The sequence below is a fragment of the Mirounga angustirostris genome, unplaced genomic scaffold, assembly GCF_029215605.1.
Source record: "Mirounga angustirostris isolate CCGP_5_RB_7025 unplaced genomic scaffold, mMirAng1.0.hap1 SCAF_10, whole genome shotgun sequence".
NCBI lineage: Eukaryota > Metazoa > Chordata > Mammalia > Carnivora > Phocidae > Mirounga > Mirounga angustirostris.
The window spans coordinates 134,274,361-134,416,735 of NW_026991718.1; the positions used below are offsets into that span (position 1 = coordinate 134,274,361).

At 48.2% G+C, this 142,375-nt stretch overlaps 3 protein-coding genes, 1 long non-coding RNA gene and 1 pseudogene across 16 annotated transcripts; 4 read left to right on the forward strand and 1 right to left on the reverse strand.

Moving 5' to 3' along the window:
* Positions 1-6,088: 6,088 nt before the first annotated feature.
* LOC123850655 (uncharacterized) lies at positions 6,089-48,422 on the reverse strand. Of its 3 annotated transcripts, XR_010405941.1 has the most exons (5): positions 48,040-48,422; positions 46,351-46,529; positions 41,989-42,088; positions 39,974-40,079; positions 29,183-29,497 (listed from the first exon to the last, which is right to left on the reverse strand). It is a non-coding gene; the product is annotated as an uncharacterized LOC123850655 (long non-coding RNA). The 3 variants fall into 3 exon arrangements; XR_010405942.1 differs by lacking the exons at positions 29,183-29,497; positions 39,974-40,079 and adding an exon at positions 6,089-8,579; XR_006792390.3 differs by lacking the exons at positions 29,183-29,497; positions 39,974-40,079 and adding an exon at positions 13,583-14,761.
* Positions 37,715-38,718, forward strand: LOC123850654 (neuroendocrine secretory protein 55). Its single transcript, XM_045883900.2, has one exon. The coding sequence runs from the start codon at positions 37,940-37,942 to the stop codon at positions 38,678-38,680; it is 741 nt and encodes a 246-aa protein (XP_045739856.1). The 5' UTR covers positions 37,715-37,939; the 3' UTR covers positions 38,681-38,718.
* Positions 48,423-50,820: 2,398 nt separating the features above from the next.
* Positions 50,821-104,673, forward strand: GNAS (GNAS complex locus). Of its 11 annotated transcripts, XM_045886025.2 has the most exons (14): positions 50,821-52,618; positions 52,842-52,961; positions 89,862-89,934; positions 93,096-93,140; positions 97,422-97,476; positions 97,563-97,682; positions 99,477-99,574; positions 102,630-102,684; positions 102,818-102,891; positions 102,988-103,046; positions 103,154-103,274; positions 103,455-103,585; positions 103,858-103,925; positions 104,156-104,673. In XM_045886025.2, exons 1-14 carry the CDS (start codon positions 50,821-50,823, stop codon positions 104,300-104,302), a joined length of 2,964 nt encoding a protein of 987 aa, XP_045741981.1. In that variant the 3' UTR covers positions 104,303-104,673. The 11 variants fall into 11 exon arrangements, with proteins under 11 accessions (XP_045741981.1, XP_045741982.1, XP_045741983.1 ...); XM_045886026.2 differs by lacking the exon at positions 52,842-52,961; XM_054510168.2 differs by lacking the exons at positions 50,821-52,618; positions 52,842-52,961 and adding an exon at positions 83,478-83,635 and having other exon boundaries at positions 93,096-93,139; positions 97,418-97,476.
* Positions 83,642-86,127, forward strand: LOC129046146 (uncharacterized). Its single transcript, XM_054510170.2, has one exon. It carries the CDS (start codon positions 84,187-84,189, stop codon positions 85,009-85,011), a length of 825 nt encoding a protein of 274 aa, XP_054366145.1. The 5' UTR covers positions 83,642-84,186; the 3' UTR covers positions 85,012-86,127.
* A 6,597-nt stretch (positions 104,674-111,270) lies between the features above and the next one.
* Positions 111,271-113,425, forward strand: LOC123850656 (phosphorylated adapter RNA export protein-like; annotated as a pseudogene).
* The last annotated feature ends 28,950 nt before the right edge of the window (positions 113,426-142,375 follow it).

Genomic DNA, 142,375 nt, shown 5'->3' on the forward strand with positions numbered 1-142,375 from the left:
TTGAGTCTCAGCCCGGAGCTGACAGGGCCGCCGGGGAGTGGGAGGCCCACGACCCTCCTTGCATCCCCCCGGGCTGGGGCTGCGGGGAGGCCAGGCAGCCAGGGCGCCCCCTCCCACACCCCCGAATCTCGCCTCCTGTCTAAGAAGGGCCGACGGCCACCCTCCTGCCCCCGGAGCCTCGCCCTCGCCTGGCTAACATCCCCGAGCCTGAACTTCGTCCCCTACAGAGGGGGGCGCGGTGGGCGTCATGTCGCCAGGTTGTTAGCATCATCGACACCATTATTACCGCCTGCGTGACTTAGATGACGGCTCGGATGGGAGCGCCAGGGCCCAGCGTGGGCTTGAGAGCGGGGACCCTGGAGTCTGCGTGTTCAGCTCCCAACTCCACCACTTGGAAGCCCCCCCTGCAGGGCTGCTGCGAGGCGAAACGGGTGAATTTGTGTCGATTCGGTTGTGGTGTGCGGTGTGCACGGAGCTGCTGCTGAGCGGATGCGGCCGCGTCTGTCTTCTGCGTTGGGACGGTCACTCGCCGGCCCCTCCGCGGCTCCCCCGCCGACCTCCTAGTCTAGACCTTTCCGTGCCTCGGCTGTTGGCCCGCTGCCCACCCCAGGGCCTCCACCCTGCGTCTCCAGAGCGCCTCGCCTGGGCCTGGTCATCCGGAGGCTTCTCCGTAGACGGGAGCTGGAGGGTCTGGGTTTACCCCGGCAGCCACCCACCCTCACTGCCCGGGCCCCCTGGATGCTGGAGGACCCCCTCCCAGATGGAGCCCACAGAAGAGGCCCAGCCTCTGAGGCAGCAGACGCCGAGCTTCTCCTGGAGGCCCCGGTGCCCTGCCTGGCCCTCGGCAGACCCACGGATACCATCTGAACAAAGGCTGGCGGACCCGAGCGTGGAGGCCTGGCGTGGACTCCGTGCCGGGTCCGCATCGAGAGGGGCGGGAGGTGACAGGAGCTGGTGGAGGAGCATCTGCACCCTCCTTCCGGAACCGAGCCTGTGGAGCTCACTGTGGACCCCAGTCAGCGCCCCCCGGGGCCAAGGAGGTGCTGCGGCGGGGGAGGGGCGAGGGGCCCAGGTAGCCGGGGCAGGCGGGGTCCCGAGGACACGGAGGGATCCGAGGTGGGGTCTGAGGAGCCAAGTCCCCACGCCAGTGAAGGAGGCCAGGGACGAGCATCGGAGACAGAAACAGCCGCAGAGATGTGCCCCTTAGAACCAACAGAAAAGGAAACCACTAGAAGAGCAGTGTGGGGGCCGGCGGGCGGGCAGAGGGAGGGCTTTTCCATCATAAGCGCTCAGAACTCCATGGCTTTAAAATTACGTACATGCATTACTTTGCTAAGAAAAGACAAGGGGAGAGCAATACTAGATCTCCTTAACTCATATAATGAGGTGCGAGGTTCTGGGGTGCGGAGTGGAGGACTGGTTTCCGTCCGGCTCCCCTGCGGGTCGAGCAGCCGTCAATGGAGTCGTGGTGGCAGTTATGGGGAATGAGGCGACCGTCAGACGCTGGCGTGGAAAGCTGTCCACGCACCGCCGGACACAGAGACGCCGGCACCGCAGGTGTGCCTGGAAGGACTCGGGCCTCAGCACAGCACGGAGGGCACACGGGACAGTCGGCCCCCGACAGTTTACGGGGGGCAGGTGGTGTCCAGCGGCGGATCATGGGTACTTTGCCTTCATCTATAAGGATTTCATTTCTTATAACAAGCATGGATTTCTATTGTAATCGCAAAAGAGCTTAGGCCATAAAAATATATAAAAGTCGATTTAGAGGGAATAAATGTAACTTCGTGTTCCTACTCGACCACTCCACGGCTCAAGAGACCTTGGAGGGAGGGATCAGGAAGGATCAGAGGAGGGGAGGGGGGTCAGCTGGGGAGTAAGAGTGGGGCCATGGGGAGTCGACACTTAGGAGCTGGTCATGTCACTCTCCTGGTCAGGTTGCAGGTAAAATACAGTTACTTCGTGTGCCAGGGTGGCACATTTGGTTAAGCGTCTGCCTTCGGCTCAGGTCATGATCTCGGGGTCCTGGGATCGAGCCCCGCGTCGGTCTCCCTGCTCAGCAGGGAATCTGCTTCTCCCTCTCCTCCCCACTCGTGCTCTCTCTTACCATCTCTGTCGCGATCTCTGTCTCAAATAAATAAAATCTTTAAAAATAAAAAAAAATTTTTTTAAATGGGTAATTTTTTAGTACAAGTCTGTCTGTCCCACAAAATATTTTTTGGGGGGGGACAGACTTATACTAAAAACGTCTCCGTTGTTTATCTGAAATCCCACGTAACCCGGTAGGCTGTATTTGAGTTTGTGGAATGGCAGCTCTGTGTTGTGGGCACCTGGACCCCTTCAGGAGCTTGATAGAAACCGTGGGCCTTTCTTCTGGAGAAGTGCCCAGGCCCCACTCTGCACACAATTCCAGGGAATTCATGGAACCCTCTGGAAGTCCATCCATGGGTTTAGATCAGGGCTCAGCACACTTTTTCTGCAAAGCCCCAGATGATAAATCTCTTTGGCCAAAGCAGCCACTGCTGATACATACACGTGGGCGTGGCCGTACGCCAACAAAACATCCTGGGAAATTCAAATTTCAGTTCCCATAAATAATTCCTGTGTGTCAAGAAAAATCTTCTTTGGATTCTTTTCAAACCATTTAAAAATGAAAAAACTGTTCTCAGCTCGCAGGTTAGAATGTACCAAGCCCTGCTCTAGAGCCCCCAGCTGGGTCTCCTCCTCCTGCCCTTGGCTCCCCCTCCCCAGTTCTGCTGCAGCCCCCTTTAGAATGAGGCATGAACAGTTCAGGAGGTGGGTGTTTTTGGTTTTTGGTTTTTGTTTTAAGAAAAACAGTTGTCATGGAAGGAAGAAAGGCAGGTCCCCATGTGGTCTTTCTCTGATGACTGAATCACAGGCTCGCCCTCAGCCTTGGGCCCCCTGCCATCAAGGCTATAACAGAGAAAAGTAAAAGTGGGCTTCGAGGTTGAGTGGCCCGAGCAAAAGGCGGTCCACGTGGCCCTCTGCAGCTGGTGGAAGAGGACCCCGGTGTGCCCCCTGGCTCCTAGGACGTTCTTGGTGCTTCCCGGAGGAGGGAAGCAGGGTGGAGGATGGACGGTCAGGGGGGTCCAGCAGCATGGGAGGTCACAGGCAACTCTCCTTGTGATGACAGGCCCTGCCCTGGGCACTAGTTAGGTCCCCGGGGATCCGGGGGACTCCTGTCTCCCGGGTGCCTAGAATGCTACGAGCCCAGAGGATGTGCTCGGCAAATGTTGGTTGAATGAATACATGATGTAATCAGCTCTGAGATTCAGTCCTTCCGGCTCAAGTTGCCCTTAGAAAGCCTAAATGCTCTCCCTTTCACGAGAACTCGCCTTAGAAGGTGGTTGCTTTTTAATGCCTTTTCTCGATAAAAGAAAAAGTGGCTATCTCCCCTCTAATTATTTTTATTTTTTTACCACTCCGTAAAATCTCAAAATCTGGGGCGCAACCCATCAGTGTGTTAACTGACTGAAGAGGAGTGTCCCCTCGAGCACCTGAAAATAGTCCCTATGTGTCCACCTCCCCATATATACTACAAAAGATGCTTTGAGACAGGATGTTTCTGCCTTTCTCTGCCAGCTTTGTAAAACAAGGCGTTGCAAAGTATTTAATATTGATCTCTGGGAAGACGCCGAGGACGCTCTGGCTCAAGCCAACACACATCAAAAGGCTAGTTTTTTCAAGGCTACCCAGTGGAATCTAGGAGCTCAGCACCTGCTTTTGTTCGCTTCCCCAAACCCGCTGGAAGAGGCGTTGCAGGTGGGGCTGGCCTACCCCTGCCGGGAGCCCGCCAGAGGGATGGGGAAGAGTGGAATCCATTACACCTGAATAAAAGAGCTGAAGGAGAAATGAAAAGTGAGCTGGGTCTAAGGTACCTTGGGTAGCCAGGCAGGGGAATGAGTGGAGAACAGATGTGCTGAAATTTCATTAAGAGGGTCTTGAAAATCAACCTGTCAGGATTAGACGCTTGTTCTTTCCAAGTGGTTTCTGAATTTTCAGGGTTTTCTTTCTTTCTTTCTTTTTCTATTCTTTTTTTTTTTTAAGGAAATAAATAATTCTATAGATCCTTCTCCCCAATCAGTGGCCTGCCTTTGAAATTAACCATTTCTCTGGCTTTCCCTCTGATTGGGATCATGTTCCTCCTTGGTCTCTCTGAAGTGCTATTGTGCTTGGTGTTATTCGCTTAGCCACACACAATGTAACTTCGAAATGTGATGGAAAAAAAATTAGCATTTCCAGTGAACTGGAAAGAATGCATCTGATTTCGAAATGTGTACTTAAAAAAGAAAAAGTGCACCCAAATTGATTCTACCAACTCTAGGGCATATTCTGCCAAGCCAAACCTGAAATGCATTTCTGCAAAGGGACAACTTTTATTTATGATTCTTTAGAGGAAGGAAATACGAAGATCCAGGCATAGGGTAAAAAAAAGAAAAAGCATCTTGAGGATTTAATATAACTTGGATTCATCAAAGCGCCTGCTTTTAAGCTGTGTGCCCCCACAGAGGAGTGAATTAATGAGCGATTTATGCAATGAATATATTTTTTTCTTTAATTATCTAGGTATTTCAGACAAGCATGCTTCTTCTGACTTGAATTCTCCAGATACTTCTCTGAAATTTTAGCTTCACTTTGCATGGATAATTACTGCCTCCAGTTGTTCGGAGAAGTCTCGAGGAAGTGGAAACCTCTCTCGCCCCCCACCCTCATGCAAATCAAGTGGGTTGCTCGCCACTCAACCTCAACTGTAGCCTGAAACCTTTTGAATGAAGAACCCATTTTGGTTTTATCCTTAGGCCAGTGTCTCCTAGGTTGGTTTGGGGGAGGGTTTTTTTTTTTTTTTTTTAAATAAGAATGCAGACCCTGGACCCCACCCCTGGAGACTCAGAACCAGCAGGTCTGGGGTAGGGCCTGGGAGCTGGTACTTTTGGTATTTTTAAAGGACCCTGAGCAGAGTAGCCTAGCCCTCCGCTCCCCACCCCCCCACGCCCACACCCAAGGAGAAAGTGTTCAATTAGGCAAGTTAGCTTTATCTGCTGCCTTACAAGGGATCTGTAGACCCAAGGCTGAGCCCAAGGGCTGAAGTTATGTGAGCAGCGAGAAGATGGATTTTCCTTTCTCATGGCACAAGCTCAGCTGCAATTTAGACCCCCAAGATATGTGCGGGGGGACCCCTGGAGACAAGCTGAGCCTACGGTCCGCGTTGCCCCAGCGGCCCCTAACTACACTGGGTCTCGTTCTTAGGTTCCATGATTGTCCCGGCTTCCAGGAAATGGGGAGGGGACGGAGACTCGGGGTGGGGTGAAATTCCCAGGCTAGGGCCTAGAGCATGTCAAGGTCAGTCTTATCTCCCCCTTGCAGCTTTACCAAAAAGGACAGTCAGGTTTTGAGAAACAATAGGTGGGCACCACCAAGAAGCCTGGAGCTATTGAAAGCTCTGGGCGGCAAATGTGGGTGGGAGTCTCGCAGAAAACAATCCCGGGTCTTACCTGAGTGCGGGGGCAGGGCAGCAGGACTCTGAGGAGGGGCCTCCTCCGAAGCCCTGGCCTCCAGGCCACCCAGCCGGCCACCCTGGTGTGGTTTCTTTTTTTTTTTTTTTTTAAGATTTTATTTATTTATTTGAGACAGAGAGAATGAGAGACAGCATGAGAGGGAGGAGGGTCAGAGGGAGAAGCAGACTCCCTGCCGAGCAGGGAGCCCGATGCGGGACTCGATCCCGGGACTCCAGGATCATGACCTGAGCCGAAGGCAGTCGCTTAACCGACTGAGCCACCCAGGCGCCCCCGTGCGTGTGGTTTCTGTTTCGGGGACTCTCCTGCTGACCAGGCCCTCTTCTGAGGCCAGAGGAGGGGACTCGGGAAGGGGGTGGTGCTCAACCTGACAGGAAAGTGCTAGATCAGTGGAAAGACTGGACCCCTTCTTGGCCCTGCCCCCCTCTCAGCCAGTCCCTCCCGGTAGGAGTCAGGAGGCTCCGACCCAGATCCCACCTTGCTCCCCACTTCGGAGTAAAGGAGGGAGCCTGCTTCTGATGCAGGCAGAGACGGGCCCACACTGGCATCTCATCTCCCCCACCGAGAACTTTCGGGAACCAGAAACCTCAAGTTCAGAAAAGGACAAGAGTGGCCTCTTCTTCCGGCTGGCCCTCCCCCTTGCCACATTTCCATTAGCACCAAAATCATAGCCTCCAGAGCCCTGGCGACTCCCCAGCTTAGATAATTATTTTCTTCGTTTTTCCATTCACATTCGCCTGCAAACTTCATTAGACGCTGGTGTATAAAATGGTCATCTTTTGGTACATAGGGGCCAACTGAGTCCACAGTCCTGCAGGCGCCTGTCTCCCAGCCCTCCACCCCCTGCCCACTCTCTCCCGTGGGTACTGGGGCGAAGCCATCCTGACAAAGGGCCTGCAGAAGTTGGCCTCAAACCCCCACCCCGAAAATACTCGTCTGTTGCCTTAGACAGGCGTTGATCTGGGTTAAGGAGAGCCATCTTTGTTTTGTCTTTCCCAAGCAAAGGCACAAGGTGGGCCAGGAGGCTTAACGAGGCTTTCCAAGAGAGACCAGCCACCAGAAAGGTGTGCAAGGCCCACGCACAGGGTGATCACGCTGTCACCAACCCAAATGAGCAGGCACTCTGGGTATTTGAAGGCGAGCGGGAGAGCTAGGGACCCATGAAATCCTGCCTCCGTGTGGTGGTGACTACACATGGCCCCCAGCCCGCTCTGCTAGAATTCTCTTTGCCCCCATCAGGAGAAACCACCTTGCCCTTCTCCACTGGAGCCCCTCCCCGGTGTCTCTGAAATGTAATTTGGAGTTCACTTGCATTTAAGTACCCCGTAAAGCAATAACTCCTCCCCATCTGTTAACCAGTTTTTTGGACCCTGGATCTTCCGAGGGGAGTTTTGTCCCAGGCCCCATTTCCGGCGCTATCTGTCTGCAATCTATCTGAGACGGACAGCAGGCAAGAGTTGACCCAGCCAAACCCTGGGGTTCGTTAGGCCTCCCTTATCAGCTTAAGATTTGTGGCCCTTAAGGCATAATTGACACGAGAGAATGAACAGTATGTTCTACAATGGAATGGGAAGTGAAGGTCATCATCTCTGTACAGAGGTGGACGGACCCAGCAGAGGGGCTCAGGGTGCGTTGGGGAGGCTTCCGCCACCCACCCACTTAAGGAACACCTGCATTTGCTGCTCCACTGAGTAATTGAAAGCTCACCGCAAATGCCTCTTTCTTCTCTTCTCTTGATCACGTTGAGTTAAGAGTCCAAGAGGCCAGGTCACTGAAAGTAAGATCACTTTGCTGGGGAGAGGGATGACGTGGCACGGAGCTGCGTGCCCCGAATTTCAGGCCGGCACGCTTCCGTATCTGTGGTTTTTGTGCATCTGCTGGCCTCGCTGCGCTGTTATTTACTTAACACTGTTTTGCTCTTGCATTATTTACATAAATTACTTGAAAGTGAACGTTTACACTACCACAGCGAATGGAAAAATCTGTATCACTTGACACAAATCGGAAATACACATAAAAACAAGTCCATGCTTATCCCCATACGCAGTGATGGCAACCCTCGCCGGGATCTAAGGGGACAAGAGTCCTGGCCTAAGGGGACTAAGGGGACAAGGGTCCTGGAATACGTTTTGGCCCACAACTAGAAGGTGTTGATGGCTGGGTTATAATGTGGAAGACACCAACGTATCACGGGATATTAGCAAAGCAAAAAATCCTTAGAGAACTAATGCGCAGTTTGGAAGAATTCTGAGGTCCAGGGAGGAACCTGGGTGTCCCGGAGGCAACACACTTACGTGCTTCCTAGGAATTCACCATCCCTTCCCTACGGTGTGTTTTTCATAACAAATTAGCACGGTGTATGGTTGGTTTGTGCTTCTTTTTGTGAAGGAAATTTAATTTTATATATCTATTTCTGAGCACTTATTTCTGGTTCGAAAACCAAAACATACAAAAGGGTATGCAGGGAGGCGTCCTGTGGCCTCTCTCTCTCTCTCTCTCTCTCTGGTCTCCCCGTCCCCCTCCTGGGAGCCAGCCAGCTTAGGGACACACTAGGTATATACAAGCCGATGCATACGTGTATATTTTTTCCTTTTCTTATAAACACAGATGGTAGCATACTATAAACATTGTTCCCCACCGTGCCTTCAACAATGTGATGACGCATCTCCTCTCACTATACAATGAGCCTCCGGGTTCTGTTTTTAGCGCTACATGGTAATTCCATCGCAAGGCAGGAATGGGGTTGACTTAACCAGCCCTCTATGGCAAGCATCTATGTTGTTGCCAGCCTGTTGCTGTTTCCAACCACCTGGCAATGAATAAACCTGGGTATTCATCATCCCCGGCCTGGGCAGGGCATCGGAAGGATAAGTTCCTGGCAGTGCAATTACCATGAGTCTTAGAATGTTGTTCGCACGTGTTTGTGATGTTCCTGTCCCGTGGGATGGAGGGCTGGGCCGACGAGGTCAACATCAGGGGACAGGAGCTCCAGAGAGCTGCTTTTTATTTCCTCCAATTTAAGAACAGGCCTCTCCCAGTCTCGATCTTTGGGAAAAAAAAAACAAAAAAACAAAAAACAAAAAAAAATGGATAATTCAGTTGAGCTGCACACCCCCTGACTGGGTTCTCCATGAATTATGGATTTTTAAAAAGACAGGAAGGGAGGTGAGGTATTGAATTTCCAAACTGGTTTTATCTTACTTAATTTAAAATTCATCTTCTGCTTCTGATTTCGGCGCTGGTGTGCAAAGTGGCCTCAGTAGGCCCTCCCAGGGCCTTCTCACGATTAGTAGGTGGGTTTACGCGCTCCCGAGAGACACGGGCTCCTTCTGTGCTTTCTGCTGGGGGGGCGGGGGGGCTCGAGCACAGCCTGCCTGCATGGTATTATTTGTAGGGAAGGGGGCGCCCCAGCCTCAGGCCTCCCCACGGCCTCGTGGGAGTGGGACTTGTCCCAAAGACTCAGGCACCCCTGGACCTCCAGGGATCCTGCCTTCGTGAGGGGCTGTCCTGGACCAGGTAGGCACAAAGGGAAGACTTCTGAAGACAGAAAACGTGGGCAGTGCCTCGGAAATGCAGCCAATCAACGTCCTGATTCAGGGGCCTGAACCATCTCTGGGAGGGCCTCCCGTTGGAGCTCGGAGCATGGCCACGCAGTGATTCTGTGCAGGCCCCGATCTTGGCCCTCCCGCATTGGACCGTTTGGCCTCCACTGGAGACATTTGGGGTTGTCATGACTTGGGGGAGAAGGGGAGCTATTAGCATGGAGGTCAGAGAGGCTGCTGAACGCCCTACGACGTCCAGGATGCCTCCCCACAACGAAGAACTACCCCACCCCGATTGTTGATAGTGCCTTGGTTGAGAAAGCCAGGCTTAGCCCGGCCGTGAGACACCATCAGAATGGTCTGGGGACTAAATGCTGTCTCTGAAGGATGGAAGCACCCGGTCCACTCACCTGAGGGCAGGAGGCTTGCTGGACCCCCCCCTCTGTTTCCCAGTCTCTGGCACTTAGAAGACCCTCACTGAGTCCCCCCTCTTCTAAATGTCTATGCTGCAAAAAATGTACACATCGGCTCAGAGGGGAAATATATGAGGGAAGCAATATCTCCATATTCTCAACAATTTTTCTCCTCTGAGCTCGGAGAGCTTTCCCAGGACAATGTTACTTTATATTCCTATAATATAATGCAAGAAGGGATTGCTCTTCTCACTTTCCAGATAGACATATTTCCCAGAGAGCTGTTCCTGACAGCTAGTTAGTGGGAGAACTGGATCAGAATCGATAAGTCCTGAATGCCTTTTTTTTTTTTTTTTTTTTACAAAACGAAAACAGCTCTTTTTTTCTGATTATAAAAATGATACATGCACATTGTTCCTTAAAAAATTGAAACAGTACAGAAAAACATAAGGAAGAAAAATAAAAAATTACCCAAATCCTTTCAGCAAGAGATAAACAAATGGAGACGTTTTGGTGCCTATCCTTCAGGCCCTTGCTCTCCCGTATGTTACCCACAGCACCCTCTTGTCCACTTCGGGGTTTCTCCACCTGCCCCTGACCTTCTGGGCTGGATTACTCTCTGCTGTGAGGCCGTCCTGGGCACTGTACGGTGCTCAGCAGCACCCCTGGCCTCTACCCACTAGATGCTCAGAACATCTCCCCATCCCTGAACTGCGAGAACCAAATGTCCCCAGACGTTGCCAAATGTCCCCCCGGGGTGGGGGCGGGTGGTGGTAAAACTGACCCTAGTTGAGAACCCTGGAGATAAATGGAATCATGTACCTCCTGCTCTGTATATATCCAGTGTTTGGAAAGAGAGGAAAAAAGACTAAGGGTTATGACTTTTGTGTCCCTTGGTATTTAGCATCAGAGTGGCGGGGGGTCGGGGACCAGCTGTGATATTTACGAGGTCAGAGCTGCAGGTAGATTACTTGACAGTCACTGAGCCTCACTTGCTCGGCTTCTCCAGAAACAGGGACATGGCGCTCGTGCCGGGAATGACCCCACGGGCCCATCCGAAGTTTTTGCTTGGGTGGTCTCACTGGGGACCTAGCTCTGTGCCTCCTGTGGCAGGGACCCCAGGACGGGAAGGAGGCTGGCCCCTTCCCAGGGAGGAGAGGCAGGCTGCAGGGTGATTTATTCCAGGCACCGAGGCGAGAGGAGCGGCAAGGGGGCTGGTGCAGGGCGTCGTGAGGTTCTGTTTGTGGGCTTTGTTTTTTAATTCAATTCTTTTGAAAAACAGATAAGCACACGTCTACTTCAATCTAGTGTGCTAGGTTTTTTCTTTTCGTGTAAACTTTGGTTTCTTTTGAGCTTTAGATATTAAAGAAAAAAAAGACAAATGTATGAGATCAGTTGGAGGTTTAAGCAAATTGGTTTATTCCACTGCCGAGCGAATTGGGGTGGATGAGTCACAGTCCTCGGGTTGTCGGATTTTTACAAAGTAGCGTATGGTTTCAATGCTGGTGCAAAGCCTCTGGGTCCTTGCTCTCCCCGCCCCCATTCACGCCCTCCCCCCACCTCTACATGCACTCCCCTCGTCCTCGAATTGCAGAGTCCAGGGCTGGCCCATTTGGGGCCACGTCTGCACGTGGCAGGGACCCTCCCTTTACCCATCCCAGTGGGACTGGTGGAGCCTCTGATCGCTTCCTAAAATGATCCCCACTCCTTAAAACGTCAGTGAGTACCTTGGCCTCAGGATAACAAGCGCAATTCTTTCCAGGGCCCACGAACCCTGCTTGGACCCCCGTTTCCCCCCAGATCACCTAGCCTTCCTTGGGTCCCTCCTGCTCCCGTGGTTCCCTGCCACAGGGCCTTTGTACATGCAGTCCTGCCCCTTTGCCTGGTAATGCCTTCCCGTCAATTGATCTCGGTCCCACCGCGCATCTTCTGGGAACCGACCAGCCCCTCTGTTGTACATAGTCGTTGGTGGTAGTTTGACATGTGTTTCTGTGGTTATCCAATTAATCCCATTGGGCCATAAGCACCCTGGCGGTGGAGGCCCTAATTTTTTTCACTATTGAATCGCCAGTGTTTTACAGAACGCTGAGCACAGTCGATGAATATCTGAAGGAAGGAAGGCAAGAGGAACGGAAGGCTGGAGGGGAGACCCCCGATCTTTAAAAGTGTGGTTTGTTTGTTTGTTTTAACCTTCAACATCCCAATCATCCACATTCAAGTGGTACATGAATATCAGCGCTCCCTGCCTGCCCCCTCCTCCTCTCCTGCGGGCCCAGGTGAGCATCTCCCATTAGTGGGTTGGGGAGACACATCCATTAAGCCACCTGCGACGGCGGTCCACTACCAGCCAGCACGTGGGAGGAGGAATGACTCAGTGCCTCCCCAGCATGAGTGACCAAATGGCCCGCTCCAGCCTTCCCGAGGAGCCATCCTCCGCCCGTAATGGAGAAATTATGTGAGGCGTAATTTATAGTAAAAATCAAATGAACATTAATTCTGGTGAGTCACCCATGCAGAAAGGGCACCCGGCGGCTGTGGACGTGGGCTGTGGTTGAGGACAGCTAAATGCTTATTCAAAGAGAGAGGAGGGCACATTGCACACTGTGGTTCCTGAAGTTTGGGGTGGCAGGTGGGCGCTGCTGTCCGAGCCCTTCTGGGCGGCCGCAGCCCCACGTCCACCGCATCTTGGGCTCCCGAGCTGGGAGAGCACATGGCCAACAGCCAGTTAAGCTCCCTTATTTTATAAAGGGGGACTCCAAGACTGGGGGGAGATGCCAACTTACCGCACGTCCTGCCCCAAGTGGCCCCTTCCCCAGCTGTGCCCATTCTGCGTCTTCCGGGGCCCCCTCTGCACAGGGCTGGGGTGCCCAGCCTCCTGAGCTGCCTGCAGCTGGTACTCCTCTCTCCTCCCTCTGCCAGCTCCCCCAGCCCCGCTGAGGGGCTCGCATCTACTGAGGGGTGACTCCAACAGCCTCCCTACCCCCCACGTCTCCAGGCTTCTCCAAGGAACTTCTCCAAACGCAAACGGATTGTCACTTGTCGGAAATGCTTCAGTGGCTCATCCCTGCGCTCTCGGTAAAATCCAAGCTGGGGGTGGAGGCTGGGGGAGTCCTGAGGGTCAAGGCCTTCCCATGCATCCCCCCCACCCCCTCATGGGCACACACTTCCCTGCTGCCTAGCCACCCGGCTACTACCTCCTTCTCATTCCATGTACATGCCACCTCCTCCGGGAGTCTCCTGGCCAAGCCCCTGTTATGCACATGGTCATAGGCTCTAAGCTCTACAAGGACAGGACCGTGTCCATCTTGTCCTGCTCTGTGTCCCCGGGGCCCACAACAGGGCCTGGCATGCAGTACAAGTGTGCAGGGAGGGATGGGTGGTGGCTGGCCCCCAGGAACAGGTGATGGCAGTGGGGGCACGTCTGCTTCCCTTCCCGCTCCCCACCCCCTGCTGCTCCAGCCTCGGTCAGGCGGCAGGCACCCCCCCCCCCCCACACTGCCGCTGAGCCCTGGCCTGGACCGCAGACATCACAGCTCGTTGTGAAGGAACAGGCCACAGATGGCTCCTGTTCACAGGCAGGTGCCAATGCCCAGGACACGGGCACATTTTCTTTCTGAGAAGATGGCACTGGTCCCAGTTCACCTCAGACAACGAGAACATTCTGCCTCTTGAGAGAGTGAAGAATGTCATCAGGGCAGTATGGGGAGATACTTTTGGGCAGACAGGGGCCTCCCCTGGATCTCCTTCTGCCAGGAGTGTGCTCTGGGTTTTCTCCAAGTTGTCCAAGCCGCCATCAGCAGCCGGGAAGGCCAGGCCCCACAGGGACTCGGGGCCATGGGGACAGCACCTGCCAGGCCCGAACGGGCCATGGAGGCTCTGGACCAGCGGTTCCAGCCCAAGGAAGCATGGGCCTTTCCCAAGAGGTCCAGGCTGCACACGCTGGGAGCTCAAGCCCTTCCAGGGCACCCCAGCCACCCTCCTGTGCCCTACCTCAGACCCAGCACCACCCCTTAGACCTGTCCCCTGGCTGTCGGGTCCCAGCCAGAGCCCCAGGTGCCTCCTGGACCCCAACTCTCCCCCCTCGCCATGTACCCAGCCCAACTCCCTCCAGTCCTCACTGTGCAATGCTGGGGGTCGTGGCACAGAAAAAAGATCAGGATGGGGGTGAGGGGGCGGCCAGAACCCCACGTGGGTGTGGGGCAGGGTGCCATTTCACTTGTTTTCGTTCTCTCTGTAGCGCTGATCGGCATCCAGGAAGGCCTGGTGCCGTGGTAGCTATTTCTCACGAGACTGGGACACACATGCCTATATTTTAAGTAAACTTTTTATTTTATTTTATTTTTTATCTTTTTTTAAAGATTTTATTTATTTGAGAGAGAGAGACTAAGAGAGAGCACATGAGAGGGGGGAGGGTCAGAGGGAGAAGCAGACTCCCTGCCGAGCGGGGAGCCCGATGCGGGACTCGATCCCGGGACTCCAGGATCATGACCTGAGCCGAAGGCAGTCCCTTAACCGACTGAGCCACCCAGGCGCCCATAAACTTATTTTAAAATAGGTTTAGAGTTAGGAGAGAGTACAGTTTCCGAGTGCCTAGCACCCAGTGTCTACGTTGTTACGTTGCTGAGGTACTTTGCCACAACGCATGAACCAATACTGATCCATTATTAACTGAACGCCATGCTTGGCTTTCACCAAATACCTCTTTTCTGTTCCAGGATCCCATCCAGGTCACATTACATTGAGTTGTCAGGTCTCCTCTTGGCTGTGAGTGTCTCAGATTTCTCTTGTTTTTGAGGACCTTGACCATTTTGAGGAGGGCTGGTAGATCCTTGGTAGAATGTCCCCGATGTTTGGTTCATACTTGGATCAGGGTGATGGGTTCAGGAGGGAGCTCACAGACGTGAAGGTCTTCTCATCACGGCCTGTCTGGGTCCGCGCTCTCCCCGGACTCTCACTGGTGACGTGAACCTCGGCCCTGGCTGGTGTGCGGCGTTCCCTTCTGCCCAGATTCCACACTGCGCTCTGGAAGCAAGTCCCTGAGCGGCGCCCAGACTGAAGGGATGGGTAGTTACGGCCCTACTTCTTAAGTGGCTTTTACATGAATTTGTGAGGAGTGAGTTGGACAGTCAGGGAGTCGGGGCCAGGGTCCCCAGCAAGGAAATCTGGAGTCAGGACAGCTAAGATCAAACTGCCATCCTGTTCCACAGCTTAGACAGGACCGCGCTGACATTCTGCTTTGCAGCCCTTGCAGAAAAGACTTCTGCAAAACGTCCTAAAATAAGACAATGAACCACAAAAGCATTTGTCAATATCATGGGCAAGGGGCAGTTAGGACCTAAGCCCCCGGTTGTCAGCAAAAAAAAAAAAAAGACCATCAGCACGTGGACATGAACCTAATACTTAAGAGAGATACGTGACCAAAGCCCCGATCGGCACAACTCAGCACACCCTGATTGTTTAACATAGTTCCGCAAAAGAGCTCATAAAAACCCCTAAACTTAGAAACCCCGGGGACAACCCATTCCGGCCCCCCTCCCTTTCCGGGAGCTTTATGCTCTTGCTCAATCAACTTTGCTCTGCTGCCCACCACTCTTGGTGTGGTCTACCTCTTCATTCTTCGAAGCGGTGTGACCGAGAACCATGGGTGCTAAGGGGACACAAAATCCTGTAACAAATTCTTTGGAATTCTCCATGCAAGACATCTGTCTCTTGTACGCATTTCTCTATTTGTTCAGTTATTCACAATGGTGTAGACTCGGGGGTCAGAATCCAGTGCTCGCTTGTTAGATGGTTCCACTCTTGGTGGCTCCTGTGTCCCCTGCCATGGCCCCCATTTTGGTTTTGGAACACTTCCTTATCTTCAGCCACAATGCTGTGTTCTGGCTCATCTGCGGTCCTCACCTCGGCCCAGGAACAAACTCTTTTAACGAGAAGCCTGGTTCCTTCTGTTGGCTAATGGCATCGGGGGCCAAAGCCTGAGGGTGGGGCATGCTTGCTGCTGCTGACAGGGCCTCCCAGGGCCGAGCGGAGCTCAGAGATCCGTCTGTGCACTGTGCCCACGATGCACTGATCTAGAGCTATTTCTGCAACGTCGATCAGCCTCCAGGTTAACATCGGGACCCGTGGAAGGGCACAGACTTTCTTTACATCTCAGCTACCCTGGGGCAGTAGGATCGAGTCCAGGGCAGGTGATGTGTGAAATCTTTTTTTGTCCTTTTTTATTTCTTCCTATGAGGTCAAGGTAAACTTTGTGTAAGCTAACCATCGTCTTCCAGTGGGGCGTGGGTTCCCCCCCGGAGGACGCAGGGCGATATCTGCAGACATGTTTGGTTGTTACAACGGCAGAGGAGTGGTTACCGGCCTCTGGCGGGTAGAGGCCAGGGACGCTGCCGGGCGCCCCACAGTCCAGCCCCAAGTAGCAACGGTGCCAACAGTGGAGAAGCCCGGGGCCTGGACACAGAGGGGAGGGAGCACGGGGGCCCGTTTCCCTCTGCGGGCTGTCTTCCCGCTCCCCCCACCCGAGGGGGAGCACGAGTGCGCAGAAGTCACTTCTGACCTGCCACACGGTTCGGAGTCCTCCTTTACAGCTTTCCTCTCCCGCTGGAAGGAAAGGCCTCTCGGAAGGGATTCCTGCCTCTCTTGCGTGCCCGTGGCTGAATGGGGGGTGAGGAGGAGGAGGCCAGAGTAGGCAGAAGCCACAAGAAGGTAGGTCGGCCTTGGCAAGGACGGTCACGTTGTTCTCCCGAGAGACAGGAGGAAAGGCTATGGGCCAGAGAAGTGGGAGGCGGTCGGCATTACGACCGTGCTGGGGGTGGGGCGCACTCAGAAGGGGAGAGGGCTAGGGGTGCCTGGCCACAGAATTGGACCAGGAGGCCCATTATCTCCCACTGGCTGGGAGAACTTCTGCGCTGTCCGTCCGTCCGTCCACCCAGCCAGCAATTCCGGGGCCTCACGGCCTGCTCTGTGGGGAGTGTGAGAGAGACAGCCCCTGCCGTGTGGGGTTCAGTCCGCTGGGGAAGCCAGGCGTTCAGCCAGTACGTTCCGTGTGATGGTAAGTGCCGTGAAGGCAAGCCCCCGCCATAATCAGGGAGAGGCCGGGGGGCACCCGGCTCGGCCTCGGGGGAGGCACGGGGGCGTCCTGAGAAGCCCCGTGAGCAGCCGCTGGGAGCTCGAGGGAAACAGAGCGAAGGCAAGGGAGCCGCGGCCCCAAGCCAGCCTCGGGACATGGGCGCGGGGCGAGCAGGGAGGGCTCTGCGGAGAATGAACAGAGAGAAAGACATTCACTCTACTCAAGCTCACACATTTATTAGGCACCGACTGCACACCACAGGGGAAGCCCAAGCTGGAGAACATAATCCTCAGGGCAGCTCTGGCCCTCCTCCCAGGAGCCCAGACACTAGAAGAGGTGGCAGCAAACGTCCCCAGCCCAGGGACCGAGGTGACGGGGGCCGCGGCGCCAGTGACAGCTGGGTGGCAGGGGGCTCCCTGCAGGTGGGAAGCCAAGGTGAGAGTGAGGAAGACCCCCAGGAGAGGAAGAGCAGGCCCAGGGGCAGGGCTTCAGGTAGCTCTGGGCCAAACAGCGTCTGGGGCATTTGGGAGCAATGCAGGTGGTCGAGGCCAAGCCCAGAGGGTGGGTTGCACTCCAGGTGGCCACTGGAGGCCTGGGGCAGAAGAACAGTATGGTCAGTGGCCGCTGGCTCCCACGTCGGGGGCTCGCCGGTGGAGTGGGGGCCTCTGTGGGGGGCTGGCGGACGACACAGCCTTTCCCTTGTCAGGTTCCCTGTGTCCCGCCTCCTGACGGCACAGCCCGAGGGTACAGCGCTCCTCAGAGCCCTTCAGGAAAGCCTCCACCCAACCCTCTGAATCGAGCACAACAGGATTGGGGGGGGCCCTCCGGAAGAGCCCTTCATCGTCACCCCCACACAAGGCTGTGCCTCACGCACCCCCCCCACCCTCCCTGATCTCACAATGTGGCCCAGGGTCTCCTGTCACCCCTCCCAGCCCAGCCCCACATGGGGACCTAGGGTGGCCGCAGGTGGACGGAGACATCACACGACACCGATGGCCTCTCTCTGCACCCCAAGGGCTTAGGCCACCAGAAATCATGCACCTCCCGTGGTGGAGCCCGTTCAAACACGCACACTGAGACCTGCCTTCCGACCCCCGTCTCCCTTCCCGGTTCAAAGGCAGCGCTGTTTACTTTGAAGAAACGGCCTTTGAGCGTGGGTTTGCTGGGGCCTTGGCGGCAGGCTCTGAGCGCCATGGAAAAGAACTTCATCACAGCTCTGTCACGGCCTCACGCGCTGACAGCCGGCCTCAACAGTTCATCTTCTGAAGGCTTCTCCCTGAAGGTTCTGTCGCTACCTTGATTTGAGTGGCGGGTGCGTGCTCACGATGTTGTTCTGAGCGGGGCCCCAGGAGAAGAGCCTACGAACAATCGCCTAACTCGAGTGTTGCAACGATGGAGAACCCCTGCCTTGTTCTGAACCAAAGCTGCAAATCAAAAAGGAGCTGTCAGCTCTCTCCTAAGCAAAGCAGGAGGCTGGTCCTTCACGGTGGGGGAGAACCATCGGGGCGCCACCCGCCTTGCGCCCCCGTGTCCTCCTCCAGGGCTGACCGCCTTGGTGCGGGTCTGCACATCTAACTTTGGAGACTCTAGGTGGATGGCACTGGCGGATGAGGAGTGTCCGCAGAAGCCTGGACATTCTGCCTGGAACATTCGCTGTGGCGTAGAGAAGAGAGTGAGAAAATGATGAAGGCAACCAGGGCCGGGGCCCAGCGTCCAGCCTTCTCCTCAGGGGGCAGAAGGCCACAAACCTCACAGCCCGGCGCCCCAGACAAGCAGGGACTGGGGAGACAAACCCGTGGCCGCCTCCGCCGAGGTCACCGCATTCCACATTTATTATGCAGCAGTACAAAGTGTTTGCTCGGTGGATGTTCCGTTATTAATTTTTTTTTTAACAACAGATGGTCTGGAGTTTCCCGCTTTCACCTGATGTGGCTTGGCAGTAAACTGGTACAGTAAATCCTCCCATTTCAGGTGGCGATGGGCAGTGGGGTTACCACTGTGAATTAATCAGGCCACCTTACAGAAGCCCGGTGGTGAACCCAAAGTAAGCTCCGACAAGGTGTTTGTAAGGGGCCACCGTGCTGGGCCTGCAGTCCAAGCTAAAACTGACTCATCTCCCAACTGACATTTGCAAAGAACGCAGCAAAGAAGCCTTTAAGAACAACGGAGTTCCGGCAGAAGGTGAAGAGGAGTCTTTTCCTCCTAAGACCTTGTTTGCACAAATCTATGTTTTTAGCAAACCTCTTCTCCAGGGAACAAGGGTAAGGTCCCCCTGCAAAGGGGCTGAAGCATGAAGAGTCCAATCAGGGAGATGCCATCAACGAGGCTCCACGGGGCCACACATGGAGGTGCCACCAGGGACGCCGCTGCTGGAGGCCCCGAGGACGCCTGAGAGCAGACCCGCCTGGGACAGAAAGAAAGAGGAAAAGGGGAGGGGCTGACAGGATACCCAAAGGCAGACAAGTGCGCACACACCACAACAACCCAAGGTCATGTTCGGGTGGCTCTTGTACTTGATCTCTTTCTCCCAACGGCCAGAAGAACCATCAGTGCAACTTGCATTTGGGGGCAATCTTTAGACTGTTGTCTGTTGTTGATTTCAGAGAGAAGGAGTGATGGTTTTGGAAATGTGGCCCCTTTTCTGATGAGACAGAATGGGCTGTTAATGAAACCTGCTGGGAGTCACAATCTCCAAGGCCTTCTTGTGCCCACAGCCGACTTCAGAGCCTCGGCCAGCCAAGAGCAGAGCGCACGGAGACAAGCTCACAGAAACCTTCTCTGAATCTCTCTGGTTGGGAAAGGAGGAAGGAGACAGAACTATGGCGGTCCTGTTGATCGTGCAGAGCAGGGACAGAGGCTAGGGAACACGGGAAGAAACGAGGTGGCTGAATTCGTGGTCTCGCTCACCACTGAATGACTGCGCCGATGGAAACCCATCATCTCTGTACCCAACTGTCATCCCAGACAAGGAAACCCATGCAGATGCCATCACCTACCTAGGGCCACACACACGGCCAGGTCCAGAGCAGGTCCAAGAGGTGCCCAGGCCAAGGGGACCAGAGGAACCCCCACCCCAGGGACTCTCCTGAGAAAGGGGCATGGAGAGCACCAGCGACATCATTACTGCAGCTGCGCCATCTAGTGGTGAGGGACTGGGGTACTTCGTGCCCCGGTCCGAGCCCCCAAGAGCACCGAGAGAGAGGAAGACGAAGGGCAGGGCTCCAGGCGAACCTGCGGGTGTCCAGAAGGCCTTTTCACGGTGTCCCCACAATGAGCAATGGCCACCCACACACCCCCACCTAGTTGACCGCTTTCATCAGGGGTGTGAGGAGTGACTTCAGGCACTGACCTCTCAAGCCTCAGTGTCCTCACCTATCGGAAAGTTAAAATGGGAAGACTCAGGACACCGCATCTGCAGGTCCTACTGCTCCTTCCAGTAGTGCAGGTAAGAGGAAAGGCCCTGCTGGAAATCGTGTAAACGCTTACACACGGGTGTCTGCCCTCAGTCTGCCCTCTCTTGGCTGGTCTTCCCAACAGTCACATTCCACCCCGGTCAGCTCTCCAAGGCCACGCCACCCTGAGGCCATGTCTGCTCCAGGCTGGAAGGAACCAGCTCTGACCATAGGCTGACGAATATTCCGAAGTACCAGACACCCTCCTCTCTGCTGTCAAGAAAGAGGTCTCCGAGGGAAAGCCTCCCCCAAGACTTGGACCACCTCAGGAAGCAGACCCGCTCAGCAGACCTGAGCAAATCAGAGTGACCTCTGACCTCTAGCACATCCACAGGCAAGTGCTGCGAGCCTCCCAAATGCATCTCAAACATAGTCATCCTCACCACTGACGCATCCAGCCGGTCTCCCAGCCGCTCCTCTTGCCTCTGGCAACCCCTCTTCCGCAGGGTAGCAGAGAGGTTAGCAGAGAGGGTGCTGGAGATCGTGGGTTCAGACCATGGCTGAGACCCCTCAGTGCTTCCATGGCCCTAGTCCAGCCCCACTCCCCTCCCTCTCACTCCTGCAGCCAGGAAGGTGGGCTCTGGAGTTCGAATCCAGACTCTACCACTGTCCAGCTGTACGGCCTTGCACAGGTTATTTGACCTGTGTGCCTCAGTTTCCCTGTAAAGTCGCTGTGAAGATGAAATGAATTAATGATTTCCCTAATGCCTAGGATATGGGAGGCACTGTGAGACATATCCAATAAAGGAGCAGACAAGTCAGGAAGAAGGGCCTCTCCGAGTTTGAGGCCGGTTGTGTGTAAACAGCCAACCCTACCGAGTGTTTCTCCCACAGAAGACTTAGTTCTTCAAAGGAGGAGGGGTCTCCCAAGCCCTCACACAGGTGGTCCTGAAGGCCCAGCTGCATCACTGCCACCAAGCATTCTTCCCAGGGGCCTGGAGAAGCAAGAGGCTCTGCACAGCAAGAGGGATCAAGCCGAGGGCTGCCTGCCCCCAGCCGAGGGCCCCAAGAGCCCCCTGAGCAACCCCCTCCCCCCCCCCCCCGCCGCCTTCCTTCCCCAGGCAGAGAAGCCGCATCCAGGACCCAGACCCGCCCTGGCCTCCCCGAGCCTCCCCGAGCTCCATCCTATGGCTGAGAGGCCCGGCGCACAGGGATGTTGGCATCACCACAGAAAGCGCCCTCACCCTGTTGTGTTTCTACTCAGGTTACCGAGGGGCCACAGGGAGGGAAACGGGCAGCCAGGCGGCCTCCGGGGGCCTGACAGAGGCCCTCGTGAAAGCTCGCTGCCCCCTTCCTTCACCTCCCCCTTCCCAGGCCAGGCCACTCAGTGCTCTTCCCCGAGCCCAGGTCTCCCAAGACCAATGTCATGGAAAGTCAAGGAGGCCCCAGCCAGCAGTTCGGTGGCTAATTCTGACAGCCCTCGCCCCTTCTGAGATAATAATAGGTCCACTTCACTGCACAGAGAGCAAGTGCAAATGCCTACAGAGGCCAGGCCCTGCTCAGAGATGAGTGACGGGGCCAGATGGCAGCGGGCGCGGTGGTGGTCTGCAGCTCGCCGACAGGGGGCAGTCACCCCTCGGTGACGACTGCCTGTGGACAGGCCCCGGACAGCTAGAGGCTTCGGAGCGTGGGCCTGGAGACGTCAACTCTCCAAGACTTTTGGTAATATCTCCTAATATCGAAACACTGGGGGCTATCATAATTCAGACTTAAAAAAAACGATTCTGTGCGGTTGAAACACAACCTGTTTCTGGGTGGGATGAGCCTGGAGGGCAGTTTCCAGCTCTGCTCCATAACGGTGGTTTTCCACAGATTAGTTTTTGCTAGTCGTAACAGCGGCCACCGTTTTCGGGACTTGTTTCTGAGCGTCTGGAGCGGGTTGTCTAGTTTAATCCTCCAGGAGCCCAGGTCCCCTTCCTTGTAAGTCAGGAAACCAATTCAGCAGATAAATGAGTCGCCGCAAGGGTGTGGGGCAGACAGTGGGGTGCTGAGGTTGGTGCTCAGGTCTGTTTGACACCAAAACGGGGGACCTGAACCACCAGGTTTATTCCGCCGCCCGTTCCTGTGAGCGAGGGGGCTCGACCCCGCTGACCTCTCCACTCCAGACTTGTCCTTGGCGTTTCCACACATTTCCATCTGCCCCTGCCCCCGCCCGCTGGCGCCTACCGCTTACTCAAATGACCCTCCTGCTACCTCTTCACTGAACTTCACATGCTGGGCTTCTTCCCAGGCACTAATCCTACCCAGCTCTCCTGACCATATCTAGCCAGGGTACTGCAGTGTCCTCCAAATCCCCCTGCCCCTCGAACCTGCTGCCAACTGAGCTTCCATTTGGCCTGTGACATTTAAAAATATCTGTCCAGCCTTGGCATATAGAACCCAATACTCCCAGCTGTTTAAATACCACTGCCTCATTCGGCCCGCACATGCCTCTGTTTCCGGCAAAAGCGTAAGCTGACCCAGAACACTGGGCCGCCCGAACCCTCTATTCCAATCACGCCAATCTTAATTTGGCTCCTTCGTCAAGTGTGCTGTCCACTTGAGCCCATTCTTGACCCTACAAGGAGAAGACAGGCGCAGGCCTGGGGGGCTTTGAGCGGCAGGGCAAGGTGTGGGCCATCTGCGTGCCCATGACACGGGAGCACATGCCTGGAGCATGGTGTGATGTCCACCGCAGCTGTCCCTCTCCTCTCCCTGGCTTCCGACCCCAGTGGGCCCCATGGCCCTGCTCTTAATATAGCGCAAAGAGGCCCAGCAGCTGGCCGTGGCAAAATCTTTCCCCACGGACAGTGACGACTGACATCACACTGATTTGGGCTCTGTACGTTCCAAACGTGCATTCTTTTAGAAGGAGCAGAGCTGAAATTTGCCTGGCCACTGAAAAGGTCTCTACGTTGTTTTGGGAGTTGGGAAAATCTCCAGCGAGCAATCTGGGGGCCTTTGAAAGGGGACCCAGAAGACGGGTGGTGGCTTTAGGAGACCCCTAGGGCTCACAGGGGTTAGAGTCTCCTCCCCTAGCGAGGGTGCCCCAGATCTGTGCAGTGACTAAGTGTCTCACGGGGAGGAGGAGGGGAGGGAGCATCAGTTACCGGACTTGCTCTCCTTGCGGGGAGGGGGTGGGCTTCGACACCCAAAAGAGCCCAGAAAGAGCAGCATGAAACAGTAGGATTTCTGGGACACGCCTTAAAAAAGACACTCGAAGAAGTAGGGGTAAAAGAGGGAGAAAGCACCGATGGGCTAGTACAGCTGTGCTGGGGGCCCGGGGTCGCGTCTCCGCCTCAGTACGCCGGGAAACTTCCACAACGTCAAGTTTAAACTTATGCATGTGAAAAAAGATTCAAAAAAATTCAACAAAACTTGAATTCAATATTCAAAAATACTTACAACATACATGTGGAAAAAAATCAACAAATTGCTGAGAACCTAGCGTGTGCTAGGAACCCTTCTTGATTTGCTCAAAATAAAGACGGGTGAGCAGAGCCCTGGCGTCTGGTCAGCAACGGCCTGGCCTGAAAACCACCTCCTTTGGCCACAGCACAACGGGTCCCCTCCCCAGATGCCCTGGATTTGTTTCAACTGTCCCATTCCACTGACCCATGGAGACGGCCTCAACACATACTTTTTAAATTTGGTATTTAAAAATACACAACGAGCCAACCCAAGCAAAATGCAGCGGCTAACTTCATATACTCGAATGCCTCTCCCCCTCGAATGCCTCTCCCCCCGTCCTCACCCACCTTCTCCGCCAGAGTAACAGAGTAACAAATCCCTAGTTTATCGTATGCTTTCGGGGGAATGTGTTCCTTCTATCATGTATGTATTGGCTTCGTTCTGCTGGCTTTTGACCTGAATGAAAAGCGTATCCCACCACACTTCTGAAGGCGTATTTTTAGGCACAGGCCCTTTTCTGGCATCCAATCAAGAACCAAGCGCATGATGGGAGAAAAGACCCACCTCCCCCCACCCAAATCCCCAGAAAAGCCCAGCGTGAGAGGAGAGGCCTCTGCTCAAAGCGGGGAGTGGGTGGGCCCCGCGAGCCGTGCCAGCAGGAAGTAGAAGGTGCCTGAGCTCACGCTCCTGTTGTTTGGGACAGAGCTCTGCTGAGGCCAAGGGCATGGGTTAAAGCCTCACTGATAAGCCTGTTTCTTGGCTGCGTCTGCAAACAAAAACATGTGAAGTGACGGCAAATGTCATGGTAAAGGCAGATCAAGACAACTACATCTGTCGATTTATTATTAGAAGGCAAATGTCATGGAAAGAAAATATGCCCCAAGTAATTTAGTCCTGTGCAAACTCACCAGGCTTCAGCTGGTTGGAACCAGAATCCTTCCCAGCACTCCTCAGCTAAGAGTTGCCTCACTAGATCCTGGGTTCAAAATCGAATTTGTCCCCCCTTGATGGTAAATATCTGTTGTAGTGGGAGACAAGAATATGCTCCACAGCACAGGAAGACCACCTGTCAGGACATCTTTTCTACGGTCCAGACGAGTACTCTCCTAGGGGGATGAACAGACTCGGCCCCCCGCCGTCTGTTGGGGAGAGGACAGTGCTGCACCCAACCAAGATGGTGCCCAAGACGATTCCAAGGGGCCAAGGGCCAACACTGTCCATTTTAAGAGCTATGCATGTATCTTCTTGTGTATTTAAAAAATTCTTAGCCAGAAGCCAGTGATAATGGTACAATTTTCCTTTAGAACTAAATTCAGTTACATAAATACAGCAAGTTGATTTAAAGAAAACCGTGAAGTGCCGCGATAGTGTGGGAATATGGCAAAAATCATCTAGCTAGTATGGAAATAATTGAAGTGTGAGCAAAAATCTCAATTCTTTCTTAAGGAACTGTAAAATATTTTCTAATTTCTATAGTGCTTTTGAGCTCAGAAAGTTTTGACTACATTCTCTGCCTAAAAACGGCCATTCCATCCACACCCCAGGCCAGCCGCCTCCAACCTTCTCTGTTCCAGGCCGTGTGCTGTGGGGCATTTCCGATGGCTCTGCTGGAAGGGGTGCACTGGGCCCCCAGCATGGTGTGCATGAGAGGGGGAAGGAGGAGCCCAGAGTCCCCTCCACTGATGCTGAGCAAAGCCCCCGGTGGTCATGCACCTCAGCTCTCCGGTCAGGAACCCCCAGGAAAGGCCTCAGAGAAAGTTCCTGTTCTCTTTCTCCCAAGTTTGCTCTCTTCCTAAAGTTTCCACAATGACTTCAGAAACACTGATCAGCACATTTCCCTTTCCAGACAGATAGCTCACCCAATTTAACAAGTGCTCCTAATGGCGGACCTTTCTTCAGACAGAAGTCTATTTTAAAACTAGTCAGAGATGGGAAGTTACTCTTTTAAACGTGCTAAAAATAATAGTAGTTAATCATATTATTTCACTAATTTTATTTATATACAACTACAATGTTATAATTATATTATTAATAATAGATTAATATTACTCTTAAGGAAAAGCTAGTACGCCCATACAACCCAGTTTGCAGGAAAGCCCTACTTTACCCCTGTCATCCCAGAAACCCCTCCAGTTAACGCGGCCTCTCACACTCAAAAACGTCCCAGCTGGATGACAAATTATACAGGAACCCTGGTTAGACACCGTGACCAACTCGTCTATGCCTGCGAGGAGCACAGGGGACAGAGTTCCCAATCTCAAAGGTTGGACAGCATTCTTTCAATTTAAACTGTCTAGATAGGGGATTAGGAGAGGAGGTCTACCATGGGGGTTCAGAATGATCAAAAGATCAGAGCACTGCTCATAGTTCTCGAGGGGCCACCAGCAAGAGAAGTCTGCCAATGCTGTGTCTCTAAAGGCTCAGTGCCCTTCAGAAGCACTTGAACAGCGCAGAGCCCGTACGCTGGCCTCTGGTCTAGTTTCTCTCAGCGCGGTCTCCCCCCACCCCCCTTTGTGGCAAGTCTCAGAAATGTATTTCACTAAAGTTTAACTTTTCTTCCTGACCAGTCAGAGCCAAGGTCATGCCCCTTAGGAAAACAGCACCAGGGCCTGGCTCCCAGCTCGCGGGGCTCTGGGCCCAACACTGGTGCCTCTGCTCTCTTGGCGAGAGCAACGAGGTGGTGTGAGAAGGTGGGGGACACACACACTGCCGTGGGGACTGGTAGGCTTGTACTGGAGGGCGACTGAGTCAAAGCACGTGTCTCCCTGTGACCTCACGTAAGACTGACCCCAGACAAACCGTTGTAAATGCATACACAGAAGTATGTGCCAGGACAGGGGACCAAGGAGAAAGAGCCAGAATGTACACCAACAGGGAAAGGACTATCGATAGTCTTCTATTGGAACCATAGATGATGGGGTGACGACTGAAAAGAATAAAGGAGATCTTAGGTGAACCAACATACAAGGGTCTCCAAGATAACACTGCCAAGTGAAAAGGCTGCAAAGTGACATAAACACTACTTCTGTTAAAAAAAAAAAAAAGACATTTTTTGGGGGGCGTGTGGGGGGTTCAGTTGTTTAAGCATCTGACTCTTGATCTCAGCTCAGGTCTTGATCTCAGGGCATGGATTCAAGCCCCTCACTGGGCTCCACCCTGGCCATGGAGCCAGGAAGGAAGGAAGGGAGGAAGGGAGGAAGGGAGGAAGGAAGAGGAAGGGAGACATTTTTCTATGGAAACGGGTCATTCTGTGTGAAGTTGGTAGCCTTGGGGGAATGTGAGAGGTGGGCTACGGAGACTATGGCTGGTGGAGGGCCATTAAAGCAGACTTTTTTTTTTACTGACTTTTTATGTAATATATCCAATTCATGTATGCCACATGCAATTAAACACTGCATTTTTTTAAATTAACATCTAGGAGAAGCTGCTGGGACATCACAGGTTTCACAGAGTAGGCATCTTGAAAAAGAGTCTTGAGAAAAATGGATTTGCCTTTCTTGTACCTAATCCCCATATTCTGGGGACCAGCTTTAAATAACGACTGGTGCTTTGGGCCTTGACTGGATTTTTGAATAACCAGTAGAAAAAGAGTGTCACCAAATGCTCTTAGCTTTAACCTTGCCCAAGTCCTTCCTGGCTGCCGTGTGGACCCTGCCAGGCCTGAGTATTAAGGGCATGGTATAGTTCTATTTCCAGCTTCCAAACCACTTTCAGCCAGCTCTTGATTTGCTCTTTCTTTAATAAGGAGCCGGCAGAATGTCAGTTCTAAAGTGATCAAGAGAAGAATGTGAAGCTGTGAGCTGTCCGTTTGGATGCTGACAAAAAATAGATCTGATATCAAGAGGGTTGACATCTGAGCCCTTGGTTCGCGTTCCCTCTCTCCATGAAGACAGTCCACTCGGTGTGGGGCGAAGGGACTGAAGTAGGACTGAAGCTTCCCCTCCCCGAGGGCTTCGGCCCCAAACCAGCAGACCTGCCCTCTCAGAGCCTCAGGCTCCTCACCTGAACCACGGAGGGACTATGACACCATTACCAGTCCCTTCCATCCACAATGACTTTGGCTGGAAACTCAGCTTGGTGGGCCTCTCCTGTATGGCCCTTTCAAGACTCTTCTGCTGCCACCAGAGCCCCTTCGTCAGGCTCTAGACCCCCTCCCACTGCCCATCTGCCTCATTCCTTCTCACGGGTCGTGCAGGCGCTTCTAACTCAGCGAGTCAGGGACAGAACTCACCCCACTCCACACGGCAGAAGTCAAGGTCTGCCAGCTGCCCCTGCACCCTCTCCACCCCCACCCCTTCTGCAGCTCAGCAAAAGCTACTGACTTCCCTCCCTCACACGGCCCATTCCCTGATTCCATGTTGCCGCCAAGCCCTGCTTCGTCGACGGCCCAGATGACTCTCAAGGTCACTCTCACTACTACCAGTTTTATGTATTTCTAGAACGACCTTCCTGAGACCCAACTACTCCCATCATCTCTGGCTTCCCTTCAAATTCTAGCCCCTAGCCCATGGCCAGAGAGATCTGTGCAGCAGACAGCTTGGTGGCAGCACCTGCCAGCCACCAGGACAACGGCTTCCCACTGTCCTGAGGGTGTTCAAGACACACGACTGTATTTTGTCCCGACAGAGGCCCTACCTGGCAGCCCTGGGCCAGCCCTCTGACTCACTTCGCTCCGTACCTCAGGTTCTGCTGACCTTCTGCCAGTTCCCTTAATACATTCAGTCCCTTCCAGCCGAGGGCCCGCGAACATGCTATTCCTGCACCGGGCCCTGCGCCACCCCCTGCCACCCACCACATGCCCATCCTTCAGTTCACAGCTCAAGTGTGCACATACCACTTTCTCAGGCAAGGGTTCCCTGACATGCCCAAATCGAGGGCAGCTTCCTCTGCTGTACACTCGGAAAAAAGGTTCTTTCCCAGCGCCCCTGGCTCAGGTTGTAACGAGACTCCTTAATATGATGATTTGTTATTTCCAGAGCCCCCACGGAATGCACTGAGTGGAGAGACAGAGTCTGATTTAGCTCACCAACGTATTCCTGGTGCCTAGCCCAGTGTGTGGCCATAGTGGGTGCTCAGTGCACTTCTGTGCATCAAACTATGGCTTCTAAGACCATCAGGAAGCCACTAAGAGAGAACTGGAAATGTATATAGACAAGACCCACCATCACCATCACCACCGTCATCACCATCATCACCACCATCACCATCATCACCATCATCACCATCACCGCCACCACCGCCATCACCACCACCACCGCCACCACCACCACCAACGCCATCGCCACCACCGCCACCATGATCACACCACCAATGCCATCACTACCACCACCACCGCCGCCATCACCACCACCACCATCATCACCACCATCATCACCATCACCATCACCACCATCACCACCACCATCACCACCACCATCACCATCATCATCACCATCATCATCACCACCATCACCATCATCACCATCATCATTACCACCATCACCATCATCATCACCATCAGCATCACCACCACCACCATCATCACCACCATCATCACCACCACCACCACCACCATCAGCACCACCACCACCATCATCACCACCATCATCATTACCACCACCATCACCACCACCATCACCATCATCATCACCACCATCATCACCATCACCATCATCACCACCATCACCACCACCATCATCATCACCACCACCACCATCACCATCATCACCACCGTCATCACCACCACCACCACCACCACCACCACCACCATCCCAACCTCCACCATCATCACCTACAGCTGCCGTCAGTCAAACTACTGGTTCAGAGTTTGCCTGTTCTAGACCCTTGCTAGGCACTTTCTATTTCTTTCCTCGTTTGATCCTCTCCATAACCCTGGAAGGCAGAGTTTTTTGGACCCTAGAAGGACCTTTTTTGCAACGGAGGAGACAGAAGTCCAGATAGGTAATGCCACTGGTCAGCTATGAAGCAGAGGGATGCAAGATGTACATCTAGGCCCATCTGGTTCCAACTCTGGCTTCTCAGTTCTCGCCCTTCTCAGCCTTTCCATTGAGTCCCTCATGAGATGCCATCTTGTTTCCTCTTGGAAGCCACCTAAATACTGTCAGAGAAAGGACATTAAGAGAAAATCTCTTAAAAAAAGAAACACAATGAAGATGCCCCATTCCATCCCCTGTTTAGTAAAGGAGTCAGGGCTCTTCTCTGCCTCGACTGCCAGAGAGCACGGTGAGGCACAAGGGAGGGTGAGGAGACTAGAAAAAGATGAGAGAAGACATAAAACATCAATCTAATGAAATGACACGACTAACCAGAAGAACACAAAAGATTAACCGGAAGAAAACTAAAGAATAAACCAAACTTATTTTTAAATAAAAAGAAGCCCAGAATTACCAAATATCACAAACTGTACTGTCCAAGAGGACATGAGGTGGAAGTTCCTGATTTAGAGATTTCAGACAATGCTAACATTTCAAAAGAAATGTGAGATGCCAACCTGGGGTTGCCAACTTATTTTTTTAATAGAAGTAAAATAATTTTTAAAAATGGAATAAAAACAAAAATTTTTAAAGCTCTAAAAAACTCTCTAAAATCTTAAAACAAAAAACTCAAATTACTATCTGTTGTGATTCAAAAAGAGCTGCTACTGACAGACTAACAGGAGGGAAGCTTCTGTAGGCTCCATGATCAAGAACAGTCCCTGGAGCGCCCAGCTGGCTCAGTTGGGGAGGGTACAACTCTTGATCTTGGGGTTGTTAAGTTTGAGCCTCATGTTGGGAGTAGAGATCACTTAAAAAAAAATCTTAAAAAATAATAATAATAAAAATAAAAGAACCGTCCCTTCGTCCCTTCTCTGAATAACTTGAACCTGATGAAAAACCCATCACATCGTCTTTTTCTCATTTTACTGCGGATTGGCGACCACTGACTTAGTTTGCCTCTCTCCCTTATGCACGAATCCCTTCTACAAAATCCTCTGCAACCTTCACTGAGTGTTTGCTTGAGCAGGCTGCTGGTTGCCTCACAAACCAAGCAATTCTAAAAGTCACAGAATATGAGAAAAATGCACAAAAATCAATACCATTCCTATAAACACATAATAAACAGCCTGCAAATATAATGAAAAAAGAGCCCATTCACAACAGCAACAAAAGTATCAAATACTTGTAAAATACATGATCTATTTTCACGTATCAAACTCTACATATGATATACGAGAATTATACAAAGAAAACACAAATCCTTAATGGGAGAGATAGAAACTCAAGGAAATGAAGAGTGAGATCATACTGGGGCTTAAAGCTAAACGCAGAGAAGATGACAGTATTTCCCAACTTAATTTATAGATTGAATGCAATTCCAGTCAAAATATCACCAAGGTCATTATGGAACTTGATAAAAATGGTTCTTAAATTCTATAGGAAAATAAATGGGCAAAACTATCAGAGGGTTCTGGGATAATATCCAGTAAGAAGGCATTTGCCCCAGCAGATCTTAAAATACAGTATAAAATGATGATCATTAAGGTTGTAAACCCCAATCACGGTAAAACACTGGAGAAAGACACTACGATTTAATAAACAGAGCAGGAATAAACTAGCTATCAATAAAAAATATATATATACACAAGCCACATTATGCCACAATAGTCTGGCTGGATGTTTTTCAAAACCCTCTTATCTCAAATGTGGAAAAGAAGTTTTAGGTTTAACTAATTAAGCAACATCCGGAAATTTCAAAGTGACAAAGACGAAGATTTCTGACAGTCTAAAAAAACACCTTTCTGCCTCCTCTGTATTTCCCCACGGTCATCTCAAGCCCCACCACCTCCTTGCTGGGGTGCTTATTAATTAGATCCTCTTGTTCTTGGACTCTGAACACGAGTGTGGGTGAGGGAGATACGGGAGGTGCGTGGGCAAGAATCTTCCATCTGGACTCCCTGGCCAGGACCCTGCACCCAGTGTCCCCCAGCAGGCCCCATGCAGCCGTGGTTACCCGCTGGTTGGCTTCCTAATGGCAAGGACTGTTCTCAAGGGCAATTATGATTGAAGTCTGCACTTGCCTCAAAGCAAAACAGCCCTCTGTGCTTTGGAAAAACACGAGTCTTTTCTTGCTCCATGAGTGAAGAGAGGGAAGTGATGGCTGTTTTGTGAGCATATTTCTAGACCAGCGAAGGGAAAAACCCCCAATTTACAATGATGTTTAGCCAAAACAATGAGTGGAAGAGGGAAAAGCCATGGCCAGCCGATGACGAGTTTTCATTTCTGATTTGGCTCATTTCTGTTGTGTTATTCTCCTAGTTTTATGATGTTTTCTTTAGCACGCACAGTTCGTGTCCAACCGTGGGCCCCGCTGGAATGTGGATGGTCCTGGCACAGGGACGACCCTGTCGACCACCTGGCCCATGTCTCAAGATCCTTATGCACAAGGAGGGAAGGAGGGGGGAGAAAAAGATAGGCGAACGCAGAGCCGCCTCCCAGAAGCAGAGGTGGTCAGCTGAATTGCAGATTACATACAGATCCACATCACTGTCCCCCACGTCCAACTGGTCAACAGTGTCCTGCCACCAAAGGGAGCCACACGCCCTAACACCTGTGTGGGGTGGGGTGCAGCTTCACCAGACTGCCTTTTGGAAAAACAAAGCCCAGCTCAAAAAACAAATACCTAGAATCCTCTTTTAACTCAAAGAAGCGTTACAGCGAATGAGGCTGATTCCCCCGTTACCAGGACCGACTGATTACAGAGCCCAGAGCCATTTGCCTGAAGATAATTGCCCCAATTCCCCACTTCACTTTGCACATATAGAAACAGTCCCAATCTACCAGAGCCTCAGTGACTAGACATGTAAAATTGGTCTAATCATATTTTGAAGAGCTCGAGCTGAAAGGGTTTCTACGAGCGTGTGCCTGAACCATGACACCGCTAAGAGTTTCTCCCCTCCAGGCGCGTTGCTCGCTCGCTCACTCCCCCACCAAATCTGAAGAGGTGAGTCAGATTCTCAGCAGAGGGGAGGAAAACAACTTTGAGGCTCTCTGTCAGTGCTGGTGGCCGGAGGTAAAGGTGGGATGACCCGGAGAGCTGGACAAAAGCTAATCTGCACGCCGGAGGACGGTCCCGAAGGCGGAGTCCTCTGCGACCAGCAGCCCACCAGCTGCAGGAGGAAGCCAGTGTGCAGGGTGGCAGGACATCTGAGACTGGAATCACTGGGCTGCTGGCACCTTGGGACGCCGATTTTATCAGCTGGCCATGGGAAAGAACCAGGCAAGCTAAAGTGTAAGTTGGGGGCAGGCAGATGGACAGAACCCAGTCCCAATTTCTATAGGACAAGGCCAGGTCAACGGCCAGAGCCCGGAGTGCAAACCAGGGGCCACGTGAAAGCTGACAGCGAGAGCCGAAGCAGAGAAAAGGAGGCACCATGCCCAACAAGGGCCCGTGTGCTTAAGCTCGGCCTGAGTGAGGGGGCTTCCAGACACTCCCTGTTGGATGAGGAGCCCAGAAAGTGCCCCACCTGTGGCAGAAGTGGGCAGGCAGGTCGGCAGCTGAGTGGGTGTTGGATCACTGGGCGAACCCTGGTAAAGCACAAATCCCAGGGAAAGAAAGGCCATTCCTGAGAAGACAACTCCTAACAGCTCTGTACACAGGAATCTGGTTCACTTCTGATCCTGTCTCCCTTTAAAAACAAAGGGCACAAATAGAGTATTATAATCCCAACGATGGCCTGGACAGAATCCAGCCGTGTCAAAAAGATGATTATTTCACCCTATCATTTGCTTTTAGCTCTGGATGGCATTCCCCCAAAATCACAAAATCAGGAGCCTGGGGTTGTCACTATTTCTACCGGTGAGAGCCAATCGGTATCAGTGCCGTCTGAGTAACAGCAAAATAGCGCCCCAGAGAAATGAGCCAAATGTTTTTGTACCGTACCCAGACCTATTTGGAGGGCAGGGGTGCAGGGCAATGCCAAATTCCCAGTGGGGTTGAGCCTTTCTGGCTGATTGCCACAGTCAGGGGTGGGGGATACTTCAAACTCCCTGAATTCATTTCTACCCAAAAGAAAGTTTGAAAAGCTCTCCATCTCGAAAAAATAGCCCTTTCTAATGATTGTCCGAAAAATTCATTCAAGAGTGATTACACCCACTCACCTGAGAGGAGAACCAATCTCTTATCTCGCATCTCATCTTGGAAACCGTGTTGGTGTCTAGGGGACCCATGACAATAGCCTGTCAAGCCTTTTGAGAACTCATGTGACTCATCTCTGTCTCCCCCGGAGCGACCAGCACAGGTCATGTACACGGTAGGCACACTAGACAGATGGGATTGAAAGCGATCCTCTCATGGACTTTTAAAAAAACAAGAAAATCTCAAAAGTCAGCACCAGGAAAAAACCCACCTTTTTCGAAACCCAGCAGCTGAACTTCCCCTCTGATTGTTCCTCAGCTGCCCTTGGCAGTTTATGTGTCTCATGTAGGGTTTATTATTCGGCACCTGTTGGCAGCCCGCTTTTTAGAATCTGGGGGCACGTCGCGCTGACATGCATGTTGGAGGGTGAGCTGTGGTGCATTCCCAGTGACCGCCGTCCCCCCACAGTGCCCGCGACAGCAAGGGACTCGACTCCTGACTGCTAAACAGCCAAGTTCATTCCTAATTTCCGAGACAGCTCTGGGAGGGGAGGCAGAGGACCGACAGAATTAATAGACAGACCTGACGAATTCCTTTGCTCCAGCAAGAGAGCTGTGGAGCAAAGTGCCTCGGAGCCCGATTAGGAAAGCCGCACCGCAGCCCTGCTGGTTCTCTGCATACACCTGTTTGCTCATGTCCTGAAACTGCCACCCGAACATTCCTTCCTGTCACTGAGCCGCTTGCACTTTCAAATGCTTCTAAAATAGAAGCAGAGTCGGAAAGGCATGTCCATCAGTAGAGCCCCCAGCCCCTCTCCCACGGTCTCCAAATGCCTTTCACGGAATCAGAATCCGAGTTGAAAAGAATTTGGGCGCACATTGAGTTCCAACTCTGCCCGGCTCATGAGTCCCACGGAAAACATCTCCAATATGTGCTCATCTGTCCTTTGATTTAACACCGCTTCTGACAAAGAGCCAACCGCCTCCTGACAGCCATTCCATTTCAGAGCCCTAATTGTTAGCATATTCTTCCTTGGGTTGAGCTGAAATCTGCCTGTTGTAACGACTACCCATAGGTTATAATTTTGCCCTCTGGAGCCACGTAAAATACATCTCAATGCCCGTTCCACAGGACAATCCTTGAAGGGGCTGAAGACAATATTCTTCACAATGCATCCCAATCAGAACCTTATTGTATGATGCTCTGATGAACTGGGAACTGCACTTTCCTGTCCAACAGGTTCCGGAGCCTCCCTCCGGCAGAGCCCGAAGGTGACATATGACCACACTTTATTTACCGGCAGACAGACAGAGCCCCTTGTTCCTTAGCTGCTAACAGCCCGTGGTTGTTCATCACCTACTTGCTCCTTTTTGAAATTCACTCTGCAGCAAGCACTTTTTAAAGTCGTGCACGTAATGCATTTTAAACAGCATTTTCTGCACAGATCCATTTGCTCGACCTCGGCCCTAAGTGCAAGATGAAGCAATATTTCAGTGGGGTTCTGCTGCTCCTCCCGGAGCCTGGGTGGAATGTGCACCGAAATGTATTTGTAACTATACAGGACCGGGGCTCTAAAATGCGGTGTTTTGTTAAATGCTCATTTGCTGATTAAAATGCATCTTGCAAAGAAAGTGCATTACTAATGCAGAATCTAGTCCAAAAATACGTATTATGTAATGCACATTTGTTAATAATGCAGGCAATCTCGGTGTATCTGTATTAGCGGATCAGCTCGGGGCTGCCATCTCCATTACAGGCATAAAGCACCCCTCCGGAAAAACAAAGTACTTCCTTACGAACACTAAAGAATCATAATCCACCTCGTTGCTGATAGCTGGCATTCGTCTCCATTGAAAGGGCATTCACCAGCACCCACATATTCCTGATTTTCTTTTCCCAGTGTGCCTTGAAAAATCACTTCAACGATGTCTTTATGTTCCATGCACTGTCAGTGGGGCTGTGCTAATTGAAAGAAAGAAAGCAGGTGGGTCAATGTGAGCAAAACCTCCTGCATGAGGGCTGAGAGATAAGGATTTGAGATATGCAGCTCCAAACAGCCCGTCCAGTGTCCCATCCTAATATCCGCATGATGACTGGAACCAGACACTTGTGATAATAAAACCCTTCCAGTGTCTCTGCAAAGTGTTTGATTCGGGCAACACTAGAATACAGACACTTGTCCTTTTATGGGGTTTGCCAAATCAATTCTATTTTATTAGACCCATCAGTATTTTAATGCTACAAAGGAACTCAAAGAACACAAGACGAAAGATAGACACAGCCAAGAGGCCGAGTCTGGAACATTCAAGAACGTCCACAGCCAAGATGTAGAAACAAAAAAACCTCAACACCAGCAAAGGTGGTTGCTAGAATCTTGCTAAGGTCTACACTCGGGATGTGACAGCTATACCTGGGCATGGTGTTGAAGGTGTGAGGACCAGTTCCACCATGCTGAGTGGCAGCTGTAGGCACATGACTCTTTAGCCACCAAGAAGGGAGTACCAGGAGGGAAAGCCTGGTGGACAATCTCAAAAGGGAAAGCGGAATTACGAGAGGTCGTGCCTTTCCAAATTTCCCCCATACTGACTCAGACAAAAAAACCCCCATGAGTCCCAAGTGGAGCAACTTTGTTGGCACGTCCAAGGATTCTCGGACAATGGTGTGGCTCTGAATTACACTACCTTTGGTCTTGCCGCTATGACAAAAGGGGCACTCCATACTTTAACAGGGAAGGCATCATGCACAACCCAGAAGCAGCAGTTCTGTTACAGATGGAACTCAAGAATTTTCCAAGGGCCATGCTTTCCTGAGCAAAGATCACTCCAGGGATCCCCCTTCAGGAGGACATGGAGCTCATTTGATTTTCCAGGGCTGAGAAAGAGATGTACTAATTTCCTCCAACCTTTTGGCCTCTGGGGTTCAACATGGTCTAGGGGTGTCTAGCTGAGTCATCTAACCCTAATGCTCTGATCGACCCAATAGTTTTCTCATGGAGAATTCAAGCCGGATTAAATATTGGTGGGCAAGGAGGAATTCTGAGTGGTTTAATGCTCTGATCAACAGCAGATTAGTCCTAAACAGGCTTTCCTTAATATGTTTTTTTTTTTTCCTTTTTTTCTTTTTTTTTCTTAACTTTACCTTCAGCACCTGGAACAGAGCTTGGCATGTGCTAGGCACTCAATAAATAGCCCCTGAATGAATTAGCTTTGTTGAAAACCTATCTATGTATTAAATGAAAGAGCTTTAAAGGGTACCCCGTGAGATTTCCTTGATAGCTGACCAGCCTGCAGCGCCCCACAGGGGCAGAGAACGGGGCTGTACCTACTGAATATCAGCGCAGGCAAGACTTCCCTTAACTAGGGGTTCCAGCTAATTAGAGTTTGTCTTCCAGCACATGTTCTCAGCTCGAGCTCATGGCAGTCCACTGATGGGTCTGTGGACTTGCAAACCATCACCCTGTCTGTGGGGCCCTTCCTAGGAAAGATGCTTATTTGACCATGAGGTAATTAGCCAACTGAGACTACAAGGGGGGGGGGGGGGGATTTTTCGGAAACGCTCTAATTACAGTCACTCTAACAGATCTGCCAAAGGTGTTTTCATGATTAATGACTGCCTGAGGTTACCAACCTCAAACTATTAAGCCCTTGGAAATCACCCGGGGCTGATCATTAATACCCATGCACAGACCCCTCATTTCATTCCGCCTAATATCTGCAATTTTGCGGTCTGGTTTTTAGCTTCATTTTGGCGATAACCCTGGAGTTGGGGAGGGGTATGGACCCCATGGAGAACTCATGCCCAGCTGCCCAAGTACCCTAACCTGTGGCTAGCTCGCTCACTTGTTTTGCTCCTTGGCACCCGCCAGACCCCCGCCCCTCGCTTTGCCCAAATCCTTTCAAACAAGGTTCCCTCCTGCCACCTGCCGGCCCACTAGGGTCTGCGCCACGGGCTCGGCGCCACCGCGCAGCTCGCGGGGAGTCGCCCCCGCCTCCTTACTGCACATGCCCGGCAGAAGTCCGGGCGCGCAACTTTGCAGAACCTCTCCGCCGCGTCCCTCTCCGCCTCAGTCTCCTCTTTCCTCTCCCAGGCGAGAGGACCGGCGGAGGCACCTCTCCCGAGTCTCAGACTGCAGAGTCTGAGACTTAGAGAGAGGAGCCCAGGAGGAGGGAGACTTTTTCTCCCCTTTTTCCCATCCCTTCTTCTTGCTCAGAGAGGCAAGCAGGGGCGCGGAGCTTTAGAAAGTTGAGTGCTCAGGAAGGTAGGTGCTTCCCTTTTTCCCCCTCACACCGAGGTGGGGCTGGGACCTCCGGACCCAGCTTCTCACCTCGTGGGGTGCACCTTTTTCGGCTCTAGCAGCCAATGCGCATCGGAGCCGCTCTCTGCAGAGCCAGAGGGCGGGTGGTCTTCTCGGTGTGCGCCGAAGAGAATGGATCGTAGGTCCCGGGCTCAGCAGTGGCGCAGAGCTCGCCACAACTACAACGATCTGTGCCCACCCATCGGCCGCCGGGCAGCCACCGCGCTCCTCTGGCTCTCCTGCTCCATCGCGCTCCTCCGCGCCCTGGCCACCTCCAACGCCCGCGCCCAGCAGCGCGCGGCAGCCCAGCAGCGCCGGAGCTTCCTTAACGCCCACCACCGCTCCGCCGCCCAGGTATTCCCCGAGCCCCCCGAATCTGACCACGAGCACGAGGAGGGAGACCTCGAGCTGTCCCTCCCCGAGTGCCTAGAGTACGAGGAAGAGTTTGACTACGAATCTGAGACCGAGACCGAGACCGAGTCTGAAATCGAATCCGAGACCGACTTCGAGACCGAGCCTGAGACCGCCCCCGCCACTGAGCCCGAGACCGAGCCAGAAGACGAGCGCGGCCCCGTGGTGCCCAAGCACACCACCTTCGGCCAATCTCTCACCGAGCGTCTGCACGCTCTGAGATTGCGGAGCCCCGACGCCTCCCCGAGTCGCGCGCAGCCCAGCCCTCAGGAGCCCCAGAACCCCAGACAGGGGGAGGAGCCCAAGCCCGAGGACAAGGATCCAAGGGACCCCGAAGAGTCCGAGGAGCCAAAGGAGGAGAAGAAGCAGCAGCGCCGCTGCAAGCCGAAGAAGCCCACCCGCCGCGACCCCTCCCCGGAGTCTCCTTCCAAAAGGGGACCCATCCCCATCCGGCGTCACTAATGGAGGACGCCGTCCAGATTCTCCTTGTTTTCTTTGATTCAGGTTAGTTGCCCGCCGCCAAACCCGGGAACCTGGGGTCGGTGTGGGAGCCGCGGGAGGAAGGGAGGGAGAAGGGAAGGCAGGTTAGGAGGAAGGCGGGAAGACAGTGGGCTCAGCTAGCCTGCCGGGGGAGGCGGGAGAGCCAGGGCGAGCTGGGGAAGGCTCCCGAGGATGCCGGGAGGACGTCGGGAGCGCCCAGGTGGCTAAGGGCTTGTTGGACGGCGGGGCGCGCTGGAGACAGCCTGAGGTCTCGGAGCTGGTGTCCAGGACGCGCGGCTGAACCCGCGGCGCGCCCGAACCCGCGGCGCGCCCCTGAGTTCGAGCTGCACAACCCAAAGCCACGGGTAAGTCACTTGTTTTACACGCTTTTTTCCGCTCTTTTAAACCCTAGACTCAAACCAGTTGGCTTTGGCAGGCGCCCGAAACGTGGTTCTAAGGTGCGCGCGCCAACTTTCCCCGTGCGAGAGCAGCCGCGCTGTAGCGACACTGTTGCAATGCGCGAAAAGTAATCACAATGCGATTGGGCGAGAACTCCGGAGGCTGCCGGCTCCGGAGAAGTCGCGCGCGGCGCTTTAAAGCGCCCGGAGCCCAGGTCCCGGCGCTGCCAATTTGGTGCCGCGGGACCTCGGCGCCAGTGCTCCCCGCAGCTGTGCGCCAGGCCTGGCCGCCGCCACCCGCCTCCGGGCGCGCAGGGGCCGAGCCCGCTGCAAAGAGCGTGCGCACCTGCCCGCGCGCTCCAGAGCCGACCTCTCCAGGCCCGCCGGCGGTTCCCCACGAGTCACCCGTACTTGGAGGGCTGGCGGAGAAGGTACGGGAGTCTTAGGGGGTGCCTCTACAGGCTACCGGGGTTGGTGGCGCGGGCTCGGTCACGTCGGGGCATCGCTAACGTTTTGGCGCAGCTGATAAGGCGGCAGGGCTGGGTGCAGCTTTGCTGGCGAGGTCTGGGCTGTTTGCGTAAGGCCCTGCGGATGGAAGAGAGGGGCTAAGAGGCCCGCGAGGCGGTGCCGAGGGGAAAGGTAAAGCGGCACAAGAAACGGGGCTAGAGAGGGGATCGCGTCTTTCATCAGGATACCCTACAGTGCGTCCCCAAAGAGCGCGGCGCCGCTGAGCTGGGGAAAGGTGATGGATCCGACGCAAGTCCTGGGGTGATCGGTCGAGAGGGGGCAGGGGCTGGCGGCTTGGGCAGCCTCGGGGAGGGGAGGCGGCGCACCGGCCATTTTCAGCTCGGGTGGAGCTAAGTTTGGAATCTCTAACCTGGAGGTGAAACCGGCCTGTTGTCAGAGGACAAAAACGGCTGCAGTCTGGTAACGCATCTTCGGTGCATAAAGTGTGCCTTACTCGCCAACCCTGGAGGAAAAGACTGAGAAGTGAAATATATTTTACCGAACCTCACCCAATATGGAAATTGATCTTTTCTTGGTACGCGCACGTCTTGGTTTGCGCCGGTTTGAGCTAGTCTGATGAGAATGATGGGGGTGGGGGAGTGAAGCGTTTTGAGGCTTGAAATGAAAAGACCGGTCGGGTTTATAGTCTCTTAAGAAAACGTGAAGCCACAAGGAACACTTTCCACGGTCTTCCTTCCAGGTCTCTTCCCTAGGAAGGGCGTCGCGCCGCCCCCGAACTTAGTTCTGCGGGCTGCGGCGCTGACTAAGGACTGTTGGATGCCTTCACGGTCTTAACTAGGAAGTACCGGGAAGGCACTTTGTGCACAGGGGGCTTCCTTGGGCAGCGGGCAAGTGTCAGAAGTCTGGAGGCTGCCGAGGACTTGCAGAAGGGCCAGGTGTGCCCTGCCTTTGGCTTAAACGTGTGAGATTGCCTAAGTGAGAGGGAGCTCCCCAAAGTTGACGTTTCTACTCCACGTAAACAGAGATGCCGGGGTTCCTTTCTGTGGCATGAAGTGTTGTTTTTCCTCTGGTATCGTCTTAGCAGCCTGAGTTCACCAAGTAAAATGAGTCTAGTGAGTGTGCAACAGAAGCCAGGGTTTGGGTTGGCTTGTTTTGGTGTGCTTTTCAGTGTGGGAGCTCTCTTCCCAGATTGCGTAGTCTGGGGGCCCCATTTTCTGCAGAGCTAGGTTTTTCATTAGAGAAATTAGCATGTTGCCTTGTTGCAGGAAGAATAAACAAGTTTTTAAAGAAGCCCTCAGTGCCTGAGCACACACTGTTCACGCCAATCTTGGTCCGTTTTTAAACAGAAGCCTGCATATTGGGAAGCTTGCTTTCTTACCTGTAAGCAGTACACCACGCTCATTATTGGGGAGGGGGTGGCCCCCATCTAAGAACACACAAATAGTTTGCCCTCTTTCAGACACTCTTCCCTATAAACTACCTCTGACTGTGAGAGTCTGTTGCCCAACCCCCTACTCAGTTCCCTTCCCCCGCCCTACAGCCCCCCACCCCCATTCCAGGGTGGAAAAGCCATTAGGGACTATACAGAACAACTGAGGAAAATGCCAAACTCCTAGGAGGTGCCTGAGACCTGCCCGAGGAAGGGATTCTGCTGTATGGACACTTCAAACCCTCTTTCTACCTGAGACACTGGTGCTCCACCGCCTACCCCCACCCCACCCCACCCCACCCCACCCCAGGCATTTCTGGCCAGTTCTCCCGAGCATTCCCAACTCACTAGTCTCCAAACTGGCCCTTTGTCTCACCCTGCTAAATTGGGGTTAGCATTTGAATGGGCTCCTTGCCCTTTCAATTTAGGTGGTGTGTGTCTGGTGAGGAAATCGGCTCCAAAAAACCAGACCTTCTAGTCGACCACAGAAGTAAATTACTAGCTGGTTGTAGTATCTCACATGGAGAGGGGGAGGAGGAGAATAAAGCTAGTTAAAGGTGATGGTATGCTCTGGCATTTAGGATTTTCCTTTACTACATTAATCATTTACTTACTAGAAATTTGCTTTTTCTTGGACAAAGGCCCTCTTATAACTGAACTTTCTGAGTGGGAAAGTCATAGCGGTGTTCACATATTGTGTGTTGTCAACCAGCTGGCGCAGGTTTACTTCTCAAGTTTGGCAAACAAAATTTTTATGTTTATCAGAATTCAAGAACTGGGAATTTTAAAATTTGGAACTGTTTTAAGAGGATGTTTCTTTAATGCGCCACAGGCTTTTCCCCCCCGCCCGGAACTGCTTACAGCCCTTTACTCTTTAGCCCTCACTTTTAGCAGCTGGGATAGAAGATTTCGTGAGGAAGCTGAAACTTCAGTGTGGGTAAGAAAGAGGTCTTTTCCTTCGTTTTAATAATCTGAATGGATTTTACTTAATTTACCTGTGTTATCACTGCTCCTTATGCCGAGGGAAGCTATTGAGGGGAAACTGAGCAGAAACCATGGTGTTGGCGAAAGTATGTATCTTAACAGAAAGGTGACCTGTAACAAAAAACAAATTACTAAAATCAAATTAAGCTTCCAGAGGCGAGTGATGTCATACGCCAGGTCAGGTGCTGCCCTTCTCTTAGAAATTGCCCAGCAAAGGGGATGAGATCCTCAAATTACATCTTTAATCCCCATTTTCCAGGATGAGGGATGGAATTCCTCGTCTTGCTCTTTGGGGTTTTGACACTAATGACTGTTTCCTAAATCTGGATGCCCCAGGAATGGACAGCAAGACCTAAGAATCTGCTAGGCCTGGTCCCGCCCAGTGGCCTTGGGTCAGACCCAGCACCTCACTGCCTGTTTCTTCACATGCAAAATGAAGTGTGTTCCTAGCATCCCCTTCAGCACCAAATGTGTGCAGGTTGTTGAGCCCAGGGTTGCCCAATTTGACTTTATCCATGATTTTAACACTAATGGGGCCAAAAACTGTGCAAGGTTGATCAAATAAAAAGCACCAGTTGTGAAGAGATCTGTTTTTTGTTGCTCTGATTTTGATTTTATCCAGTCTGTTTCTGAATGGGTGGCAAAAAAAAAAAAAAAAAAAAGGTTTAAAAAGGCAAGTTGGAGAATACAGAATCCCACTGTGTCCTGTTACTAGCCGTCCTTCAGAACAGATCTTTAGTGTGTGTCTTCTGTGTGCTTGTTTCCCCACCTGCTCTCCCTGATCGCGGTGTGTGGAAACAAGCTTTTCCGAGTGAGTGGGAGCAGGCAGCCGGAAGCCAGCCTTGCACCAAGTACTGCAGCCCGGGAGATGCTCACTGCTCTGGGAGCGCACAGTCTGACGTCGGTGGCTAACTGACCGCAAGTGTTGAATATATTATTTGGTAACACTTAGAAGGCTCTTGATTAGGCCAGACCCGCAAACATGGCTCAGAGGCTGCAGCTAGTTAGGATAAACCAGTCTCCTCAGCCTCTGTGTTTGTTTTTATTATCCTTCTCTCCCAGGAGCTTTTTCAGACTTTTTTTTTTCTTAATTGCTCCTCTCCCATGAAATGTTAATACCACAGTTATACAGATGTATTGGATATTCTGTTTCTGTACTGCGAGACCTTGTCATAGCTAAGTTGTTGTGTTTTTTGTTTTTTGGGTTGTTTTTTTTTTTTTTTTTCCCGCATTTCCCCCTAAACCAATCTTCCCCTGTGGCAAATGCCTGGGATAACAAAGCAAATGTTAATTAAAAAAAAAAAAAAAGTCAAATTAATGACTTGAGATCCCATTTGTGTTTTTTCTTTTTGGTTTTTTGGCTACATGTTACAAGGCTATATATAAGGTAAATTTTACTAATGTTTGGTTTTCCCTTTTTTTTTTTTTTAAATCTCACCGCCCCCCCAACCCCTGGCACCGATCCTGGTGCTAGTGCCCAGCTAATTCAGGGCAGGGGAGCCAGAGGGAACAGCCTAGTGACTTGACTTAGTTCTCCCCAAGGCCAAGAGTCTGCAGTGCAGGGCCACCGTCACCTGTTGACAGGGCTCAGCCAGTCATGGCAGGACACCCAAGACATCCCACACCGTCCCCCCCCCGCCCACTTGCCGGCACAGTCCCTGCTGCATGGTAGAATTGGGGAGGCTACCGTCCTGGCTTTGCCTGTGGACGTGGCCTGTTTTTATTCTATGAGCTTATTTTAGGGTGAGCCTGCTGCAAATTAATAGGGGGCCACGGCTGTCAGAAACGCCAGGGTATGACTAGGCTGCGTGCACAGATGGGAAGGGGTGTCCATAATGTGGGAGAAGATTTGGGGGGGAATCACAGAAAAAACTGGAAGACCAAGACAAGAACATTGGGGAAGGAACAGAAGATAAGATTTGGAGATAGGAAGTCACAGAGCCCATACATGCTAGGGCTATGAAGAGTTGTATGAAGAAATAAGGAGACTCGGGGAGAAAAATGTTTAGGGGAGACTTCACGGCCATCTGCAAAAATCTGGTGGCAGCAGAAGCAATGTCAGGAAGAACGTTTCTAATAGCCACGCCTGGCAGCGGAGGCATGCAGGTCGTCACTTTCCCTCAGAGGGTCTCTACAGACCTGGCCAGAAATTTCAATCTTCTAGGTGCGGTGCGGTTTTTGTCCATGTGCCTCAATTGCTTCAACCAGACGGAAAGATGTAAAACCTAGGAAATCTTGTTTTAGAGTTCAAATGCTCGATCTTGGATTTCAGTTCAGGGAGAGGCCCCACGTCTCAAACTGGCCAAGGACTGCCGCCAGCTGAAGATGACCTGTTTCTCCTCCCCCTAGGCGAGAGCCGGTTCTGAGTGCCCTGGCTTATGTTGCTGTCTCCATTCCAGTTCAGGGAGGATGCACTCTGGGAAATTGAGGCCATGCGCAAACATGAAATATACCATTCCCCTTACATTCAAATTACGGTGCCTGGGATAGCCACCATGATTACTGAAATTTTAAACAGAGCCTCCACTAAAGCCAAATTTATCCTCAGGGATTCCCTCTTGCCCTCCTAGCCCTCACTTTTACGCCTCTCTTAGCCCCCTTGCCAGGGCACCGTTCATCTTTTCTGGAATGGCCACTTCTCCCCTCCAGATTCTCTACTGCATCATCAGCTAGCCTGGAGGAGTCCACAGCCCCGTTCAAGTGACTGCCGGGAGCGTGTGGACCCACCCCACCACGGGTGGTCAGAGGACAGTCGTGTGCCTGGCTGCAGCTGAAAGGAGTAACCCTTCCAAGTTGAGGGCTGCTGAGTTTAGCTCGTGAGCTGAATGAAGGGGTCTGAATTCCTGATAGGAGACCCTTGGCCCCTGGGGCTCCAGCTCAGGGCTTTTTAATCTGAGCACATCAAGTATTTTCCTAAGTCTGGTTCCAACTGTCTTTAATATCAGCCCTGCACCTGCTCCTAACCTCCGTTTGAGACCTTTTCTCTGGAGCTGGCGTTTGCCCGAGACAGCCTGGTCACGCAGGCCCTTCTGCAGACAGCAGTAAGCTGCTGCTGCCTCCCCCGGCCGAGGCTGGAAGGGAGAAGGATGGGCACAGCACGTCTGGATTGAGCGGTAATTAACTGAACAGCTTCGAAGTCTCATGGCTACTCAGCACGCAAAAAAACATGTGTCACTGGGAGGCTGAGAAACGGAATAGTTGCCTCAGTTCTCTTCTCCAGGTTTACTCCCTTCTACTTTTGCTTTTTTCCTCACAACTGGTGAAAAGATTCTCCTTTTCCTCATTTGAAAGAAAGCCACTGACAACAGGGTCTGCAGAGACTGCTCTTCTGCAAAAGCCTGCCCCCCCCCCACCTCTGCCCCGAGCCATAGGCTAGGAGGAAATCCCACCGCCAAAAAAAAGCAAAAAAAGAGCTCTTTTTCCTGGTTTCTGCTCCCTTTCCTCTCGGCCACTCCCTTCTCTGCCTGCTTTCTCTTTCTCGGATACAGGGATGAACTAAGAAAGAAAGTTGACAGGCAGCTACCTAAAACTTGGATGTGCCTTGTGCTTTTGGCAATGAGTAAGAATCCCCAAATGTAAGCATCCTAACAGCCGTCTGCTGATTATAGCGTGCGCTCGCGGGGACGTGTCAGTGCGGCAGGATGAGTGAGTTTGGGAAGCCTAGGGCGCCACATGGGGTCGCCAAGGAAGGGGGCCATGTCCCTGCAGATGGCAATGGTGCTGCTCAGAGAGCCAACAGTGAAGAAATAACGTTCTTTCCATTGGGGGTTGCTCGTTTACAGAAGGCCAGCCGATATTCCACCTGAGGCACCCGGGCCATTTGGTGAACAGGCTGACTTGCCTCAGAAATGCGGTTTAACTGAAACATGAGCAGTGTTTGCTGTTCCTTTCTTAATTCATCAGGTGTAGGAAATCTGTTCTTTTTAAGTAGCTGAGGACACACAACTTCCCAGAAACCTTTGCCTGGATTTTGACAGCCAATCCTTTCCTTCTCTGATGGACGCACCATCTCATCGCACTCCCTGTGGGAACAGGGCCCAGACCCCGGCACGCAGCTTCTGTCCTCCACCCCAGCTCCCCGTTCTCTCTGGCACCCTGATGAGCCTCTCTTGCCTTCCTCTTTGTGATCTGTGTGAACTCACTCACTGCCTTTCCTTCCTTATCCCTGCTTCTTCCTATCAAATACTGCTTTCCCTGAGAGAAACCCATCCAGAACTGGAAATCTGAACTTGGCTGCCCACCACCACCTGTAACTGGCCATCTCCCTGCAGGGCAAGGCCACATTTCTATCTTGAGCCGGAAAGCTCACCAGACAGCCCCACCAATCACAGCAGGCCCCAGTCAACCCACCCGCTGTCGCCCCCAGCGCTTACCACACCGGGCTCCTCAGGTCCCTGTGGCCGGGCACACCAGCTGCCTTTCATGTCAGCCAGCTCCTCACACATCTGGCCGCACTTCTGAGGTGTCTCGGGTCCCACTCTGTTCTGTGACAGTTTCAGCTTTGAACCCCTTTACAAAAGTGATGGGATTTTCAGACTCTGGCAGGCAATCCCTACAGGGAAAAAAAAAAAAAAGTAGACACAATGGGGAACACTGGAGTTAAATAGTGGGATTTTTTTCTTCCCAGTCCTAATTTACCTTTAAGGTGATTCCTACTCAAGTCTAAGGGTCTTTCTCAGCCTGCGGCAGTGGTTTCATCCGGGGGTGATTTTGCCCCCCAGAGGACATTTGGCAAAGTCTACAGACATTTTTGGTTGCTACAACTAAGGGGCTGCTACTGGCATCTAGTGGGTAGAGGCCAGGGATGCTGCTCACGCCCTACAGTGCCCAGGACAGTCCGCAGCAGAGAGTCAGCTGGCCCCTATGTGAACAGTGCAGACGCTAAGAAGCCACAATCTCCATTAGGTGCTCTGAGCGCCTCTTAGATTCTCCCCTCCGGCATACCCCCACCGGTCCCTTCCGAGCCCACTGCTCGCTCCCGAGACATCTTTCCTTTTCCTCTCCAGGGCTCCCGGTGTTCAAGATTCTCCAGATACATTCCTCCCCTCCAGGGTAGTCTCTGATCTAGTCATTTCATACCCTATAAGGACAGCTGTCACTTTGAACTTGGGGTCTTTACCTTCCTTCTAAACTTCAGGCCCACCCTCTTAAATAATAGGCTGTGCAAACACTCCTTCCCGACTGCCCATCCTTCCTTCACCTCCGCCAGGTCTAAAACCAAATTGGCTCTGCCACCACAACTCTGGACTTCCTGTGTCACTTGTGTCCCATCATCCAAGTGCCAGACTTTGGCTTCTCCACCTTTTGTGCCTTTTTGGCACAGAAGCGGCTAGAGGGCCCTTTGGGATCCCTCTTGAGTCCCTTCCTTCAGCCTTCCTGCTACCTTAGAGGTTGTGACCAGCCACAGCTTCCGGTATTCTCTCCATCAGGACCATCCCCCCACACTGCCTCCATCTTTACTAAAACTAGGCTCAGACCCTACTTGAGGGACAAAAAACGTTCAACATCTGTTGTATTTCCTACCAAAACAACCTCAAAAGTGCTTGCCCTTTAGTTTCCAACTATCCCCAGACAGGTCCTATCCAGTTTGTCCCGCTTCCGCTCTCACTGCCCCTCCTAAGACTCCGCACGGTGCCCCTTGCTTCCCCTTATTGGGTCTTGTTAAGGGTAGGCCCACATCTCCCATTCCTCCCGTTCCCCCCATTGGTAAGCAAGGGCCCTACGCATCCATGCAGGCCCATCTGAAACGCTATTTTCCCCCATCAAGACTTTCAGGGTCCCCCACCCCAACCCCAGGAGGGGGTCTTTCTTTCATTTTTATGTTCCTTATCCTTTAGGATGGAGGACTGGTATCTACCCAGCCTTTATCCCCTCAGTAGCTGCGCTCTCCAGGCAAAGGACCAAGATACCAAAGAGTGTTGAACAAAGGGGTCCCGCAAGCCCATGAGGAGGTCAAACAAAGAGACCTTGTACCCATTCCTTGATGGACAGTGCTTGGGGACAGAGTCCAAGCGTAGTAGGCAAACGTCCCTTTGGGGCTCCAGACCCCAATGTCTACTGACCTTCTAGCTCGGCAGGGCGCAGCATCCCTGGGGCCTCAACTCCTTAGCCGTCTGGGACTGCTCCTCTGCATCGGGGCAGTAAGCCCTCTCTCTCCTCGCGGTCCTGGCTCTCTACCTCCAGGCCCTAGACATTTTCTTCCTCCTCGCCTGGCCTCAGCGGCGGTCCCCTCGGCCCGGTGGGTTTGCCCACCGCCACCAGCGACACCTAGGGTTGAGCCCTGACAGCCCCCGACCTTCCCTTCCAGCCTTGGTGACTTCTGGCTTCAGGAAGAGTGACCCCACGGCGCCAGCGGGCCTCGTGGCGTCCCAGGCCTGGCCGCCATACGCCCGCCCACCAGCAGCTTCCAGCCACGCCAGCAGCACAACCTCTTAGGGCGTTCCAACGCGGCGCCCCCTATTGGACCTCCCATTCATATCCGGTTTCCGGTCCGACGCCCCCTGCTCATTCGCCAGGCAACCTTGATTGGCGTGACCCCAGCCCAATGGCTGACCCAGCCCTGGGGTCGGAGGGGAGTGAGTTGACGGCCGCGACCCAGTTGGCCCATTCAGTGGATGCTCAAAGGGTTGAGCCGTTGCGCGTGGGGATAGTTGGACGAAGTTTGGGCCAAAGTTCAGTGTTGGCATTTCCAAGTGTGTAGACGCATGGACCTGACATGATACGCCTTTGGGGGACCCCACACGTTGCCCAGAGTCCGACTTTGTCCGCTTTCCTCTGCAGCATGGCCACGTGGATGGTGGATGCGGGGCAGTGATGCGCCGTGGCCGTGGTCCCATCGATCTAAGAGGGATGCGTTAGACTTAACGAGACTGAACGGTGCGTGGTTCACCCGCCTGAGGCTCGTAGATACAGCGATCCAAGCGGTGCTCCCGCTCGCCGCAGCCCACCCCTTGTAGCACTTCTCCTGCCATCTCTCTTACCCTCCGCCCCCCAGGCGACCACCTGCCTCATGCCCGGATGCCTTGCACCTAAAGGTGGCTTGCAGGTCCGTGTCGCCCGCTGGCGAGACAGACCTCATGCCCATGTCCCGGGTCGTACGTGACCCGCAAGCAGCAATTTTTTCCCGCGGCTCAAATCCCTCCGCAGACCCCAGACCCCAGACCCAGAGCAGTGCGCGTGCACGCACCAAGCCCACCCAGGCGGTACGGGTATTTTCCGCAGCCGGCTCCAAGCCCCCACGAGCTTCTGTGACAGGAGCGCAGCCAGGCGACCGCTGGACTTGTGGCCGGGCTCAGTGCCGCCTCAGAGGGCTTTAGCAGTGGAAAAGTGAAGCGGCTGCCCTGGGATGCCCATAGCGAAAGGAGAGGGGCTGGAAGGGGGCTGGTGGGGGGCTTGTGAGGAACTGGGGCCGCTGACCGACCGACCATGCAACCGGCACCCGAGGCAGATAAGCGGCCCATTATAGCCGCTGCCACCGGCGCGGCACGGTGTGTGTCTTTGGGTTCAGTGCGCACAGGCTTGTCCAGTCTCTGAGACCACGCTAAGCCGGCCATAAATCCCAACTGAAATCCCCTTAGCCCTTCCCCAGAACAGGAGGACCCCCGGAACTCTGAGGCCTGCACTGGATGGGGTCTCCGCGTGTGTCCCACGCCGCCCCCCCGTTCAGTGCCGCGGCAACTACCGCTTCGAGGGTCTCCGTGGAATGTGCCCAAGACCCTCTTAATTCCCCTGCATCATTATCCACATAAACGGGGGAAACACTTGCCCGCGCCACCCTCAGCTACTGCCAGGACCCCCCAGAGTGTGGTGGGGATGGGGGACATTGAAGTGCTTTACGGGAGCCAGTCTCGGCAAGCCGGCAAACAAAAGCTGCAGAAGCGGCAGAAAGTACCCCAAGGCATTTTAAAAAGAAATTATGGGCGCACACACGGCAGCCCCTCGCCCCTCGCCTCCTGTCCGCTCCGCCGGTGGGCTCACGACCACCTGTCGCATCCCCGCGCGCGCCCGCGCCCCCTTCCCACGCGCCCGAAGCCTTGCACTCCGGACTTGGAGCTTAAGATGCGAGGCTGCCCAGGTCTGGGGGCTGCGGCTCAGGGGTTCAGGGGTATTCTGGGGTGATGAAACCCTCCTGCAGTTCCCCCCTCCCCCCCAGGAGAGTCATTTGGGTCTGGGAGGGAGGGTTTCAGCTCCTGCGCTCAAGCAGCCCGGGGCCCACGTCTTGCGTCACGTGTCCCACAACGCAGGAGAGCTCTCTCTCTCTCTCTCTCTCTCTCTCTCTCTCTCTGGCCAGGGGATAAGAGAGGAGAAAGACTCCAAATCAGTCAGGGAGAGGACTGGAAGGAGCCAAAACATCCCTGCGAGGCCTACGCTCATCAGCCCCCTTACCCAAAGTCCGGGGCTGCCGGCGCCAGGATCCGGCTCCCGGAGCCGCCTCGGCACCGGGGCCGGCGTCCTCTGGTGGCAGAGAGCGAGCACTACGAGCGATTTTCGGACCGAATCGGCACGCTCCTCAGATCCAAGCAGGCGGGGCTGCCCTGGAGCAGAGAGAGAGAGAGAGAGGAGGGGACAAGGGCAGGCCAAGGGGGGGGGCAGGGGGCAGCCTGAGGGGATAAAAAGTGGCCAGGAAGGAGCCAAGACTCCACCAGCAACAATAGAGTTGCTTCCGCCACGGTCTTGGGTTTGAGGCCCTGAACCCCCAGACCTCAAGAGGGTTGGAAAGTGAGGTTGGAGAACTTTCTAGCTGGTACTTTGAATTTTTTTGAAAAAATTTTTTTCACCCTAGTTCGGTTGGGTGCTCCGGCTTACGGGGCCCCAAGTTTATTTTAAGAGTCCGCCACCGTGTTATGGGCGTGCGCAACTGCCTCGACGGCAATAATATGTCAGGACAACGCGATATCCCCCTTGAACTCGGGGAACAGCCCGAGCAACCATCTTTGGAGGCCCCAGGGGCAGCTGCCCCCAGTCCTGGGCCTGGCGCAGCCGAAGAGATGGAGACCGAACCGCCTCACAGCGAGCCCGTCCCCATCGAGAGTGAAGGCGAGGCCTGTGGACCTCCAGAGGTCTCCAGGCCCAACTTGCAGGACCTGGGTCAGGACGTCGAGGAAGCCAGAGCCCATGGAGGCTACAGCCCACCTCCTGAGGAAGCCATGCCCTTCGAGGTTGAGCAGCCCAGCTCAGGAGGCTTCTGGCCTACCCCGGAGCAGCCTGGAGACACCACTGGGGCCCGTGCAGGCCTTGAGGTCTTCAGCCAGGCGCTCATGGAGCCCGGAGCCTTCGGTGATGCCGGACCAGGCCTGGGAGGCTACAGCCCTCCACCTGAGGAAGCCATGCCCTTTGAGTTTGAGCAGCCTGCCCAGGGAGGTGGCAACCAGCCTGTCCTGCAGGTCTCAGACCTCGCTCCGGGAGGCCCAGGTGCGGGGGTCTTTAGCACTCCTTCCCAGGAGCCCCAAGCTCTCAGACCTGCAAACGCAGGCTTCAGAGGAGACCGCAGCCCTCCCCTTGAGGAGGCTATGCCATTTGAGTTTGATGGAGCAGCCTTTGGGGACGACAGCCCACCCCCTGGGCTCCCCCGAGCTATCCCACAAATCGACGGCGGCAGCGGCGGCCAGTCCGCGGAACCCGCGGTCCCGAGTGCGGTCCTCCTCGCTCCCGCCGCGAACGAGCCCCTCCTCTGGGTCCCAGGCGCCATCGGCAGCCCATCCCGAGAGGCTGTCAGATCTCCTCCACACTTCGCGGGCGACAGCCCCCCGATGGAGATCTCCGGACCCCCGCTCGAGGTTGGTAGCGCCCCCGTTGGGGTCGACGACGCTCCCGTCAACATGGACAGCCCCCCAATCGCGCTTGACGGCCCGCCCATCGAGGTCTCCCGAGCCCCAGTTAAGAGAGAGCGAGCAGAGGGAGAGAGACCCCCAGTTGAGGGAGAAGCAGCCGAGATGGAAGGAGGCTCAGCCGCCGCTGCTGCGGAGGGAGGAAAAGTCCCCTCTCCGGGGGACCGAGCCCCTGACGCCGGGGCCAAGCCTGCTTCTCCAGCCGCCGGGGCAGCCGTTGCCGCCCCTGACGCTCCAGCCGCCGGGGCGGCCCCAGCCGCCCCTGACGCTCCAGCCGCTCCAGCCGCCCGGGCAGCCCCTGCCGCCCCTGCGTCTGGAGCCCGACCCAAGCTCCGCTTCCTCAGACCCCCCAGCCCCGAGATCCAGGCTGCCGATCCGCCTACTCCGCAGCCTACTCGCGCATTTGCCTGGCGGGGCAGGTCTGGCCGCAGCCGCGACGACGATGAGGGGTCGGTCAGCAGCGACGACGACCACAGCAGCGATGAGTCCGACGATGGGACCTCCGGATGCCGCCGCTGGCTGCAGCCCCGGCGAAATCGCCGCCGCCGAAAGCCCCGGCGCAACTTGCTCCGCAACTTCCTCATGCAGGCCTTCGGGGGCTGCTTTGGCCGATCTGAGAGCCCCCAGCCCAAAGCCTCGCACAGCCCCAAGGTCAAGAAGATTCCTCTGGCGGAGAAGCGCAGACAGATGCGCAAGGAAGCCCTGGAGAAGCGCGCCCAGAAGCGCGCAGAGAAGAAACGCAGCAAGCTCATCGACAAACAACTCCAGGAGGAAAAGATGGGGTACATGTGTACGCACCGCCTGCTGCTTCTAGGTAATGCGGCGGACTCTGCCCGCGGGGAGCAGGGCCGCCGGGGGACCCCGGGAGGGGGTGGCAGGGCTGCCCGGTGGAGCTCAGGGCCTGGCAGCGGGAGGAGGGTGTCCAGGCCGAGGCGGGAAGAGACTGCTAGAAAGTTCCAGCCAGGGGCCCTAACTTTGCCCTGGGAGCGGGAGGGGGCCTCGGTTGGGCTTGGGTGGCCGAAGTATGTGCCCTCCAGGGAGAAAAGTGGTGCCGAGCAACACTGAGGGTCGTTTCCGGCTGGACAAGCCAGCGCCAGCGACCGTAAGATGCCCCCGAGTCCTGGGGTGGGGGCCGGCAAGAAAGGCGGGGGCTTCAGGTGAGCCAGGAACTGCCGGGGAGGGGCCCCGGGGTTCCCCAGGCTAGGCCGGTTGGGGCCGTGGTGGGCTGGGGTCGTTGGGGAAGGTGCGCCCCGCCTCGCCTGGCACTGCTGCTTGGACTCAGACAGCTTGTCGTTGGTGTGTGTTGGTGTCCATATTGTGTCCGCCTGTGCATGGTATGCTCAAGTGTCCCCCAGTTCCCATCCCTGGCACCCCCAGATTACCCGCCGACTGTGTACTCGTACTGGGGAACGGGCTGTCTTGTGTTTTGCGCCATGGCGCGGGCAGAAACTTTCCGTGTTTGCACACTCTTGGTGGTACCTTGTACGCTGGCGCTCTGCAGCGGGCGGCGCGGAAAATGCGGAGGAGAAGCTGGTGGGACATCTTGGGGAGTGTGTTGGGCCACTGGCGCGGGGGAGAGGGGGCCGCCTCTCGCTGGCCTCCATAACCTTTTTTCTGTATGTCTTTCTCTCTTTTTTCCCTTTGCGCTAAGCGTTTCCTCACTTCTCATTCGTTCGCCAAACCCTCCCGCCTTTACGGTTGAAAAACCAGACACTCAGGTATCTGGGGCGTCGGGGCTACACACGTAAAGTTCAGTATTCTGCACACACTCAGCTCACCTGGTGGGGGGATGGAGGGAGGAGGGGGGAAAAAAAAAACCACTTAATCTGCTACAGGCAGGTCTGGATCTAAACCTACACGGGGCTGGGTCCAAGAGGGTGGGCGTGGCTGTGTTTAAAAAATATGAAATAATTTTTTTCCTAGGGAAGAGCCGAGGTAAGCCAATCATTTACGCTTTTACAAAGAGTACAGTAGGAGGGGCTTGGTTTAAAAAAGACTGTTATGCCTTGGGAGTGGAATGCTGTCTTGTCTTCGAAATGCAATTAAAATAAAAAATTTTAAAAATGTTTCCAGTGTATTTTAAGTATATGGACGAAATGTGGTAAAACTGTGACTATGACTTGTGAAATATGTAAATGTTTGCATGTGAATCTTTTCAAGCAGCTTTAGCTGGGGGCAGAGAGGATCAAAGGTAAGATCCTCTGCGAACGGACTTGGATACCAAGAAATTAAAAAGGTCTTGTGTTCATAACCACATTGGGTACGTTTGGCGGCCCTCCGCCTTCCCCTCCTTCTCTCTTCATCTTTCCCACCTTTGAGTGTCCCCTCGCCCCTCTAGGACTCTCCCACACACACACAACAAGTCCCTCCCCCCCATCTCCCCACCTCTGTGGCCCTTCCCACACCCCTCACTTCCCCTCCTCCAGCCTCACCTTGGCTCCCAGCTGAGGCACTGGCTCCTTGCGCCACAGTCCATCAGAGCAATTAGTAAGGGTCTGACTGTGTGGCTTGAATGAAAATTTCAAAAGTGAAGCTCCACAATCTTAATTTCTTTATTTTATTCTCTAAGACCTTTCAAGGGATTTAAAGATCACAATTTCTAAAGCTGGGCTACGTTTGTTGGCGAAATATTTTATAATGTGTGATGCTTTTTAGTAATGACATTATGGACAATAACTACTGGCTTCTGTGACATGTGTGTCTTTCACAAATCACAGTTTTAAACATGGTAGTCCTTTTAGTGCCACCCATCCAGGGAAATAATGACGTCATCATTTTCCCAATCACATATAGAAGGGATGCAGTTTTAAATTTGGGATGTCCCAACTGTACTAATAGCCAGAGCCTTAGATGACAACACGCTGTTCTCCCGCAGACAACTGGTTTTGCTGTAACAGTCCCATTTCAATATTCTGAGCTTAGCTCTGGGAAGCTGGCCTCTGATGGGGAGAGGACACACGTGGGTACAGACAGGGAGCCAGGTGACAGTGTCCACTGGACCCCTAGTTGGCAGTGTCCCTTACTTGCTGGGTCCTCTATTCTGGGGGGGTTGGGGTGGAAAGCACAGTCCACTTAAATCAGGACTGGAGGCTTAAAACCATAGATTATGCCCACCCTGCAGCAAACTGTCAGTCCATGTCTGGGGCCAAGCCTTAGGAATATTAGAAGTTTACCTTGCTCACCCTTGTTTTGTATCCAGGGTGCAAAATTAACCTTAATAAAAGGAAATTTGCTGGGGTCATCCCACAGTGGTCCTGACTCTGCTCTCAGGGAGTCAACTGGCCAAGAAGACCAAACCCCAGGCCACATCAGACACAAGCCTGAACTAGGACAGCCGGTGTTACCTGCTGCCATAATGCAGTTTGTCGAAACGGCTCATTTCTGACCAGCCTTCATTTGGCCAAAGTGACAAGAGAGGTACCCCATCTGGGTCTGAGTTACTGATTGGGGGAGGGGGCAGGAAGGAAGGATGAGGACTTACATTTAGGACAAGATCTCTTACTGTCTAATTCTAACACAAAACAAGACATCCATATATTCCTACCACTGAAAACGCAGGTCAAAAGAGCATCCTTTCATATGGTTACAAATTTGTGACATGCACACTCATCTGTTGCTTTACAACTGTGTGTGTGTGTGTGTGTGTGTATACTATTTCCATTTCTATTGCCCAAACAGTTTAACCATATTAGAGGGAATTTTTTTTTAAAGGAGATAGGTAATAACATGACTAAAATTCTAGAATATGTAAGAGATGAAGACTTTTTTTAACACTATTCAATAATAGACTATTTCCATGTTTTTGGAAACCCAATTTGGGTATGATTCCCCCATTTTTTTAAGACTTGAAGGGGCATGTAGATTAGAATTTTTTAGTATCTGCTACATTTTATTAAAAGTGTGCAGGCAAATGCTATAGATAATAATGGCCATCCTGTCATGATACTTTATTTATACAGTGAATCTCAATTAATTGTATGATAATTTATTTATGCCACCAGGTACAACAGTGATGCATTGCATCCCATCATGCAGAGGGCCTTTTTTTTTCTTCTTCTTCTTTAGTACAGCCATTTTTCCTTGTTCGGAATGCCTCCACTGAGCTTTTTGGTGCAGTGGGGAGGGCATAGCTTATCAGGCCACCAGATCTTTAGAATTAAGAGAGACTTTTGTGATTTTCCCTATCTGTCTCCCCAGTAGTAGTTTATGCCTCTCGAAGGCCAAAATTCTTTCCTGCCTTTTAAAATACAATTTCCCATAGATTTCTCTCAAAAAAGAAATGTTTTCTATACAAGTAGGTTCATTTTTATAATTTGCCCACATTATGTCTATCATGGGAAATTGGTATTAGGCAAAGAAAAGTGGGTCCCTGGGCTTTTTGCACACCCCCTCCTGACTTGAAAGGGATAGCCTCCCTGCCTTCAGGTATTAGTAACCAGTAATAGTAATGATCACGCATAGTGATACCACATTCTTATTGTAGTTTTAAAAGCCTTTCATCTAAGTCACATTTGTCCTCTGAAACAGCCTTGGGCAATAAAAATGTGGTAGGACCCCATGTCATAGGCAAATAAACCGAAAGCTCAGAGATTAAATGTCAGGGACTTCTGCTCAAAGACTGCAAGGTAAGTGAAGGAATCAAAAGTTTCTAATTCAGATAAGACAGTGCTTAACAAAAAATGTGGTAATAAGCGATGAAGCATTATTTAAATGTAAAGCATGATTGTGCGTGTGCTGTGTGCTCTTCAAATCCCTTGTCAAATGACAGGTGTCTAGCAGTCTTCTGCTTTCTGAAAGATAGCCAAACCCAACAGATCTCGGTTATAAATGTCCATTGAGTGTACATGACATGTGAGCTCCCCCATTTCTGAGATACCTGTCATCGCTACGGTGGTATTTGGTTTCCACATTTGCTTTAACTCATCTGCCAACACTGCAGTCGTAGTTTGTTTATTGGACTTTGTTCTTTTTCAACTGCAGGTTTCCTTTAGGATCCTCTGTGGTTTTCTTTAGTGGGGTCTAAAGCTTTTCTTACTCAGAGTTCCACCAAAAAAATAAAATAAAATAATAATAATAATTAACAATAATACTAAAAAGTGGGCTTCAGTGCCTAGCTCCCTATATTTACAGTGTTAGAGAAGCAGACTGCTTAAAATCCTGGCCTGGATCTAATAACCCTATTAAAATAACTCTTGTTTTAATATTCTTCATAGTGATTTTTTTTTTTTGAAGTATTCCTTACTTTTAGTTGGGGCTTAATTCCTACCTAGCAAAAGTTAGTGCATAGTCTTAGAAATCATGTTTGACTTTTATGCAGGAACGTTGGTATTAAGCAAAAAAAAAAAAAAAAAAAAAAAAAGTATATTTTTTAAGAGAAGGTAGCCTAATTGCCTAGATTTGAAATTCCTCATACTGTCATGCCTCTACTTCTTTTCAGAGTCCTTTTCCCCACCAAATAAAACTCACCCTCACCCCCAGCAAAATTGTGGCATTCCAATGCTTCTACATAAAGTAACTTTCAGGAGGCACAGAAATAGCCTTTCATTCAATAGAATTAAAATTGGTTTCTACACTTCTTGGTTTCTTTAACTGGTGGCAGAAGTGTTCTTTCCAAACCCACCTTGTGCCTCCTGGGGTTCCTAGTGGAATGTGAAATTAACATGCCACTTGTCCATTTCAAAATCAAATTTCTCAGGAAGATTCACAGTTTTCAAAATAGGGAGGGCTGTGCCGACTGATAGGACAAGATTGCCCCCCACCAAGTGAAACAGTCAAGCATTGGTCAGTGTAATAATTAGCCCTCCCCAGCCCTCGTGTCCCCCAGTAACAGGGACTCTGAGACTAAGGCTCTGTTGACACCCTCCTTAACAAATTTTCCTGAATTACACTGGAAAGGGGTTTTGTTGCATCAGGTTCCTATTCTGGCCTGTGGTTACCCTGGGCATGAGATCTTGCCTCTTCAGGGACAGAGGAGAATCAGCCTGAGTCTGTCTCTCCTTGAGAGCCCTGCTGAAGAATCAACAAATCCTCAGTGGCCTTTCTAAAAGGACAGGTGGGATGCCCCAGATACAAAGTACCATGGGGGTAGGCCAGGGAGCCTCTGAATGAGGAAGAGGAGGGGCATTTCTGGAAGAATCAGAGGTAGACATGTCATTTTTCCATGACTCCTCTAAAAAGAGGACCAGATACAGAAGTGAAGTTACCCTCTAGAAATTCTCAACCCTGTGCCTAGCACGGGCAAGTGCCCAATAAATGGTAACCATTGTTTCTAGAAATTCTCTTAGACTTTTCTCTCCCTGCTCCAAGTAAGATTTTGGGGTTTTTGTTTGTCTGTTTTCTGTATTCACCATGAGACTGTTAACTTGTAAATTCTGAAAGTACTAGGCACCCATTCTTTCGCTACATTTCAGAGTACACTCTTTGTACATACTTTATAAAAGTCAGCTCCAACAGGAGACAGATGACACCTTGCCAAATTTAGGGTTGTGTGAAGTCACTCTCAGGTGAGTGACCTGACCAAGAGAAGATGAGGAGAGACCCTGTTTTTACTTGTCCTGAAAAAGTTTCCCCCATCCCCCTTTCCTATCCCCCCACTCCCCCATCTCCTTCTCTTTTTATTATTTATATTATCCTCCAATCTATAAACCAACTCCGTACTGTGGTTGAACCCAGGGACCTGAGCGCAGATTGTTGGATGTTTACTACACATACAAAAAAGAAAAAAAAAAAGATTGTTTTTAGTCTCCCTTCCGACAGCCAGATGATGAAGCAGGCCAGGTGGTGGGAACTGAAGATGAGACCTCCAAGAATGAGGTAAGAACAACAAGAAAAAGCAATGCTTGACGTTTAATTATTGTTGATCATCACACGCTCATTTGGGACCCAGGATGCTCTGGTCTCTGACAAACAGTGAGCACACAGGTGCCCACCTTTCACGTTAGAATTACCAGCGGGTGGCTCGTGCAGGAACTGGGCGCTGTAACATGGGAAGAATGTTAGGGAACTGCTCTGTGACAGAGTCATGAAAATGAAGGGAGTGTGCCTCTGTTGTACTCGCTTAGAGGGAAAATCCCAAATTGCACTGCAGAGTAATTTGTTAAACCTCAGGAGAATTCGGGAGCCTTTGACTCGTGGAGCTCTGCCCACAGAACTTGAACATTAGATCTTACTAAATGCTTCTTAATGATTCAGTTTGGGGCGAGGAGAGAGGTGTATAAATTGTTATCTGATCCCAGACTTATTATGAGTCAGTCAGCGTTTCCGACGTTGTCACGCACATTTGGTGTGTGGGACAGGGTAAGTACCTTAAACTGCCTTTAATGAGTTGATAATGGGAAGGAAGATCTCTTGCACCCACTTCCTAAGGAGTGCCGTGATCCGGCTCCCCATCCCCGCTAGACCACAGTTGAGTCTAACCGGGAGGCCGGGGGCACCCAGAGGCAGCCCCTTGATTGACACACCTCTCGCCTCCCCCGGTCAACAGACCCTGTCGCCTCCTTCCTCGTTTCTAATTAGGAAATAGAACAGTTTTTCCTTTCATCAAACCAATGGCTAGTGTGCAGATGACTATGAAGGGATTTTTTTTATTATTATTATTATTCTTATAGGAAGGCTGTATTCAGGTAAGTTTGCAGGATTTTTGAAAAGAAAGACTAATGCTCATCCTAATTAATGCCCCCAAACTGAAGTCAGGTGGCAATGCCACCCTGAGTCCAGGGCCAAGAAGGCCTGTTTCACCGGCCTGGGTCCAACTGAAAATGATGAAAACCCCCAACCTGTCGGGAGTAGATGGTGTTACTTAGGAAGGATCTGGGTACTTAAATGCCTGGGACCATGTGAACACATCCTTTTCAATCTTCTCGTCTATGGTAATTCCTAAGCATCCGAAGGACTTAAGCAAAAGCCTGCGAGGTCCTTGTTTATAAAAAGTGAAACCTTATTTGTCATCAGTCCCTTGAGGTTTTTTTTGGCCTTTCTGGGCTTCTCGGATAGTAGAAAGTGTCCATCTTAATTCCTTACAGCCTCTGTCTATATGGGTCCATGAGGCCTATGAGATGCGTAATTAACATATTAATAAAATCATATCATCCGTCATTCAGGGGTCCTTCCGCCCACTGCCCCCACAGGTGTGAATGTTTTGATGACTGACGTTAGTAGGGCCCAGAGATGGTGAAGGTGAGTTGATATTTCAGGTGGCCACTAGATGGTGAGACGGTGTAAGGCAGAAAAAAGGTGTCCCATCTATGATTAAATGAGAGGGAAGGGCACAGGGAGCAGGGGTGGATAGGGTCCTGCTCCACTTTCACCCCCACCCGCACCCCAGGACAAAGCCCACATCTCATAGGCCCCAAAGCTTTAGTCGAACCCAGCCTTTTGTTTGTAAACTGTGACATCTCCCTGTTGGTTAGGCGGTGGGATTTTGGGGGCCTTTTAGGGGCCCTAACGCGAGGGTCCTCCGTAATGGTTCTGCTGTTTTGTCGTGGAAGTTGTCCGTTAGCAGCACTCTATATAGATGACTAGCAGCATCCCTGACCTCTGCCTCCCGGATGCCCATCTCTCTCCCTCACACACACATCCCACCCCCCCACCACTAGGTACACACACAGCGCGACAATCAGAACTGTGTCCCCTGGGGGACAGCAACATCCCCAGTTGATAACTTACTGCCCTAGCATTATCAATATCAAATTCTGGGGAAGATTGAGATCACACGTGTCATAACTTGAGCACCTTAAAAAGAAAAGATCTCTTCAGAGAGAAAGGTTATTGACTCCAGTTACTAATAACCAGTCAGAGATGTTTGCCACCGTGGAGGCGACCCTGCGTTCTTGGGTAGAAGTAATTTCCAAAAAATCGCAGAAAAGAAGGTGACTCCGATGACCCTAAATAGAATAGAAAAGGGAATTATTCCAGGGAAGTAAGTAATGAATTGGTCAAAGACTCTGATTAACGAAGTCAGTCCCATAGCTAATCAATGGGCCAGGATAAATCAAGGCTTAAATAGATTTTAACCCTTACATGATTATCTCTACCACTTACAGGTTCTTTTGTAGCAGGCTGGGGATTCTCCCTCTGTCTGGTGTGTACTAAATTAATTCACTCTGCAGTGTAGAGAAGGATGCCGGGATAATCAGGACTGGTACTCAGATAACTGTTAATATAGCAGCACTGGGTTTGCGTGTGTCCCACAAAACATTAACGGAGCCTTTAATTGGTACTGGGTGGACACACACAAGGATGTAGGCTCTTAGGTGGTCACCTTAGTCCCAGGTCCACAGGGGCCAGCCCAGCTGCATGGAAGTGACCCATAGCCTTTAGCAACTGATATTTCAAGGCAGAAAGTTACCTTGTGGGGTGGTGGGGTCCCACGGAAGGAATGCCTCTGAATGACTACCTGAGAAAGGTAAAATAAGATCTTTTAGAAATAAAACATAGTCGTGTCAGAAGTCATAATCCAAGGACATTTCCTGATCAAGAGTCTTGCACTTGGTCTTGGATAAGGTGGTAAACGCCCCCTCCTCCATCTTAGGGCAGAATCTATAACACGCATCTCTTGTAATAATCATAACAAGACTAAATCATGATTTTATTTTTAAACCGGGGCCTGACCTCCCCGCCCCAACCTTGCACCTAAACAGCCTCTCCCCCAGGTAATTGTTATAGAAGAAGACTTTATTGCTTCTTTATTGTATTTTGAGCTCAACACATTTATATTCTTGCCCCCATCTGGTCTTTCGATAGAGCTGTTAGATCTTATAGATTCATCAGATTGAATTTTTCTTAAGCAAAGTGGTTTTTTTTTTTCCCTTAAAGTGTTTGGAATTTGTGATCTTTGTTAATCACAAAGTCTAGAAGGAAAAAAAAAGTAAGAGAATAACTACTTTCCACCCCCAGCCATCTATATGAATTTAAATACTTTTGCTTTTATTATTAGGATTACTTTAGGGTGAGGGGTAGAAAGTGATTGGTAGTTTGATACATTATATATCGGATATGTAAATTTAAAAATACCATTTTTTTATGTGTTTCGAGTTTAGCTAAGTGAAGTGCCCCTAACTAACACATCCTTATTGCAGAATCCTCGAAATTACCCAAGGCATGTTTTTTGAATGTTGATTTTGACATTTTGCCTGGGACCAAGTACAACATCTTTCCAAGGAAATACTTAGAAGACTCCGGGCAGAACCCAAAACAAATGCCAGACATTAGGGGAAAATTTTTAAAAGTTGGGTTGCCAGAAAACTAATAGCTATTTATAATTAAACATTTGTGTGTGATTTCATTTCTTCCTTTTTGCTGCTAAATGGGAAGCATATTAGATCATTTTGTTTTACAAATGACCAGGGCTGGTTTTAAGATGGACACTTGAAGGAAGGTTCCCCTTTCCAAGTGGGAGTCTTTGGAAATTTTCCTGATGGGATCCAGTCATTCTGGAGCACTCTTAGGAAATCATTTATCGTGGGGTGGTTTGGCATAGGGTGAGCGTATGGTGATTATTCCTTGCTGTCTTCCTGCATTGCCCTGATGGGGGAGAGAGTCTGATCTGATGGGAAAGGGGGTGGGCAGAGGATCCCCAACTTTTCTGGAGGGTTCTAGGTGAGTGGAAAGAGAGCATTGGCTTAGGCGTTAGGGGGGTTTCTCATTCCTGGGACGCTGGTGGTTTCTAGCGCTCTATTCAAGGATCCCATGAATTTGCCAAGTGACATCCAGAAAGGTGATTCTTTAAAGTGTTGACGAGCCTTCATTTTGTGATGATTCTGCAAGAGTAGTCCTGAGGGCCTGCCATGGTCAAGGGAGGGACTTAAATTTGATGGGTGGTCCAAGAGAAAGCCAGGCTGTATCTCTGTGTCCAACTTGAGGTATAAAGAGGTAATGAGTGACCCAAGGTGGGGGGTGGGCGGGGCTTGAGAAAAGGATTCTGAGTAGAGTACATCAAAACCCTTGCAGAGGTCTTATCCAGAGACTTAAGTTGACAGGTGGCAGAGGGCTCATTTTTCTTTTTCTTTCTGATCTTAAAACCTTGATTCCCCAGAGGTGGTGGGGAGGGGTGTCCGACTTCAGATATGAAAGCAGGCTCAAAATTGGGAGTTGATCTTTCATCCTGCAGGAAGAAGGGGTCAAGGAGAAGACCATCGGGGCTTGTCCTGTCCCTGCAGAGGTCTGCCCAGCTCAGAAATGGGAGCAGAAATCAACCTTCTAGGGAATTCTTATTCCCTTCTTGCTTTCCTTTTCTTTCCCCTCTATTTTGAGATTTTTTTTTTAACAATTAGATTATTATTTTAGGGGGCCTCGGAGCAGGAAATAGCTTGTTTTTAAGGAAAGAGGTGAGATTCCCCAACTGTTTGGGGCTGGGAAATAGAAACAGTAAAATAAAGCAAGGCTGTTCAGAGCTGGCTGGCAGATGGCGCTCGGCTTTTACTGTTGGGAGCCTGCCTTTTCAAAATTCACCGCGTGCTCCGCCTTAGGCAGGACTCTGCATCCCCCTCCCCTAATCCTCTTTCTCAGGGACACAGCCCCCACCCCCAAAGCCTAGGGGATAGTTTTAAAGATTTTTCAGTTGAACAACTGATTTCTGAGGACAAATCCTGTCGCTTTTAACTAGTGGTTCTAGAGACCTTAGCCGGTGCGGAAAAACACACTATCACAGTGACCTCCAAATTCCTAACCCCCGTTTGTGCCATCGGTCTTGGGGGAAACAGCTCCGAGACCTTGGGCAAATCTGACTGGGTCCCAGTTTCCCTCATCTGAAAAATGAGAGGGATGTCCTCCTCACTTTAAAACTTTAGTTCTCTTGTAAAAAGTTTAGCACAGGTATGCTACCCCACCCCCCACCCCCCATACACACACCCTGCCTTTAAAGAATCCTTTCCAAAATGGCAGACTGTATAGGAAATTTTAGGCCTATTTGTTGTCCTTTGGTAAATAATTAATAATTTCTGGGTACCCATTGCTGGGAGAGTTCTTACAGGAAGCAGAGGAGAGTGGTGCATCTTTCCCACCCCAGTCAAGGACTAGAAAAGAGAGTCAGAGGTGGGCGGAGGTCCCTCTTCTACCTGGGAAACCCGAGGAGCCTTCCTGGAGGAGTTAGCATTTGAGACAATATGGGAAGATAGAAGAAGATGAGGGAGTAGAATTTGGGATGGAAGCTCAGTGCTTTCTTACAAGAGAACGTACTGGCTGATGATGAATTCCTATTGTTGTTTTTGTTTTTGTTTTTGTTTTTCACTTACGAGGGTGTCCTTGGGTTTTTCAGGGTCTCTGAGATTTCAGGGTTGGCTTTAGTTTTTTCCCCCATCAGCACCCCGCTACTCTTCTGTGCCACAAACCCACAATGCACTGAGGACATTCTTGTTGATGAAGAGCCTTCCCTGACTAAGGGTGGGACCCCCACCTTTCACCTCAGGATGTGGGGCAGGTCACCTCTGCCGTCTTTAGACCAAGTTTCTGTGGAGGGGAGGCTAGCTCTGACAACGTCTGGGGCCAGGTTCCCTGGTTCTAAAAAGAACAGGCACCCTTTCGCCATTTCCTTCCACCCCTGTTCCCTCCCTCCCTGCAGTGGCGCAAATCATGAGGTCATCCATCTGAGAAGGGCCACGTGAGCTTCTCATGCGAGGCCCTCCTGAGCCCTGTAATGGGAATTCATTCCTTCCCAACAAAACTTATCTTCCGTATACCATTCCTAGATACGTTCCCCTCTTTTATAGTTGAAAAGTTAAAAGAACTGAATAAAATGCATTAATTTCAGGCAAAAGCTTCCCCCACCCTGCTATTAAAATTCTTTTAAGTTAACAAAGTTTATTCCAACATTCCTGTCTTAAGCCCATAATCTTCTGGGGCTTCTTTAAAGCCTTGCTTGCTCTTTTTTTCTCCCTACACCTCCCAACTTATAGCCCTGAACCTTGGCCAAGGCAAGTGGCCATGGAAGCCCCCGGGGGTGTGACTCAGAATTTGGAGGGTACTGGGGAACGGGACAGGTGGGCTGCCCCTGTTTAGAACACCTTTGGGGGGCCAGTAGAGCTCCTCTCCCACCAGAGGTCAGCAGAGAGCTCAGAATGGCTTTGCCCGCTCACAGGAAGTGGGATCACTTAGAATTCTCTAGATGGAATGTAGGAAGCCCTAACGGAAAAAAGCCCCACCTTTCAGGGGTATGTTAGGTTGGGGTCTCATTTTGTCCTGGATCCCTAGGGGGGTTAGTTTTGACACCAGTCCTGCCGTTCTGTGCTTTGAGGGGGCCGGGGGCCTTCGGTCTGTTCATTTGGTGGGTTTCTTTGCCATGCCCCCAGGCCCCCAACACGTAGGCCCACACAGACACCCTTTTTCCTGACAGGGGACCTCGCCCTCTAGATCTCAGAGCCTCCCACATGTGACCAAACTGCCCATTTGGGTTGCCCACAGGACTGGGAATCTGCCCCTTTCCCTTTTTCTTCCAGAAGGTTGTATTTATTGTTAAAATGACATTATAGTATTACAGGAAATCCCCCTACCCCGCCCTTATCCTGCCATGATTTTACATCTCCTTATCTCCTGTTCTTCAGCTAGATGTATGGATGTTTCTAAAGAGGGTATTAACCACGGTATACAAACCATTCTGTGCTTGTGGCCCCCCCCCCCCCCACACACACACTCTTCCTTAGAGGTTTTCCCACGTTCGCCATTGTGCCTTCCACTTCTACTTGATGGGGTGGGAAAAGGGGAAAAGGAATCTGAATTCCCTTCCTGTTTTTCCTTCTCTGAACTTTTGAAATCCCAGAGTGCTTGCTAACGACGCCCCCCCCCCCCCAAACCAAAGTTAAAAACCAACTCCCCTTAGCCAGGTCTTTATTGTTGAAAGAGAGAGAGAAGGAAAGAAGGTACAGAAGGAAGTGAAGACTTAAACACGGAGATCAAATGAAAGTCTTTAAAAGAGAGAGAAAATGGGCCTTGGCTAAATTTAGCTCTAAGCCACAGACGGGATGCCTGCCCTCTAGGAACTTACAGTCCAGAAGGGAGGATCAGGTTGCAAGTCAGGGCAGTGGCAACAGGCAGAGGATGGAGACCTGCCAGCCTCCTGGGAGCGGCCCGCACAGCTGAGGGCCAGACCGGGAGCAGGAGTGGGAGGCATCATCCTCCCCATCCCTCTGTGCGCCTAGGGTCTGATGTTGGTGCCAGGAGCCCCCTGAGTGGGACAGGGACTGGGGGGCTGGAGGTGTGTGCCAGGGAAAGCCTGAGCTCCGACCACAGCCTTCTCTCACACACAGTGGGCCCTTTTCTGCCTCCCCAGATTCCTCTCCCCATCCTACAATGATTGTTGGATTTCTGGAATCTTTTTTTTGAAATTAGGAATTAAGCCCCTTTCCAAGCCGTTTTCACATGCCTTGCCCCACTCGGTGGTTTGGTTTTGCTTTAAGAAATCTGGCACACAATGGACCTTTTTGTCCTTAAAAAAATCCAGTCTTCATGAGTTCTTTGATTCGATAATTACTCAAAGCAAAACAAAGCCAATCCTAAAGTTAAAAGCAAACACCCTGTACATTACGTATACATCTCAGATGTTGAGGAAATCCTTAGAAGTTTACAGGTTGGTGTCCTCGAGAATTTGGCTCCAGCCAGACCCAGTATAGGCATTGTTTTCTTTTTTGTTCCTTCCTTCCTCCCTTCCTTCCTTTCTTCTCCCCCCCCCCTTTGGAAAAACAAGTTTTATTCTCCTGGGTATGTTCATTAGAGAGGGGAGACATTCTATTCAGTACGGAAGAATGGGGGGAGGAAGAAGGGGGAGCAGGGTTCTGCAGGAGGAGACACAAGATTGATTGCTCTGTGCTGGGGGGTCGAGAGTGACCATCACACCCAGATGCAAATCTCTCAGGCTGTAACAAGGAACAACACAGCAGACCTTCAGCTTCCTGGAGTTAGTGGGGAAAATATTTCGTCAGCTGCTTTTCTGTCCTGCACTTTACTCATTAACTCAAGTGAAAAGAAAAAAAAATCAAAGTCTTGTCCTAATTTGTTGCGGTGGGACCCCAGTTCTCCCAAATTTTTGCCCTTTTTTGTTTGTTTGTTTAAAAAAGCACAGCCCACGGAGGCAGAAGGGGGTGTGCTGGGTAGAATGTGCCTCAGTTTGCTCTCAAGGCTTAGCTTCTCTCCACCAGGAAAAAGTTCACGCTCTTCCCAAGTGCCAAGAGTTAGGAATGTGTTACTAATTGATTTGACCTAAATTTGTATTGCTTTGAGACTTAGTAAATGGTCGATTAGGGGCCAGCGGGGGGGAAAACAACAATTGTTATCCCAATGGCCAAGAAAAGGGACTCGCCACAACTATGTTTATAAAACGGGCCTTCTATGACATTTAGGAGTTGTTGCTGGGGTTGGGGCGGGGGGGACGGGGTGTTGGTGGTTTTTCAGAGAAAGAGAAAGGTTGCTGGGAAGTGTTTAATGTGAATTTAGCATAAAATGACACGCCTGGCCGAGGAAAATCACGTTTCCAAATGAAAACAGTTGTCACAAATTAATTTTTCAAATTCTTGACTATTGGCAGATCTGAGGTTTACCTCATATGCAGAATTATGTCCAACTTGGCAAAGAGCGTGGAATATTGCCGGGTTCTTGGTACATTCATACCCATTTTCCCTCACTGATAAGTTATTTCCTCATTGGGGGGTTCAGTTGAATGTCCAAATAGCTTTGTTTCCTTTTTGCCTTTCTAGTAGCATCTCTTAGCTCGCGGTAGCCGTGGGTGTGTCCGCCAAGCCTCTCAGAAGGACAAAATCCTTGCCGGGTCGGTGAGTCTGCCTTCACTTGGGCATTTTCATTCATTCATTCATTGACTTGTTCACTGTACACATATCGAATGCCTAATATGTGCCCTTCCCCGTGGGGATGACAAAGGTATAAGACTTGGCGGCTACCTTTGATGGTCTTACAATCAGAAGGAACCCAGGAAGTCTCTGCTGAGGAATGAACTAGGGCAGAGAGAGAGAACAGTCCAGAGCAGATGGAAAGACGGTCAAAAAAAGACTGACTTCAGAAACCTTTCAACACTTCTTCAAGCTGGTGGGGAAACCAAATCAGTGCTTACATGAAATTATTGTGCCCTGATCATTAAACCGCAGAGAACCCGCCAGAGCTGCTTCGGTCAAAACAAACAATGGCATCTACATGTTGGGCAGGTATGACAGTGTGGATTTCTGTGTCAGTCTGAGGCTGGAACTTTGTAAGCTGGCTGGGATGGAGCCCTCTGTAGCGGGGTGCCAAGGCTTGCTCCCGGGGCCTCCACGAGGCCTTTCTCCCGCGGTGTAACCCAGGGGCAACTGGCGAGCCGGGGTGGGAGGGGGTAGGGCACAGGTGTGCTTTCCTAGGGGGCTGCGGAGGCCTGGCCAGGGCTGGTGCAGACAACTGCCCTTAGTCAGCCCTTCTGTCTTTCCTGCTCTGTCTGGAGCCAGGTGGTGCCTCCCGGGATCTTCTAGGACTCAAAACTCTCTTAGGGGATGGGTCCAAATTCTTCTACCGAACCTTAGAATCTTCTTCGGGATTCCTGTTCTGAGGGTGGGATGGGAAAGTGCTTGTCGTTTGCTGCCAGAGGTCCTGATGGACTGAGGAGTGCTTTTATCTTAGCTTCTAGGCTGCCCTTTATTTTAGCTGCGGGCGTCCATCTTGGCCCCAGGCCTCCGTCTTGGCCCCAGGCCTCCGTCTTAGCCCCTGAACTTTGGGCCTCTTTTTCCTGTTCTCTGATGCAAACAGAGAGATTTTGTATTCAGGTAGTATAATTAGTTCCCAGTCACTGTGGAAAGAAAACACACCTTAAATTCCAGAATTAATTTCCAACTTTCCTTTAACAAATACTTTTATCTGTGCGTTACTCTCGGAAGAACATCTTACCTGTAGGCCTCCTGTAATGCTCAGCACCTACGTGATCTTTATATAAAAAACAAATTTTTAATGTGTGTCTACAGATAGAGATTCTTTGCTTTAGCTATAAGACCAGGGACATGCTTCTGCGTGGAGGACTGAATGACAGGAACTCTCAGATGACAGGGACTGGTTTTGTTCCCAGAGTGAAGTTCAGATTCACAGCGTTAAGTTTTGGCCCCCGTCGTTTGTAACATTGAACGCTCTGCACCCGAGAAGCACGTGGAGCCATCAGTGTGACTGAAAACTCGTTTCAGGACTTGCCTACTCAGAAAAATCAGTCGCCCAAGTTACTTTGAAAGCATCCTTTATGACAGGTCGCCAGCTCTGTAAACGCATTAGTTTATGGGCAGTCGGCCTACCGCATTACAAGGACACTAACAAAGCGTTGTCCACCCCGAGAGAAATGATGGGCAGAGATGAGGGCACCAAGGCTGTGAGAAAATCAGTGAGCAGGTGGGCCCACAGCTGGGCCTCGGGCCCTGGCTTCAGAGTCCCCTTGCAAAGAGATCCGAAACAGGGATGCCTGTGTTTTGTGTTCTGGGCCCTCTGAGATGAGCCTCAGGCAAATTTGAGAAGTGGAGACTGGACCCCGGGCCTCCTTACCTCCCTGCAGGTGGCTGTGTTCGGTTCAGTTAATCCCATTAGCTGGCAAAGGCTTACAGGGCTACCCTTAAGGGAAATTTGCATTTTAATAAAGAGCTCTGTGAGGCCAAAAGAAAAAAAAAAAAAAGGCAGGGAGTCACATTTTTAATGGTGGAGTCCTTAGAAGTAGAATTCTAACTGGAGGCATTGGGAAAGGATAGGGGAGGGGGCACTTGGGCAGTGGACTTCACTCCTCACTCCTTGTCCCAGGCTGCACCCCCATTCTCCCCATCCTGGCACCCCCGCCCCCAGTGCGGTGAATTCATTGAATTGGCTTTTTTCCCCTTGTGATGCTTCCTCCCCCATCCCCCAGCTCTCCAGGTGCTACAGGGTGCCATACCGACTTCCGCTCGGCAGTGGGGGGTTGGGGGTGGGCATCCGAGTGGCAGAGTCAGGTCCAGATTGAAGCCTTCAGGTGCCTGACTCATTCCGGCTCAGGTCGATAATAACAAGCCCCATGTTTTCCTCCAGCATCCTCTGCTATGACACACAGAACAGTCAGGAAATAAAAGGCTCGAGTACTATATGGTTGCTTTGCTTTCTTTAAAAAAGAAAAAAAATAATCATGTCGGGGGTGGTGGGGAGAAGGAGCAAGGAGGTAGGAGGCCAGGCCGGCAAATAATCCAGCAGCAAAAACAGTCTTGTTGCCCGGATGTTACATAAACAGCCCCCCAACTGTCCTGCGTTACAGCCTCGGGAAAAACTGGTGCTTAGTGACACTTGGGTTGATTTCACACCTTAGCTTCCAGTTACTCAGAGGTGCATTAACAACTAATGATTCAGTTGAGGGAGGCCTGGATTGCCATTTTGACTTGCTAGATATTAGCATACCCTCATAGAAACCCGGAAGCCTGCCAATTAAGCTCCCCAGTGTAACTCAAAAGGGGCCTTTCCAAGATGTGTGATCTTTAGGAAAAGGAAATTAAGCTAATTTTGAAAAGCTCCTGACATACGAGTTTCCTTAAAATGTAAGTAGTTGAAGGCTAGGATGAATATTATGATTTCCTCACATAATATGTATTTGAACACATGTCAGGGCTTCCAGCGGCAGAGCTCAGAGGTACTCAGGGCCGTGGGCTCTTTCTTTCTTCTTTTTTCCTTTCCTTCCCAGTTTTTTCCTCTTTTCTGTCCTTTGTTTTCTCAAACGTTGACATGCACCCCACCTGCAAGGCTCTTTGCAGAAAGTTCTGCAACGGTCAAGGGGATGAAAGTGATGTTTTCACCAAACCAGAGGAGACGCCATTGCCGGGACGAGAGCCCGAAACACTGCAGTGTCCCTGACAAGCAGGGGTGTCACCCAGGGGCTCGGTGGCACTCGGCTGGGAGGAGGAGGGCATTTAATTATGCGTGTAAGTTACAGCTTTATTTCAAACGCAAACACGCAGGCCGCCGCCGATATTAAATACAGTCACGCTTTTCCCCGGGAGCGTGAAACGCATTCGGATTTTATCTTCCCAGATCCAGAACCTATTGACTTCCTCCCAACAGCTTCCTCCTGCCTCTCTGCTAAGTCAACGGGGGAGAATCAGCCTCCCCATGGGGCTGAATTGTGCACCCTGACAATGACTGGTAATTAGGGGCCGTGCGTGGAGCGGAGCCCAGAGGTAGCTGTCAGCACCGCTCCTGCCCGTTAAGATGGCTTCGCCGGCACCTTGCTGCAGAGAGAGGCCGCTCGAAACATCGATTTCCGCCCCCCCCCCCCCCAAACCCTCCCAAGGTTAGGCTTCTGCCTAGAACTCTCTGCTTCCAGCTAAAATTTCCATCCCCAAAGGGCCTGATTTCAGGCAGAGAAAGGACCACTTTAGCAAATGAGAGAAGAGGAACGAGAGGGTCATTTCAACTGCAGCAAAAATCAGCCATGCCATTTTCCCTGACAGCACTTTAATTATGATGAAAGAACAAGATGTTTTTTGGTTTTTACAGAGGAGGCTTGTGGCGGGGGAAGGGAAGGGACCTCTGGAAGAGATGTGAGCTGCAGAGCGGGAGTGCCGAGCGCCTGTCACCCGTGTGATGGAGACCCTGGGAGGGGGAGCGAGGGCCCCCGCCCGCCCGGCCCGCAGGAGCCCCGGGTCCCGGCCCCAGCTCCGTTGGGCGCGCCTTGCTGTTTGTCGCCAGGGGCGAAGTGTGACTAGGAAGGGCCCACAGGACAGAAGTCAGCAAGCTGCTGGGTGCTGGCCTCTCCCTTCCTTCTGTGGTGGTGAGCTGGGACTTTCACCCCGAGGAGGAGGCCAGCCTGCGTTCTGCTCCACCGGCTGCGAAGGCAGCAGAGGGGTTTCAAGTGGTCACACAACCCGTTGTTGAAAACGGTGTTTTTTTCCTTAAAGTCAGGTGCCTGAGCCACATGGATATCCAGGGGCCTTGGAGCTGCAGGGAGAGCCAGGGACTGATGCTCTGATGGGCAGAGGCCATGTTTTAGAGTGGGAAGAGAGTTAGAAAGGCAGATGTTGATAGACCTCATTCAGCTCGGGGCAAGCATCAGGGAAGGAGTCCCCTTGTCCCCCTGCCACCCTCCCGGGCTTGTCTGTAATCCCTGCCCTGATTAGGCGTTGGGCCCATGGGGAGCCCACGGAGTGGGTTGCCACAACCCCTGAGAGGGGCCCTGGGATTGCGGTCTGGCAGCGTTCAGAGGGAAATGGTAAAAGTGAATACTAGATGCGCTCTCAGCTGAAAAGAGCCTTAGCTGCTGTGAATGGGAATGTGAGCAAGAGAGGAGCAGAATGCATCCAGGTTAGCTGTGGGGTCTGCAGGATGCAGGGAGCAGAGGGGAAACACACCAGACTTAGAGGGTGCATATTCCCTGCTCCTTTTCACCTCCCTGCTCCGTTTAGGGCTCTTTCATGCCACGCACCGTTCGGTGCTGGCTGTTTCCAAGCCTCCAGCACGGAATTACACAGAGCAGGAGACATGATTTGAACCTGCTCATCTCGGCTGCTTTTGTGTAACTGAATTACACAATGTCTCGTTAAAAGTGATGTCGCCGCCGCTGCCGAGCGCCCCGCGGCCTTGAATTAAACACCGATGGGCATTATTTCCCTCCAAGGAGGCACTCTCTGCGGCAACTTCCCCCAAACAATTTGTGATTTTCCAGGGCTCCTTATTCCCCTCGCTAAATTGGCATGCTGCTAGAGACACTTCTAATTTTGATGATTATTAACGGGCAGCGGATAATGAAACAGCGGGGACTTAGGGCTTTGTGGTAGATGAATTATGGACATTTACGAGTACAACCACTTTATTTCTCGAACTTAACAAGAGGATTAACAAGCAAAATGCCACATCTGTAGAATCTTAGAGGAGGGGGCTGCGGTCGGGACTGCAGGCTGGGCTGAGATGCCTCGTTCCCTGGAACCACTGCAGTCTCCCCGTCTGAGCCAAGCCGAGATGCAAATTCTTGCTCCATCCAGATACGCGGCGATTCTGCCTGCGACAGAGATGGGGACACCATGATCGTGCTGATTTCAGTGGACCAGTTGAGGGGAAGACATTAGAAAAATATGTCTAAACCCATTCCCCTCCCTTTTCCCTTGGAAAATAATATTAGGAACCGGCAGTTCGGTCTGCAGGGAGAAACATTGGAGGACAACATCTTGACTTACAACCCTCGGGGTACTTCGATATTTTATTTTATAGTGATTTTATAGTTTGGAGGAACAACAACAACAAAAAACCAGACAAATAAGATACAGAAGCTGGCAGAGTCGGGGGGGGGGGCGGGGGGGAGGTGGGCGGGGAGATGGCGGTCAAGGCTAGCCCACTTTAGGAGATTATGCCTTTCCAATACCAGAATAAGGACAGAGTGAGGATTTCATCCCCTCTTTGAAAGAAATAGGCACTTCGGGGAAGGGAAAATATCCCGTTCTTTGAGAAACACGGTGAGGCGATCGGTTAATGTCAGGCGGTGGTGGTCATAATCCTGTCTGGAGAATTGGTCTCATTTTTCATGTCAGAGTTAATATTGGTTGAGATTAGATGGCTTCTTAATTTAGACCATTTACGTTTTATACAGTGCTAAAAAGGAGGGCTCAGGCCACTGTGGGCAGCAACAACACCAAATAAATAGGAACAATATAACCTTTAAAAACATCCATTCTTTCTGCTATGGCTTTGTTCTGGCAAATTTTGAGTCATTTAGCACAATCTGAAAACTCGGATTTTCATTGCTAGAAAAATGTAATGCTTTCCACTGTTCCTATCGCTTCTTCTTGCCCACAAATTTCCTGTTCTGGTGACCTTCTTGACTTGAGTTTTTTGTCGTCTTCCCACCAAAGCATCCAATCAATTTGGTCAAAAATGTAATCGTGAAAAAGCATCTGGTTGTTTTGTCTACAGACAGCCCGTTTGCCCGAATATCTCAGAGGAACAGCTCATCCAGCCACCTACCCTGACATCACCCCAACACAGCCCAAATGCCGTAGATAAACTTATTTTTCGGAACCAGAGGGAAGAGACCTAGGAGCCAGGCTGCGCTCTGAGGGACGAGGAAGGGAGGGCATGAACAAGACATTGGAGTCTCTTGCTCTCTCTGCAGTGGCCGTGGGAAGTCTGCCGAGGGACGGTGGGGATGAAGTAGGAAGCCGATGAAGGCAGGCGCCGGGAGGCAGAACGGTGCCAAGAGACATCTTTACAACTTGGCTCTCGGCAACATCATTATCAGGGTCAAGATTTGTCGGGTGCCTGAAGCCATCTTAGAATTTAGAGGAAGCTGAAGCCACCAGCCCTTGTTTTGTCTTAGGTTACAACCAGCTCAGTCCCACCAGTAAAAACTAAGGATGATAAATTGTAGCTTTTATAGAAAAAGAAAAAATGTCCATGATTCAGTTTCTCAAAAAAAGCAGATACCCCCCCTTTATCTCAAAGTCACCCAAACTAGAACTAGATCATCACTCTTTTCTCTTTTTCTTTCTTTCTCATATGGATAGCCAATTTAGACTCTCAGGGCTGCATTTTCTCCGGCTCTTTCCATGCGGTCAGCAGCCAGGCAGGTGGAGGAGGAAGGGGATGAGGAGGAGAGGCAGGAGAAGGGTCCGGGCTCCCTTGGCACACCTCCCTCGTGCACTCCAGTCTCATGCACTTCATGTCTATTTGCAAACAGCTCAGACCAAAGCAGAGCATTGATACTACCCCCAGATGCTGTCTCTAAACCAGTCTTACTTTCCCTCCGGGGCGCAGGCAGGGCAGAGCCCAGATGTGCTCAGACCTCCGAAACCACCCAGCCTTGATCCCTTATTTTTATGTTACAGTTACGGAACCTTGAAAATGTGTTTTCAGCAGTTTACCCCATACTGAGAATTTCAGGAGAGAAAGGTCAAGAATTGATGACTTAGATTTATTAGTAGCCCCATTAGGCAGACCTCAGAATTCTAATAATGGGTCTTTGCCAGACAAATCAGTGTCACGTTCCTAAAAGGAAGAGAGTGACAGCTGGGTGGTTTCACAGAATTACCAGGTATTGGGAGGAAGGTTAAGCAAGGGTTCCATCATGATAAGTTAGAGTGATTTTTTGTTTGTTTGTTTCCCTGGGGTCTGCGTGCCGCGAGTAGCTTTTTAAAAATTTTTCATTTGCAAGACGTGCTGTTTTGCTCTGCACGTTTTAGAAATGACATGTATATTTTTCTGCCCAAATCTCTTGCCTTTGGCGTCCATTTTAGAAACTAGGTGTTTGTTGCAGAATTCTTTCCTTCAGTTCTAGTCCTGTCCTCCTCCTCCTTTTTCTGGAGTTCCCCTCCCTACTCTCTATACCCTCAGTAAATCTAGCAGATGAGTAGCTATGCCAGGTTGAGGAAAACACATTTATTTAACACATTTAAAGATGTGCAAGGAAAATGAAATATCAAGGTATTTTATATTGAAGATTCAAGTGTTAAGTGTCCTTGGGGATCACACTAGTCAGTCAACAGTTCGGGTTTTTTCACATTTTGCATTCAGCCAACTCGTGGCAGCTCATTGAAATGATATATTTAGAGTACTTACTGACTTAATTAAGAGGAAACCATCTAAGAAACTCACTTTTAAGGCTGAGAGTGATTTTAAATTACCCTGCTCTGGGGCGCCCCCCTGAGGCATGGGTTAATAACAACATGGTAGGAATTTGGGATCAGTTAGGTTTTTCTAGACTTGGGGATGGTTTTAATGGCGGTGAGTAAATGGAGTATCCATTTAACTTGCAGATTAGGTGTCTTTGGGTCCCAACTAAGTTTTATATCAACTTCCTTTGAAAGGTTCTTTAACAGCTATGCTTTTGGAAGCAGTTCTGGGGATCCAATTACTAAAGAAATCCTGGTACTCAGAAGGCAGAAATTACCTTTTAAGAATAAGAAGCAAAACAATCTAACACGGCTTTAAGTTGGTCGACACCTTCAGCCATCATCTTAGTGAGAAGCACTTACTGGAACTTACTGGAACCAGTCTCCAAAGTGGGAGATTTGGCAGCATCTGGAGCTGGTCCTCTATCCATCAGCTGTTTGGCACCATCTTGCCAGAAGATAGGACTTGGGGCCTTTGCAGTCAGTGGGACGGACCAAGGAACGCCTTGTCTAGGATCCGTCTTGCCTTGACGAGACACACTTCCTTCTCTTTGTAGACCAGGACACCCTGTGGGAGTCATCCAGTTTGCCTGGGCCAGACTGACATTTCAGAGTTGCCCTCTTCCCAGCGTGCTGATATCACCCCCAGAACTCCCAAGGTTTGGTCTAGAGCCTCACTTGGCTTCTTTCACTGCTTCCAAGTTCCCACGAAAATCAGCTGCCTTCATGGGTGACTGCTGATTTCTCACCCCAGAGAGGACCAAGGGACCCAGTGAAGCCATTCCCCCGTGACCCTCACCCCCAAGGTGTTCATGTCTTATATATGCGGAGGGCTAGTTTTCTAGAGATCTTATATCTTGGTGTTAGGTCATTGTAACCCTGGGACAAAAATAGCTGTAATTAGTATGTTACAGATTAGACTCTGCGTTTCTAGCTTTGTACCACTTCCTCTAATAATACCAATTTTGGTGACACATTTCCTAGAATCCCGGGCTCGCTTCAATCACTGAAATCCTCCAAGAGGCGATTACAGGACAGACAGACCTGTTGCTTTAAAACCTGGAAGGGTTTGGTCCCGGATCAGTTCTCTCCGCTCCCACCTTTGTCTTTCCCCCACCTTCCTGGGTCTCTCTGGATTTTCTCATTTTATGTTCAGGGAGCTATGCCTCCCTCCATTCTCCCCCGAGGCTGGTGTTTTTGTTGACGGCTGAGCACACATGGTCTTCTCTGTCTGTGGCAAAAGGTGCTTGCTTTCCTGGCCGGCTCCAGAGTCCCCACCAATTAACTGGGGGGGGGGGGGGGGGGGGGGAGGAGAGGGAGGGGCGGGCAGGCGGGATTTGAGTGGGGCATCACAACTTCAGCCAAGCTGGGCATACATCAAGTACACCTGTCACTCGAGCCGGTGTCCAAAATTCAGCCCTACGGGTCACAGCTGTGGCATTATTTCAGCATGAGCAATTCAGTATTTAATGTTCCTTAGAAAAATAAATCACTCCAAGCTGCACTGCTCACCTATTAACCCTTAGAAGATTTCAGAGAAGGAGAGGTGGTGTCATCCATAGTTTGCCTGGCTTGCAGGGGTAGCTCGTCCTTCCCGGGCTTGTCTCTCTGGGAGACGGCTTCTTACTTCGTGGAGAGCAGGGGCCGCAGAAGCTGAATGCTCGGCTCTGCTCAGCCCTGCGGCAGCCACAGTCCTCCGGGGGGGAAGTTGGGCTTGCGTTTCATGTCTGTCTTAACCTGCATAGTAAAGGGCTGTGGCTTTGGTCTCTGCCCTCATCCCTGGCAAGTCATAATTTACAACTAAGTGCTGGGACGGGGTGCGGCGGGGGAGCTCATCCTTAATCAGATCTTCTCATTTTATGCACATGGCCCCCAAAAGCAACACAGATTTTTAATTTGTCCTCCCAGTCGCTGGGCCCTTCTGTCACCTGGGTCTTAATAAATGAATTGGCCATCTGCAATTAATCCACGTATTGCGGATCGTTTGAAAGCTGAGTTGTCTGCCTTCTGAAAGAAATTGGCTATATTTAGGCTTTAAGGCAACCCTGCTTTGTGTTCTTTGTAAAGTCAGCGACATTCTTTCCATTTTTTCAGTGTAATTAGCACAAAAGGAGCCGTAATCTGAGAAGGTAGTAGAGACTAAGGCAACCGAGAGGCAGGAATGTTCAAGAAAGGGGCAGAGGCAGCTTTCCCAGTCCTGGGCGGCCTGCAGAGACCCCGAGACGCGGCTGTGGCTAGGGCTGAGGTCTGGAGCTCATGGAAACATCTCCTTCTCATCTGATCCCCAGACTGGTGGCAAAATGCTTGATGCTTTGGCTGAATGATTTTCTCCTCCTAACTTCCAGAGGTCGACAAAGACCTCAGGAAGCCACAGCACCAGCGGGGTTCTGCTGCTGTTGAGTGGGCTCCTGACAGGCCGGTCAGGGTCGTGCACGCTGTTGACCCCGTAACCTTGGGGAGGGGGAGTGGGGGGGTGCAGCCTCGGGGCTCCCAGCAAACCCTGAGTTTCACCAAATGGTGGCTGAATGGAGTTTGTAGGGCGAGGAGGGGGGCAGCCAGGAGGAGAGCCCGGGCTTCTGTGGAGCCTCAGTGGAAAGGAGGAGGCTGCCCTCCCCATATGGGGGCCATGCTGTTTGTGCCCTCGATGGTTTGCTCCCCCTGAAAACAAAAACCCAGGGAAATAGGTGGAGCCTCGCTGTAATTACACATTTTTCTATTTCAGTCTAAACGTGTGTGGGCAAACACAAAAAGATGAAAAGGTAGATCCATGTCTAGGTGAAGTAGGCATGTGACTAATTATGTCACATGAATTGCTTCATTCAGGGTTTACCAACAGCAGATAGAAATGGGACCAGGGAGGGGGCTCCAGCCGGGAAGGCAGATGACACCCCAGCCTGGCGGGAATCTGGGGGGTGGGAGATAGAGGCTAGTAACTAACTGCAAGGCTATTTGAAAATGATCACCCACATTGGGTTAGTGGGTAAATAGAATAAAACCCAAGACATAAAACTTGTATCTAGAAGCTGCTGCGTTTGTATATGTGTGTACACAAAGCAGGATTTAGGGAAAGGAAATTTATTACCTGATTAATCCAGAGTGTTTAACTCTCTAAACTCTTAATTATAGGGGGCTGAATTTGAAGAATTGAATGCAACGGGGAAAGAACTAAAATCTTTAAAATCAGAGCAATTAAAGGGCCTCTTTCATCTGAGGAGGTCTTTTATTTTAAAAAAGATTTTATTTATTTATTTGACAGAGAAAGAGACAGCGAGAGAGGGAACATAAGCAGGGGGAGTGGAAGAGGGAGAAGCAGGCTTCCCACCGAGCAGGGAGCCCGATGCGGGGCTCGATCCCAGGACCCTGGGATCATGACCTGAGTTGAAGGCAGACGCTTAACGACTGAGCCACCCAGGCGCCCCCTGAGGAGGTCTTATTAGGACTTCAGCGCTCTATTGATTGCGCCAACTTGCTTTTTGTTTTTTTTTTTTTTTCCTGTTGATACTTGTTTAGTAAGAAGTCGGATCAAAATGTCATTTAAATAAAGGGACCCTGTAAATGAAAATAGAAGTTAGCTGGCCCTCCCTCCACCACTCCCCATCCTGGATGAGTTTCCATCCTCAAGGCTAACTTAAAACTTCTAAGCAACAGGTTTTGCCATTACCTTGGCCCTCATGAAAAAATTTTCCCCCAAGGGGAGTTAAAGATATTTTAAGTTTAGGAAAATTAATTTTCCTGCTATAGGGCAGTAACACTTGTATAGTTTTTTTTTTTTTTTTCTCAAACCCAGTTATGATCTCCAGTAAGTGGGTCCATGGGTCTATGTTTGATGTCATTGTGCCCCTAATCCAAAGTGTTTGTCCATCTGGAATCTTAAATCAAGGCTAACGTGTGTATCATATTATTTAGGTTTAAGTTTTAAAAGGAACAGAGTAAAGCACATAGTCTCTTTTTGATCGTTTCCCCCTTTTAAGGTAGATGGTGGCTTTGTTAAAAGTCTACTCCCACCCACTCTGGGGCTCTTGGGGATGTGGTAAGGAAGGGAAGGCACTCAGGGCCCTGGAAACTGGGCCTCTAAGAGACCAGAAAACTTCCCTCATAAATGGAGCCCACTCATCAGGGTCAAGAAAGATCAGTAAAGGGGCAACAAGTCCCAGTTGCCTTCACATTGTGCACCACTGTTTCAAGTCGATGCTTGAATGGCATCTCAAAGCACTAGCTCAAGAAATTGGGTCCAAACACATGGGCCAGTGTGGTCCCACATTCCTTTTGAATCAGCTCTGCTTTGAATTTGAAACAAATTGTTTTGAAATTAGTTGGTGGCAATTAAATAGGGAAATTTCATATGGCATATAGTTAAGTCCTTGACTTCAAATCTCCTGAAATGAAGTTTTCCTAACTTAAACATTGTGTTTAGTTTAGAATGCAAGTTTAGAAGTACTTTGTGATTGAAGTTACTAACTAGGGAATATGACAAGAAAAAAAAAATGCCCTGGGTAATCACTGCATTAGATTTTAAGAACTTTATGGCCCCGAGTAATAGGATCTCTTTACCAGGGATATACTGGGTCTTAGTTCTTGGTCTCATCATCTACATAGCACGTTTCAGGTCACATTCATTTGCAATGATTTCAGTCATTCTACGTAAATAAAGTGCAGAATGTGCTTTAAAGACCGAAAACACCATGAAAGCACTAAATACTATTAAAATCTTATAGCTGAGGTTTCTGTTTCAGTGGAAACCTACTTATTGTTTCCTAGGCTATTAAAATATTATTATATTTTCTCTGGGCTCTTTCCATGACCCCAGTGGTTGAAAGGCCAAGAAGAACACCCTTGTCCAAAAACTGAATTACATCATTAAGTGTAATAATATTTTCAAGATTGCAAGCTATAGCTTGGAAGGCATTAGACAAGGCATTCTTACTCTAACAGGAAGATGCAAAAGAGCCAAGGAACACATCCCTCCATAAATATGAAGCTTACAAGACCATACAATTCAAACCTGGACATGTGAATTCATTGTTGTAAAATGTGTTGGAAAGAACTGTTGCTAGGCCATCCCTCTGGGTAGCGTGTGACACCCATCTGTTTAACCAAGCTGTATCGTTAGAGAACCTAGTATTTTAGGTTAAGGGTGTGTTATCCCAACTTGCTGGCTTTGGCATGAAGCAGGTCACCTGAGCCAGGGACCTGTGCCCTCCCTAGACATTTTATACCCAGGACATTCTGGCCCTTTGCCCTTTTCTGGAGCCTGAAGTTTCCACGACTTACATTTCTCCCTGAGCCAAATAAGAGGCCCCTTCCATTAGAAAACTCTGGTTGGACTGTTCCAAGAATTATGCTAATGGATTTCTGTCCTTTCAGAGCGTAAGCCAGGTACTTAAAATGGCAGCGACCTATTAGAATAAATTACTGATTCATATGAAAAGGTCACGCATGGTGGCCTCCAAATGTGAAAGCCTTTTTTAAAAATTAAAACTTTTAAGGCCTGGGCAGGTCAAATGCTAGACCGAAAACTAGACGGTGTCGGCTCGCCACACCAATTAAGTAAAATCTCGTCTTTCAGTTTGTGTCGGGTGAAAACAGAAAGCCGAACAGACCACAAACGAACTTGTGTTCCAGAGTGCTCCGTGTCATTTGCTTACCTGTAAACCCTTGATTCCACCTACTGTCATTTATTTACAAAGTAAATGCTTTATTTGTCCATCAGTGGTCATAATGACATATAGGTGAAACTTACACTAAACCAAACAAAATCCTCTGGAGGACGGCCTGCTAGGTTAGAAGCTGAAACGACTGAAGTCTGACCTTGCTCGATACTCCGGGACAATAGTCCCAATTGCGCCTTGCCTGGAATATGTATGTGTCTGTGTGTGACCTGGGACAGCGTCACCCCTTTCAAAGTTTAGGTGTGATATTTATCCAAAAGGGGGGAGATGGTAACCCACCTCGGGATTTCCAAATAAGGAGATGGTGCATTATAGTCACTGTAGTGATGTGTAGTTACTGGCCTAAGTATCAAGGTTGTATTGGTTACTATTTACCTTGTTCCTCTTAAACACAGTGTGTTTGTGTTTTGCCACATTAGAAGCAGGAAGGAAGATGCTTTTGAACAAATGGAGCATAACAGAAATTTCTGGCCCGTTCCTCCTCCTTATAAGTCTTTGCCAGTTTTTAAAAATGACAGTCAGTGAATCAAATTCAACCAAGAAGTTTTTATTTAATAGAGGAAGATATAAGACTTGGGCCTTGTCTTCAACTAGTTTCTGATCTAGCTGGTGAACGATGGTGAGTCATGATCTCTGCAAAGAGCCACAGAATCGTTGCTCCGAAGGCCTTGGTGCCGAGGTGGCTTACAAGCCCCCTTTGGGTCGATGAGCTCACTATTTTTATCCGCTCTGGTTTAGGTAAAAAGTGTCAACCCTGGAACAGTGGTTCTTTTGAGCTCTTTTCAAAAGAAGGTGTATTTTTGTGTGGAAGAGAGGCCAGAATCCGAAGTGTGATAAAGACCTGGCTAAGTTTGTGCAGCAGCGGGCCAACGGCGGAGAAGGTCGGAGGCCCTGGGTGAGGTAGCCGCTGCAGGTTACGAGGGTCTGGCCAGCGGCTTCTGCTTCCTGTTCTCCATTCCAAGTGTTCTTTAGTGACTTTGAATTGCCCTCTGTTGTCTTTCAGATCCATAGAAAAGAGGCCTTGTAGAACAGGGATAGAAGTGTACCTGATGCGGCCAAGAAAAATAGTATGTGACATCTCCATCTGTCACACCTTTTCTTACTTTTGGGAAAGGGGATTTCAGTCCTTCTGTTGGATGGTTACCAGTATCTGTTTTCAAAGAAAACTTAGAACTGTACACGACAGTTTGCTCCAGGCCTGTCAAAGTATCAGTCACCTCATACCCCTAGGTATGTTAGGTGTGTTTCCATTTACAGGTAGGCTTCCTTCTCTCTTTTCCCCTAGGCATCGGAAGTTTGCCCGACTGTTGAGAAGTCAAATAAGGTCAAAGGTGGGAGAGAGTTCATGACTACTTTGACCACCTGGGTTTACTGGCAGGTAAGCCTGCCACCCACCAAAGGCAGTCGCCATGTCTTAGCCTGATCACCTGGGCTGCTACTCTGGCTCACCTGGGCACAAGGTGGGCCGCATGGACCACATGTACTGAATGAATGAATGAATGAATGAACTGCACCCAAGCAGACACCCCTGTGGCAGCAAGTGGCTCATCCAGGGTCCCAGGAAGAGTGAGCCGGTGCGGCGTTTGAGAACTTTAGCGTCACCACTCTCAACCCAGTGCGCTCCACCACGTCCTGGTGTGGGGACACTTTCATAATAGAGTTATTAAACAACTCTCAAACAAATTCGTGTTCAATAAACCACTTCTCCTTCTGTTCCAGAGGCCCCCGCGGTGCCCAGGCCGGGCCACTGGTAACCAGGACACCCCGGCCCGGGACCTCTCCCGCCTGGGAAGACGCCGCGCACACCGACTCCGCAGCCTCGGCCACCGTGGCTTGGCTCTCGCGTCGCCGGCGCGCCGACTGCCTCCAGCTTCTTGTCGCAATGCTAGCTTTGTGCTCACATAGCGCCTCTCGCCACAAGATCTGAAACCCTTTCCAGGCGTCGCGATTAATTAGTCTTGCCGACACCTACCTCCACGAGCACGCGCCCCGGGGAAGGGAGGGGTGGGTGGCGGTCCCCGCGTGCGCTAACCGGGAAACTGGAGGTAAGGAGGCGCGCGGCCGGGGTAAGCGCCGCCGTCGCACACTTTGCACGCCGCCCAGGGCTACACCACTCACCGAAAATTGGGAGGCAGGTCTAGGAGGCGGGGTCCGGCGCCCACCGCCTTGGGCGCCCCCGCGCCCGGCGCTGCTGCGCCCCCCGCGCCCCCTACCCACTCCCGCACCACCCGCACAATGGCCCGCACCCCCTGGGTGCGCGGCGGCCCGTTTGGGTGCGTCCTCGGCGGGCCGATTTTTCGGCTTCCCCTTCGGTTTATAGGGGCCGCCGCTGTGGGTCCGTCCTCTGAAGAGGCTGGGGCGTCATCGGGCTGGTTAGGAGCGCCGTCTTCGGCGGGGACACTCAGTCGCGTCGGCACCGCGGAGCGGGCTGCGTCAGGTGGCTGGCCCGGCGCGGCGCTCGCTCCCTCGCTCGCTGGCTCTCCGGCTCGGGGCTGCGGCGCCGGCTGGAGCGAACCCCTGTCCCGGCGCGGGGCGGCGGCGGCGGCGGCGGGCGGCCCGCAGGCAGGCAGGCAGGCAGGCACTGCCTTGCGTGTGAGTGCACCTCACTCACATGTAAGTCCGGGTGCACCGTGGCCTCCCGCGGAAGTGCGAGTCGCCCGGCGCGGGCAAGAGCCACCGGGGCCGGGACAGGGCAGGGGCGCCCCGGTGCTGCCGCCCTGCCCCGTGCCTCCCGGGCACCCCCCAATTCTCTCTTTTCTCTTTTCTCCTCTCCATTGGCGTGCCCAAGAGCCAAACCGAGGAGCGCCTGAGGGTAACAGCAAACTCGTGCCATCGCGCCTCTGCACTTTTCTTTTTTGAGTTGTTTGACATTTCTCGGTGCTTTTTGGTTTCTCGCTGTTGTTGGGTGCTTTTTGGTTTGTTCTCACCCCTTTTTTCGTTTGCTCATCCTTTTTGGCGCTAACTCTTAGGCAGCCAGCCCAGCAGCGCGAAGCCCGGGCAGCCGCGCTCCGCGGCCCCGGGGCAGCGCAGCGGGGATCGCAGCCGACTCCCCCCCACCCCCCACCCCGACACGGGGCGCACGGGGTCCGGCCAGGCCGAGGCCGGGGGCAAGCAGGGCGCCCGGGCCAGGCGAGAGCCGGGCACCCCGAGGTGGCCGAGCCACCATGCTGAGGATGGCCATGAAGATCAAAGCCCGAGCGGCGGAGAGCGAGAAGAAGACGGCGGCGGCTGCGGCCGAGGTGGCTGCCGAAGCTGCGGCGGCGGCTGCAGCGCTGGCCGAGCCGAGAGAGCCGCTCGCGCCGCGGAAGAGCGGGGACGCCGAGAAGACCCCGAAGACGGCGCGGCAGGCGCCCCCCGAGAAGTTCCTGACCGAAAAGGAGCGGAGGAAGATGGAGAAGAAGCTGCTGGAGCAGAGAAGAAAAGAGGAGAAGAGGAAGGAGAAGGAGAGGAAGAAGTTGGAGAAGATGCAGAAGAAGAAGAAGAAGGCGCCCGAAGCCCGGGAGGAGGCCCGAGGCCCGGAGGCCGCCGCCGCCGCCGCCGAGGGCGGCGCGGAGGGCGCCGGCGGGGGCGGCGAGGGCGCCGGCGGCGGGGGCGCGAGTAGGGCCTGGGCCGCGTGGGACACGGACTCGGGCGAAGAGGACGACGCCTACTACACGGCGCCGCGCGTGGGGGGCGTCGTGTGGCGGCCCGGGCCGCTGAAGGCTGGCGCGCTGAGCGCCCACCTGCCGCTCGTGGTCTTCCTGGTCTTCTCGGTCCGCAGCCCCTCGTGGGTGCTCAACTTCCTGCTGCAGAAGCGCACGGAGCAGGGCCGCGGCTGCGGCTTCGTGTTCGGGGCGACCTGCTGCTTCCGAGTGTTCCTGGGCTGCGCCTTCTTCTCCTACTTGGGCGGCCGCGCCAAGCGCCGAGGCCGCGGGCGCTCCGGGGCCGGCGGTGCCTTCGGCTCGGGCCATGGCGCCCGGCGCCGGGGGCGCGACGAGCGGCTCATCTAGTCAGACCCCCGCCCCCCGCCCCCCGCCACCGCCACCGCCACCAGACACCACCATCGCTGTGTAGTGTGGATTTTTATTAAGTATTTGTGTGTGTGTTGGGACACGTTTTCCTTTTCGGTTGCTCTGTCCTTTGGTTCGTGCTCGCCTCGCTTTTTCCACACTCTCCCTGCTCTCTGGCTCTCTCTGTGTCGCTCTCTCCTTTTCGAAAATTTTCCGAAGTCCGGGCTCGGGCTCGCGCTCCCTCCCCTTCCGCCCACCCCGGCCCCTCGGCGGCGCCCGCGGGAGGAGGGGGGCCTCGGCCTCGGGGGCCGCAGGGCTACGCGGCCCGGGGGGTGGAGCGTTGGCGTCGTGCGAGGGGTCGTCACCGGCTCGGGGCCGCCCCCTCTCCCCCCGCGGCCCGGCCCGAGTGGGGCCCGAGTCAGGGGGGCGAGGGGGCGGCGCCCCGGCCCGTCCCGGGCCGGGCGCGGGCGGAGGGAGCCCCCCTTCCCGGGCGCCCGGGGGGGCGCCTCCCTCCGTCAGCTCCCGCCCTCCCCGCCGCCGCGGCCGCTGCCGCGGCTGCTCCTCATCCCTCCTCCTCCTCCTCCTCCTCCTTCCACCCCCCTCGCCGCCGCCGCCTCCTCCTCCCCCCGCCTCCCCCCGCCCGCTGCAAAGCTTTGGGTCGGGGCGGCGGCGGGCCCGGGCCGAGGCAATAAGAGCGGCGGCGGCGGCAGCGGCGGCAGCAGCTCCCGCAGCTCCTGCTCTGGTCCGCCTCGGCCCGGCGGCGGCCATCAGCCCCCTCGGCCTCGGCTCGAGGGGCGGGGAGCTACGCGCTCCCCTCGGTCCGACCGCCAGCCTCCCTTCCCCGCGCGCCTCGCGGCCCGCAGTCCGCCCCGCGCGCTCCCCCCGGAGGAGCCGAGCCCGCGCCCGGCTCGCCCGCCCGGCGCTGCCCCGGCCCGCCCGGCCCGCGTGAGGCCGCCCGCGCCCGGCCCCGCCGCCGCCGCCGCCGCCGCCGCCGCAGCCCGGCCGCGCCCCGCCGCCGCCGCCGCCGCCGCCATGGGCTGCCTCGGGAACAGTAAGACCGAGGACCAGCGCAACGAGGAGAAGGCGCAGCGCGAGGCCAACAAGAAGATCGAGAAGCAGCTGCAGAAGGACAAGCAGGTCTACCGGGCCACGCACCGCCTGCTGCTGCTGGGTAAGGGCGGGGCGGGGGGCGCCGGCCCCGGCCCGGCTCGGGGGCCCCTCGGGGCGCCCCGCAGGCCGCGCGCGCCGAGCCCGCCCCCCGCCCCGGGCGCGCGCTCCCGAGCCCGCCGCCCGCTCGCGGGCTCTGTCTCTGGGGGGCGAGGCCGGAAGGGGGACCCCGGGGCGCAGATGCGGCCGGGCGGGGGCTCAGAATGGGGCGGGGGGCCCCCTCCCCCGGCCCGCCCGCTCTCTCTCTCTCTCTTTCTCGCCCTCCCCCTTGCTCTTTTTTCTCTCTCTTTTCCGCGAGGCCTACACGACGCCAGGGGTTTGGGTGCATGTTGGGGAGGGGGAGGGGGAGCCCCACAGGGCTCGGGAGACTGCGACAAAAAGAGGGTTTCGGGGACAGGAAATGGGGTGGCGGGCAGAGGGAGGGGGACCCGCCTCCGTGGGGTGTGTGATTTGTTGGGAGAGGGAGAAGAAAGAGGGGCCAGAGAGGAGGGGGTGACGCGGGGCGGGGGGGCGCCGCTGTGGCGGAGGGGACCTCGCCAAGGGGAGGCTTTGGCGGGGGAAGTGGCCGAGGAGAGTGGGGGGGCGGGTGACATCAGCCCCTCGGAAGGGATCGGAGTGGTAAAGGTGGTGCAGTGAGGGGGAGGGGGCGCGGGCGAGTCGTGGCGCCGGAGTGGGGGGGGCGGGGAGGAGGGAGCGCGGCCGCCGCTGGGCGCGACTCGGTGCGTTTCGGGCCGGACCCACAGTGTGTGCGCGGAGCAGACGTGTCCCGGGCCGGGTCGGGCCGTGGAAGGAAGACAAGGAGAATCAAATAAAATAAAACCAAAAAAAAAAAAAAAAAAAATGGAGTTAGTACGCTAAATGCCCAGTGAAGCCAAATGACACGTCATTTTTACAGTATGACCTTTTTATCCCCTTCCAGACATGCAGGCTTTTTGAAAAGCAAGAGAATTAATTGTAGCACCCCCCCCCCACCAAACCATTAACACACACACACACACATTTTCCTGTTAGTCGGCCACATTGAGAGTGCTTTGTGAAAGAAAAAAAAAAAGACATTCACAAATCAGAACTGGAAAATGACATTTGTCTGTAAATGGCTTCTTGGTCTGGAAATGGCGTGGTTTTTTTTTTTTTTTTTTTTTTTTGTCCTTTTCAAGGTGGGAGGGGGCATTGAGAGCGCTTTAAGGAGAAGACTTTTTTTCCAGGTGGAAGGAGATGAAAAGATGTTAATTAGTTGTTTGTCAAGTGACATTTGGTTGTTTGGTTTTGGGTTTTCTCTTGATTGCGGTTTTTCCTCTTTGGCCAAAAAAAAAAAAGGCGGGGGGGATTGTTAACTATAAGGAGATGGCCTTTCCTCCTTTTTTCTTAAGGGGGAGGGGGAGGGACAAAATAAAACATAAGCATAAAAGAAATTGAAATGACCAGAAGAATTACACAAGCATTAATTAGTATGGAAGTTTTCCACTTCCTCAGTAATTTGGCTATCTGAGTTAATTTGTGAATTTGCTAGGTTAAAACCTAGTTCACGGTCACATTTGAACAAAACAGCTTGATTATAAAGAATAAAAATGTAAAAGGCTGAATTTTCTTTGTGGTGGTGTTTGGTTTGCTTTTTTTTTGGATGGGTCACCTCTTTGTTCTCCTGGGTCCAGATTTATATAAAGCAGAAAATTATTAATTAAATGGAAATAAGTCTGGTGTTTATGCATTTGCAATTTCAGTAATTAAATGATACATATGTTGAAGTCTTACCTAAAACTTCTCAAGGTAGAATTACGCTATGTGAATTATTAATATGCATATAACTTGATTTCAAAGTATAACCCTGGAAAAGCCTAGAATCTTTCCTAGGAGTGCCATCTTGCTACCTGAATACTAATTTGAAACAAATGTGATACTAAGGGTGCCTTAAATTTCTAACACCTTTGCTCAGTGATCACAAAGTCTGCTTAATTTGAAACTGTTACTCTGAACACACCTTGCATCCCTGCAGGCTTATTTTCCCCAGGTGTCCTAGTCTATATGGCTACATTTTATCATGATTTTATTGATAGCCTCTGGCATGGGGGGTCTGCAGCCCAACTCAGTGCCACACATTTTGCATTTTTAAATGGTGGCTCTCACCAAATAATGCCCCCCCCAAAGAGGAAACCTAATGATACCCAAAATCCTCTTTTTTAAGTGCATCTTAATTTAATGACATAAAATTGAGTAAATTACAGCACCAAAAAAGATCTTGCAGTAATTTTTCAGCCCAATTCTCTAATGTCATAAATGTGGAAACTGAGGCACAGATCTGTTTGTGTGTGTGAGAGAGGTGTTACACATGTTAACACTTCTGACAAAAGAATTTGGAGATTCTGATTAATGTCATGTATTCTCTGCATGGCATCTTAATAGCGCCTTTAATATTTTAACTTATTAGAGTTGGGCTCATTAAGATAGTGTTTGCTTTTGGAATCAATGTTTCTGTGGAAACTAATTTTAACTTACAGATACTGATTACAGCCTTGTGAAAAGGCAAGAGAAGGAGGAATGCTTTGCTCTCTGGGCAGTAAAACAAAAGCAGTTAATAAAATTAAAAGTGAAAAAAAGGTAAAAACAGGTTTGTGTGGGAGGAGGGCAAAAAATTTTTCACACAAAGAGTATTTGTTGAAGTGAGTGTACATTTGCAAAAAAGAAAATGAAAAAATAGCAATCCTCCTTCTAGCTGGGTGGAAATGTGCTTTTTCCATAAAGTATATGTTTACAAATGAAAGGTGATTTAAAATGGAGGCATGTGTGTTCCTTCTTACTTTGAGAAGGGCTTGAGGAATCTGAAAATTCAGTAGCTCCCAGGAATATTTTTTCTCATGATTAAAGTCGTGTCCTTTTAATACTTTTTACAGTTGTTGCTGCATGTGATTATGGTTGTTCTCAAGCACTACATTTGCTATTAAAATGTGTTTTTCGAGAATATGACATACAATTGATGGGCTCCCATTCCCCCCTCCCCCAACATGGTGGTTGTATCCAGAGAGAATTTATCTTTAAGAAAATACCCTTTGCGGGAAAAGAGGACACATGTAACCTTGCAGGTCAGGGTTGATTTTTGAGTAGCCCAAGGGGAGAGAGAAGGCTGCCCCTACGTACAGCAGCTGCATTGTGAGAATTTGCGGGAGGGAAATGCTGCGTCAGTCCGCCAGCTGAAGGAGACTGCGGTGTCTGGGCATTGTTTGTGAATCCTGGGTGTTTTAACCATGAAACCTCCGACAAACAGTGAATTCTGTGGCTATCTACATTTATGTGTGCGTTTCACCAGTGAATGCTCCTATTTCAAGGATTCAGTTTCAGTTTTAACTTCAATTTTCTAACCCCCTCAAATGACAAAATTGCGTCATTCCTCCTCTTTGCCCCTTGGCTTCTCCACCCCACAAATTTTAAAACAACCCAAAGGGGGGAAAAATTCCTGAAAAACAGCAAACCCTTTAATTCTCGTTATTGTGACGGTGAATACTGCAGGTAGACAGAGCTGGACATGTGTTTTCATTCTCTCTGCGTCGAAATGTCAAGCAAAATTGCAAGTCTGTTGTTTTGTTTTGTTTTTTGCGTGCTGCTTCTATGGAAAAGACAAAAGTCCTCTTCCCTGCCCAAAGTGTGTAAAATGCCTCCTTCATAACCTGAGACTTACTTTCATTTTCTAGGTGCCGGAGAATCTGGTAAAAGCACCATTGTGAAGCAGATGAGGATCCTGCATGTTAATGGGTTTAATGGAGAGTAAGTGTCAACTCTGTGCAAGGGCACAGGAAGATTAACACGTTTTATACTAACCTTTAGGAAGTTTAGGTAGATTTTGGGGGCTGGGCAGCCAATTTCCACTTAATTTTTTCAGCCTGCATATTAGAAAATCCAGGGAAGAGCTCTTTGGGGATTTTCCCCCCCTCCCTCCTTTTAATCTTCGGTGCAGCAATAAATAATAATAGTAATAACAAAGCACCAGTGTTCTTATAAAAATGCCCCCCCCCCCCCCCCCCCGCCGCCGCAAGAAAATAGCACTTTTACAGATAAAAGTGGCCCCATGACAGGTCTGCCGCAGACCTGCCCACAGGTTTTGGTGCAGTGGGTCTCTAACATGGCTGACACCTGCCATGGCCACCCCCTTTGCGGGCAACCTGACCACTGCAGAGAAGCCCCCCCCCCCCGCCCCCGCACCCCAGCAGACGTCAGCACAATGCACCAACACAGGGTGTTTTAAACTATTAGGGAAAAACAGTTTCGATAATGTTCTCATGTAAAACAAAGTTGGAAAGAGGCAGCAGCCCCTGTTAATAATTCCTCATTCCCTCACCACCCCCCCCCTTTGGAATTAATATTATGGGCAAATCACTGTTTCCCTTTCTAAAAATCAATAATGTTGCCTAAAGAAAGAAAAAGACATTTAAGCGATGGAGACTGGGAATTAGGTACTTCCGGCCGGGTCAAGGGGCATTTTTGCCTTTGAAAAGTCCTTGCAGGCATCTTGGTTTAGGACAAGGTGACAATACCGCATTGAGAATAAAGATTAAAAGAGAGTGCGTGTGTATTAGGGATGGAAGAGAAATGCGGGGTCCTGCTTGCCATGAAGAATGCAAACAGAGGGGAGCATTCAATATAATCAGGGCATTTGCTTTTCTCCCCAGACCCCAAATGCCCCCCACCCTTGTGAAACAGAAAACACTAAATCTACCAGCCCTCTGCTTTCACTGGGGTGACAGCGATTCACCGCACCGGATTGCAAACACCTGAAGGCACTAGGTTGCAACTACTAGCTGGTTAGCAGTCCCGTTCCCTTCCCTAAACCTGGATTCAGTTGAAAACTTGTCTCTCCCTTGCATCCCATTTAGTTTCAAAGGGGGACATTGAGTCAGGGCCGCATAGTTTCAGTTATGCACCAAAACCCCACAAAAAAAACCCAATAAAAAGCCACTTACAGAAGCCTACTATGCACCAAGCACTGGGGACACAAAGATGAATTTTACCACCTTTCAGAGGTAAAAGGACTGCCCTTAAAGGCAGCTCTTTATGGAACATTCTAGAATTTCTTCATTCAGATAATCGGGGCTGAGGATGATGTCACGCATACAAATGGGCGTTTTAGTTTAAGATGCTCTCTATGCTTTAAGCACGAATCTAGGAGGATGGGCTATTTTACCAATTTTATGAGTGACTCAGTGAGTTACCAATACGCACATACATGCGGCTAATTAAATACTCACTTTCACTTGTCACAAAGCAATTCTGAAATTCTTAATTCCTGACACACCCTTCAAAAAGCCCTATTCCCAGAGATTGTCAGCGGCTGATAAACAAAAAGCCAGAAACCGACTTTTAACTATGTGAATTTGTAATTTAAAGAAAAATCTTGTATAATTATTTCCCCCGTAACTTGCCGGGGAGTGCTTCTTCATGAGGCTAGTTAAGCAAAAATAATTTGACCACGTACCCTCTAGATAAATATTTTGATTAAAACTGGACATGGCTAGCGTTTTTAAAAGGATGCAGCCGCCGCTGTTTACCTTAGCTCGAGTCCAGCAGAAGGTAGGACATCCTTGCAATAATTTACTTAAGGCTTTATCACTCTCCAGGCTGCCCTACAATTTTTTAATTTTTAGAGAAAGGATTCTCCTCCCTTGGCGAGCCGGTCTGTAATGCACATGAGGCATTTAAACCAGAACTTCTCTTTTCTGTTTTCTTTTTAAAAAGAGGAAGCGACATTCCCAGTGTGCCTGCCTTGTAGAGGAAGCCATAGGTAATCTCTCAGGATGTTAAATTTAGCCTGTGGAAGTGACATACAGGGGAATTCTTCGTGTGAGTCTAGAAACCTTATTTTTGTCTCCTTCAAGTGAGCCTCCTTTTTTCTTTTTCCTCAGTGCGGTATTGCAACAAAAGCAGTTGCCTTCTTCACTAGGAATTCCCTATGAAATAATGGTGACATCCATCCATTAAAGGGTGTTTTGCGTGGTGCAGGGCCTTTTCCTCCTCGCTCCCGTAAATGTGCGCTTTGTTAGGGCTGGGCTGAGCTATTAAATTTGCCTTAACTATCTGCAGACTGCCGTGCCAATTACAGTTGTAGGGTAAGGTGTAATATTAATCTGACCTTGAGAAATACAGAGGTCAAGTGTGGATTTTCCTAACTCAAAAGCTAACTCTTCCTTACAATTAGTATCGGGGAAAAAAGGTGCCATTAACATTGGTTGAGCTAATAAGCTAATCAATTACAAAACCATGTAGAACGCTTAGCCATCCTGCCCTTCCCACTTCCAAGGAGGAATTCCTACCATTTATGAAGATTGGTTTTTGAGTAGGGTTTGTTTTTGTTTTCTTTTTGTTTTCTTTTTTTCTTTTGCTGCCTCCCACGGTGCAGACACACAGTTTTAATTGATGGCAATTTATCGGGAACAGTTAATATAAATAAAAACACTTCATAGGTAGTTTCCCCGACTATAAGAAGGGAGGAAATTAATACTGCACCAGGAAATCATGGGCAAAAATCACCCATGTCTGGGCCTTTGTATGTTCAGATACAACATGGTAAAGATCTGGGAGAATTAAGGAGCCTGATGTGCTGCTATATTCTCAAAAGAATTGTGAGATAAATCACGGCTTTATCTCCCTAATGCATGTACATTTAGTGAAAGCACAAGAAAATAATTATCCGTCCCTTCTGTATACCCGACCAGAGAGTCTCCAGAGGGCTCGGCTAATACGGTGGCGGAGGTGTGGCATTCTTCCCTCCACGGCCTACAGTCTCAGTAGACCTTCCAACTTAGCCAGAAAGGCGACTAGGACTGAATGGGAGGATGGCGGCCATTTGTTTAGGAATGTAGAGAGGCTGTGTGGGGTTTTGGGAAATTGCGGTGCCTTGCAGATTAGGTGAGCTTTCAATCTCTCTTTAAAAGGGGCGGCGAAGAGGACCCGCAGGCTGCAAGGAGCAACAGCGATGGGTAGGCACATTCAAAAACAGAAAAACTTTTTAACAAACAAACAAACATGAAGATCATACTGGGAAACTGAGGGCTGAGCCCCGGGGGAGGAAACAAAACTCATTTCAGGGCCATCAGCCATCTTGGTATACGTTTTCACGCAACACCTGAACAGTCTTTGACATTTCAGAGCCAGTGAAGTGCAAAACATAATTTTGGGGGGGCCATTCTTTAAATATAATTAAATCCAGCTGGGGGAAAAGTTACAGATTTCAGCGTTAGACGATCAGTTTAAGATTTTGAGAATTGATGTTTTTCCATATGGTTTCTGTTTCCCCACCCCTACCCCAGCTGTCCGTTCAAATTGGCTACTTGTTTTAAAACTATCTACTAAATTCCCATCCACCCAGTGCTTGGTCTGATGTAAAAATTTCAGACTTGGGGGGGGGGGTGGAATCTTTTTCCCATATCAAAATACGTGGTGCTGTACTGTCTGTAATTTGGAGAGGAAAAAAAAAAAAAGTGCCTCAGCACCTTGCAGGACGTCATTGTTAAGAATGATCTCAAAGCCTCTGATCTTTTTAAGATTTTCTAGTATATTTTCAATTGGAGGCATATTGCGTTACTAGCTAGTGGATAGGAAATTCATGATGGCATCCGCTTTTTTTTTTTTTTTCCCCATTCATTATCCATTTTGTTTTCCTTCACTTCCTACATCCCCACTCCCCATTACATGCCTACATGCACTCGCATGCCAGGTAACCGTTGGAGGTCTGCTTGCATATTCAGCATGCAATGAGGAAGCAGCTTTTTCTCATGAGGACAGAGCTGATTGACCTAGCCTAGGGCATCTCAAAGAAATAGCCTCTGTGGCCGGGGTGGGGCGGGGCAAAGGATCCTGGGGTCGGGGACAAAGTAACTTACACATGTTTGTTCATCTGTTTCTTTTAGAATATATTATCCCTAGATGATGGCTACAGTTTCTCATCTTCCCGGCTATGTCCTATCACACTTTGCATGCTGGAATTGCCTGGTCTTAGGAACTTCTAATAAGAATACTATTCTGTTGTGGGGGGGAGGGGGATGGGGCCCTACCACCTAACCTCAAAAGATAACTGAAAACAACAACAACAAAAATACAAAAAAAACCACACACACACAAAAAACACAAAAAAATATGGCATGAAATCCTTAATTGGCAAAAATGTAGTGTAATAGCAATCCAAAAAAGGCATCTACATAAAAGTGACTGACAGTTTACTGTACCAAAAGTTGGCATTTGAGAAATATGACAAGCCCTTATAGAACCACCTAGTATGTGCTAGATCCCTGAACCCTACTAATACCTTGCCTGCACTTCTCTCTGTGACTCTGTTCTGCAAGTAAATATAAGAATTAACATACGTGATAAATAAAAATTCTCTGCATGTCTCAGCAATCCCTGTATCTTGCGTCTGTCTTCTGTCTTTCTTCTTTTGTCTGTCCTTTCCCACAAAAGCACGAAGATAAGGTATAGGACGGAAAGAGACTCTGGGGACAACTCTAGCCTCCCCCTACCACTTAGGCAGCTGACGCGGGGGAGAGAAGGGGCTCCTAAAATTCAAACCCAGACAACAGGCTTTTATATACATGTTGGGGGGAGGAAGGGGGCAATGTGCTATGAGCACTTCTAGACCCAGCCCCGATATTTTAGTCCGTCCAGATTGTAGCAGTTGATACATAATTTGGCTTTGTTAAGTAGTTGAGAGACATCTGAGGGATTTTCTCTGAATTTCACAATGTTAAATTCATTAAGCGATAGTAAAAATGATGATAAACCTGCCAGCCAGTATAATATCTCCATCTACATAGTAATTGCTTCAATGGAAGAATTTTATGTTTTAGTATTACACACCCGAATTAGATTTTAGATTTCTATTTTAGCTGTTTTATACTTGATACACTCCCACACCTATTCACATACGTAGATGAATACTGAACACGTTCTCAAAATATCCGTATTTAAGACTGGAAGTTTTCCAATTATCATACTACTACTTAGACCAAAATATCAAACTGAATGAAAGAACCTAGTTTCTGGAAGTACTTTCCTCTTGCTGTACGTACATTTGGGTATTTAATACCAGGACATCTCTAATTTTAACTACTGTGGAACCTTGAAACTGAAGGTTAATGGCTTTCATTTACCATGGAAATGGAGCCTGTTTTTAATGAATGGGAATGGATTTCTCCTGTGGGGTTTTAGGTAAACTTGAGCCCACAAGTGAACATTAGGGGCAAACACACATCCTTTAAAAATTTCTAATGTCTAAATAACTGATTTAGACTCTAGCACCGAGTCTGGACATGGTTCCTAATTTCAGAAACGAGCTTCAATGGTGCACGTACAAAGCAGAAAAGTCCCACAGAAGGGTCAGGACTCTGGATCCCTTTTCAGTGTAGGGTGGTTGCATAAAGTGGGGGGGCCAGAGCCGGACCTCCGATCGGCGTGTGTCGTGGTTTATAGGACCGCTTACTATCATGTCTGTTACTCAAGTTCTCCTGACTTCAGCACTTTTAAGTGGCCCTGAGGGGGTTCCTGGTACCATTTACCTCCCCCCCACACATACACACACACACATACCCCAAAGCCTACTGACCCTCTCTCACTGGTGAGAATACTTCTAAACTAGATTCTTACTCTATGAAAAGCAGTTTCTCTGAGGCCAGTTTACCAGAAAGAGGGCTGACCCTGGAGAAGGGATGAAATGAAATCAAAAAATCAGGGCCCACCCCTCAGATCAATATGTAGATCTTTCTTTTGATAAGAATAAACCGTGCAGGAAACATTAGCTATTACAATTCCTTGGAAAACTCAGGACCGGGATCGGGTTGGCAGGCGAGCCCATGACCCCTGCACCCCGATCTCCCTTCCCTGTGCCCTGCCCTACGATTAACCCTACTGCCAGCCTGTAGGTGCTATTAACCCCCCCCCCTGCCACTTCTCTGTGTTTCCTCTACTTCTGAGGGCTACCTCCATTCCAGGACTCTTGGTGAATCAACCAAGTGAAAGCTTCGAAAGTTGGGAATCTCGAGATGGTCTTTAAAAATCCTACACAGCAAGAAAAAGATGAGCTCTGTCCCTTCTGCTTCTGTGACTCACTTTTCCTCTCGGCCTGAGTTTCCTCTGTGAGGGGGCGGCGCCTCACTTCCACGTGATGGTCTGTCACAGCCCCGGGGCCTAATGCGCGGCAGGTGTGTCCTGTACATGGCTCCACATCCCCACCCCCCCACACCCAAAACCACAAGGTTGAGGCAATAGATGTGATAAGATTTACCCCAAGCAAGAGGTCCTTTTTATCCCCTGAAGACACAAACTCTAGAGTCTTGTTTGGTCGTGCTGCTAATGAAGGACAGTTGCTGAAAGACAGGCACTTCTGATTGATGTGATTGGGAGCAGGCATTCCATCAGGGGGTCCCCCCAGGAGCCAAAGGTTGTGGCCTTTACTTGTGGTTCCAGTGAGTCTGAATTAAAAAAGATCATCCCACATGTCCTGTATGACTTAGGTTCAAATCAGCTAAACCTTGAACTTCTACTTAACAGGTGCCCCCGCTCCCCCCCCGCTGCCCCCAGCGCACAAGTCCCAGATCATAAAGACTCCTGTGGGTGGGGATCTTATTTTATCCCTATTCACGTGGAGGGATCAGTGTATATTAACATCACCTAGAAACGTCATTGCTACTGGCTGAGTGACTGACACGGTGACTTAATTAATAAAAATGGCCTCAAAGCCTTAAAATCTGTAATATCACCGTCTGCATTCACTGGTTCTCTATGTACTAATCCAGCGATGGAGTAAGCCCCAAGTAGAACCATGAAACTTTTTCTCCCTAATATGATTGATAGAGCACCCCCACTCCCCTCTTCACATCATACACACACACACACACACACACACAGGGATGCTGATAAGGGCCAGTAGGAGCCTTTTAGGAGGTGTTGGTGTGCTGTGGGAACTTCAAAAAATGGACCCACATCTGCAACAGTCAGTGAACCAGGTCTGGCTTCTGGTACAGTAGACTTGATCATTATCTTGATGCCAATTTGCTAATCAGCCCCAATCGGGCGTGTCCTTGGGACACATTGGGGAGGTTATAATTCGAAACCGTCTTTATTCAGGAGCCTCCAATCCGTACGGATTTGAACCCACAGCTCTTGCAAGAACAGAATACTATGCTTTTAGTTGGAATATCTTGACTAAAGAGACCCTGTTCGTCAATGTGATGCAATATGATCTCTCTCTCTTTTCAATCCCACTGTAGTGAGAAGGCGACCAAAGTGCAGGACATCAAAAACAACCTGAAAGAGGCGATCGAAGTACGTGTTTGGGGCCTTCCTCTCTTCTCTTAGCCCCCTTCTCAGGCAGTGCTGTCCCCCTGACTGCTTTGCTGACTCGTTTTCAGACCATCGTGGCCGCCATGAGCAACCTGGTGCCCCCTGTGGAGCTGGCCAACCCTGAGAACCAGTTCAGAGTGGACTACATTCTGAGCGTGATGAACGTGCCTGACTTTGATTTCCCTCCTGTAAGCTAAGCTCTTGGGTTGTTCCTCCCCGCACCCCCCCCCCCGGCCTGGCCCATGGGGCCGCACAGGTGATGAGCCCCAGCCGCTGGTCACCTGTGTCAGCCACTTCCGGAGAAACACCTTTCGGGAAAAGTGAATTCCCTCAGGGTCCTTCATGTTCAAAACCAAAGTCTTAAGAATCAAAGTAGGGTTTTTGCTCAAGATGGGGGAGCCAAATTCGATCAGCCCTTGAAAGTCCTGGCTCACCCATCCCCACAAGTAAACACCCCACTTTAATCCTCGTGTTAGTAGATTGTGTTTGTGAGGGAAGATGGCCCGGGTTGTGTCACAGCCCTCGTTATGCCCTCGTACCCGTCTTGTGACAAACCAAACGGTATGTTACGTGTGGCTCACAAATGCTAATTGTCCAGTTAGATGAACGGATCCGAAGATAGCAAAGAAGGCAGAAAGGAAGGGCCAGCCCTGAGTTTTATAAATGGGAGACGTTCTCGTTTTCAACAATTTGCCGTTTGACCTTTATGAAGTTTTAAATCAGTCCTTGCGTTGGGGCAAATTTTTTAAAAAGGAAAAAAAAAAGGACTTTCAGCTAAATTATAACTTGGAGATTTTCTTCTGTGTGTCCTCGTTGGCGTGCGGGACACTGTTTACAAAGATTCTCTGTCCCATAAAGAGCTATTTTTAGGTGACACAAAACTGCCCATGCCCAAACGTATATGTTTTGACCCCTTTGTAGGGGAAGAGTGGTTTCTCAGAGGGGAACGGGAAACAAGATGGAAAGATGCGCAAGTTTATAAGGCCCAGAAGGAAAAGACTTGTCTACAGTTAGAACAATGAGTTATTGTGGCCTTTTGTCAGGCTTTCCTGGGAATTTGTGTTTGTGTATTTTAAATGGGCTTGGCTGCAAACTTCTACTAGCAGGGAAGCAGTATTAATAAGTAGGTCTAGGTAATTTTTTTTTTTTTAAATAGCACTTCTTTGAAAAAAAAACAAGCGGTCAGCACGATATACATAATGCATATTTCTAATAGAAGGAAAAATGGCAGCCGGCTGAAAATGCACCAGAACAGTAACATTTTATTAGTCGTGCTGATAGCTGAACTTTGTGTCCCTACCTACTTTTAATTCTTCTCTTGCCGAATTCATATTTGAAGAAAAACCTCTTTCCTTGTAAGGGAAGATTGCCCCCATATAATTAAAAATGTTTCTATGTTCAAATGAAATGTGAATCATAACCTACTACAATTTAAAAACAACAGAGGTTATTTGCTCCTTTCTTTCTCCCTATTACGACCCTTCCCAAGGGACAGGCACTGACAAGGCCAGATTTGCCAGCGATTCCCAACCGTAATATTTTTTGGGTAAAATTCAGATTTCCCTGGAAGGGAAATTTCATCCCAGCCCATCTTTCATGTTTTCACAACACTGAATCATTCCTTGGCATATTCTCCTAATGCAGATTAATGTATATCTTTCCCATAAAAGCAATTGTGTGGAGAAACAAAATGATTCAGTAGTTTACTCTGTCCGCCCCCCCCCCCAAAAAACATAGGAGGAACACTACCCAAGACCAGTTAATTCATAATCAGAGGACAGCAGGAATTAATTACTTTGCCTTTTAATTACGTTTCACAAATTGAATGAAAGTTCTTTTGAGCACAGAGTCACTAATTTGGCTCGCAAGTGGGAATCCCACCCCGTGCTGGTCACACAGTGAGCTGTGGCATCTGGACTGTAGGGGCAGCCCGCCTGCCTGGGCTCAAGCTCATCTGTGTTCTCTCTTGTGTTCACTCTCAGGAGTTCTATGAGCATGCCAAGGCTCTGTGGGAGGATGAAGGAGTGCGTGCCTGCTATGAGCGTTCCAACGAGTACCAGCTGATCGACTGCGCCCAGTAGTGAGTAACCTCTCTCCCCCAGCCATACACAGCATAGGAACAAATGGAGAAAACACTAGAAATCTCAACTCCAGCTTATTAAGTTATTTGCAAAGGGGTTCCGTTCATAGGAGCCAGCCAGTTAAGTCCCACCTGCACTTAGAAAGTTCTGGTCTGATTCATTTGTTAATTGCACTTTTTAGTGCAGTGACATTATTTTACATAAACAATGCCTGTTCGAGCAAAATGATAATTACTTGCAATAAAGTGATGTTTGTAGTTAATTAGCTTGAGGTAATTAATTGGATTGACCTCCAAGCTTTTAGGAAGATTGGGCAGCTCTCACGCTTTGAATAATGTAAAAATACTGTATTTTATTGCTGTCATTTAAAAACCGAAATGGCGAGGACAAAACCATACCCCGCCCCCTCCTTGGTAGCTGAGAATCGCCTTGCTATTTCTGCAATCAGGTAGGTGACTAGAGTAGTTACCAGAGTCCAGCGTTACTGGCTGCTGTTCATCTAGAGTTATTCGTTCACTCTGGGCTTTAATTCAAGGATGCTTCCCCTTATGGAGAGTGGACCGCCCTCACCCTGCACCTGCTACAGTAAATACGGGATGCTCAGGGCCACAAAGAAATTGTTTTAGAAGACAGTGTTTGTAGGCTGCGGTTGCACAAACATGCTAAGTGGTCTCAGCGAAAATACTCTGAAGTTGGGGTGTCTTGTGACTTGGGGGGGGTAATAGATATTTGCGACGTTCCAGCCTTTCTTCTGTAGGTCGCTGAAACTCAGAAGCGACTTTGCTGTAGAATATCAAGTCATCAGAACCAGGGTTCCAGGCTGGCTCACAAAACCCTACAATTGCATTTGCTTCGAAGCCCCAAACCTGAGGGATTTATTGTGAATACCAGTTGAATAAATAGGAGGGAGGAAGAGGTAACAGCAAACAAACAGCAAGTTCCCTAGAATCCTGTTATCTACAAATCACAGAAGCTTCTGGTAGGCTCTGTGAAACCTATCAACGTCCCCCTCCCCGGCCCCGCCTTCCCATAGGAAGCGCACAGCCAGTTGTCTCCAGATATCGGGGACACAGCTGCGTGGCGGTGGTCGCTACACATCAGTCTGTGTATTTTCCCAAGGAGCAGAAAAACAGTCCTTCTTGGCCAGTCCCGGTGACCCCAACCCCCTACCACTTCTTCAGCAAAGTCCCTGATTTTCTCAAAAGTTTGAACTAAAAGCTGGAAGTGCTAATTATAGTAACTCAAAACAAATGGAAATCCTGGAATTGTTTGCGTTTTGTATTTTGGATCCAAGTCAGAAGTACAGGTACAAGATGAGGAGGGTTTAACCCTCCCCACTTTGAGTGCTCTGTCGGGGGGCGGGGAGAGAGTAACAGTTTCATGAACAGTAATTTACCCAGGTTTCTGGGTTGTTGTTTTTTTGTTGTTGTTTTTAATTTCACACCATTTAAAAGTTTTCTTAGAGCAACATTATGTTGCTCCTGCAACTTTATCTGAAAATGGCAACATTTGCACAGTTTATGGCAAGTTTTAAGGAAACTTGGAGGGGGGAAAAAAAAGAAGAACATAGGTTACAACTTTTAAAATGTCTTCCCCGGGCGGGATGCTAGCGCATGGGGCACGCTGACCAGTATGTTTCTGGTTGAACTGCCTTTACGTTAAAGTTGCCATACTGGTATCTTGCCCATTTCTGAAGCTGCCTATTTTTATTTGTTGAGCTGGGGTTTGGCTGGCCTGGCTCCAGATGTCTCTCTCACAAGATTTGGTGCTGATGATCTATTTATAGAACTGTGGTTCTGTTGCCATGGCAACGTGCTGGAGGCCAGGGCGGCTGGGGAGCTATTTCTGGACTGGTGCTGTAATGTAGGACTGATTGGGCAAGTTAGTATATCCTCTAAGCCAGACTAACTCTAAACTGGTAAAGAGGACGGGGGGGCGGGGGGAACGTACAGAATTTCTTCAAAGTATGACTTTTCTCCCTTTGTGATTTTCTTTTCAGTTTTAAAACAATTCCAACCCCCCCATCTCCTCCCCCTGCCCCAGGAAAAACTCCCCCCCCTGCCCAGTTTTAACATTCATTTTCCATATTAATTAAATCACCCCAATCTTTCTAAAGTTCCTTTTCCTAATGGTGTGTCTAGTCCAGCAGCACCTCGAGGTCGTCATGGCTTTGGGAAAGTCGTGGCCCACTCTTGATATAAAGCTTCCTTATGGTGGATGGTTGTCTCTCAGGCCCCAAGCCCCTCTTTTGTGCAGGATCCCGGCCATAGAAGGATCCATAACCTGGATGGCTGTGGGATTTTTTTTAAAAACTCAAAAGTCTCCTATCTGGAGGGTTCTATTTCATGGACCAAACAGAACGGAAGGGAACTTTGTGTTTGTTTCCTGTTCGGTGTGGTTAGGCCAGAAAGGGCCCCTTTGTGTCAACCTCTTTTGTTCTCTTTTAATAAGTGAGATTCTTAAAAAGTAGGAGGAAGGGATACCCATTCTGAGTAATTCAAACAAATCTCATTTTCACGAGTCCCTTGAGGGGAAAATCCTTGCTGCTTTTAAGTGTGCCGTTTTACTTTAAAAAAAAAAAAAAGGAATGGAGTAGAAGTATACAGTTTTCAAATTACTTGCCATTTTAGTCAACGGCGAACAACTTGAAAATTTTAAATTTGTAATAATTTTCAAATGGCACAAGATCAGGTAGGCGGCCTGGTTTGGGGGTCTCTGCTGGTTGCACAGAACCAAGTCCAGAGTCCCCCAACCCCACCCCCGCTTTGGTCCTGTGCTGTACCTGTAGGCCAGGGGCCCTGAGAGGCCTAGATCTACTAGTCCCCCAAATACCTTTTCTTAAATGCTGCTTGCTCTAACCTTTCTAAGGAATAGGCTTTGAGTCCTCAACATAACCAACACAGACAAAACTCCCGTTGACTGAATGCCATATAACTGTGACACCCTCATTTCCATTGAGCTCAACTTCATAGCGAGACAGGAATTAGGGGCAAATCAGCATGAGCTCATGAGCTCCTTGAACACCCCTGTGTGTCTCTGTTCTTTTCCTCCCAGCTTCCTGGACAAGATTGATGTCATCAAGCAGGCTGACTACGTGCCCAGCGATCAGGTAGGTGGAAGTCCTCACAGTCAGAGGACTTGGAGCTCTCTTTCCAAGCTAGTCAAGACTTTGGCTTCCAGTTGGCCATTATTAATATTCCAGTTGGTTTGGGTGAGATCCATTGACCTAGATCTTGTTTTAGGATCTGCTTCGCTGCCGCGTCCTGACTTCTGGAATCTTTGAGACCAAGTTCCAGGTGGACAAAGTCAACTTCCAGTAAGTGAACGGTTCCCTTTTCAAGATAGAGACTGGTTTCCTTCAGTTCCCACCAGCAGAGTGGTGGGGTGACCGGGTGTCCTGTGTCTCCTGCAGCATGTTTGACGTGGGTGGCCAGCGCGATGAACGCCGCAAATGGATCCAATGCTTCAATGGTATGGAAGCCATAGACCGCTCTGCTCTGTAAGGACGTTGTGCTCTTTGAATCATTAAGGTTCACGTTCACCTCTAACAAGCATTGCTTTTGCTTTCTTGCGTGAAGATGTGACTGCCATTATCTTCGTGGTGGCCAGTAGCAGCTACAACATGGTCATTCGGGAGGACAACCAGACCAACCGCCTGCAGGAGGCTCTGAACCTCTTCAAGAGCATCTGGAACAACAGGTTTGGGAGCATCCCCTTGGCTTCCTCCCAGCCTCTCACCGGGGGGGCGGGTCCTGTGACTGATCCCAAAGCCCTGTATTTGCACTGTTACTAGAAAGAGTCTTGTGCATGTATGTCAGACCCCTTGCAGAAAGAATGCTTTCTTTTCCTGGACATTAAGCCCACATTGCTCTCTGTTAGATGGCTGCGCACCATCTCTGTGATTCTGTTCCTCAACAAGCAAGACCTGCTCGCTGAGAAAGTCCTTGCTGGAAAATCGAAGATTGAGGACTACTTTCCAGAATTTGCTCGCTACACTACTCCTGAGGATGGTACGTATGGCCTCCTGCTGTTGGACTGGAGCATAGTTCAGTTCATGGGTCCCATACACTCCCGAATGTGCTACAAGTCTCCCTCTCTGGAGGTTTTCCACATAGGAAATGAACAACCTCTAAGAATGTAAATCTCCCTTCCCTCCCACCACCAAACTGTAAGGGATCTGTAGGGAAGCAAGAAAAAAGTTAAGGGGCCACAATGATGCCAGCACCCTAGCTCTGCCCTTAACCTTTTAATGACCTCACCAAAATGGTTCTGTTCTTCGCAGCTACTCCCGAGCCCGGAGAGGACCCCCGCGTGACCCGGGCCAAGTACTTCATCCGCGACGAATTTCTGGTGAGGAGAGACCGTCTTTGGTTTTCTCTTTTCTCCGGGGGGTAAATTCACTTGAACATTTGGGGCTCAAAAGCTCTTCAGTTCTTCCGTGCCATTTCACTGGTGGCCAGTGAGGATTTTAGCTTGCACGTAGCCGCGGTAAGTAGCCGGTCCGCTCGCCCCTGGCGGGTAGCCCGTCGATGGCTGGAGGGAGGTGGCGCGGACTCGGCTCTCTTGTGTCCGCCCCGCAGAGAATCAGCACCGCCAGTGGGGACGGGCGGCATTACTGCTACCCACATTTCACTTGCGCCGTGGACACCGAGAACATCCGCCGCGTGTTCAACGACTGCCGGGACATCATCCAGCGCATGCACCTTCGTCAGTACGAGCTGCTCTGAGAAGGGGACACCCAAATTTAAGTAAAGCCTTGAGCACAATTCAGAGTGAAGCGTAATTGTACACGCAGTTGATCACCCACCATAGGGCATGATTAACAAGGCAACCTCTCCTTTTCCCCCCAAGTGATCTTGCGAAGCCCCCCTCTCCCCTTCAGCTTGCTTAAATATTCCAAATTTAGAAAGCTTAAGGCGGCCTACAGAGAAAAAGAAAAAGGCCACAAAAGTTCCCTCTCTCTTTCAGTAAATAAAATAACAGCAGCAAACAGAAATAATGAAATAAAAGAAATAAATGAAAGAAAAAGAATAAATGAAATAAATATTGTCTTGTGCAGCATTAAAAAAATCAAAATAAAAATTAAATGTGAGCAAAGGATGTGAGTCCTGTGAATTACTTGCGGCTTCGCACAAATATCCATTGTTCATGGTTTGTCCCCATAATTTGGGTTTCTGAAAATTCAGAAAGGCTACCACTGTCCTTTGCCCAAGCCCACGCCCCTTAGGAAACCATTAGCCCATGTAAAGACTCCCGAACTGGTCATTGCCACCCTATCCATTCTACCAACTTCCCTTATATAGGTCATCACGTTGTGCCTGTTTTACCTAGAATCTCTCCCCAAAATAGGTGTTAGGTTTGGGGTGCTCTGTCCAGCTTTAGGATATGGACTCGCGTATGTGGGGGGAAATTCAGGAATGCAGTGTTTCAAAAGACGGGAAGTGGGGTGACTCAAGAAATGGTGTACAATGTAGACCTTTACCAAATCATCACATGGTACACTTAATTATCTTGGAATTTTGTCCGTTATCCCTCAAAGTTGGGGGAAAAAAAAAAAACGAGCTATCAAATAGAAATGGCTTTGAAACAAATGGCTAAACGTTTGGGGACAAACTTAAACTGGATCTCTCTCTCCGTACACAAAGGAATTTTATGTGGATCAATCACCGTTTAAATACAAAAAAAGTCCTTTAAAATGGATATTTTAACAATTAGAATATTGGTTTATAGAAGGCCTCTTCTATATGATCTAACCTCCACAAGCCATGGGGGTTGAGTGGGCTATACAAAGTGAAAATTATATAAAACAAAATATGAATGGGGTGGAGACTGGGTAAAAATCTGTAACAAAGGGTTGATTTCCCTAATAAGCAAAGTACTCATAACTAATAAACCGTCATAAAAGTGCAAAATTCACGAACACACAGTTTACTTGAGAAAAAAATACAGTAACGGGGAAAATGGGGAGTCTCATAATAAAATGCACTATAAACTCATGGGGGGTGCTGGGGGGGTGGTGGTCAGCATCCAGAGGCTGCACATGAAACTGAGTAAAGCTGTAATGAACTGTGGCTTGGGTCTGAGGTCCACTTGGGCTCCCTAATCTTCATCCCCAGGGTCATACCTTAAGCTTGTGGTCACCCCTGGTGTGGCTTCCTGGAGAGGTGGGAGAAGAGACCAGCTTGTCTTCAGCATCAACCGCTGCACCCTTTGAAAGTGGCCAAATGAAACATTAAGTTGATTCTGTAATTCAGCCCCAAAATCCATTTATGGTTCTAGTTTCCAGATAAAATTAATCCCAGCCAAATTAATCCTCTCACATAGCTCCCCAGGGGTGAGCAAAATAAGCCCAAAGAGGGCAGAAAAAGTAGCAAATACCCATCTCCATAAACCCTTCGAAAGCTTCCTACGTAATATTCAGTCCACATAAAAACTGTGTGCGTGCTCTGTAGATTTTGTTGCAAAACAACTCTCCAAAACACCCCCAAATTAACATCAATCTACATAAGTGCTTATTATGCAAATATAGCCAAAAGACCAACCCACCAATCCCCATAATCCTCCAAAGTACTCCAAATAAACAGCTAACAAAAACCTGGGTACCAGCTATCAAGACCAGCCCACCAGGATGGCCAGCTCTTCCAAGATGGCTGCCTGTATGGCACGCCCCCCCGCCCACATAGAAATTCTGGAACCTTCTCTGAAGAATAAACAGAAGATTACCACAGCACTAGCCACAGATCCATCAAAATTAGGAAACAAATTCTCAGGCCCTAGAGCAGTTAAACCAAGAAAATGATGCCCCAGAACCCCACCCCCTTGCAGGTCAAAACTGGTCCTTTTATGACCCTCCTCTAGAAGGAGGGTCATGAAAGTCAGTTACCCAGCACCTATTATGTGCCAACCACTGCCCAGTGAGACAGTTTTGGCCATCACCACCATTTTACCAATGAGTCAACCCAGGCCTAGAAAGTAATTTGCTGTAAGAGACAAGGCTGGTAAACGGGGAAAATGGGCTTCAAACTCAGGTAGCCAAAGCCCACTGCCTGACTACCACACCATACTGTCCTTCTGGAAGACAAAGCAAAAAGAGGAAAAGGTCTCCTGTTGTTCTTTCCAGGATGCCAGTTGTCAGGAGTCCATGACCTATGACCCCAAGGGGAAATCCTGCAGGCTCTTCTGGATGGTGGAGTAGGTGGGGTCGGTGGCAGAGCAGGGAGGGGGTCCTCTTTCCTCGGACAGTAGCATTGGACATACTCCTGCCTTCCCCCCAGTTCAAAGGGTTGCTTTGGTTCCCCCTCCAGTCACTCAAATGTGTTTGAGGGTTCCTTCTGTTCGTTCCTTAGGATTTATTCCTTCTATTGAAAACACTTCCATTTCTACTTTCCCTCTGACCTGGTCCCAAACATAACTTTTATAGGGTTACTTTAAAATCTAAATTCTAGGATCTTCAGAAAGCCAAAAAACTATGAGGAATTTCATCTAAATCTTTGATTACAAGTAGCCATTGGTTTTTAAAATTTCAGCTGAATTTTACATCTTCATTTGAATGCAAAACAACATTTTTCTAAAGGTAACAATTTGTGCCACACTTTCTAAAGGTGTATAGACCATATATAACTATGTATTGACCTTCTAGAGAATAAGTAAAAATAATAATAATAAACCACTAAGCTCCCCAATAAAGCTTAGTATGAGGAGGGTCTAGAATTGAGCAGAATCTTTACCCACTTTCATTTTTATTTAAATGTGGGCAAAATCATACTCCCCAAAATGACCATCTCTGCAAAACCCGCCTATGTCAAATGACATTCTATTTTAATGGTTTCTTGGCCATGACTGGTCATCTTTGTATGCAATGAATGTATAGAGAGCATAGGATCTCTGCCAGCCACTGAGAGTTTTGCTCTCATGGGGTTTATATTCTATCAGGGGAGACATGTATTTACCAAATACATAATCAAAAGAATTACAGATGGCGACAAGGCCTCCGAGCTAATAAAAAGAATGGGGCAATGGGGAATGGGAGATATTTGGGGAGGGATTCCACTTTAGATAGAAGAGCCAGAGAGGGCCTCTCAGGGGAGGTGACTTTTCTTATGGGAATGCAAAAGATGAGAAGGAGTTGCCATCCATGTGAGTAGCTAACATCGATATTTTTGATTAATATTAATTATTAAAACATCATACTTAATATTTATGGAGTACTTTAACATGTGATAGGGGCTGTCCTAGGCCCTTTTTGTGAATTATCTCATTTAATCTCTTTGAAACCCTTTGAGGATGTATCCTATCATCTGTACAAGATGTACCCAATCTGTGCCCCATGGTACAAAATTTTAAAAAGTGATATTTAAAACATGGTGAATAATTTATGCAAATTATGCTTTTAACGATGGCTACACTAAAAAGGCCATTGCAGTAAGCACTTAATTTGAGTAATTGCTACCCAGGTTCCTCTTTTAGAGTTAGGGGATTTGGTGTCTTTGTGATAATTTTCCTGTGTTTAAACATGCATATACTATGAACAACTCAAGTTTTCTGGTTTAGTCTAATGTATTCTCTCAGTTAGGAATGTATTCAGCTGCCCGTGACAGAACCTTGACTTGGGGTGGCACAGATAAACAGAGGCTTATAACTCACTTCACAGGAATCCTGAAGAATTCTGAAAGTGGCTCCTAGTGTTACTTAAGCAGCTCATCAATAGCAGGGCCGGTGCCTCTAACAATTCTCTTGGCTTCTTTCTCTTGGTTGCAAGACGGTATCACATCTTTGCCCAAGGCAGAGAGGTGAAGGAAAGACAGCCCAGCCGACTGTCTCTTCTATCAGGAATGCAAATGCTTTGTAGCTGCCCTTCCATTTTCTCAACCACGTGAAATACACATAGATACCTAGATAGTAAGATAAATAGTCAGATGCCTAGATAACTAGCTAGACAGACAGAAAAATGTATGTTTAATAACACTACCACATACACAGAGAGAGGATTTATAATTTTCTGTTGCACAGAGCTTGATGGAACATCTAGAAAGATCTAGCCAGTACCTACAGTTTTTAAGGATTAGGGAAGATAATAGGAAAAAAAAACTTTAAATCATAAGAGAGCAATTTGTATAATTCTATGTAAATCAGTTTGAAAGCCTAGACGAAATAGATAGTTGTCCAGAAAAATGCTGTTTATCAAAACTGACCCTGGTGGAGACAAAAAAAAAAATCTAAGCAAATCAGTTACCATAGGGAAAAAAAAAAAACCCTCACATTACCATAGTGAGCACCATGACAAGTTGGATCCAGGCTCTTGTTGGAGTGGGAAGCTAGGAAATGGAAGGAGACATGAGGGAGGCTAATGGGGTGTTTGTTTCTTGACCTAAATGCTGATTAAACAAATTTATTTGAGAAAATTCACTGAGTTATATACCCATGATTCATGCAGATTCCAGCCTGTATACTATACTTCAAAATTTTTTTTTAATTGAGAGAAAGGAAGAAGGCACTAGACCCAGGTAGTTTTACAGAGAATTCTACTAAATCTTTAAAGATCAAATAATTCCAACACTACTTAAATTATTTCAGAGTATAACCAAAGGAAAATTTCAAAATTATTTTTGTAAAACAGGTATAACATTGATTTTAAAATATGCCAAAGATTGCATCCAAAAATAAAATTACAGACCAATCTCATTTATAATATCAATGTGAAAATTTTAAAATATAAGCAAACAGAATCCAATGTTACACTTAAAAAATAATACATCATGCCTAGATGAGATTTATTCTATGAATTCAAGGTTGGTTCAATATTAGCAGAATAGCAATATTTGTAAAATTTAATACCCATTTATATTTTTGGAAATCCAATAAAATAGTAATCAATGGGTGCTTTCTTAATGACTATATGTATACTATATATATAATTATATATATATTTTTATAGATCATATATATTTTTATATATTATAAATTGTATATATAACATATAAAGTACACTATGCATTATCTAAAATGTACTTTCCTATATGTTTTACATATATAAATATATTAATTATAAGTATACTAAATATATTTAAATATAAATATATTATTAACTGACGATTAAGTAACCAATTAACATAGATATGTTAAACAGCTATACAAATTTTTTCTCCCCAAACCAACATTTTACTTAATGAGAAACCTCTAAAAGCTTTCCCATTAATGTCAAGAACAAGAAACAAAAAAGACAAGGATTCCACATCACCGTACTATTTATCACTGTATTGGAAATACATACCAATTCAATTAGATAAAAGAAAGCAATTAGAGGCCTGAGAATTTGAAAGGAAGAAGTAAAACTTTTATCTTGTACTGAAAATGATATAACTATCATGATTCCCCCCAAAAAAATCCAGAAAAATAATTACTAAAAATGAGAATTTAGTAAAGAACAGGTTTATGAGATCAACATGAAAAATCAATAGCCTTTCAATAATGGATAGATCATCCAGACAGAAAAATCAATAAACAGATGACTTGAATAATACTATAGACCAAGTGGACCTAACAGATATATACAGAACTTTCTTCTCAACAGAAATAGGATAAATCAATGTTAAGTCATAAAACAAGTTTTAACAAATTTAAGAAGATCAAAATTATTCCAAGTGTCTTTCCCATCCAAAATAAAATAAAACTAGAAATCAATAACAGTAAGAAATGAGAAAATTCAAATATGTGGAAACTAAACAATACATTTTTGAACGACTATTGGGCCAAAGAGAAAATTAAAAGGAATTTTTAAAGTATCTTGAGACAGACAAAAATGAAAATACAACATACCAAAACCTAAGGGATGCAGCAAAAGCAGTACTAAGAGGGAAGTTTATAGTGATAAACGCCTACATTAAAAAAGAGGAAAGATCTCAAATAAACAACCTAACTTTACAGCTCAAAGAACTAGAAAAAGAACAAACTAAGCAAAAGGAAGGAAATAATAAAGATTAGGGCAGACATATATCAAATAGAAAAACAATAGGAAAAAAAAACCCTACAAGTTGGTTTTTTGAAAAGATAAACAAAATCAAGAAACCCTTAGCTAGACTAAGGAAAAAAGAGAGCAGACTCAGTCGGTGGAGCCTGTGGCTCTTGATCTTGGGACCTTGGATTCCAGTCCCACATTAGGTGTAGAGATTGCTTAAAAATAATATCTTTTTTAAAAAAGAGAGCAAAGACTCAAACTTTTAAAATCAGAAATGAAAGAGGAGACATTACAAATTGGATAACCAAGAAGAAGTAGATAAATTCTTAGAAACATACAACCTACCAACACTGAATCAAGAAGAAACAGAAAGCCTGAACAAACCAATAACAAATAAGGAGACACTATTAGTAATCAAAACCCTCCCAACAAAGAAAAGCCCAGGACCAGATGGCTTTATAGGTGAATTCTGTCAAACATTCAAAGAAGACTTAATACCAATTCTTCTTAAACTCTTTCAAAATAATAGAAAAAGAGGGAACACTTCCAAACTCGTATTACGAGGCCAATTACTCTGACACTAAAGCCAGATAAAGACACCACAAGAAAAAGAGAACCACAGGCCAATATCTTTGATAAACATAGATGCAAAAATCCTCAATAAAATACTAACAAAATTAAAAAGCACATTAAAAGGATCCTACACCATGACCTAGTGGGATTTACCCCTAAGATGCAAAGATGGCTCAACGTATGCAAATCAATCAATGTGGTACATTAACAAAATGAAGGATAGAAAGTACATAATCATCTCAGTTGATGCAGAAAAACATTTGACAAAGTTCAATATCCACTGGTGATAAAAAAACTCTCAACAAAATAGTACAGAAGGAACTTACATCAACCCAATAAAGGCCAATATGAAAAAAGTCCACAACTAATACCATGATCAATGGGAAAAAAACTGAAAGCTTTTCCTATAAGATCCAGTACAAGGCAAAGATGCTAACTCTTGCCACTTCAGTTCAACATAGTACTGGAAGTTTTAGCCAGAACAATTAGACAAGAAATAGAAGTCTTCCAAATTGGAGAGGAAGAAGTAAAATTACCTCTGTTTGCAGATGACCATGATCATATATACAGAAAACTCTGAAGGCTCAACAACAGCTGTTAGAACTAATAAATGAATTCAGTAAAGTTGCAAAATTAAAAACCAACACATAAAAATCAGTAACGTTTCTATACACAAACAACTACCCAAAAAGGAAGTTAAGCAAACCACCTAGGCTGTGGGAAGATGCTGCAGGAGGCTGGTGACATGGAGGATGGGCAGCTTTCTTTTCTTTTTTTTTTTTTTTTAAGACTTTATTTATTTATTTGACAGAGAGAAACACAGCGAGAGAGGGAACACAAGCAGGGCGAGTGGGAGAGGGAGAAGCAGGCTTCCCGCCGGGCAGGGAGCCTGACGTGGCTCGATCCCAGAACCCTGGGATCACGACCTGAGCCGAAGGCAGACACTTAACGACTGAGCCACCCAGGCACCCTGATGGGCAGCTTTCTGACTTGGATTCTGACACGACAGTTGCACCCAGTGACAGGCCGCTGCAGGGACCAAAAACATTAGGTGGGGACAGACCCGTGAGGCCCCTCCAGGGTACAGCAACACCAGTATCACATTATCAGACTGTTAAAAGTGTGGATTCAAGTGAAGAGAGTTTTTCTGATACAGATGATAACAGCTCTCTTTGGAAATGCAAGCAACAGAAATGTTTTAACCCTCCTCCCAAGCCAGAGCAGCCAGAAACCACCTGTTCCTGGAGAAGGTTAACAACATATGGGGTGCTGGGCTACAAGAACAGAATCAAGGTCCAGTGGCCACCGAACTTGCTATCTTGGGAATGGAGGGTGCTATTGACAGAAGCAGACAATGGGAGACCTACAATTATTTGCTTGCTAAGAAACTTAAGAGGAAATCTCAAGAACATACAAAAGAATTAGACAAAGACCTAGATGAATATATGCATGGTGGCAAAAGAATGGGATCAAAGGAAGAGGAAAATGGGCGAGGTCATCTCACACAGAACTGACCTCTTAAAGACAGGCCATGGGTTGGACTAGAAATGAACTCCAAAGGCCGGCATCAGATCACAGAGGACGATTCACAGGAGAAACTGGCTGATGAAATTTCTTTCAAGTTGCAGGAAATGTCTTTCAGCTTGCAGATCTTTCCAAAGAAAGATCTGACAGCACGAGTAGTGAGGATAATTGGGAACAAAAAGGCACCTGAACTTCTGATGGAAACTGCTGAAGTTGAACAAAATGCTGGCCTTTTCGTAATGAATGCTAGTTGAAGAAAAACACCAGGTGGAGTTTTCCTGGATCTCCTGAAAAACACTCCTAGCGTCAGCAAGGAACAAATGAAGGACATTTTCTACATTGAAAATCAAAAGGAGTAGGAACATAAAAAGGCTGCTAGGAAGAGAACACAAGTGTTGGGGAAAAAAGATGAAACAAGCTATTAAAAATCTAAATTTTCAAGAAGATGGCGATGCATCATGAGAAACTTTTGCAAGTGATAAATATGAGGCACTGGCCTCTCTTGACGAGCCCCCAGCAAGCTGTGCAGAGGCCAAGGCAGATGTAGAGGGAGCCACTGAGTTGACTGTTCTCACAATCTGGACATCTTTTAGTTCATTCCTAAATGGACTAAGGGATTTTGAGGAATAAACCTTTCTAAAATAACATATAATAAGCCATTGCTATTGAGATTGCTTTGTTTCACTTTGCACTGATAAACATAAAAATCTGGAGAGAAAGAACGGTTTTCTTGTTTAAAATAAAATTGAATTTGTGGGAAGATGAAATTTTTTTTTTAAAGATTTATTTATTTGAGATAGCGAGAGTGAGCGAGCACAAGCTGGGAGGGGAAAGGGGGTGGGGTAAGGCAGAGAGTGAGAGGGAGAAGCAGACTCCCCGATGGGCAGGAGCCCCGAGGGGCTTGATCCCAGGACCCCTGGGATCAAGACCTGAGCTGAAGGCAGATGCTCAACCAACTAAACCACCCAGGTGCCACAGGAGATGAATGTTATTGATAGAAACATTCCTCATGTCCAACAAAATACTTAAAGGTATATAGCAGAGGATTTAATTTCTCAATCTGTTGCATGTGGTAATTATTACTAGTTGATAATTACTTTTGTCCAGGACATTGTAACATACTATTCACAAATTTGTTTTCTTTTTCTGATTTATCTTTGCAGCAAATTATGATTGGTTTCAAAACATTCCGGCAGGATTAGGATTAAAAGATCCTAATAAGGTACATAAATTGTTAAGCTATTACAAATGCATTCAAATTTAGTTTTTCTGTGTTCTAAGAATTTTTAGGCAATTTTAAGGATAGAGACTAAAATTAAAATAGGTTTACACTGATGGCTCTTCCCACTTATTTGTCCAGAAATAAATTAACATCAGAAGCTTTTCAAAAAGGTATTGGCTCTTAACTTTAACTTTGTTTTTGACTTCTTTTTTTTTTTTTGACTTCTTTTTTTTTTTAAGGGAGGTTTTTTTTTGTTTTATTTATTTTTTAAGATTTTATTTATTTATTTGACAGAAAGAGATGCAGCGAGAGAGGGAACACAAGCAGGGGGAGTGGGAGAGGGAGAAGCAGGCCTCCCGCGGAGCAAGGAGCCCGATGTGGGGCTCGATTCCAGAATCCTGGGATCATGACCCGAGCCAAAGGCAGATGCTTAACCAACTGAGCCACCCAGGCACCCCTGTTTTTGACTTCTTTTTAATTAACTCATTCATATGTTAAATACTGAATGTGATCCATACCTGTGTAATTGCCATGGAAATTAAAACATTTCCAGGGGTTGCCAAAGACTGTTTTACCTTATGTTTAAAAAGTTGGGTATTAAAAATGTTATCTTGGCAAAAAAAAGAAAAAAGAAAAGAAAAGGAAGAAAAGAAGAAAGAAAGAAAGAAAGAAAGAAAGAAAGAAAGAAAGAAAAAGAAAACAATCCCATTCATGACAGCAACAAAAAGAATAAACTACTTATGTATAAACTTAACCAAAGAGGTGAAAGACTGATAGGCTGAAATTATAAAATTAAGGAAATTAAAGAAGACACAGGTGAATGGAAAGACATCCCATGTTCATGGATTGGAAAAATTAATATTGATAAAATGTCCATAATATCCAAAATTATCTATAAATTCAGTATAATCTCTATTGAAATCACAAAGGTATTTTTTACAGAAATAGAAAAAAATTCCAATATGATTATGGAAAAAAAGACCCCAAATAATCAAAGCTATCTTGAATAAGAAGAACAAAAATAGAGGCATCATACTGAAATATATTTCAAAATATTTTACAAAGCTGCAGTAATCAAAACAGCATGGTACTGGCATAAGAATGGACATATAGATCAATGGAACAGAATAGAGAGCCCCCAAATAAGTCCACACAACTATAGTCAATTGATTTTTGACAAAAATACTAATGAGGGAAAGGATAGCCTCTTCCTTAAAGGATATAGGGAAAACTGGATATCTACATGAAGAAGGATGAAACTGGACTCTTATCTCACACCGTATACACAAATCAACTCAAAACGGATTGACAATGTAAATGTAAGACCTGAAACCATAAAATTAATAGAAGAAAACATAGGGGAGGGGTGCATGGGTGGCTCAGTCAGTTGAGTATCCAACTCTTGTTTTACCTCAGGTCTTGATCTCAGAGTTGTGAGTTCATGTTCTGCTTTGGGCTCCATGCTGGGTGTGGAGACTACTTTAAAAAGAAAAAGAAAAGAAAACATAGCAAAAAGCTTCTACATTGGTTTGAACAATAATTTTTTAGATATCACCAAAAGCACATGCAACAAAAGCAAAAAATAGACAAATGAGATTACATCAAACCAAAAGGCTTCTGCACAGCAACAGAAACAATGAACAGAGTGAAAAGGCAACCTATGGAATGGGAGAATATATCTGATATATATCTGATAAGGGGTCAATACCCAAAATATACATCCAAAAATCAATAGCAAAAAAACAAGCCAATTATAAAATAGACAAAGGACTTGAATAGGTATTTCTCAAAAGAAGATATACAGATGACTAACAGGTGTATAAAAGGTGTTCAACATCACTAATCACCAGGGAAATGCAAATCCAAACTACCACGAGATATCACCTTGCACCTATTAGAATGGCAGTCATCATAAAGGCAAAAGATAAGTGTCAGAGGGGATGTGAATAATAGAAAACCCTTGCACACTGCTGATGGGAATATAAATTGGTTCTGCTGCTACAGAAAACAATGTGGAGGTTCCTCAAAAATGAAAACAGAACAAACTTATGATCCAGCAAACCTACTTCTGGATATAGAGCCAAAAGAAATGCAATCAATATCTCAAAGAGATATTTGCTCTCCTATGTTCACTGCAGCATTATTCACAATAGCCAAGATAAGGAAACAACCTGTCTATAGATGAATGGACAAAGAAAATGTTGCATATATACACAATGGAATATTATTCAGTCTTAAAAAAGAAGGAAATCCTGCCACTTAGGATAATATAGGTGAATCTGGACAACATTATGCTAAGTGAAATAAGCTTGAAACAGAAGGAAAAACACTGCATGACCCACCTTATATGTGTAATCTAAAGTAGACTCATAGAGGCAGTGAGAATGGTAGTTACCAGGGGCTGGAGGGAAGGGGAAAAGCGGAAATGTGGTTCAGAGGTAAAGTTTCAGTGATACAAATAAGTTCTAGAGATCTAAAGCACAGCAATGTGACCACGGTTAATAGTGTATTGAGTACTTGAAATTTGCTAAGAGAGTAGTTGGTACGTGTTCTGGCCGTGGAGAAGAGAATGGTTACTATGTGAGGTGATGGATATGCTAATTAATTCGACTAAGATGACTGTTTCACAATCAGACATATATCAAAACGTCAAGCTGTACAACTCAAATATATATATTTTAAATTGTCAATTATACCTCAGTAAGATGGGGAGCGGGGAATCAGTAACATGTGACAGGTAAAACAAAGTTCTTAGAAGAAGACACAGGAGACCACTGGCTGGATAGGGTACCACGTTGCATTTGGTTTATATGTCTCGTTTAATTTGTAGCTACCTCTCCAAGCCCCCTTACAGTTTTGTTGTTGAAGGAACCAGGCTCTTTGTCCTATAGTTTTCCACATCTTAGATTTTTCTGATTGCATCCCCATAGTACAAACCCATTTGGAATTCTGGTTTGAACAAACCAACTATTTTTTTTAAGGCTTTATTTATTTGAAAGAGAGAGAGTGAGAGAGAGAGCAGGAGCGGTGGGGTGAGGGGAGAGGGAGAAGCAGAAGCAGACTCCCTGCCAAGCAGGGAGCCTGATGCAGGGCTCGATCCCAGGACCCCGGGATCATGACCTGAGCAGAAGGCAGAACCTTAACTGACTGAGCCACCCAGGTGCCCCAAACCAACTGTTTTTAAAAATCATAAAATTATCAGGGAAACTGGAATAGTAACTGGTATTTGACAATATTTTAAAAGTTGTGTGAACTTTTTTATGTGTGACAGGGAGTTACAGTTATGTTTTTTAAGGAATTCTCATCTTTTAGGTGTACCCACTGAAACAAAATACGATGTTCCCAAGTAAACTAGCTGAGTGGAGGGAAGGCTGTGCTGGTAATGACCTAAGAGCAGGCTCTCTGGCACAAGGTGGGGGGAGGGGAGCCCTGATTTGTCGTATTCACCAATTTCCATGATGTAAACACGCCCATCACAGTGAAGTTCAGCTCCCAGTGGTACATCACTGAGCATGGAGCTGGGAGGAGAGGGGTCAGACCAGCCCTCGGCCGACCCAGTTGTCCAGCTCCAGCACATCACCATTGGGCAGAGGCAAGAGACGGATGTGAGTTGGTATTTGCTGAAACAGAGTGATGGGTCCATGGGGGGTCACTATACTGCTCTAAATGTTTTTATTGAGCTATAATGGATATAACATTGTCTTAGTTTCAGGTGCACAACAGAATGATTTGATACATGTATATATTCCAAAACGATCACCACAATCAGTTAACATCCATCCCCACTCATAGTTACAAACCTTTTTTTCTCTTGGGGTGACCACTTTTAAGATCTACTCTCTTAGCAACTTTCAGACCTACGACGCAGTCCTGTTAACTATCTCATCGGGCTGTACGTTACACCCCCATCTCATTCCGCATATGCTTGACGTTTTAACCAAAAATTTAAAGAGAAGAACCCTAAATTGCAAGATTAAGTTTTTTTAAACCTTTTAATGTTATGACCGATCAGTGCAGATAATTATGAATAGGAATCCCACGATCACGTTGGTGCTACTTGACAACACTCAGAGCTACTACGTTATTGAGCGCCTACCACCCGCTCGACCCTGGCTTTAAGTGCTTTACAAAGGATAATGCAAGGGGCTCTTATCATCCTTGCTTTACAGATGAAGAAATTGAGGAGAAAGCCAAGCAATTTTCATGGTTTATGCTCACACAGCCAAAAGTGGCAGAGTTGGGATACAAATCCAGGTAGTCAGGCTCCAGAGCCTGCGATTTTAACTCTGACCCAAGACACTTAATTTTACTTTATTTTGTTTTTTATTTATAATTTTGTTCTTTCCTTACATAATCTCTAAGACCATCACAGGACTCCAACTCATGACCCCGAGATCAAGAGTCACACGCTCCACTGCCTGAGCCAGCCAGGAAGCTCACTGAATTTTTAAAAAAATACCCAAAATGCTAGATTGGAAATAAACCTGGTGATGCAGCCCACCGGCAACACGCTGTTCAGGAGAACGGTTTTCTAATCACAGATCTGGTAAGTGCCTCCGTTAGACCAGAACTAAAGCGGGTGATGGTGACCAAGGCAGACCTGGCTCCTGTCTTCATGCAGCATGCCTCCGCTGGGAGGTAGAGCATATTTCCAAAATGGGATCTCATTTTTATGGGGCTGAGTGGAGCAGGATCAAGGGGATTGTTGATACATAAAGTTTTAGGTTAGTCTATTATCAACATGGTGTTCTAGTAGTTTCTCTGCATGAATCTGTTAAGAGTAATATTTCTATATGTTAAAAACACAACACATGTTGGCAAGGATGTGGAAAAGGGGAACACTCGTGCACTGTTGGTGGGAATGGAAGCTGGTACAGCCACTGTGGAAAACAGTATGGAGGGTCCTCAAATAGTTAAAAACAGAGCTACCTTACAACCCAGCAATCACACTACTAGATATTTACCCAAAAGATACAAAAACACTCATTCATGAGATCAAGCCCTGCATTGGGTTCTGTGCTCAGCACGGAGTCGGCTTGAGATTCTCTCTCCCTCTCCCCCTCCCCACCCCACTCGCATGCTCTTTCTGTCTCTTACTAAAATAAATAAATCTTAAATAAAACCACACTAATTCAAAGGGATACATGCACCCCTATGTTTATTGCAGCATTATTTATAATAGCCAAAGTATGGAAGCAGCACAAATGTCTACTGATAGATGAATGAATAAAGATGTGGGATATATATATATGTATACACATATACATATATGTATATATACATATAATAATGCAATCCATATACATATATATAAACATTCCTTGGCCATAAAAAAGAATTAAATCCTACCATTTGCAATGACATGGATGGATCTAGAGAATATTATGCAAAGTGAAATACGTCAGTCAGAGGAAGACAGATACCATATGATTTCATTCATATGTGGAATTTAAGAAACAAAACAAACAAGCAAAGGGGGGAAAAGAGAGAAGAAAACCAAGAAACAGACTCTGGACTACAGAGAACACACTGCTGGTCACCAGAGGGGAGGGGGGCAGGGGGACAGGGAAACGGGATGGGGATGAAGGAGCGCACTCGTCGTGATGAGCACCGGGTGATGGATGGAAGTGCTGAATCTCTATATTGCGTACCTGAAACTAATATAACACTGTATGTTCGCTATCTGGAAGTTAAATGAAAACTTAAAAAAAAAAAACAAATGTTTTCATTTTTTGTCATAACCTAGACTATTTTACCCACTCAGCAGTTACTGGGCACTTACTACCCAGCAAGTGCTGTGCTTGGGGGGATAGCAACAAACAGGGCAGGAAAGGCCTCTTATTCTAGAGGGAGAGTGAGACAGGAAAATGCTAACCTAAGAAATCATCACAGTAACTCAGAGCATCCCAAGGCCCACCTAAAGCAATGGGATGTGGTGGCCGTGGGGTCACTGCTGAAGGTGTGATCAGGGAAGGCCTGCCCGAGGTGGTGATATTGGTCTGAGATGGGAAATGCGAGAAGAGGCAGGTGCTGAGGCATGGGGCACAGTCCCGAGGAAGGTCCCGGGTACACGCCACGTCACCGAAGTACACATTTTGAGACACAAATGTGCGTTTATAATTCAGGACTTTCACGACGCTGCCTGGGAGTCTTCGGCCGTGCATCTAAGGTCCTCCCTTTCCAAAGAGAGGTTCTATAGAAACACCAACCAAAAGTGGAGAGTTTGGCTGGGCTGGGTGGACCTGGGGGTGGGGTTAGGAAGAGGGCGAATGATGGGAAGACTCACCTATCTGAAGCAGAGCTGTACATGAACCCCCTGGAGAAACAGGAGGGCATTTCCATCAACTTTCTGGTGAAATGAGTGAGCTCATTAAGTGGCTGTCTCGATACTGGGGAGATGAGCGTAGGACCTCCCTGACCCCCACCTGCCTAGACTGTCCTACACACACACACGTTGCTGCTTCAGAGATGAAGTTCAAGTCTGAGAAGAATTGAGATCAGCTGCTAGAAATAAGGATGCATGAGCCAGAGATAAGAATCTGTTCCTCACTTATTTTCCAAAAGGAAAGAAACAATCAAAGAAAAAAAATGCTGTGACCCTGTTCCCCAAGGTTGGGGAACCTCAAAGGAAAGAGGGAGTCTCCATTAAATTGGGTTTCAGTGAACAAGGACTTTAAGCAATGGATAATTGTACATGGGGTTGGGATTACCAAACAGCCCCTCAGACAAAGGCTAAGGATGCTTTTGTGTTTTCTCATCATTTACTCCCTGATTGCCTGGTACTTGCTTTATAATTTTATAGATCACTAGCAAACTGGGGATCCTTGGACATTGTAATAACTGGCCAGCAAGGGCATTCTAAACTACGTTCTTTAGGGTTTTATAATTTAATAGTGCTTAGCAAACATCTGAAGACCCATTAAAAAATCACACTGCAAAAAAAAAAAAATTAAAAATCACACTGTATTTGGTAAATCTGCAATTATTCAATATTTCTCTGTTTTGTCTTTCCCAATTATTAAGTAGCCTTTGTTGACAGTGTCCACGATGACAACATTTTTCCAATGCCTTTCAAGTGTGAGATGTCTTGGGCTCCTAGAGTTTGAGGAACCCTTCGATGTATTTCCATTTGGTGCTATAATTTCTTTCCTTAGTTTCTTTCGTTCTTTTTGTTTTTTTCAGATCTTATTTATTTGACAGAGAGACAGAGAGCACAAATAGGCAGAGGGAGCAGGAGAAACAGGCTCTCCGCCGAGCAGGGAGCTGGACATGGGGCTCAATCCAAGGACTCCGGGATCATGACCTGAGCCGAAGGCAGACGCTTAACAACTGAGCCACCCAGGTGCCCCTCTTTCCTTAGTTTCAAACTGAAAACTTTTTTAGGACCAGATCTCAAACACATTGCCCATAAAAAGATGTAGACTGAAGAAGCAGAGACCCCTAAAGGAAAATGGTACCAGGTAAGGAAGAAACCAGACTGCAAGTATAGCAAGTTTTAAGGAAAAATTCAAGTTTTCTTGCCTTCACACAGAAGAGAATTATCACCACTGGAATAGCCGGGATAATTCTTATTTGTCTCCGGGATCAAGAATCCAACACAGAAATGAATACATTTCACAATAAGGAAGAGGTCTTTCCTTAATTAGTAAGTGAAAAATCTAAAAATCAGCAGGTACTACAGGTTGAATTCAAAAGGACAGTGTAGGATAACAAAGCATTAAACCTTTACCCGTAAAAATACTGCTTATTGTACAAACCAATTGAAAAATTACCCCATGTAGAATTCTATAATTGCTTCCATCCACAACTATAAACATTTTCATTATCTTCATATAGAAGTTCAAATATTCTTATAATAGTTTTAGCAATAAATTGGAGTTGTAAGAGTAGCTTGTCATTTGCCTTACAGCTCTTACTTTTATTAAGTAGTAAGACTAGTACAGAAACCACCGGAACCCCCCGGGGGGGCCTATGACAATATGAGCTCACTCGATCAAGTTCAACCCTCAATGAAACCCGTTGATGTGTTGAAAGTAAAAACTCAGTCTTGTACATCTTTCTATAGGAAGGAAGGAAGGAAGGAAGGAAGGAAGGAAGGAAGGAAGGAAGGAAGGAAGGAAGGAAAGAAAGAAAGAAAGAAAGAAAGAAAGAAAGAAAGAAAGGGAGGAAGAAAGAAAGAAAGAAGAAAGAAAGAAAGAAAGAAAGAAAGAAGAAAGAAAGAAAGAAAGAAAGAAAGAGAAAGAAAAAGAAAGAAAGAAAGAAAGAGAAAGAAAGGGAGGAAGAAAGAAAGAAAGAGAAAGAAAGAAAGAAAGAAAGAAAGAAAGAAAGAAAGAAAGAAAGAAAAGAAAGAAAGAAAGGGAGGAAGAAAGAAAGAAAGGAAGGAAGGAAGGAAGGAAGGAAGGAAGGAAGGAAGAAAGGAAAGAAAGAAAGAAAGAAAGAAAGAAAGAAAGAAAGAAAGAAAGAAAAGAAAGAAAGAAAGAAAGAAAGAAAGAAAGAAAGAAAGAAAGAAAGAAAGAAAGAGAGAGAAAGAGAGAAAGAGAGAGAGAGAGAGAGAGGGAGGGAGGGAGGGAAGAAGAAAAAGAAAACAATAAAACAAAAACCCAGGATTTGCTTTACACTTACCTACCTCAAATAAAAATTCAACTTGTAAGTCACCTACTTCTTCTTTAATTGGGAATTTTAAATTTGGACACAGAATTACCTCATTGACACATCTGATCAAGGCAAGAACTTTTTCAGGTACAATTCAGTGTATCTTCTGAAACCCAAAGCTTCATCGCAAGAGTTTAAATTCAGATGAATTTTGAGAGCCAGCTTCCGCCCAGGCCCTTAGAACAGGCACTTCTGACCACTTGTCTTTGGCTTTCTGCTGCAGCTGTGGATTTGTCAAAGCTGGTTCAACAACCTGGCAACATTTGGAAGAATGTTGTCCTGTTAGGGCTTCTTCTTGCTCATTTGGTTCCTCCTAAAACGGTACTGGTACTTTGTCTCCTGCCCCTGATGCTTGACACCCTTTACAGAGTGAGAGATGAATTCGATCATAACCAGTAGGATCCAGACCATAGCCAGAGGGGTTGGCCACAGGAAGGAGGACGAGGAGCATCGCAAAATTGGCCAGCGTGATTCTCCTTATTAATGGGTCCAAAGAGGAGGCACATGGCGCTGCTCGGTAAGGGTTCAAAGGGCACTTGAGACCTTTGGGTCCCTTCCTGGTTGTTTTCTAAAGCCCGTGGCAGAAAAGTAATGGAAGGATACTTCCTGACTTCATGTGTGTGTCTCCCAAGTGTGCATGGGACCAACGGCCAGCGATATGCTCAACTCCCTGAAGTCAGGAGCAACGAAAACAGGGCCTGTGCTCGTCACTAATATTTACCTTCACTCTGGAAGTTCTGGTTACACTTCCAGTGCAATTAGACAAAAATAATCAATAATTACTATTGGAATTAAAAACCTGCGAAAGTAGCAGTAACCTTGTCATTACCTGGGGATGATAGGATTGGATAGCTTTGGGGCGCCTGGGTGGCTCAGTCGTTAGGTGTCTGCCTTCGGCTCAGGTCATGATCCCAGGGTCCTGGGATCGAGCCCCGCATCGGGCTCCCTGCTCAGCGGGGAGTCTGCTTCTCCCTGTCCCTCGCTCACTCCCCCTGCTTGTGTTCCCTCTCTCACTGTGTCTCTCTCTGTCAAATAAATAAATAAAATCTTTAAAAAAAAAAAAAGGATTGGATAGCTTTGGAAAACCCCAGAGAAGAGCCCCTGCGTGCACTGTAACTAAACTTAACACTTGCTGAGTGCCAGTCCTGTCCCCAGGGTCCCACTGCTCGCATACATGTAACTGTGAGGACAAAAGCCAGCACTGATGGGCTACTTACCCTGATCCAGTACTTTTTCATACCTCGCTACTCATGCCACCGTTAACAGAAAAACTTTATACCTCCTGGGTGTTTATGATGGGCCAGGATCTGTCAAATACTTTTTAATACTCTTCTCAGTTGTAAGAGACTTTAAAACCCATTTGTGCCATATTGTGGAATAGTATAAATTATTCATAACATATATATGTTACTGCATATGTATTTCTACAATATAGTTTATATGTAATTACACATGTGAAATATATATTAAATTATATATCATTGATATGCTATGTATTATGAATTTTATTATAGATTAATAGTGTGTTATATGTTTATATTATGGCCTATATTTATTTCATATAATTATACAGGTAAAAGGTGATATATTACATATTAAATTATAGATAACTTATTATACTATACTAGATTATATTTAAGATATAAATATAAACTCCCTAGCAGGATACATAGTCAACAGGTACGATTAGATGCCTCCAGGGAGGGGATTCTAGGAGGGAATCTTTTTCCTTTTACTGGACCTCAGGAGAAGAGTTCATGGTCACCCTCAGGTCCTGAACAGACCACCACTGAAAGGGCCACTGGTTTTATTGATTTATTTATTCCCCTTAGCTGCATTTCCCTTCCCACCATCAACAGCAATTCTAGTATGTTTGAGGTGTCTCCCTTTGTGTGTATGTGTTCCTGGAAAAATGCGTGAGTTGTTTGGGGCACCTTATTTTTAGTTGATGTAAATGGTATTATGATATAGATCTTGTTCAGTTTTTCCCCCACCCAGAACTGCCTCCTACACTGTTTCCAATGTCTATGTGTGGCCACTGTATCCGTGTATTACAGTACAGTAACAAATACGGCACACGTTGAAATGGTTTAAAGCCACGAAAGCTTACTTCTCATGCATGCTCCCTGTCCACTATTGGTTGGCAGGAGGGCTTTGCTCACTGTAATCACCCAGGGACCCATGCACCATCTCTCTCACTGCCAGGCGCTATGCCAGAGATAAAAGAATGTAGCAAAGCATGCGCTGACTTGATTCTCATCTGGAAGCGAGGCACACACTTCCTGCCCATATTTGATGGCCAGAGCATGTCACAAGGTTCCAGCTAACTTTTCATGGCAGGGAAGTCCAGTCTTACCATGAGACTATAGAAAGAGAAAGGATCGGAATAGTCATGGACAGTCCTGGTGAGTAGTACCAAACACCCTCACGTTGTCTTCATCTCCCTGCCACCCCAAACAATGGTATGATGAACAATCCTGTATACATCCCCCAAAGGCCCCCTGGACCATTGCTTTGAACATCACCCAGGAGTAGAATTTCTGGACAGGTGAGCATGTATTTAATTTCACTAAGTGCACCAGATCGTTCTCCAGAATGGCTGTTCCAGTGTATGCTATAAGGAGGTACAAAGGGGCATTTATCCCCACATCTTACCAACGCTTGACAATAACCAGCTTTTTAAATTTTGTCAAATAAGTGTAAAATGATAGCTATTATTGCTCTAAATTGTAGTTCTCTGATCTCTGATGAGTTTAAGTATTTCTTCATATGGGTAGATTTCTTCTTCTGTAAATTGCTTGTTCATTTTTTTTCTATTAGGGTTTCTATATTTTTCTTATTGATTTTCAAGAGTTGCTTGTAGAGATTTTTGCTGTATATCCTTTAGTATCTTTTAGATGTGGACTAATATGAATATGGATATATTCCTGTTCCCCCAGAAAGTTATCTATTTTAATGGATTTCATCTCACCTTCCAACTCTTTGGGGAGAAAAAGAATCTCAAGAAAGGAAGATAGACCAGGCTTAAATCAGGAGCCATTCCTGGACCAATCAAAGGTGACTGGGATGGAGATTCCTCAAAAAGTTAAAAATATGGGCACCTGGGTGGCTCGGTTGGTTAAGTGTCTGCCTTCGGCTTGGGTCATGGTCCCAGGGTCCTGGGATTGAGTCTGGTGTTGAGCTCCCTGCCTAGTGGGGAGTCTGCTTCTTCCTCTGTCCCTCTCCCCTGCTTGTGATCTCTCTCTCTCTCAAATAAATAAATAAATAAATAAATCTTAAAAAGTTAAAAACAGAGCTACCCTAATACCCAGCAATTACACTACTCAGTATTTATCAAAGGATACATAGTGATTCAAAGGGGCACATGCACCCCAATGTTTATAGCAGCAACGTCCACAATAGCCAAACTATGGAAAGAGCCCAGACATCCATCGACAGATGAATGTATAAAGAAGATGTGGCGTGTATCTACGATAGAATATTACTCAGCCATCAAAAAGAATGAAATCTTACCATTTGCAACGACGTGTATGGACCTAGAGGGTATCATGCTAAGCGAAGTCAGTCAGTCCAAGAAAGAAAAATATCGTAAGGAAAAATAAGATGAAAACAGAGGGAGGCAAATCATAAGGGACTCTTAACTCTAGGAAACAAACTGAATGTGTTGCTGGAGGGGAGGAGGGGAGGGGATGAGACAACTGGGTGGTGGGCATTAAGGAGGGCACGTGATAGAATGAGCACTGGGTGCTATATACAAATGATAAATCACTAAACTCTACCTCTGAAACTAATAATACACTATATGTTAATTAAATTGAATTTAAATTTTGAAAGAAAAGGTGACTGGGAAGGTGGATCTTTAAATGACAGCTTCTATTTAAATCGCAAGGCAGGAACAGATAAACTTTCCTAGAACAAGTGGGAGGGGGTGGGGAGAGGTGGAAAGGAAGGGAGGGTTGCTCTTGGGCAGACAAAGCAATAGATGATCCCTAGTTTAGTGTTTGATGTAAAAAGTAAGGTCATGTATCCAGGATGCTTTTGATTGCAAGTAACAGAAACTCAGTTGAGGTGGGTTTTTTTGCTTTTTGTGGGGGGGCGGGGCATATTTGCTCCAGTAACTCAAAAGTCCCATAGGTAGTGGGTCAGTTAGATCTAGGTGCTCAAATAATGTCATCAGATCCCCAACTTTCTTTCCATCTCTCCCAGCAGCTCTCCCCACAGTGCGAACGGCAGTCTCCAATAACCAAACACACATAGTACCTTAACAACTGCAGCCTAAGGAAAATAGTTCTTTCCTAAACGTTAGGGTAGAAAAAAATTCTAGGGAAATTCTGACTGGCCCGACCTATATCACATGCCCTTCCCTGGACCAATCGCTGTGACCAGAGAGATGGAGCAGTCTGACTGGTCAGACCTGGGTCAAGCAGGGGAGGTGGATGAGCTCACCCCAGCTCAGACCGTAATGAGAGCTTACCCTACTGGGGCAAGAGAGAGAGAAAACACGATGACAGGCAGAACGCAGAAATGCCAGATTTCTGCCTCATTGCTGATGTCAATATGTATTCTATATGGACAAGGATTTACGGGCAGGGGGATGGGGTACGGTGGGGAAGAAACCATTCAAGAGCTAGCAGAAAATTTTGGTGACTGAAAGAATTGGAGGCTTGGTAAATGCCTCTCTAACCATGACACTAAAATTAAATGTCATAAATAAAAACACCGAAGCATACTAAACTTCCGTAGCACAAAAACAAACCAAACCACCAGAATCTCTGTAACCAAGATCAAAGGACTAATGACACATGGGAGTGGGTAACCTACATGTCAGAGCACTGGTACTCCACTTATGCCAAAGAGTTCTTAGAGATTAATACAAGATGGCCACTTCAATGGAAGTCTGAAAAAAAAAATGACACAGACAATTTTGAGAAAGTAGGACGATGGAAATGTACTACATGGATGCAACGTGTGAATAATAAAAATTTTAAGAGTGCAAATTTCCGGTAGAAAAATCAGCATGCTCAGGCATGGCTGGTTGGAGTGTCTGTTGGTCTAAACCTTTTGAGAAGATAGGTTGGTTTGATGTATTAAAGAGTGAGATTCATTGGTTCATTCAGCAACTATTACTTGAGTGCTCAGTGCATGTTAAACACTACTCCAAGAGTCTGAGTAAACGTGAGAACAAGCAGTCCCCGCCCACTTGGAGTCTACATTCTATGGGGAAAGGTGAATGCTAAAATCCAATGGACAAGGGGACGCCTGGGTGGCTCAGTCAGTGAAGCATCTGCCTTCAGCTCAGATCATGATCCCAGGGTCCTGGGATCAAGTCCCGCATCGGGCTCCTTGCTCAGCAGGGAGGCTGCTTCTCCCTCTGCCTGCCGCTCCCCCCTGCTTGTTCTCTCTCTCTCTAACAAATAAATAAATCTTTAAAAAAATCCAATGGACATCGTAGTTTTAACCATATTCAGTGTTACAGGAAAAGGAGGAAGGGAAGTGCTTTGAGAGTATGAGCAGGAGACCCGACTTGAGCCTGGGGTGAATCTGGAGGCAGTGACCTTGAACCCAAGATGTTTCACCCAGATAATGTTTAACCCGATAACTATTTTTTGGGTTTTTTTTTTTTTAAGATTTTTAAAATTTATTTATTTGACAGAGAGAGAGAGCGCGAGAGCGAGAGAGGGAACACAAGCAGGGGGAGTGGGAGAGGGAGAAGCAGCCTTCCCGCCTGAAGGACAGAGCCTGTCGAGGAAGTAAAGGTCATGGTGACTGGGGCATGGAGGGCGGGTGGGAGAGGCCTGTGTGGGCCCTGCCGACAGACCAGAAGCCATGTCAACGAGCACAGCGCTGCTCATGGAGCCAGGCAGCTGGGGCCCCATCAAAGGGGCCCCCACTTTAGAGCCCTCCACCTTGGCTGTCCTCTGTCCCTCTCTCCAGGACAAGGAATCTGCTGTGCCAAGGAGACATGCCTGTCTGGAGCCTGTGTCCTTCCAGACAATGCTTTAAACCCCCTAAACCCTGAGTCCTCTGCCCAAACAGCTCCCCTGGCTTCCAGGCCTTGTGAAGTCTTCTCCCCCTGGGGCCACCTGTCCCGGGACAGATGGGGTCCTTGTGTGGACACTCTGGGCCCCAGAAGCTAGGGGTGTGGATATGTGGGCTTTGGCGTCTACACCCACACATGTGAAGTCTCTTGCAAAGTGGGGTCAAGGCGGGGAAGAGAAGGAAGAGGGGGGCACAGCCCTGGGAACCTCAACCCACCGTGCTCTTCCTTTGGGCCCTTGTCTATTATAGAGGGAATAATCCAAAGCTTCTGAGAGCCAAGTGAAGGATTAGGGACCTTAGCCTAAGAGCCATGGGAAGCCTGCTGAAGGATTCTTGGTAAAGGCACTGACAAGAATAAATACGGGTTTGAGAAGAGCCTTCTGGCTGCGGTGTGGTGAATGGTCTGGGGTGGAGCTCGAAAGGAAGAAGCACCCCAATTGTGGGGTGCTGCCGGCATCCAGAACGGACATGACGGCAGTTTCTATGAGGCAGCAAAAAATGGAAAAGAGGAGAACAAACATGGTGATGGACTGGATGTGAGTGGAGGGAGGTCTCTGGAGGGTGCTGTCTACTGGGACAGGAACTGGACAAGGATCCACTTTGGAGGGGGGGCGCGGGGAAAGATCATGGACACAATGGCTCTGGTGCCTTTGAGACATCCAAATCCAAGTGCCAAAGAGCAACTGGATGACTCGGTCCAAAGCTCTGAGCAGGGGCTGGGTTGGCGGGACACCGGGAGCCCATATTTAGTGCCCGTCCGATGCCACTGGTTGGGAGCTGCACCGCTGTGTTCCATGCCACTAAGAAGGAGAACAGGCACCACAATGAAACCGACCTGCCATTAACTGAACAGGTCTGATGGCAGATAAATTAAAATGTAAAAAAAAGATGCATCTGAGAATTGATGAAACAGGACAGTCAGGACCTAAGTTTGACTTTTTGCGGCGGGCTGAAGTAACAGGAGCACGGTGGGATCGAGCTTCATCTCGGCCCCATGCAGGAGCTGCAGAGGGTGCCCCAGGGCCCAGGCTGCTTCTGCGTGGGGCGGGGGGTAGCTCTTGTCCACAGGGGCCCCCATGGCCCATCTCCGTGACAGCCTCCAAGCATCCAGAGGGGCAAAGAGAAAGGAGATGCCATGCCCCTTCTATGAAGACACCATCCAGAGTTTGCACGTATCATTTCCCCTCACCTCCCAATGGACACCACTTTGTCCCATGGTGCTTCTCGCTGCAAGAGAGGCTGGGGACGGTGGCCTTTGGGCAGCCTGATGCCCAGCTAGAAGTCAGGGCTCCTAAGAAGGAGGAATGGATGGATGTTGGCATGGGGGGAGGTCTCCGCCCCAGGAGTCACGTGCACGCGGGTGGTGATGGGCACTAAGGGCATGGCTGAGACAGGTGACCGAGAAGGCGGCCCAGGCCACACACTGAGGTCCTCCCACACGGAGCGCTTTCAGAGCAAGATAATTAAGAAATGGACTGAGACAGAAAGGCCTAAAAGAACAGGGGAACCAGAGGCTATCTGTGTCCTGGAAGCCACGGGAAGCCAATGATTCAAGGCAGAGGGAGACGCCACTCTGTCCAGGGCTGCTCGGGGGTCAAGAGAGATGAGCTGTTCTACAAAATTATTGAACAGAGGGTGGCGGAAATCAAAGAAACAGGGTTTGCAGATCCTGGTACTTGCTGAAGTTGGGTGATGCCGGGCAGCTCTTTACGCTATTCTACTTTTGAAGATGTTTGAACGTTTCCATCCATCACAACAAAACAAAACAATCTAGTTGATTTATCAACATGGAAATCATCTGGGACGTTCCCATGAGCAGTGGCACAGCAAAAGCCAGCCTGGAAGGAAGAGGGATTTGTGGGGGCTGAGGGCATGGAGTGTGTGGTGTCTCCAGAAAAGCCACAGCACTACCTTTCATTCCACACGCTCTTCCAGAACCTTCCTCTCTTCAGGAGGGGGAGCCCATCCCCAAGCCCCTGAATCCGGGTGCACCTGTGACTTCTCTGATCAATGGAGAACAGAGGCTCCGATGCTATGGGGCTTGTGAGGCTGGGCCATGAAAAAGATGCAGCTTCTCTCATGTTCTCTCTCTCAAGTTGTGGTAAAATACACATAATGTAAAACTTACCATTTTGGCGGCTTTCCAACGTACACTTCAGTAGTGTGAAGTACATTCACACTCGTGCAACCCATCGCCAGAACTCTTGTCAACCCACAAAACCAAAGCTGTGTCCCCAGGAAACGTGGCCTTCCCTTTCCGCCCTATCTCTCCAGCCCGTGGCACCCCCCATCTACTTTCTGACTTCAGGACTTGGACTCTGGTTCTTTTCTGGAGTACTTGCATCCTTGGAATCCAGCTGCCATGCCACGAAGCAGCCCAAAGTGGTCCATGAAGAGACCGCGTGGAGAGGCCCCAAGGTCCCAGCTGACAGCCACCGTCCACCACCATGAGAGTAAACAAGGCTTTGGGGAATGCCAGCCCAAGCTAGGGGATGACTAGAGGATGCTCAGAGGCTATAGAGCAGAAACAAGTAATCCCCACTAGAAACCACTAGGAGAATAAATGTCACTCAGGTTGGGGGAGTAATTTATACGCAGCCATAGTATCTGGGACCGTTGGTCTGTCCAGCAGAGAAGAAAGTTGGGGTGGTGATCAAAGGAGGCGAGGTGAAGGAGATGGTCTTTGTTTTGCTTTGCTTTTTAAGATGGAAACTATCTGAGTATGTTTAAATGAGGAAGGGGGAAGATATTATTTTGAGAAGGAGGCACCAGATCTGCCGATGAAGGAGGATGGATCCATCGCATGAAACTCCTGAGAGGCGGAGTGGAAAGGGCCCTGTGTGCAGAGGGGTCGCTTCTGTTACAACGTGTAGGGGAGGAGCTGTGGCAGAGGGGCCAGCAGCTGGCATGTGAGGGCCTCCACGATCTCTCTGTAGTAGTAGGTGACTGGCTGGAGCGTGGGCAAATCAGAGGTTTGGGGAGAGAAGCAGAAAGTCTGAAACATCTTTGCAGAGAGGAAAATGTGTTGACCAGAAGGAAGAAGCAGGATGTAAGGACAAATTGTTTGGTTGATGTTGGTGATTAGGAATTTCTAGGAAACAGGTTACCCTGTTGTGTGCTTTTTTTCACCTTCGGCACACAGGTGTAGGCGTGACACATGGGGGTCTCCCAGCATTGAGAGCATTTGCGGTAAAAGGATGACGGGGCAATGGAATTAGGGCCCCAGCAAGGGAATGCTTCCATGATGGACCTTGAAGGCTAAGCTGGAGAAGGAGGGAAATCATCACGGGTTGTACAAGTATTGAGTCAGCATATCCACTTCTAGGAATTTATCTGAAAAAGAGCATTGTGTGGACCAGTTTCCTAGTCCATATACAAGGAGCTTGGAAATTGCCACCCCATCCTAACACCCAGTAGAAAGCTGAACAGACTGAAAACTCAAGAACTCTTCTTGGACACCTGAGATAGAGGCCACAGGGCCAAGCGCTGCCTCGAGGCTGGAGAAATGGGCAAGCAAATGCTGGGGGCTGCTACGTATGGGGCAGCCTGGCGTGGGAGGACCACCATGGGGGGAGCTGGTGCCAGGAGGAAATCCCCAGCTGAAACTGACAACGTCCCCCAGGTAAAAACCCAGTCCTGGAGAGTTCCCCCCAATATGGTGAGATTTAATGGTGGGAGCTCAGCCAGGTTCCCACAATAAATATCTGAGAAAAATCCCCTCTAAATACCCCAGAGCAATCTGTCCTGGACAAGGCCTGCCCTTGGAGGAAAGTAGTTCCTCAGAGCCAACCGACCTGGGGAGGGCAAATACCCCAAGGTAGCCCATTATAGCCATTCTGCCCCCCCACACCCTGCGTGGGAGAAAGAACCAGAAGCTCACAGCCCATTTACAGCGCTTCCTGTACCTAGCACATCATGTGTGGCTATCAGGAGAAAAAAGGGGGGGCGCCTGGTGGCTCAGTCGTTAAGCGTCTGCCTTCAGCTCAGGTCATGATCCCAGGGTCCTGGGATCGAGCCCCACATTGAGCCCCGCATCGGGCTCCCTGCTTCTTGGGAAGCCTGCTTCTCCCTCTCCCACTCCCCTTGCTTGTGTTCCCTCTCTCGCGGTGTCTCCCTCTGTCAAATAAATAAAATCTTTAAAAAAAAAAAAAAAAAAGAAAAAGAGAAAAGAAAAAAGGCAACAAAACAAAAACCTTCGGAATAGACAGAGCATGGGAACCCGACATGGCAGGGATGTTGCCATTATCAGACTGGAAATTTAAAACACCTATGAAAATATGCAGGCATACCTCATTTTCTTGCACTTTGCAGATACTGCATTTTTTTAATTTTTTTTTTTACAAATTGAAGGTTTAAGGCAATCCTTCATTGAGCAAGTCTGCCAGTGCCATTTTTCCAACAGCATTTGCTCTCTTTATGTCTCTGTGTCACATGTTGTTCACTCTTCAGTATTCTGGGCTTTTTCATTATTATTATATTTGTTATGGTAATCTATTATCAGTGGTCACGACTCACTGAAAGCTCAACTTATGGTTAGCATTTTTTAGCATGAAGTAGTTATTTTTTATTTATTTTTTTTATTCTTATGTTAGCATGAAGTAGTTTAAATTAAGGTACGTGCATTGTTTTTCCTTAGACATAACGCTATTGCACACTTAATTGAATACAATATAGTATAAATATAACTTCGATATGTGCTGGGAAACCAAAAAATCCATTTCACTCGCGTTCCTGCAGTATTTGCTTTATTGTGGTGGCCTGGACCCCAGCCCACAATGCCTCCGACATGTACCTGTGCTTGGGTGCTACCGGATCAAGCAGACAGCGTGCAAGAACAGGCAGAACAGAGAGATAGAAATCCTAAGGAAGAGCCATAAGAAATGCTAGAGCTCAAACATGTAACAGAAACGAAGAATGCCTCTGAGGGGCTTACTAGTTGACTGGGCATGACTGAAGACAAGAGTCTCTGTGCTGCAGGACATCTCAATAAGCATCCTCAAAAACGGAAAAGCAAAGGGAACTAAAAGGGTAACATATGTGTGATGGGAATTCCAGACAGAGAAGAGAGAAGGAATCAGAAACAATACTTGAAACAATAATAACTGAGAAGTTTGCCAAATTAATGTCAGACGGGAAACCACACATTCAGGAAGCTCTGAGAACACCAAGGAGGATAAATGCCGAGCAAACAAAGCAAAACAAAACTACACTTAGGCATATCATTTTCAAACTACAGAAAATCAAAGATGGATAGAAAAATTCCTTAAAAGATCTAGAGGGGGGAAAATCCACCTTACCTAGAGAGGATAAAGGTAAGAATTATATTTGACTTCTTAGAAACCATGCAAGCAAGAAGACACTAAAATGAAAATTTACAAAGTGTTGAGAGGAAAAAATCCCCACCAATCTATAATTCTGTACCTTGTGAAAGAGAAATAAAGATCTTCTCGGACAAGTATTGAGGAATTTTGTTGCCAGTAGCCCTGCCTTGCAAGAAATGTTAAAACTTCTTTAGAGAGAGGAAATATAATGTAGTCAAAAACCCAAATCTACCTAAAGTAAGGTAGAGCATCAGAGTAGGAATAGTGAAGATGAAATAAAAACCTTTATCTTTCTTAACTTTATACTCTTACTACATCTCACCGGTAATACTTTGTTCAAAATAGTAACAGCAATAATGTATTCAATTCTGTATGCTAATGTATATGCATGTACTTATGTAGGATGATGTATAAGTGAGATGAATGGCATCAGCAATACAAGTATGGGAGGAAAGAATAAGGAATCTTTTCTTATTACAAGGTTCTTGCGCCATCTGTGACATGGTATAGTGGTATAGTGTTATTTGAAAGTAGATTTGGATTAGTTGTAATTGCATGTTGCAAACTCTAGGTCAACTATTAAAAATAGCATATAAATCCAATGATGTATAAAAAAAATTATACACTGTGACCCCGGGGGATTTATCTCAGGGGTGAAAGAAAGGTTGGCTCATCATCTGAAAATCAATTAATGTGTTGCATCACATCAATAGGCTAAAAAAGAAAAATCACATGATTATATTAACAGATGCAGAAGAGGCATTTGTCAAATTCCAATACCTATTCATGATAAACACTCTTAGTGAGAACTTCCTCAATTTTATAAAGAATATCTGCAACCCTCCCCTCCCACAGCTGACCTTATATTGAATGGTGAGAAACTCAAAGCTTTTCCACTAAAATCAGGTACAAGGGAGGGATGTCCTCTCTCACCACTGCTTTTCAACACTGTCCTGGAATTTCTAGTTGATGCAGTAAGAGGAGAAAAGGAAATAAAACGTATATAGATTGGGAAGGAAGACATAAAATTGTCTTTGTTTGCAGATGACATGATCATTCATGTAGGAAATCCAAAAGAATGGGGGAGAAAAAACCTCTGAGAGGTAATAAACAATCATAGCAAGTTTGTAGGATACAATTTTATTTTAAGATTTTATTTATTTGACAGAAAGAGAGAGCACAAGCAGGTGGAGCAGCAGAGGGAGAGGAAGAAGCAGATTCCCTGCTGAGCAGGGAGCCCAATGTGGGGCTCGACCCCAGGACCCTGGGATCATGACCTGAGCTGAAGGCAGATGCTTAACTGACTGAGCCACCCAGGCGCCCCTGCAGGATACAATTTTAAAATATAAAAGTAGGGGCGCCTGGGTGGCTCAGTCGTTGGGTGTCTGCCTTCGGCTCAGGTCATGATTTCAGGTCCTGGGATCGAGCCCCGCATCGGGCTCCCTGCTCAGCGGGAAGCCTGCTTCTCCCTCTCCCACTCCCCCTGCTTGTGTTCCCTCTCTCACTGTGTCTCTCTCTCTGTCAAATAAATAAATAAAATCTTAAAATAAATATATATATATATATATATATATATGTAAATTGCTTTTCCCATATACCAGCAATGAATAAGCGGAATACGACAAACACACACACACGCAATACCATTTAAATTAGCACTCCAAAATAAAATACTTAGGGGCGCCTGGGTGGCTCAGTCGGTTAAGCGGCTGCCTTCTGCTCAAGTCATGATCCTGGGGTCCTAGGATCAAGCCCCATGTCTGGCTCCCTGCTCAGTGGAGAGCCTGCTTCTCCCTCTCCCTCTGCCTGCCACTCTGCCTACTTGTGCTCTCTCTCTATCTCTCTGACAAATAAATAAAATCTTTAAAAAAACCACAACAAAATAAAATACTTAGGTATAAATCTAACAACATATGTACAAGGTCTATATGAGGAAAACTACAAAACTCTGATGATCAGAGTCAAAGAAGAACTACATAAATGGAGAGATCTCCATGTTCATGAATAGAAAGACTCAACATAGTCAGATCGTCAGTTTCTTCCCACTTGGTCTATGGATTCATTGCAGTCCTAATCAAAGCCTCAGCAATTATTTTGTGGGTATCAACAAATGAATTCCAAAATTTATGTGGAGGAGTCAAAGACCCAGAAGAGCCAACCCAGTATTAAAGGAGAAGAACGAAGTTGGAGGGCTGGCGCTGCATGACTTTAAGACTCGCTGTGAAGCTACAGTAATCAAGATGGAGTAGTAGTGGTAAAAATACAGACAAATAGAAAGCTCAAACATAGACCCACATAAATATAGTCAACTAATCTTTGACAAAAGAGCAAAGACAATACAAAGGAGTAAAGACAGTTTATTCAATAAATGGTGCTAGAACGACTGAACATCCACATGCAGAAAAATGAATCTAGACACAGACCTTATACAGTCACAAAGACGAACTCAAAATGGATCACAGATCTCAATGTAAAACACAAAACTGTAAAACTCCTAGGAGATGACAGAGGAGAAAACCAAGATGACCTTGGGGATGGGGATGCATTTTTAGATAAAACACCAAAGATACAATCCATGAAAGAAATAACTGATAAGCTGGACTTGATTAAAATTAAAAATTTCTGCTCTGCAAAAGACAATGGCAATAGAATGAGAAGACAAGGCCCAAAGCAGGAGAAAATATCTTCAAAAGACACATCTGGGGGCACCTGGATGGCTCAGTCGGTTATGCATCTGCCTTTGGGTTGTGATCTTGGGGTTGTGGGATCGAGTCCCACATCAGGCTCCCTGCTCTGCGGGGAGCCTGCTTCTCCCTCTGCCTCTGCTTCTCTCTCTCTGTCTCTCATGAATAAATAAATAAAATCTTAAAAAAAAACACCACCACCAAAAGACACATCTCTTAACAGACTGTTATCCGGAATATACAAAGAACACTTAAAACTCAACAATAAGAAAAAAAAAACCCAACTAAAAAATGGGCCTAAGACCTTAACAGACAACTCAGCAAAGAAGTTTTACAGAAGGCAAATAAGCACATGAAAAGATGTTCCACATCATATGTCATCAGGAAAATGCAAACTGAAACAACAACGGAATACACTACATTCCTAGGTGGGAATGCAAAATGGCGCAGCTACTCTGCAAGACAGTTTGGCTGTTTCCTCCAAAATGAAACATACTCTTACTATACAATCCACCAGTCACACTCCTTGGTATTTACCCGAAGGAGTTGAAAACTTCTGTCCACACAAAAATCTGTACACAAATATTTATAGCAACTTTACACATAATTGACAAATGTTGGAAGCAACCAAGATGTTCTTCAGTAGGTGAATATGTAAATAAACTGTGGTCCATCCAGACAATGGAATATTATTCAGAGCTTAAAAGAAATGAGCTATCAAGCCATGAAAAGACATGGAGGAAACATAAATGCATATTACTAAGTCAAAAGACTACATATTGTATGATTCCAACTATATGGCATTCTGGAAAAGGCAAAACTATGGAGACAGTAAAAGATCAGTTAAAAAAAAAAAAATCAGTGGTTGCCAGGCATCATTATGGGAGGGATTAATAAGTGGAACACAGGATTTTTAGGACAGTGAAACTACTCTGACACCATAATTATGGATACATGTCATTATACATTTGTCCAATTCCAATTCATCAGCGGCTGTAATATGGTCAAAAACTAATAGTAGCATTCCTCTCCCATATATTAGCTGGAATGTTGCTTTAAAAAGAAACTTCCAGGCGCCTGGATGGCTCAGTTAAGTATCTGCCTTTGGCTCAGGTCATGATCCTGGGGCCCTGGGATCGAGCCCCACATTGGCTCCTTGCTCGTCCGGGAGCCTGCTTCTCCCTCTGCCCCTCACCCTGCTTGTGCTCTCTCTCTCTCTCTCAAATAAATAAAATCTTTTTAAAAGTAAAAAGAAACTTCCTCTCATCTACTATTTGGTTACCCAAATATACCGTGTGTATAGGATAGGCAGGTAAATAAAGACTAGTAAGTGTTCAAAATAATTTGTTCATCCTCCAACCTCTTCCATCTGTTACTATTATTATTATCAGCATTAATTCTAATCTATTTAGTATCATTTTAACCTCTTTTTCAAAGGAATTAAAGACTTTATTCTGAAAAAAGACTCAGGTTGAATACAGTTGACCCTCGAACAACACAGTCAAAATGCTGCCTATAACTTTTACTCCCCTGCAAAGCTTAACTGCAAAAAAGAGCCTGTTGCCTGGGTGCCTTACTGATAACAAATAGTCCACACATATTCTGTATGTGAAATGTATTATATACCATATCCTCACAACAAAGTCAGCTAGTGAAAAGAAAATATTATTAAGAAAATAGTAAGAATGAGAAAAGACATTTATTGCATTTATTGAAAAAAATATCCACATATAAGTGGATCCACGCAGTTCAAAGCCTTGTTTTTCTAGGGTCGACTGTATTTCCAAGTGTCAGATGCACAAACTCAGAGAAAGAAGAGCAAACTCTGTGGTGTCTTGAGAGCAGAGACGTGCACGTGTGCATGGAAGTCCCCGCACATAGCTTTCCGGTCCACCAAACAAGATATTTTTCCTCCTCCTCCTCCTCTTCTTCTTCTACTATCTCAGCTAGTTTTTTATATTATTTTATTATGCTATGTTAATCACCATACATCATTAGTTTTTGATGTAGTGTTCCATAATTCATTGTTTGCTTATAACACCCAGTGCTCCGTTCAATACGTGCCCTTTTTAATACCCATCACCAGGCTAACCCATCCCCGCACCCCCCTATCTCAGCTAGTTTTAAGTGTGCTGTTCGGGAGTATTAAATATGCTCATAATGTTGTGCAACCATCACCACCATCCATCCCCATAACTCTTTTTATCTTTTAAAACCAAAACTCTAAGGGTGCCTGGGTGGCTGAGTCAGTTAAGCAACCAACTCTTGATCTCAGCTCAGGTCCTGATCTCAGGGTTTTGATCTCAGGGTCATGATGAGTTCAAGCCCCACTGGGCATGGAGCTTACTTAAAAAACAAAACAAGGGGTGCCTGGGTGGCTCAGTCAGTTAAGCGTCTGCCTTCAGCTCAGGTCATGGTCTCAGGGTCCTGGGATGGAGCCCCATGTCAGGGTCCCTGCTCAGCAGGGAGTCTGTTTGTTCCTCTCCCTCTGTCCTTCCCCCCACTCATGCTCTCTCTCTTCTCTCTCAAATAAATATAATCTTTTTTTTTAAAAAAACTCTATGCCCTTTAAATGATAATTCTCCATTTGCCTTTCTCCCTAGTCCCTGGTACCCACGATTCTAGTCTCCAACTCTATGATTTTGTCTACACTAACTCATTTAAGTGGAATCATAGTATTTGTCTTTTTGCAACTGGTTTATTTCGCTTAGCATAATACCCTCCAGACTTATCCATGTTGTAGCATGTGTCAGAATTTCCTTTTTAAAGCTGAATAATATTCCATTGTATGTATATACTACATTTTACCCATTTCCATTGAGGGACACTTGGGTTGCTCTGTGTTTTAGCTGCTGTGAATAATGTTGCTACAAATGGGGTGTACAGATATCTCTTCAAGATCCTGCTTTCAATTCTTTGGGTATATACCCAGAAATGGAATTATGGATCATATAATAGTTTTATTTTTAATTGTTTAAGGAACCACCATACTGTTTTCCACCATGGCTGCCCCAGTGTGCGTTCCCACCAACAGTGCACGAGGGTTCCAAGTTCTCCACATCCTCGCCAACACTAGTTCTTATTCTTTTTTTCATAGTTGCCATCCTAATGGGTGTGAGGTGGTATCTCATTGTAGTTTTGATTTGCATTTCCCTAATGATTAATGATGCTGAGCATCCTTCATATGCTTATTGGCCATTTGTATATCTTTTTTGAAGAAATGTCTGTTAAGGTCTTTTGTCCATTTTTAAAATCAGGTTGTTTGATTTTTGTCATTTTTGGGAGTTCTCTAAATATTCTAGATAGTCATCCCTTACTGGTTTTCAAATATTTTCTCCCATTCTGGGAGTTACCTTGTTATTCTGTTGATACTGTCTTGATTAACAAAATTGTTAAATTTTCAGGGAATCTAATTTTTCTGTTGTTGTTTTCTTTTTCTTCTGTTGCCTGTGTCTTTGGGGTCATATCCAAAAAATCACTGCCAAATTCAACGTTGTGAAGTTTTTGCCCTGTTTTCTTCTAAGGTTTTTTTGGGTTTTCACTCATTTTGGGTTAATTTTTGTAGACAGTGTCTACAAAAAGATCATTCTTTTGCATGTGGCTACACAGTTTTCCTAGGATCGTTTATTGAGAAGACTACCTTTTCCCAATTGAATGGCCTTAGTCCATCTTGTCAAAAATCACTGGACCACACATGCAAGGGTTTATTTCAGGCCTTTCTATTCTGTTCCATCAGTCTGTCTGTCTGTCCTTACGTTGGTTCAACAACATTTTGATTACTGTAGCTTTGTAGTAGGTCTTGAAATTAAGACATGTAAGCCTTCCAGTTCTTCTTTTGTTCTTTTTCAAAGTTGTTTTGGTCATTCAGGGTTCCTTGGGATTCCATATGAATTTTAGGATGGGGCTTTTCTACTCTGTGAAACGTGGAATTCTTAAATGTGATTCTGATAGGGATTACACTGAATCTGTCAATGGCTTTGGGTAGTGTGGACATCTTAGCAATATTACATCTTCTAGTCTGTGACAGTGGGATATGTTTCTGTTTACTGATGTCTCCTTTAATTCCTTTCAGCAATGCTCTGTGGTTTTCATTGTACATCTTTCACCTTCTTGATTAACTTCTAAGTTTTTTATTCTTCTTGATGCCATTAAAAATGAAATTGTTTTGTAATTTCCTTTTCAAGTTTCCCATTGCCTGTGTATATAAATGCATCTCAGTTTTGTATGTTGACTTTGTGTCCTGCTACTTTGCCAAATTCATTCAATAGTTCTAACAGTTTGTGTGTGTGTGTGTGTGTGTGTGTGTGTGATCTTCAGGGTTTTCTATATAGGAGATCACATCATCCGAGAACAGAGACAATTATACTTTTTCCTTTCCAATTTGGATGCCTTTTCTTTTTCTTGCCTGATTGCTCTGGCTAGAATTTACGGTACATCCTTCATATGCTTATTGGCCATTTGTATATCTTTTTTGGAGAAGTGTCTATTAAGGTCTTTTGTCCATTTTTTAAAAAAGTGTTGAACAGAAGTGGTGAGAGTGGGCATCCTTCCCTTCTTCCTGATCTTAGAGGAAATTTTCTTTCTTTTCTTTTTTTTAGATTTTATTTATTTGTCAGAGAGAGAGAGAGAGAGAGCACAAGCAGGGGGAGCGGCAGGCAGAGGGAGAAGCAGACTCCCCGCTGAGCAAGGAGCCTGACATGTGGCTTGATCTCAGACCCTGAGATCATGACTGGAGCTGAAGGTTCACCGAATGAGCCACCCATGCGCCGAGAGGAAATTTTTAATTTTTCCCTGCTGACTATGATGTTCACTGAGGTTTTCATAGATTGCTTTTATGGGAGGTAGTTTCCTTCTGTTCCTAGTTTGTTGAGTGTTTTTATCATAAAAGGGTGTTGAATTTTATCAAATGCTTTTTCTGCATCAATTGCAATAATCATGTGGGGTTTTCCCTCCCTTCGTTCTGTTACTGTGATGTATTACATCAGTGTGTAGTTTTATTTTATTGTAGCATCTTTATCTGGCTTTGGTATCAGAGTAATAGTAGCCTCATAAAAATCAATCACTCCTCCCAATCACAGTGCAGCTCTTTTTGCCCACGGGTCTTGTCCCTGTACTTCAATAAAAAACATCTTTTTGTGACGCCTGGGTGGCTCAGTCGGTTAAACATCTAACTCTTGATTTTGGCTCAGGTCATGATCTCAGGGTCATGGTTTCAGGCCCCGCATTGGGCTCTGTACTCAGCAAGGAGTCTGCTTCTCTCCTTCTCCCCCCACTTGTGTTCTTTCTCTCTCAAATAAATATATCTTTAAAAAATAAAAATAAAAAACACCGTTTTGCCTGGAAAAAATAAAGAACATGAGTTAAGAAGTGTTTACTCCTCTTCAATCTTTTGGAAACATCTGAAAAGGATTGGTATTGGTTCTCCTTTTAATATTTGGTAGAATTTAGCAATGAAGCCATTGGGTCCAGGGCTTTTCTTTCTTGGGAGATTCGTGATTACTGATTCAGTCTCTTTACTAGCTATAAGTCTATTCAGATTTTCTACTTCATGATTTAGTCTCATTAGATTTGATCTTTCCAGGAATTTGTCCATTTCATCTAGGTTATCCAATTTGTCGGCATACAGTTTTTCACAGTAATCTCTTATAATCCTTTTATATCTGTAGAGTTGGTAGTAATGGCCCCACTTTCATTTCTGATTTTAGTAATTTGAGTCTTCTCTCTTCTTAGCCCATGTAGCTAAAGGTTTTTCAGTTTTGGTGATCTTTTCAAAGAATCAACTTCTGGTTTCGTTAATTTTCTCTACTGTTTTTCTCTTCTCTATTTTATCT

Excerpts from the sequence above, each read along its gene's own strand:
- LOC123850654 (XM_045883900.2), top strand. The coding sequence starts at position 37,940 with ATGGATCGTAGGTCCCGGGCTCAGCAGTGGCGCAGAGCTCGCCACAAC.
- GNAS (XM_045886025.2), top strand. The coding sequence starts at position 50,821 with ATGGGCGTGCGCAACTGCCTCGACGGCAATAATATGTCAGGACAACGC. Across the intron at positions 97,683-99,476 it reads CTGACTTTGATTTCCCTCCT|GAGTTCTATGAGCATGCCAA; the intron begins GTAAGCTAAGCT and ends GTTCACTCTCAG. Across the intron at positions 99,575-102,629 it reads CTGATCGACTGCGCCCAGTA|CTTCCTGGACAAGATTGATG; the intron begins GTGAGTAACCTC and ends TTTTCCTCCCAG.
- LOC129046146 (XM_054510170.2), top strand. The coding sequence starts at position 84,187 with ATGCTGAGGATGGCCATGAAGATCAAAGCCCGAGCGGCGGAGAGCGAG.